The sequence below is a fragment of the Tetrahymena thermophila genome (assembly GCF_000189635.1).
Source record: "Tetrahymena thermophila SB210 genomic scaffold scf_8254777, whole genome shotgun sequence".
NCBI lineage: Eukaryota > Ciliophora > Oligohymenophorea > Hymenostomatida > Tetrahymenidae > Tetrahymena > Tetrahymena thermophila.
The window spans coordinates 232,419-375,677 of NW_002476535.1; the positions used below are offsets into that span (position 1 = coordinate 232,419).

At 22.4% G+C, this 143,259-nt stretch overlaps 40 protein-coding genes across 40 annotated transcripts in view; 16 read left to right on the forward strand and 24 right to left on the reverse strand. All coding sequences in view use genetic code 6, as the record gives it.

The window, feature by feature from the left end:
• Nucleotides 1-623: 623 nt before the first annotated feature.
• Nucleotides 624-10,922, reverse strand: TTHERM_000372549 (transmembrane protein, putative; the record flags this gene model as incomplete). Its single annotated transcript, XM_012795995.1, has 5 exons — nt 624-1,675; nt 1,729-3,162; nt 3,352-7,248; nt 7,412-8,650; nt 8,825-10,922. The coding sequence occupies 5 exons, from the start codon at nt 10,920-10,922 to the stop codon at nt 624-626; spliced, it is 9,720 nt and encodes a 3,239-aa protein (XP_012651449.1).
• An 891-nt stretch (nt 10,923-11,813) lies between these two features.
• On the forward strand, nt 11,814-12,677 carry TTHERM_00372550 (poly(ADP-ribose) polymerase domain protein; the record flags this gene model as incomplete). Its single annotated transcript, XM_001009583.2, has 1 exon — nt 11,814-12,677. One exon carries the CDS (start codon nt 11,814-11,816, stop codon nt 12,675-12,677), a length of 864 nt encoding a protein of 287 aa, XP_001009583.2.
• A 759-nt stretch (nt 12,678-13,436) lies between these two features.
• Nucleotides 13,437-14,998, forward strand: TTHERM_00372540 (transmembrane protein, putative). The gene is made up of 2 exons (XM_001009582.2): nt 13,437-14,010; nt 14,096-14,998. Exons 1-2 carry the CDS (start codon nt 13,466-13,468, stop codon nt 14,811-14,813), a joined length of 1,263 nt encoding a protein of 420 aa, XP_001009582.2. The 5' UTR covers nt 13,437-13,465; the 3' UTR covers nt 14,814-14,998.
• A 709-nt stretch (nt 14,999-15,707) lies between these two features.
• On the reverse strand, nt 15,708-18,117 carry TTHERM_000372528 (ATPase, putative; the record flags this gene model as incomplete). The annotated part of the gene is made up of 3 exons (XM_012795996.1): nt 17,864-18,117; nt 17,391-17,765; nt 15,708-17,310 (listed from the first exon to the last, which is right to left on the reverse strand). Exons 1-3 carry the CDS (start codon nt 17,980-17,982, stop codon nt 15,708-15,710), a joined length of 2,097 nt encoding a protein of 698 aa, XP_012651450.1. The 5' UTR covers nt 17,983-18,117.
• A 484-nt stretch (nt 18,118-18,601) lies between these two features.
• TTHERM_000372529 (nucleoside diphosphate kinase) lies at nt 18,602-20,253 on the reverse strand (the record flags this gene model as incomplete). The annotated part of the gene is made up of 8 exons (XM_012795997.1): nt 18,602-18,634; nt 18,699-18,929; nt 18,980-19,209; nt 19,265-19,349; nt 19,406-19,548; nt 19,617-19,741; nt 19,792-19,955; nt 20,146-20,253. The coding sequence occupies 8 exons, from the start codon at nt 20,251-20,253 to the stop codon at nt 18,602-18,604; spliced, it is 1,119 nt and encodes a 372-aa protein (XP_012651451.1).
• Nucleotides 20,254-20,862: 609 nt separating this feature from the next.
• On the reverse strand, nt 20,863-24,814 carry TTHERM_00372530 (V-ATPase A subunit 9-2 isotype of the V0 sector; the record flags this gene model as incomplete). The annotated part of the gene is made up of 11 exons (XM_001009581.3): nt 20,863-20,965; nt 21,079-21,203; nt 21,303-21,644; nt 21,715-21,854; nt 21,910-22,302; nt 22,494-22,827; nt 23,023-23,202; nt 23,277-23,468; nt 23,582-23,758; nt 23,901-24,216; nt 24,342-24,814. 11 exons carry the CDS (start codon nt 24,812-24,814, stop codon nt 20,863-20,865), a joined length of 2,775 nt encoding a protein of 924 aa, XP_001009581.2.
• A 1,457-nt stretch (nt 24,815-26,271) lies between these two features.
• Nucleotides 26,272-28,506, reverse strand: TTHERM_00372520 (hypothetical protein; the record flags this gene model as incomplete). Its single annotated transcript, XM_001009580.1, has 1 exon — nt 26,272-28,506. The coding sequence occupies one exon, from the start codon at nt 28,504-28,506 to the stop codon at nt 26,272-26,274; it is 2,235 nt and encodes a 744-aa protein (XP_001009580.1).
• An 826-nt stretch (nt 28,507-29,332) lies between these two features.
• On the forward strand, nt 29,333-31,416 carry TTHERM_00372510 (hypothetical protein; the record flags this gene model as incomplete). The annotated part of the gene is made up of 4 exons (XM_001009579.2): nt 29,333-29,515; nt 29,585-29,665; nt 29,721-30,206; nt 30,379-31,416. The coding sequence occupies 4 exons, from the start codon at nt 29,333-29,335 to the stop codon at nt 31,414-31,416; spliced, it is 1,788 nt and encodes a 595-aa protein (XP_001009579.2).
• A 458-nt stretch (nt 31,417-31,874) lies between these two features.
• Nucleotides 31,875-35,724, forward strand: TTHERM_00372500 (Pre-mRNA-splicing factor ATP-dependent RNA helicase; the record flags this gene model as incomplete). Its single annotated transcript, XM_001009578.2, has 5 exons — nt 31,875-33,566; nt 33,852-34,341; nt 34,405-34,688; nt 34,749-35,078; nt 35,140-35,724. The coding sequence occupies 5 exons, from the start codon at nt 31,875-31,877 to the stop codon at nt 35,722-35,724; spliced, it is 3,381 nt and encodes a 1,126-aa protein (XP_001009578.2).
• A 1,104-nt stretch (nt 35,725-36,828) lies between these two features.
• TTHERM_00372490 (hypothetical protein) lies at nt 36,829-38,055 on the forward strand (the record flags this gene model as incomplete). Its single annotated transcript, XM_001009577.3, has 3 exons — nt 36,829-37,539; nt 37,610-37,829; nt 37,901-38,055. Exons 1-3 carry the CDS (start codon nt 36,970-36,972, stop codon nt 38,053-38,055), a joined length of 945 nt encoding a protein of 314 aa, XP_001009577.2. The 5' UTR covers nt 36,829-36,969.
• Nucleotides 38,056-39,109: 1,054 nt separating this feature from the next.
• Nucleotides 39,110-40,323, reverse strand: TTHERM_00372480 (actin; the record flags this gene model as incomplete). Its single annotated transcript, XM_001009576.3, has 2 exons — nt 39,110-39,789; nt 39,882-40,323. The coding sequence occupies 2 exons, from the start codon at nt 40,321-40,323 to the stop codon at nt 39,110-39,112; spliced, it is 1,122 nt and encodes a 373-aa protein (XP_001009576.2).
• Nucleotides 40,324-42,641: 2,318 nt separating this feature from the next.
• Nucleotides 42,642-44,759, reverse strand: TTHERM_00372470 (hypothetical protein; the record flags this gene model as incomplete). Its single annotated transcript, XM_001009575.3, has 2 exons — nt 42,642-44,071; nt 44,138-44,759. 2 exons carry the CDS (start codon nt 44,757-44,759, stop codon nt 42,642-42,644), a joined length of 2,052 nt encoding a protein of 683 aa, XP_001009575.1.
• A 1,167-nt stretch (nt 44,760-45,926) lies between these two features.
• TTHERM_00372460 (phospholipid-translocating P-type ATPase, flippase family protein) lies at nt 45,927-50,122 on the reverse strand (the record flags this gene model as incomplete). Its single annotated transcript, XM_001009574.3, has 6 exons — nt 45,927-46,620; nt 46,735-46,861; nt 46,925-47,300; nt 47,362-47,455; nt 47,553-49,012; nt 49,640-50,122. 6 exons carry the CDS (start codon nt 50,120-50,122, stop codon nt 45,927-45,929), a joined length of 3,234 nt encoding a protein of 1,077 aa, XP_001009574.1.
• A 2,753-nt stretch (nt 50,123-52,875) lies between these two features.
• On the forward strand, nt 52,876-53,478 carry TTHERM_000372449 (hypothetical protein; the record flags this gene model as incomplete). Its single annotated transcript, XM_012795998.1, has 1 exon — nt 52,876-53,478. One exon carries the CDS (start codon nt 52,876-52,878, stop codon nt 53,476-53,478), a length of 603 nt encoding a protein of 200 aa, XP_012651452.1.
• Nucleotides 53,479-54,652: 1,174 nt separating this feature from the next.
• On the reverse strand, nt 54,653-57,603 carry TTHERM_00372450 (cyclic nucleotide-binding domain protein; the record flags this gene model as incomplete). Its single annotated transcript, XM_001009573.2, has 9 exons — nt 54,653-54,680; nt 54,932-55,006; nt 55,098-55,419; nt 55,581-55,728; nt 55,914-55,926; nt 55,980-56,124; nt 56,269-56,304; nt 56,393-56,561; nt 56,665-57,603. The coding sequence occupies 9 exons, from the start codon at nt 57,601-57,603 to the stop codon at nt 54,653-54,655; spliced, it is 1,875 nt and encodes a 624-aa protein (XP_001009573.2).
• An 830-nt stretch (nt 57,604-58,433) lies between these two features.
• On the forward strand, nt 58,434-58,862 carry TTHERM_00372440 (scavenger mRNA decapping enzyme carboxy-term-binding protein; the record flags this gene model as incomplete). Its single annotated transcript, XM_001009572.1, has 1 exon — nt 58,434-58,862. One exon carries the CDS (start codon nt 58,434-58,436, stop codon nt 58,860-58,862), a length of 429 nt encoding a protein of 142 aa, XP_001009572.1.
• Nucleotides 58,863-59,274: 412 nt separating this feature from the next.
• TTHERM_00372430 (hypothetical protein) lies at nt 59,275-60,710 on the reverse strand (the record flags this gene model as incomplete). The annotated part of the gene is made up of 3 exons (XM_001009571.3): nt 60,540-60,710; nt 59,882-60,305; nt 59,275-59,591 (listed from the first exon to the last, which is right to left on the reverse strand). The coding sequence occupies exons 1-3, from the start codon at nt 60,579-60,581 to the stop codon at nt 59,275-59,277; spliced, it is 783 nt and encodes a 260-aa protein (XP_001009571.1). The 5' UTR covers nt 60,582-60,710.
• Nucleotides 60,711-61,738: 1,028 nt separating this feature from the next.
• TTHERM_00372420 (hypothetical protein) lies at nt 61,739-62,973 on the reverse strand (the record flags this gene model as incomplete). The annotated part of the gene is made up of 2 exons (XM_001009570.3): nt 61,739-62,025; nt 62,262-62,973. 2 exons carry the CDS (start codon nt 62,971-62,973, stop codon nt 61,739-61,741), a joined length of 999 nt encoding a protein of 332 aa, XP_001009570.3.
• An 814-nt stretch (nt 62,974-63,787) lies between these two features.
• TTHERM_00372410 (zinc-binding dehydrogenase family oxidoreductase) lies at nt 63,788-64,783 on the reverse strand (the record flags this gene model as incomplete). Its single annotated transcript, XM_001009569.1, has 1 exon — nt 63,788-64,783. One exon carries the CDS (start codon nt 64,781-64,783, stop codon nt 63,788-63,790), a length of 996 nt encoding a protein of 331 aa, XP_001009569.1.
• Nucleotides 64,784-65,309: 526 nt separating this feature from the next.
• TTHERM_000372349 (hypothetical protein) lies at nt 65,310-65,620 on the reverse strand (the record flags this gene model as incomplete). Its single annotated transcript, XM_012795999.1, has 2 exons — nt 65,310-65,499; nt 65,583-65,620. The coding sequence occupies 2 exons, from the start codon at nt 65,618-65,620 to the stop codon at nt 65,310-65,312; spliced, it is 228 nt and encodes a 75-aa protein (XP_012651453.1).
• Nucleotides 65,621-68,202: 2,582 nt separating this feature from the next.
• Nucleotides 68,203-72,657, reverse strand: TTHERM_00372350 (hypothetical protein; the record flags this gene model as incomplete). Its single annotated transcript, XM_001009566.2, has 8 exons — nt 68,203-69,321; nt 69,530-69,898; nt 69,960-70,316; nt 70,366-70,724; nt 70,791-70,947; nt 71,012-71,844; nt 71,930-72,068; nt 72,133-72,657. 8 exons carry the CDS (start codon nt 72,655-72,657, stop codon nt 68,203-68,205), a joined length of 3,858 nt encoding a protein of 1,285 aa, XP_001009566.2.
• A 917-nt stretch (nt 72,658-73,574) lies between these two features.
• On the reverse strand, nt 73,575-75,513 carry TTHERM_00372340 (hypothetical protein; the record flags this gene model as incomplete). The annotated part of the gene is made up of 6 exons (XM_001009565.2): nt 73,575-73,715; nt 73,774-73,917; nt 73,973-74,141; nt 74,195-74,359; nt 74,637-75,099; nt 75,150-75,513. 6 exons carry the CDS (start codon nt 75,511-75,513, stop codon nt 73,575-73,577), a joined length of 1,446 nt encoding a protein of 481 aa, XP_001009565.2.
• Nucleotides 75,514-76,532: 1,019 nt separating this feature from the next.
• TTHERM_00372330 (kelch motif protein) lies at nt 76,533-79,902 on the forward strand (the record flags this gene model as incomplete). The annotated part of the gene is made up of 2 exons (XM_001009564.3): nt 76,533-77,096; nt 77,797-79,902. The coding sequence occupies 2 exons, from the start codon at nt 76,533-76,535 to the stop codon at nt 79,900-79,902; spliced, it is 2,670 nt and encodes an 889-aa protein (XP_001009564.3).
• A 3,238-nt stretch (nt 79,903-83,140) lies between these two features.
• Nucleotides 83,141-83,656, reverse strand: TTHERM_00372320 (hypothetical protein; the record flags this gene model as incomplete). The annotated part of the gene is made up of 1 exon (XM_001009563.3): nt 83,141-83,656. The coding sequence occupies one exon, from the start codon at nt 83,654-83,656 to the stop codon at nt 83,141-83,143; it is 516 nt and encodes a 171-aa protein (XP_001009563.1).
• A 3,594-nt stretch (nt 83,657-87,250) lies between these two features.
• On the forward strand, nt 87,251-89,307 carry TTHERM_00371310 (Serine/Threonine kinase domain protein; the record flags this gene model as incomplete). The annotated part of the gene is made up of 2 exons (XM_001009561.2): nt 87,251-87,827; nt 87,950-89,307. The coding sequence occupies 2 exons, from the start codon at nt 87,251-87,253 to the stop codon at nt 89,305-89,307; spliced, it is 1,935 nt and encodes a 644-aa protein (XP_001009561.2).
• Nucleotides 89,308-91,763: 2,456 nt separating this feature from the next.
• On the reverse strand, nt 91,764-92,189 carry TTHERM_00371300 (hypothetical protein; the record flags this gene model as incomplete). The annotated part of the gene is made up of 1 exon (XM_001009560.1): nt 91,764-92,189. One exon carries the CDS (start codon nt 92,187-92,189, stop codon nt 91,764-91,766), a length of 426 nt encoding a protein of 141 aa, XP_001009560.1.
• Nucleotides 92,190-94,949: 2,760 nt separating this feature from the next.
• On the reverse strand, nt 94,950-97,234 carry TTHERM_00371290 (DEAD/DEAH-box helicase; the record flags this gene model as incomplete). Its single annotated transcript, XM_001009559.2, has 2 exons — nt 94,950-95,649; nt 95,916-97,234. 2 exons carry the CDS (start codon nt 97,232-97,234, stop codon nt 94,950-94,952), a joined length of 2,019 nt encoding a protein of 672 aa, XP_001009559.2.
• A 1,535-nt stretch (nt 97,235-98,769) lies between these two features.
• TTHERM_00371280 (phage head-tail family protein, putative) lies at nt 98,770-103,064 on the forward strand (the record flags this gene model as incomplete). The annotated part of the gene is made up of 11 exons (XM_001009558.2): nt 98,770-98,916; nt 98,974-99,273; nt 99,590-100,163; nt 100,283-100,667; nt 100,726-100,877; nt 100,954-101,116; nt 101,196-101,343; nt 101,415-101,702; nt 101,759-101,851; nt 101,976-102,738; nt 102,877-103,064. The coding sequence occupies 11 exons, from the start codon at nt 98,770-98,772 to the stop codon at nt 103,062-103,064; spliced, it is 3,201 nt and encodes a 1,066-aa protein (XP_001009558.2).
• Nucleotides 103,065-103,475: 411 nt separating this feature from the next.
• TTHERM_00371270 (kinase domain protein, putative) lies at nt 103,476-108,394 on the forward strand (the record flags this gene model as incomplete). The annotated part of the gene is made up of 11 exons (XM_001009557.2): nt 103,476-103,649; nt 103,746-104,039; nt 104,238-104,907; nt 105,192-105,570; nt 105,718-105,869; nt 105,944-106,118; nt 106,185-106,332; nt 106,408-106,698; nt 106,860-106,952; nt 107,017-107,264; nt 107,326-108,394. The coding sequence occupies 11 exons, from the start codon at nt 103,476-103,478 to the stop codon at nt 108,392-108,394; spliced, it is 3,693 nt and encodes a 1,230-aa protein (XP_001009557.2).
• A 307-nt stretch (nt 108,395-108,701) lies between these two features.
• Nucleotides 108,702-109,733, reverse strand: TTHERM_00371260 (hypothetical protein; the record flags this gene model as incomplete). Its single annotated transcript, XM_001009556.3, has 1 exon — nt 108,702-109,733. One exon carries the CDS (start codon nt 109,731-109,733, stop codon nt 108,702-108,704), a length of 1,032 nt encoding a protein of 343 aa, XP_001009556.1.
• A 735-nt stretch (nt 109,734-110,468) lies between these two features.
• On the forward strand, nt 110,469-111,320 carry TTHERM_00371250 (transmembrane protein, putative; the record flags this gene model as incomplete). Its single annotated transcript, XM_001009555.2, has 3 exons — nt 110,469-110,644; nt 110,906-111,154; nt 111,242-111,320. The coding sequence occupies 3 exons, from the start codon at nt 110,469-110,471 to the stop codon at nt 111,318-111,320; spliced, it is 504 nt and encodes a 167-aa protein (XP_001009555.2).
• An 816-nt stretch (nt 111,321-112,136) lies between these two features.
• Nucleotides 112,137-115,420, reverse strand: TTHERM_00371240 (bowman-birk serine protease inhibitor family protein, putative; the record flags this gene model as incomplete). The annotated part of the gene is made up of 2 exons (XM_001009554.2): nt 112,137-112,180; nt 112,276-115,420. 2 exons carry the CDS (start codon nt 115,418-115,420, stop codon nt 112,137-112,139), a joined length of 3,189 nt encoding a protein of 1,062 aa, XP_001009554.2.
• Nucleotides 115,421-119,061: 3,641 nt separating this feature from the next.
• On the forward strand, nt 119,062-125,295 carry TTHERM_00371220 (hypothetical protein; the record flags this gene model as incomplete). Its single annotated transcript, XM_001009552.3, has 10 exons — nt 119,062-121,050; nt 121,147-121,299; nt 121,366-121,754; nt 121,807-123,543; nt 123,597-123,911; nt 123,993-124,375; nt 124,442-124,659; nt 124,712-124,801; nt 124,866-125,090; nt 125,149-125,295. 10 exons carry the CDS (start codon nt 119,062-119,064, stop codon nt 125,293-125,295), a joined length of 5,646 nt encoding a protein of 1,881 aa, XP_001009552.2.
• Nucleotides 125,296-125,988: 693 nt separating this feature from the next.
• TTHERM_00371210 (amine-terminal glutamine amidohydrolase) lies at nt 125,989-126,681 on the reverse strand (the record flags this gene model as incomplete). Its single annotated transcript, XM_001009551.2, has 1 exon — nt 125,989-126,681. One exon carries the CDS (start codon nt 126,679-126,681, stop codon nt 125,989-125,991), a length of 693 nt encoding a protein of 230 aa, XP_001009551.2.
• Nucleotides 126,682-128,075: 1,394 nt separating this feature from the next.
• TTHERM_00371200 (acyl-CoA thioester hydrolase) lies at nt 128,076-129,803 on the forward strand (the record flags this gene model as incomplete). Its single annotated transcript, XM_001009550.3, has 5 exons — nt 128,076-128,503; nt 128,727-129,021; nt 129,074-129,388; nt 129,449-129,565; nt 129,624-129,803. The coding sequence occupies 5 exons, from the start codon at nt 128,076-128,078 to the stop codon at nt 129,801-129,803; spliced, it is 1,335 nt and encodes a 444-aa protein (XP_001009550.1).
• A 909-nt stretch (nt 129,804-130,712) lies between these two features.
• TTHERM_00371190 (MFS transporter) lies at nt 130,713-132,818 on the reverse strand (the record flags this gene model as incomplete). Its single annotated transcript, XM_001009549.1, has 1 exon — nt 130,713-132,818. One exon carries the CDS (start codon nt 132,816-132,818, stop codon nt 130,713-130,715), a length of 2,106 nt encoding a protein of 701 aa, XP_001009549.1.
• A 2,745-nt stretch (nt 132,819-135,563) lies between these two features.
• On the forward strand, nt 135,564-135,974 carry TTHERM_000371169 (transmembrane protein, putative; the record flags this gene model as incomplete). Its single annotated transcript, XM_012796000.1, has 1 exon — nt 135,564-135,974. One exon carries the CDS (start codon nt 135,564-135,566, stop codon nt 135,972-135,974), a length of 411 nt encoding a protein of 136 aa, XP_012651454.1.
• Nucleotides 135,975-137,981: 2,007 nt separating this feature from the next.
• On the reverse strand, nt 137,982-138,566 carry TTHERM_00371170 (transmembrane protein, putative; the record flags this gene model as incomplete). The annotated part of the gene is made up of 1 exon (XM_001009547.2): nt 137,982-138,566. The coding sequence occupies one exon, from the start codon at nt 138,564-138,566 to the stop codon at nt 137,982-137,984; it is 585 nt and encodes a 194-aa protein (XP_001009547.2).
• Nucleotides 138,567-140,724: 2,158 nt separating this feature from the next.
• Nucleotides 140,725-141,068, forward strand: TTHERM_000371138 (transmembrane protein, putative; the record flags this gene model as incomplete). The annotated part of the gene is made up of 2 exons (XM_012796001.1): nt 140,725-140,958; nt 141,018-141,068. 2 exons carry the CDS (start codon nt 140,725-140,727, stop codon nt 141,066-141,068), a joined length of 285 nt encoding a protein of 94 aa, XP_012651455.1.
• A 1,965-nt stretch (nt 141,069-143,033) lies between these two features.
• Nucleotides 143,034-143,259, reverse strand: part of TTHERM_000371139 (transmembrane protein, putative) — a gene marked incomplete at both ends in the record, with an annotated part of 585 nt that continues 359 nt past the window's right edge. The window contains one exon of the mRNA XM_012796002.1: nt 143,034-143,259. This exon is cut by the window's right edge and continues 359 nt beyond it. Coding sequence (XP_012651456.1) covers nt 143,034-143,259 — 226 coding nt within the window.

A 143,259-nucleotide genomic window follows, 5' to 3' on the forward strand; every position in this document is an offset into this window, starting at 1 on the left:
AAAAAAATATGAAATTTAAAAAAACTCCTTAATTGTTATTAACAAAATTATATCTAAATTAACCAAATAAAATTATTTTTTTTAATTATCAATAATTAGTTTACAAAAATATTATTTATTTATTTATTCTATACCAAAAAGATACCATATTCAATACATTATTTACTTTTTAAATATTTCATTTTTAATAAATTTAATCAAAAAAATATTCAGATTAATAATAATAAAAGTTCTGCAGAATTTTTTTAATTTTGATCACAAAAAATTGCAGTTAATGCAGATAATTGCAGTCAATAATAGTTAATTAAAGAAGTGATTGATGATGATGCTCAAAATAAAAATATATTAATATTCAATTTTAAAATGATTTAGAAGAAATTAAAGAGGATAAATAAAATTAATATCTTGTTTAATATTATTATGTAATTGGGTCTGGGGTAAATAAAATTTAGTCATAGTAATAGAAGAAAAACGATTTAAAATAGACTTATAAAACTAATATAATCTTCATAAAAAAAAATGATTTTATAAAATCTTCATCCTTATATTTAAATCATCCCAATACAAAAATAATTATATTAAATATAATACTGTTTTAAAAACCATTTAAAATTTTAATTATTTCATAAAATATGAATTTTTTATTTAAATATTATCTTTACCCATTTGGTAACATCTATACATGTATTGATTAAAAATAGTTAATATGGATACAAATTTTACTGTATTTATTAATCAATTATTATTTATTTTATCAAAATTTGTGTAATTTTTTTGTTTTTATTTAAAAAGCATTAATGTTTTATAAGAAGGATTAAGAAGAGAAGGATTTTATTAATATGAATAAATACTATTAAATTTTTGTATAAATTTATTTAAACTTAAATAATTTAGATTTTTTTAATAAATTATTAATGAATAAATAAATAATTAATAAGCATATAATTAAATAAATAAAATTTGAAAGTGATATTTAAAATAACATAAAACTTAAAATTATATTATACATTTTTATTTATTTACTACTTTATTTCATTCTTTTTTTTCCTCTTTATTTTTATGTTTAAATAAGGTTTAAAATTTTTTTAAATGGTCTACTTCGAATACTTCTTAGTATTCTGCTTCTTCATTAAATTCTCCTTCCTATATATTCTAAGATTCTTATGATTCATTTACTGATTTATAAACCTAGTTTAAAGTTATATTTTCATTTTATTTTACACCTAACTTCGTTTTTTCTAAATTATTATTCTCAAAATAGCCATCTTCATTCTATTTTAAACAATATGATACAATATTTTATAATAATTTAATAAATAATTTATAGTTACATCCTATCTTAGATGATTGATGGTTTTTTTTCTTTCTACTTTATCTTACCCAGAAAAAGGATCTTTGCTATCAAAAATAATTTAATCATTTAAAGTTCCAATAGTGTAGTCAATTTAAAATTTTTAAGTTTATGTGTCTATTCCCGTTTTATAGAATGAAGCAGCAGGACTATTGTACTCAGTTTAATACGCACTTTTAAAAGTTGTGCTATTCTTAGATCTAACTTTTTTTAAATATTCTTCCTATTCTTAGTTTTATTTAATTTATGAATCTTCATTTTATGAAAACTTTGATAAAGCTATTTATCTAGCTTAAGGAGGTTATTGTTTTGAAATATTTCTCGCTATATTAAATAATAAATTAATAAAATATAATAAATAGAAAATAAAAAAATACATTAGTTTGAGTTATTTAGCTTGTTAGATTCTTAATTTTCTATTTTCTAGTTTAGCTATAAGGCATTTTATTTTCTTAAATTCAAAAGATTTTTAAAAACTTTACGCCATCTTAATAATGTTATCAAACTTGAATTTTAGTTATTAACTACTCTTCCAAATATTTTTTTTAGAAATATGTTATTTATACATTTTTTGATAAGTTTAATCGATCTACTTTTTGAATTCTGTAATTTAATTTTGAAAATAACTACCAGTATGAATATAATAAATCCATAATGAGCAGTTCCTAAACAAACCTAAAATAAATCGCTAGGGTATTATTTGTTAAGCTGAGAAAATAATACATTAAATATTAAAATAAAGCAAGAGAGTATTTCTAATTATAGCAAATGCTTATTATCAAAAGGTTCCATTCTCTAAGCAAAAAAAATATAAATGAAAATAATTATAACACAAAGCAAATACATCAAAACTTACAGATTTTCAAATAGCGTTACTGTTATTACTATTACTATTCTATAATAAATTCTTATAAATTCCCAATAACAGTACTACTTTTTGTATTCAATATAAAAATATCCATATTTATATTTTGTTGTACAAAAGTGCATTTATTTTTTTTTTAAATTATATTTAAGCAAAATAACTAAAATTATCAAAGGAGAGAGTATCCAGAGAAGTAGCATAGGAAGTATAAATGAAAACTTAAATTATGAATAGGTACTATCATTGCATAAAAGAGTAAGTTTGATACTATTGTATTTCAAATCACCTATTTAGCGACAAGACAGAGCTAGTGTGTAGAAACTGATGCTATCAGGTTAGAAAAACAAAAATAAAAAGTTTACCATTAAATACTTATGATATCTTCCCACATTTAGTAGTTTTAATTTTTAGAAAATGAAAAGTAATACAAATAAAATGAAACAGAAAAAGAAAGGAATTACTGCTTAAACTACTACACGAATTTTTTCCTCACCATATTTATCTATTAAACTTTGGTCATAGATGCAAGTACTGCTTACAATAATTTTACTGACAGGCTATCCTGCTATAGATGGAATAATTGCTACTATCTAAGGTAAAAAGCTAATTTAAAACTTAAATAAACAAGCAGAGAGCTGTAGGTAATTAACAAGCGCTTTTATATAGAATGTTGATTCATCTTTTATTGAACTCTTTGACATTGGGAGAATGCACATTAACCTTAAATAGCAGCATGTTGAATTGTAAATATAGCTATTCATGAATAATATTATACTTAAAAATAAATAAAATGATAAAATAGCAAAAGTTAATCCAATAAATAGAGCTTGGTAAGATGTAGAACTGCACTTGTTGCATTAAAATTCAGCAAATGAGTTTGTATACCTCTCTCCACCCCAAATATATCCACCAATATCACAAGTTTCGCATAATGGTCCAATATAACCTTTTATTAAGTTTAAATTAAAAAAAATTAATAAAAATAATTTTAAATTCAAACAGATAAATTATCATTAAATTTTTTAATTCGTCGAGCTTTTTTAATTTTTTTTTTAATAGAAAATATCTAGCATTACTTAGATAATCTAAAAAAATTTTTTAGATTTCAATATATTTATTATTTAAAAAGAAATACCTTTAATACATCCATTTTTGCTTTCTATATCTGTTTCATCACATATATTTGGATTATTTGTATTACATTCAATAATATTATCACTACTATTATTGATTCTCCAATAACCTGCCTCAAGTATAATCTAATCTTTTGAGCAAATTTTAGCAGATAAAGGACATTTTTTACATTCAAGATCTGCAATATTGTCAATTTAATTAGGATTTATTAGTGAATATGTTCCTTCTTAACACTCTTAACAAGTGGTTATTATATTAGAAGATTTTACTAAAATTTCTCCTTTAATGCATTAACGAAAAGATAAATTTAGTGGGATAATCATCGAAGCAAATTAATTAGATATTGTTAGTTTAACTACCAGTGAATTTGTTGTTTGTTTAGGAATATATGATATCTATACTGTAGAAAAAGAAAAACTATTAGTATCTTGATTAAATTATTTAGATGTTACTAAAGCTTCACCTTTTATATCAGCAGATGGATTTAATGATGATGAAATTGAATTTTACTCTTAATTTATAAGCTTAACAGAGCTTATTGTTGTAATTTCTAAAAAATATTATGATAATTCGTTTTAAATTGGCTATGGATATTTATTATTCATATATAATTCTGTTTATAAACTAAATTCTTTCTTTTCATCATCTAATAATTTTATATTAATTGGAACTAAACCTCCACTTTAAAGGTTTGTTATATTAACTACATTTGCATTTGTAAATGTTTAAATTGGCTACCTATCTAAAAATATGTACTCGTTTTATCTTTGAATATAAATTTCAATAAAAGAGGGATACCTTCCTATATTATTTCCATATATTTAGGCCTGATTGAGAGAAAAAATGCAATTAAATATTTCAGATTATAACAACTACTCTTTTGTTTTTAGTTATGATGATACTATTCTAATAGCACCTCCAATTAAAGCCTTATTACTTATAAAATAAGATTAATCAACTTTTATTTGATTGGAATTGCTTATAATTATAGCTCCACCACTTGAAAGGGCTTCATTTGAAGTGAAGTTAGAATTTATAATTATTATATTTTGTTATATAGATTCAAAGCTAATAGATCCTCCTAGAACTCCTATGTTTTAATCAAAAACACTATCTTATATTTACACAGAGTTTGATGTATAAAAATAGAAATTGCCTTGGTTTTGAGATAATTTTAATTTTTCAATAAAATTAATTGAGCTCTGAATTTAAAAAATATATAATTATGAAAAACTATTAAAATATCTAGGGAAATTATTTTAGATCAAAGTTATATTTTTCATAATCAACACATCTGTGCTTAATGTGAGAATTCCCTAATCTTATTAATATTATCTATCAGTTAATATTTAAAATAAATCTGTGTTATTTTATGATAAATAGTCATAAATCTATAAATTATTAATTCCAATAAAAGTGAAAATGTAGTTATTTTATTGTTATGTTGAAGCAGTTGAGATGCTATTTTGGTTATTTTAATTGTATCTAAATTAAGATAAACAACCTGTTAATGTAATTTAACTAAAAGTAATATTCTTAATTTGCTAAAATATGAAAAGACCACCTAGTATTGTACTATTTACAATATTAATATTCTAAATAAAAACTTAATTACTATTTTATATACTTAGTATGAACTGTTATGGATCAAATAAATTTACATTAACTAAATTTAATTAGTTAATATAAATATATTAACATTATGTAATATTTAAAAAGTAATATGATGTATTTTAGTTTTATTTATTAACTTCTAATTATTAAGTTGTAAAATTTACATTTGATATAGTCAAATTTTAGATAAGTATCGCACTGTTGTTTTCAAAAATTAGAGAAGTTTCACTTGGAATATTTTGATTTTAAATTTTTATATCTTAGAATGTAACATTTTGAGACAATTTATGAAACATTATTTTAGCATTTTCTTAGTTAAACTAAAATTTGAAATTATCCATATTGACATTAAAAGGCAGTAATTAAAAAGTTCCTGAATCTATATTGAGAATATTATTATTGATATCGATTGGTCGTATAATTATTACTGCAGAAGAACTTTGCAAAAATTGCATTGATCTTAGCTAGCTACCAACCAAAATAGAGAGTACAAAACTAATATTTGTTACACTTGTACTAATAATATAATCAAATTAATTAAAAACAGAACTGCTATCTGTAAATTGGAGAGAAGATAAGCACTTTTTATTTTAGCTTTGTAAATTTGCAACATTTTATGAAACAAATATACCTAAGCTAATTTTTTTTTCAAATATACTAGTTTAAGATATGCCTATTAAGTGAATAGCATTCTAATTTTCTATTATTTAAGTTAATATAATTCTGGAATCTGTTAACTATACTTAATCAACTGAACTCAAAACCATTTAAGTTGTATCTATAAAAACACATTCAATTCTTGTTGTAAACACTATAATGACTTTGTTTGTGTCGATTAATTAAATATCTGAAATTCTATCTTTCCTGTTATATCTCCTTAATCTATTTATGTAATTCAAATTATTATCGAATACATTTATTTATGCTGCACTTGCTAATATTATGAAGTTTTAGTTTTGAATAATTTGTTTATATTCATTGTCTGGGAAACTAATGTATTTAACAAAGGATTGATCTATCAAACTATATATACCTAATGATTTTTCATGTTCTAAATTTATAAAATATCTATTTGACTAAAAATCCATAAATAAGAAAGAAACTTAAGTATGCTTGTTTCCTCCGTCTTAAGTTTGAGTTTACTTATTTTGCTAAATATTTTAATTCTTATTTAATTATAGAGTTGAGCAATTAATTTCGAAAATATTTCCAGAGCTCGTAATTATTGCTATATTAAGTTAATCAGTAGTTGAAATAACAATAGAAATAACAGGATTAGATTCAAAACTTATAGTATTCATATTTTTGTTATTGATATCATATTAAATAATATTTCCTAGTTAGGTACCTACAAACAAATACCACATTTATGAATTTGGATTATTAATCTATAACGTACATATAACTAGATCTGAAACATCTAATTTTAGGTAAGCAAGTTGCTGATTATTTAGCCAATCAAAATCTATAATTTAGTTAGACCAAGTATTAAATACTACTCTTCCTTAAGAATTTAATAGGAGTTTTTTATACTTATAGCTTGTAATATTTAAGAAAGCGTTAGTAGATTAAAAGTTATTTGTATTTTTAAACACTAAAATATAATCTAAAAAGCATATAAGAGTCAGCTGATCACTTCCAGTAGAATATGTAAATAGATCAATGACTTCGTTTGCATATCTAGTTTAAAATATTACTTAATAATCATAATATAAAAATAAATTATTCCAATAATCAACTAAATAGATAGTATTCAAAGTTTAACCATTTATATTTTGCTATAAGATAAATTATAATTTTTATTAGCTTTTTATTATTCTTTATATGGGTCTTGTCATTATGTTATAGTTAATCTTGAAAAGCGAATCACTTCCATAAATATAAACTGAATTTTAGTCAAAATCTAGTAAATAACCCTGTGGTTATGAAACTAACCCATTTTGTATTTAAGGAATCACTATTTAATTGTCAGTAGTTTTTGATGTACTAAAAATAACATTCTAGAAATTACCATAATTATCTAAATAATTTAACATAACGCTATCATTATCAAAAGATACTTAAACTGTTCTACCTATTCCATTCTCTTTATAAGTATTGCTAATAAATCCTGCAGATTATTAGTTATTCAAATTATAAAAAAGAATCTACCCAAATAATATTTGATTTGTAAAAAATGCTATTTAGTTCATACTTTCAATATAGTAAACACTTATTATAAAGCCTCCTGCTGGCTAGATAGATCCTTAAGGTTCAAAATTTCCTCTAGAAAATATATAACCATCTATTAAATTTAATAAAAAAATTATAAAAAAAAAAATTCATCGTTTTTTTTAATGAACAAATAAATAATTATTGCTTTGTTCATTTTTTCATAAAATATTGAATTAAATCTTAATAAATTTATAAACATGATTATAAATTTAAATTAAAAAGTAAATGATTACTTGATGTAGTAAATACTACAATGCTACTTGTAGTTTACTTAAGATATATTATATTAGCTGTAACTGTGCTTATTGTCTAAATAAAAACACCCTAAACACTGTATAAATCTATCAGTTATTTATACACAATAATCTGTTAAAAGCTGACATCAACTATAAACTAAAATCCTGCCTAAGCTGGTTATACTATAACTACAGACATAACAGAAAAATTAGGCTATCTAACGAATATGTGTAGCTATATTTGATTCATAGAGCAATAAGCTGCTGTACTTGTAAATATACATTGATTATACTACTAATTAGCATTTAAAGTAGTTAATTTTAATATTTAACCCATATTCGTATCAGTTAAAACTATATCACTTCCATATATGTAAATTTATTGTTTATCTTCATCAATATAAGCACCATTTACTAATTTTAATTAAATAAGTGAGCTAAGTGACAATTCTGATGAGTAGAGCTAATTATTATTAAAATTTTTTAAAATTATTTCAGTCTAAGTGTAAGATATAAGTATTTTTAGATTATTAGAAACAATTAGATTTTAAATTGCAGGTTATTAAAGTGGACTTTTTAATGTTTTAAAAGAAAGAATTTCTAAAAGTTTTTCAGTGTGAATGCTGAAACATTTTATCTGATAGCTAGTTACTATAAAATACATTCCAATCGTAAAGCTAATTTACATGGATTAGATATTATCGCTTGCAGAAGATGGAGTGTATATTGATTAAGGAGTGATATTATTATCAAAAACTATTAGTCTTACTTACCCAGTTTAAGATCCTGCAATTATTAAATTTTTTTATGTATTTCCATAGGAGCAAACTAGATTTTATCCAGGAGAGTAATTAAAGTTATCAAAATTTACTATATTTGTTTAAGGATACCAATAAACTCTTAGGGTATAAGAAGTATAGCCAATAGGATTTGTCAAAACATAAGAGTATTAGATAGATCCATCTTATCTAATATTTTTATAAATCAAAGGCATTTCTTAAATCAATAAATTAGAACCTAAATATACAAACTATTATGCAATATAATCAAAAACGACTGTACCATATGCGTAAACACTTTATGGATTGTATACTTTAATTAACAATAAAAAATAGTTATCAATTATATGTGCCTTTAAAATTAATCCATAATTATATGTTTAATTTGCTTTTATTTATAATTATATATCAAGCACAATTACATTTTTGTTAGAGTCGTTCAGGATAATTAAGTCACCTATAATTTTTAATTAATAAAATTTTATCAAATAAATAAAAAATAATTAATATTATTTTTTAGATTTATTTTACTTGAATTTTAACTTTTATTTTTAATCATAAAGTCTTTTAAAATTTTTTTATATATTTTAATAATTGATAATACTTATTAATATATTATAAAAATATTTACCTATGCTACCATTCTATTGTGGTAAATAAAATATAGTTACTATTTTATAAGCTGAAATAAAAGGGGTTATGAATTAATTTTAACCAAAGCTAACAGATGTCCCATCCACAAAGCTAAATGGTAAAATAGTATTTGTACTGTCAACAATTATTAATTAATACTTTGAAGTAAGGAAAAACTAATAGAATTAAGCTGATAATGATGTAGTAATCTAAGCTTAATAGTATATTTACTCTTTTTGCTTAAATATTTATATCATGGTTCCAGTAAGAATAAAAAAATATGCATCCCCTACTTATAATTTAGTATATTTCGATGATTAAATAGGATAAACAAAAGAATCAATATAATTATATATATTTATTATCTAAAATAAGGTTTAAAATTATATTATTAGTGTGCTTGATTAAAATATTTGAACATCTATACATTGCTATCCTTGCTATTATAGTAAATATAAAAAAACTGGCTATGCTAAATCTACAGCTTACCAAACAAAAACTCTTCCATCACTACCACAGCTAACAATTAACTAATTTGAGATTGAATATGTCACAGCATTTACAGCATTTTAATTATAAAATAATTTATCTTAAAAATCTTATGCAAGTCCTAATGTTGATCCATCAGATACTTTAATTATTTAGGCATTTTAGTAAACTAAAAATATTAATTAAAGTTATAAAGTATTTCCATTTGAATCTAAAAAATGATTAGAGAGAAGAAGGTTTGATGGATTTTATATGAGTGATTAAATTGAATCTTTACGTTAAATAATAGAATTTAAATTATTTTAATTTTAATTCTGAGTTATTTAAACTGTAAAATTCTCTATTTAACCAATATTTGTTAATAAAAAAGTATGTAATATTGCTTGATTTTAAGTTTATTAAGTTATTAAAGTTTAAAAATCAATTATTTAATTATTTGATTAAATACTAAAAATGAGCTATTACTATATTAAATCAAACACTTATACGGTAGAGCCACTGATAGCTGCAAAAATCAAGTAATATGTATTATTGTTTATTTACAATTCTGAATATTTGATCTAACTTGCTAATTAATTAAAAATTATTTGCTTACATGACATTCCATCACTGCTTATCTAATATACTCCAGATGTGTTTTAAAATTAAATGATGATTGATTGATCTGTTGGATTCATATACGCAAATTATACTATACCACTTGCGGTTGAGCAAATAGAAGTAGGGGTAATTTAAATTACTTATAGTTCACTATTTTATTAAATTACTTGAAAAGCCTTAATCTACCAGTTTGATGTTTATTATATTATAAGTTGCTAAAACAAATAAACAGATGAGCCGTCTCTAACAGATATCTAATATAAAGCTTAAGGCAAATAACTTAATTGATTTGTGTTAAATTGAGTGAAAAATATGATTTTGTTTGCATCGTCTATTGATGTGATTAGCAATATATTTTTGTTATTTGCTACTTCCATGACTTAGCTGATTACTTTTAAAGTTCCTTAGCTTATTTCAAGTACTTTATTTAAAATGTTTTCCATAGGATTCCATAAAAAAACAGAATTTTTCTAATCACCAAACAAAAAAATGTTTTGCTTATATTAATAAACAGAAAAAATGCTACTATCAAAAGTGTATGACCTCATAAATGAGCCATTTTCTTAATTTATTGCATTGATGAATTGATCATATACCAAGAATATTTAATCTGTCATGTTGGAAAAAAAGATAGATTTAATACTTCTACCTTTATTTACTTATGATGGCTATACATACTAAGTTGAGCATTAAATAGCTTATTAGCATATGTTTTGAGAAAGATTTGGTTAATTTGATTCATTACACAATGGAACACAGCTAGATAAGTTAGAATTACTTGCATTAATTTCTAAGTAAGTTAAATTATGGCAATTCTAATATACACATATATTATTTTTTTTATCTAATAAATAATCTTTTTCACATTATAGACAAGAACTATAGCCTGTTTGTGAATTTACACTACAGCTTTAACATCCTATATTGCAAGCTTTAATCAAGAAAATAAACTGAAAAATTGCAATAACTTTATAAATTTTGGTATTTCTTAAACTGTTACTTTTCATTTTTGTGAATTGAAGATTAAAATTCTTATTGATACTTTTTTAATCAAAAATATTATTCCTAAGTAATTTAAATGATATATAATTATGCTTTTTAAATGAAAAAAAATATAAATACAAACACAACTTCCTAAAATTTTTGTTAGAGTACTATAAAAATGCTATTTAATGTTGAAAAAATAATGCCTGAAATATTTTTAATAGTTAAAAGAAATATTTTATTAAAATGAAAATATATCTACTTATATCTTGAAAACATATTTTTTCTAAAACTATTTTAAAAAATCAAAAAAAAAGAATTGAAGTTGATTTAAAATAAGTTATTTTATCAAAACAAAAATTTATTTCAATATATTTTAAAGATAAGATTGATTAATAGTTTTCTTTTTATTTATCCAAAACCAATCAAACTTTATTTTAGTAAAAATATAATAATAAGATTTCTAATTTTTTTACTTTTAGTTAGAGGATTATTAAATTTTTGAATTGTGTAATATTTAAATTTTGAGGCAGAAAATTTTTATGAGAAATTATAAAATATTAAAGGTCTTCAAAAAAGTTGAGTTATTTTTATTAAATTGAATATTAACTATAAACTGAAAAAATAGAATAATAACACATTTTAATTTTAGTAATACCTTTTTAAATTAATATTATTTTAATTATAATTGTTGATTTGTTAAAAGTACTATTTTAAAAAACAAATATTTAATTTTTTTTCTGAAAATACATTATTTTTTGATTTTTATAGTTTAATTATCTTTATATAATAAGCAAAATTTCAAATATCAATTTTTTTTAGGTTATTTATTTTAAATAATTAGAGAAATCAGCTCTATTCTTTATGATTCTATTAAACTTGTTAAGTAATTTAAAAATTGATTAAACTAGATAATGAATGAATACAAGATAGTTTTTATAGTTTTATTTCTTTATGGCTGCTATAATTTGAATTACTTCTATAATTAAAACATTTTGAATAAATTAAATGTTTCTTTCTATTTAGTAGTAATTTGCTTTGCTATTTATGGCTTCTTTTATATAGGTAGCGATAGCAATATATAATCAACTAGAAGTCAAAAATAATCAAACAATATTTAAAATAATTAGAAAAATAAAATAAATAACCTTTAAAATGAGGTAAAAATTATTAAAATATCTCAAGATAAGTATGAAACAATACTTAAAAAATTATAATTTGATGACCAAGTTCTTTAAAATAGCAAATTCTCCCTGGAAAGTATTTACAAAGTAAAAAATAAAGCAATTAAGAAGAGATTTCTAGAGTACTAAAAAAATAAGACAGAAAAAGTTAAACTTTTTGGATAATGCGGTCCTGCTTATACAAATTTTGGATATCATGGAACTAAAAAAACATGTGTTGGATTTGAAAAAATTTGCACTATAAAGGATGATTGTCCTTTCTGCAGTATTCTAACGTTTGGGTTTAGAAACGCATTTTCAGGCAAAAGCATGAGTCTTATATTAAGATATGGAAAAGGTACATACTTTAGTCCAAAATTATAAAAAGCTCTCAATTATTGCCAGTCAGATTAAAAAATAATATTAGCATGTAAAATAGTAATGGGTCGTGTTTTTAAGCCATCTTGCATCGATGATTATTTTATGTAATTTGATGGAAGTAAGTATGATTGTATTGATGCAGATCCTCAATATACTATTGATATTAGAGATCCAGAAATATGCATTAAAAATGAGAAAGCTTGTTTACCAAAATATATCTTAGTTTTTAAATGATTTTTTGTTAGAACAATAAATTGATAATAAATGAAAATTTAAAAAATACTCTTAGTATTTAATACATTTAGTAATTCTTTTATTTGATTCTTTATTTATTGTAGAATTTTATATTTAACATGTGATTTATTAATCATGTAATTAATATAAAGATGAAATTATATTTGATGTTTTTGTATGTGTACGTATGAGATACATAAATTTATTTATTACCCAAAAAATTTTTGGCTTCTCTTACTAGCAATAATTTACAAAATTATTTAATTATCTTTTGTGAACAAAATAACTCAAAAAAGTGTAAAAGATATTTATGATCAATCAGCTAACTTTTGAATGGATTATTTTAAAAGATTAAAAATATTTTTCATTATGTATTTGAATTTACCCGAAAATTTTTGCTTTCTTAAATGCTATTTTAGAATAGTAAATTTACTTTAAAATATTAAAAATAATTGGAGTATTTTTTAATTATTTTAGTAAAGCTGGTTGAAAGTTTTATTTATTTATTTGTTTTTATCCAATTATCTACATTCTTTTTAAAAAAAGCCTTGAACAAAATAGTTAGAAGAGCTTATTGGTAAAATAAATAATTCTAGAATTTCAATACCAATCAAATAAAATCAGATATTTGATATTTATTCAATTCAAATGTTTTAGTATTTAATTTAGAATAAATTGAAATGTGTAAATACATATTTAATTATTACAAGCCAATATTAATTAATAAATTTATAATTTTTTTTTAACTTAAATTAAAAAGATATACAAATTAAAAAAAAGAAAATTAGATGACTAATATGAGCAACTAAGCTTGTTTGGATAAATAAAATATTATACTTACTCATCATATTGATAGTATTAGAGTATAAAACAGATAAAAATAAAATTTTTATACACTCTCGCTCATTCCTTCTACTACATAAATTAATGTCTTAAGGAATATGTAAGAATAAAATATGGTCTCAGAAAATATTTTGAGAGATTAATACTATTGTAAACAAAAGATAATTAATAATTTTATGCTGTGCTTTAAATATAGTTTGATTTCTATGGCTGCTATAGATTAGTAAATGCAATTAATTTCTATAAAATTGCTTAAATTAAATGCGCTAGTTTTTTTACTCTATATAATTCCTTTTCATTTAAGTATAATTTTTTTAACTTTTTTTTAGTTTATTTTCATGCTGGCTAGTAAATTTGTTATTTAGCATCGTAATTAAAATTAAAGATTGTATCACAAAGTTAAAATGAGAGCTATTTTTATTATTTGGATTATAATCTGCTTGTTATAAATAGGCTTGGTCTGCAGATGCATCTATAAAAATTTAATAATGTAAGCTTATTTCAAGTATTTTTTAGATTATTTTAAGTTAATTTTTAAATTGTAAAGTTAATTAATTTTTTATCAATAAATTTAGACAAGACTATGATAGACTATATCGCCTAATATGTTTGAGTCCTATCTGCATTATTAATCTATTGTATTAAATTTACTGGATTAATTATTATGAAAGGTATCTTAAAGACATAACTTAGCTTACTTAAAGCGAGATTTAAAATCTTCATTAAAAAAAATTGTTAATAGACTTTTATTTACTCTAAAAGCATTTTTAATCATATTTGAATTATTCACAAAGATACTACCTTCTAAAAAAAAATCCACAATGCTTTATATCTGAAGAAATGATAAAATATGTTATTGCAAATCCAAAAGAATGCCAAGTATTTCTTGTTTAAAATAACTAGGTAGTTCGTGATCCATCTTAAGATATTGAAAATCAGATATATAAAAAGTAAATTATGGAAGAGTAAAATATAGATAATATAATTATGAATGCTGTTTTATTTTAAATCAAAGATAAATTATCATCTAGCTAAAATCTAAATTAATAAGAAATTGATATAATTATTCAAACGTAAAGACAGAAAAAACTTTTAGAGAATCCTCAAATATTACCTACATTGTTTTCTCAAAGAGGTTCTATGAACTCTAATTTGCTTTAAACTCCTGTAACTTATAGCCCAGCTTTCTTTAATAAATCTAATTAAGTTTAGTTAGATAATCAATCGCTTAACTTAAATTAACCCACTGAAATGCAATTTCCCTCCAATATTCAAATTAACCAAAAATCTTGAAAATTCATTCCTCTTAAATCAGATTTCTGATCTTTTTACTTCCTCTCTTCCCATTTTTAAAAACAAATTTTAATAAAAAACTCTATTTAATCAAAATTTTACTAAATCAACATGTAAAATTATATAAAAAACTCTATTCTAACAATTTTTGTAAAATAAATAAGCAATCTTAAAAAAAACTTTTCAAAATTTTTCTTTCATTTCTTTAATTATTTATAATTATTTTTTAAGAAATAATTTATTGGTCAAAAGATAAAATTAAATAAAATGAAATTGAGTTATCTTTATATTTTTTATAAAATAAAATTAAATTATAATTATTTTAACTTTATTAAATTAAAACTTTTGGAACCTATTTAAAATATATTCTAATTAATTAGCACTATAAAATTGATATTACTTTACATGAAGATATTCTAATTATATATTTTTTATTTTATGCTAATATTACTTAAAGCACTTTTAAAAGCGATAAATAGAAAAAATAGAATTACTCAACATTATAAAAACTAAACAAACAAATTTATATATGTATTAATTTATTTTAAATATTAATAATTTAATTAAAATTTTATCAAAAAAAAAATAACAAAAATTTTAATTTAATTTTGAAAAATGATTTTTATTTAAATTTACTGAAAAAGTTATTATTTTAAAAATAACTATTTTCTTATTTACATAAATTCTGAATAAAAATGGTACTTTTTATTTATAAATGAGAAAACAATAATATATTAATTAAAATAAATTATTTAAAAATAAACAATTGTCTATTAAAATTAAAACTATAAAAATTAAAATTTAATAATTAATGATACATTTACACTATAATTAATAAATGCTATAAAATTTATTTCTGTTTAGATAAATTAAAAAGCTTCTATAATAAAAAACTCATTATGTTTCTTATCTTACAAAATCTTCATCATCATTTTACTGATACTTTGAAAGAAATGGGTTTTTATTTAATATTCTGTTTTCTTTGATAAATGATTGACTATCTTTTTATGAAAAAATGTTATTTTTTTCGTATTAGATCGAAGATAAAGCTGATTATGTTTAAGGAATTTATTAAGAAAATTTTTAGAATTGATGAATTTAAGAGATTTATTGTCTTGAGAACTAATCTTAAAGAGAAGAGTCTTATTTTGAAAATACTTCTTATTATGAAACATTTTATTATTATTACTACCTAGCATATTACTCTCTTAGCCCTGAAGCTTATTAAGATATTAAATTTTTAGAATTTTTAGATTCTGATGTAGGGGCTGATTAATTGGCATATTCTTATTATGAAATATTGCTTTTTTGAAGGTTGGCTTTTTAGTTGCTATACTCATAATAATTTTATTAGCGAGGAAGATCAATATTATTAGTTTTCATTTAGTTGCTTTTTTTATTTTAAATCCAATTTTTTATAGCACTACCTTAATTGCTTCCATTTCCTTCTTCTTTAGCACTAATATAGCTCATCTTATAATTGTTGACTTAATCCATTATCTAGTTATCAGATTAATTAAGTTAATTTCCAAAATTCACAGTTCTTTTAGCAAAAGCAAATTCTATTCTGTCAGCTTACTTACTAATATTTAAATAGAATTACTTTAGCTCTTTTGAAACTGCTTATAAATCTTCAGGAGATCCAATACCTAAGAAACTTGTTGAGATTTCTTTAACAGTGATGAGGTGATTTTTAAAGTGGAACTAAAACTATTCAGAGTTTTTTGCTCTTTCACTATTTAAAAATGACTCATAAATAGTAATCAACTGTTATAAATATAAGTCTTTTTCAATTTTTTCTCTGTTATCCAAATTCACTGTATTCTTGAGTATATTTAAAACACCTTCTTCTAAAATCTAAAATAACTTATATGCAAATACACCATCTCTTTCATCTGAATATAAAAAATCGGAGTATTAAGTTTCCATAGATCTATTCAAATATTTTAATAATCTATTGTGGAAAACACAATACTATGTTACTTCTGAGAAATCAATGCCGAATTCTCCGTCGCTGTATTTTTCGATTATCTATCCAATAACTAATGGTAATCCAATTTATTGAAGATCTTCCATTAATTTAAGATTCTTAGACATTAAAGTATCCAATATAAAAGTAACTCTTTCTATGTCGCTAGTTTCTCTTAGTTAAAATATATAGCTATGTTTAAAAGTTGGTTAGTTATAGTTTACAACTTCAAATTTTTTAAGCTATTAAATGATGGTGTTTTATTATTGGGGTCCAGCATTATTTTAATTATCTGATAACTGGTTCTTTACTCTTAAAATTTTACATAAGATACTTTAACAACATTATCTAATATCCTAGTACTCCTTTAATAAGAGCTCAGAGTCAAAATTTTATTTTATAACCCCTTCATCACTGTCAATACTTTCTAAAAGATCGATTTCTTTCTAACTTACTTATTAAAGCAAGCAAGGAGCACATAGATCACTCTCAAGAAGCTCTAAACAAGCTTTTAAACCTTTTAAGTTTCTAAATAAATATTGATTATATTATTTTTTAAATAACTTAACATTTTTTTTAAAATTTGTTTATATAAATAATTAAGTTACTGTAGAGTGATTGAATTTTCAAGGACAGAAAAAATATCTTATATTTCATCTTTCTTCAGCTTTTCTTATAGTGAAAGCTTATTTAGCAAGCCATTAATTTATCTTCTAAGAAGCTCTTGATTCAGAGAAACTTCGTCTATATTAATGTATTAATCTAAATTTTCTTAGAACAGTTCTATTCTAGAGGGGAAGTTTTCTTTAAATATACAGCAGCATTCCCAAACTAACTCGCAAAATCTTTTTAAATAAATATCATCACTCTAGTTTTCAATGCTAATTCTGAAATAAGTAGTTCTAAAATAGGTACTGTTTTGAGGGAAATTTATTTCGCTTAAACTATCTATCGGTTTAAAGCTAACAAACTTATCATCGATTCTATTTAATAAATAATCACAATTCAAAATTTAATCATAAATTAAAATAATTATGCTTTTCAACTCATATTTATATGTAAATTATCAATTATTAATTACTAAAGATCAATTTCAGCGTTGTGAGTTTTCAAGAAGAGAGATAATTCTTTTATGGTCTGATCATACCTTTGTTTATTTAAAAGCTCTTCTAAAACTATTATACCTACGTATATAGACATTTGCAGGCTATATGATTGTTAATTTCTGTTTGATTTGAAATTGAAATATAAAGCTTTTTTATATATTAGTTATGTTTTGATGATCTCTAAATTACTGAAACAAAATAATTTAAATTTATCAAATCTTATAATTTTTTAAATAAAAAATCTTGAAAATAAAATCATACAAAAAAGCAAGGTGTCTGTTATCTAAAAAGATACTTATTTAACTATTTCTTTTTGAATATAATAAATAAAAAATAATTTGATTAATACAAAAATGACAAGCTTAAAATTTAAATTACCCAAAAAAAGCTGTGTTATAAAAATAAGAAATAAAAAATAATTATTTTTATACATCATTCAAATAAAAAAAAATCAATTTAAAAAAAGCATATTGCCATTTAAGAAACAATAAACAAATAAATAAAATTTTCTTAATTTTTTAAAATAGAAATTATTAAGGAAAATTAAAAAAAGTATTAGAGGAAGATTTAATTAGATGAAAATAGTTATTATATTAAAGGCAAATTAAAGTGAAATATTTATTCATATTTTAGTATACAATAATTATAATATACAAGATATTTGAATAAATATGTTTTTTATAGTATTATATTTAATAAAAATTGAATTAAACTCAGTTCTGTAAGGCATTGAAGAAATATTCTACCTATTTAGTAAATATCAAATATAAATTAAAAATTTATTTTTAGATCTAATATTAATTTGCTTACTTCTAATACACCATCATCTTCTAAATCAGTGCAGTGGATTCCATTTTTAACTCTATCAATACCAAATCTTGCTCTAATAGTGTTTGGTCTAATTACCTTTGCAATTTCTGGATCGTGAGGACCTGCAATATCTCTAAAAGATTTAACTGCATTTTCTTATCTTACTTCTAAAGCATAGCACATACCAGAAGTTAAATGTTCAGCAATAGCATTGAATTCAGGTAAAACACCCTTTTATTAAAAAAAGTTTTAAGAAATTAAAAAAAAAAATAATTGGTTACTTTGTAAACTTCATAAAATTCTTCAGCAGTAGGACGATCAAGGAAGAATGTTTAAAGTGCAGAAATTTCAAATCCTTCAGAGAGTATCATATCAATAACTTCACCAACTTAATTTTATTTTACTATATGAGGCTTGATAACACAGCAAGTACATTAATTGAAGAAGGCTTAAGTTTTTAGTTTAGAAGTTTTAGCAAAGAAGAAATTGAGTTCTCTGAAAGCACTTCCAGCTTTTTTAATATCATAATAAATTTTATTTACATTTTAAATATTTTATATTTTTACGAGAGTCTGATCCATGGCAAGCATTTCTGGTACCATCAGTACCAAAGAGACCTCTAATGCTATTTGGGGCTTATTCTCTTGCAACCTAATTTGAGAAAGTAAATTAAAATGATTTATTATTATATAATTAATAGATATTACTAATGTATTTGTTGGGCCAAGTAATTCTCTCCATCTCTTAATGGCATTATCACCAACTAATTCCATACCAACAATTAAATCGCTACTCATGAAGTTTACTAATCCATCATAAAAAGGCTTTCCTTTATGCTCGCCATAGAATTCTATGAATAATTTAAATTAAATATTTAATTTCTATTTTGATTTTAGACTATAATGAAAAATTATTCACCTCTTGCATCTTCTTAAGACATTTTTGTCATCTTTAAGTTTGATATTTATAAGCCAGATCTTTCAATTATTGAAATAATTTTTCCAATGTGAATGTAAGCATCAGGTTTAATCATTGCAAAAGTCCTAGAATTATAATTAACTTTAAAAAAATTAACTCCTAAATGTTATTTTACTTTTCTTTGATGTTTTGAAATTTAGATCTTGTAAAGACATCTGCAAAATCAACGATCTTGAGCTATCTGGAATAAACGTTTAAAATAGATCCAATATATAAATCAGAATCTTTAATAGCATATTCGCATCTCTTCAAAAATACTTTTTTATTCTTCAAGTCATACTAATTAAAAAAAAATGAAATTTAACAAGATATTTAAAAAATATTAAAACTTAAGAAAAGCAAGGCATAATTTTTCATTAAAATACTCTCTTTTTTTCTATAAAATTTCTAAATATGGTTTTTAAAATTATGCATCTAGGAATGATTATGTAGCTTGCCATAGTAAATTGTAAATTTAAATATTTCAAACCATCTCAATTGTTTTATCTTGAGTGAAGTATGTCAAGTAATAGGTTCTTATAAGTGATGCAGCGGTATCAAACCACTCAACGATAAAGATATATCTGATATCAGCCATCTATTATATTTTAATATTTATTAATTAGTATCTAAATGTTTTCTTTTTCTTTGTAACTAATTAGATTAATCAAATTTTCTATTCAATTTTAATTGCTTTTTATTACTAATTAATTGATTATTTATTTCAGATATACCAAAAATTTTAATCATTATTTTTGAGAAGTTACGGTTTTCAAAAAATCAAATTCACAATCTACATAACCAAAGCACATTCATTTATGAATAAATATTCAACAGAAAATAAATTAATAACTAAAAATCAAATTTACATCAAAATTTAAATATTTTTTATTTTTTATTTCATTTTATTTTATATCTTTTTATTTTAAAATAGAATTTTTAAAAATCTAAACATTTATTATTGTTTTTTATTTAAAAATAAGAAAGCAAATTAGTTTAAATACATAAATTTTATATTACATAAAAAGGATTTAATATGTTTATATTCACTATTTAAAATTGATATATTGTTTTTTTCTTTATGTTGAAAAATATTAGTATTAAAAATACAAATAAAATATTAATATAAATGAAAATATAATTTGTTATTTCATTAATTTATTCAAAAATATTCATTTAATTTTAATTATTTTGCATTATTGAAATATCAAGCATCTTTACTTTATGATAGTTCTATAAAATGCTTTTCGATCGAATAGGGAACGAAAGCATAACCATCAGCTTTATAAAATTTACTTTAGAATTCAACCCTATTAGATATATTTTTAAAAAACATTAAATAATCCATATATATTCACTATATTAAGCTAAGAAAATCATTAATATTTTTAATTAATAAATATTTAAAAGTTAAAAACTTTACCAGTGAAGTCTTAAAGCATGCAAGAAACACTCCATGACATCCATGCACATAAGTACACCGAATGTAACTAGAGCAAAAACATAATAACCTATAATCAATGCTATAATTTATACTCCTCCATCCATCTATTAAATAAAATATGTTGAACTTATTTATGTTAGAAGAAACGATATATATTTGTTGTAATTAATTATTATATAAATAGAATAATTTTTAATTATTACTTCAATAAAAGGTTGAAGAGCTTTTTGGAAGAAAACCCTTGAAAGTTAACCATGAGCAAGAGATAGAGCCCACAGTCTTAAATATGAAGCTGTATTTGAGATTGAACCAAGAACAAATTCAATAGTTTCAATAACTTAGTGAACAAATAAATCAGCAAATCCTTCATGTTCACCTACTTCAATATGGTGGTCATCACTAATTTACTCGTTATTTACATTATGATGAATTTCAATATTCTTTTGATATTATTCTAGATCCTTTTAGAGATCATCAAGAGGAATTTCTTGTAAATTGTTATGACCTTGTTGGCTATCATGTCTAGGAGATATTTCACTCTTATGCTTTTTTGGATTAGAAAGATTTACCTATAAATTTTATTTGAATAAAATAAATTTTATAATATTTATTTACTTCTTCTCTTATCAAATATTTTTTGTCTTAGTTGTGATCGTCCAAGTCTCCATTTAAGGCTTGATGTTTTTTCTTATTTATATAATTCTATATAAAAGGTTTAGGAAGCAGCATTATTGGAACGCAAACTATAGCAATCACTACAAATTTTAAATTAAAAGTTCAAATATGCTAATAATTTTAATTTTATTTTACATAAAAAGATTATTCCAATGCTTTTTTATATGCCAGCGTCACTAGGTCCAAATAGTGCAGCACCAGCAGGATCTGCTCCTTTTAATGGAATATTAATCATAAGTGTAATAATAGAAGGAGGAGGATTTGCTTCTAATATATGTTATGTCCAATTCTATACCCACTTTATTATGATAAGGAAATCCATATAACCAAATGTTAGGAGAAGGAACAATAATTAAGGTAGAAACTCAAAATAAAAGTCAGCTTTAGATTTGAAAAAAATAGCATTGAAAGCTTTCATACAAATACCTAAGCTCATATGAATAATAGCAATAATAACAGCAAATTTCATTTTAAAAGAATTCTAAAATGTTAAATTATTAGATGTCAACATCCAAATGGGATCAAAACCTATAATAAAAATATTATTTAAATTATAAGTTTTATAATACTATTAGAAAAATGGCTTATATATTCATTAATTTAAAAGCTAAATTGTCAAAATAAAAAAGAAATATTAATTAAATTGCTAAAAAAAATTTGCTACTTTCTTTTATTATTTAAAAATAAAATTAAAAATATTTGAAAGAATTAAAATTTACCAAAATCATAGACACAGTCAGGTATCTTAGTTATAGTTTAAGTACCATTTATTTCTTCTAGATTATAGCAACTTCCAAATATGTTAAATACTATTGAAAAGAATTCATTGTAAATTAAACCACAAAAAGTTGCAAAGAAACCCATCATTATTATTATATATCTAGCAGGTAACATTAATTTAAACGTACTACTTGGATCGTTTTCTATTTTTTCCTTCCATAAACATAAGTAACATCCTATTACGAAGAGTAAAAAACCATGACCAATATCTCCGAACATGACTCCAAACAAGAAAGGAAATGTAACTATTGTAAAGAGTCCAGGATTTACTTCCTAATTAAATATTTAATTTAGTTAGCTTGTTAATCAATTAAATTTATTTTCAAACAAAAAAATCAAAGCAATTTGTAAAATAATCATTTTACAAGCAAATTAAATTTGGTTGAAATATAACTTTTATTAAAATTCATAGAATATTAATTTATTTATCTTTGCTTATTATCAGAAAATATCAAATAGTTTTTTTACTTTATATCTTGGAACACCATATGTATTGACAATAACCTAAAACACTCTAGTGAAATCATTTAATTTAAAATAGGTTGGAGGGACACCCGCTGCAGGGATAACTTCCTGTAATTATCCATTTGGTAAATGAGGATACCTTAATCTGATATTCTATAATGCTTTAAGTATAGATTCTTCTTCCTAAATTAATTAAGATTTTAGTATTGAAAATTAACTTTATGAAATAGACAAATAGAAGAATCTATTTTAATTACATCTTTGGGTAGCCAGCAATTTCCATGGTAGTGAGTTGATTAAGCTTTTAAGTAGTTTAGGTTCGTGTAAAGGAGTTTTTCTTTTTCAATATAATAAATTAGCTCTTCAATGTAGGAGCATTTGCAATCGTTTCTATTTTATGAGAATGTTTCTAAGAAGTCATTTATTTCTCTTTATGTCAACTTTAAAAGCTATATTCAAAAATAAATAAGATATAATAATCTAAAAATTACAACAACTCATTTTTTCATCTGATATAAAGAATTAAATTAAAAATGTTCAATAATATCAAAGTAATAATTACGTGACGAGAATCTCTTATTTAATTATCTAAGTCTTGTAACCTCTTCTCATATTTATCAGGGGTTTCTGGAAATTGATATTTGTTAACGCCAAAAGAGTCACATATTCTTTAAATTTTTTAATTAATAAATCCAGCTTGTTGTCCCGGAATCAACATCAAAAATACTGATCTTCCAACCTATATTAAAATTAAATAAATAATAGAGATAACTTGATTAAATACTAATATCTTGCTTTTTAAATATATTTTTTGTTGGAAAATTAAATCAAAGATTTTATTTTCTCATCTTTCTATATTAATTGTTTTAAATATTGTTTACTTTTTAAGGCATCACATTGGCTGAAACTTCGTTTTATTGTTTTTGTTCTAAATTTTGCATTATTACCCAGCTATTACCCTTTGTAATTCTGAAAATTGTTTTCTAAAACTTAGCTGCATCACTATCTGATACAGTTCCAACAACATAGTTAAGCTTTAAATTGGATTCTATATTTATACCATGATGTTTTTATAAGGGAATGTTCATATCTCTCATAGCTAAACTCAATTAACTTTAATTTATATCAATTTGTTGTAATCCACTCACAGATTCTTATACACTCTAAATGCTGGCTTCTTCATCAATTTCTTATTAGCTATATTATAAAGTTAAAATTGTGTTAGAGCTCTACCATAAACAAAAATCTTTTCATTTTTTGTTAAGTATTTTAAAAAAAACATATTTCAAAATAAAAAATCAATTTTTTCCAAAAAATCTTACTTCTTAAAAAAAGAAGGACCTAGAATAGTCTTTGCTTTTATAAGAACATCTTTATACTCAACGAGATGATCTTATTTGTCTTACAAATTTGTGTAGTTATTTATTTACTCTTCTAACTAAGTTGCTTTTTAATAAACAGAGTCTTCTATCTCTTCGAAATAAGTTTATCCAGCTTTTTCCCTTTCTTGCAATATTTTGTTAAAATATCCTTGCAAGTCTTTGAAATTATCTGGCTTGTTAATTTCTTTATCGAAATTTTGCATTTGCTTTTTTATCAGGTTTAGCTTGAATAAAACTTCATCACATCTCTTAATGTAGTTTGTGAATGCCTTATTGACGTTTGGCAGATCAGGATTTTAATCTATAAAATGTAAAAGGGATAGTCCTCCTAACTCATTCATTACTTCCCAGCTTGATTCTCTTGGAAGAATCAAGTGGTAATATCCCATATTCTCACTTCTAAAAATATTCATTTTAGTTAATTCAAATTCTACTAAAAAATAATTCTTATTTAAATTAATTATTTATTATAGATTGATATGTACTTGTTCTTCTCTGTATGATATATATCAATACAAGCAATTTTTTATTTTAATTCTATAGTGAGCCTATACACTTAATTTTTGGTTTATTAGATCAAAAATGAAATTAAAATAGTATGCATATTTGATATAGATATATTGTTAGATATTTATTGAAGTACATACACTGATTACAATTTAAATTTCAATTTTTTTTCTTTTTTATTTTCAAAGGTAAAAAAGGATATTTATTATATTTTACAATATCTACTTAATTTACTACATCTAAATGAGTACTAAAAAGACTATCATACTACCAAATACATAATAAATACTCATTTTCATTTTTAAGCTCATGAACATTTTCATATTAATAGTTTACCCTAGTAAGTTAAGCATTATTCTTACATTACACCAACTAATATTTCTAAAATTTGATAATTAATTATTGTATGATTTAATAATGAAAATTATTAATGAAGAGAGATAAAATAATTGGCAAATATTTATTTGGATTACTAAAAAATATCAAAACGATTGATTGGAATGCATTCATGAAACTCGAAAAAAACTTATTATTATTCAGTCAATCTATTATCTAAATTACAATCTAATTTTTGTTGTTATATCAAAATTGAAAAGACTAGATTATAATTCTAAAAATAGTTTGTTTACAAAATTAAAATTACATTATTTAGTTGAAAACATAGTAAGGATGATATAAATTGATAGATTTAAATTTTTAGTAATTTTTCTAAAAAAAATAAGTGGATTAAAAATTGCTTATATTTATTACATTGTGATGTAATATAAAAATATTACGAAGTTGGGAGTTAATAGTTCTAACTTTAAATTGTAAATTTGCAAATAATTTAATTTGTAATCATCAAGCAAAATTAATCAATACTTGCATATCTCAATATTTTAGAGATTTGATTTATTTTATAAAAATATGAAAGCAACTTTGAAATTTAAAAATCATTTTTTATACTTGCTTTTTTATCAACAATTTTTCTAATAAAACTTTCTGTGCTCTCAATATGATATTTATAGCTAGTTTATGTATGCAAATATTTTTATATATTTTAAAATCTCTAAAAATTAAACATTTTAAAAATTAACTGATTCACTTATAAAAATAATATCTAAGTTTATATTTAAGATTTATTATCAAAATAAGTAATAATATTAAAAATAGTTTATAATGGTTTATATATAAATTATAGGCAAATTATTGGTAATTTGTTAATATATAAATCTCTAATAAGATTTAATTTTAATAAAATTTCTTTAAATTATTGATAAGTCCTCTTTCTTCTCTTAGCCAAATATTATTATTTATTCGTTGTAATTATATACTCAATTTTTCACCTCAATTTTTGAAGAATTACTCAATAATCTAATACCATTCATTATTATTCAAAGTATTACAATAAATATTCATCAACCTAATAACAATCAGTTACATGAATTTAATATTCTTTAACACTTGTTCCTATCCTTATCACAAAACTGATTTAATCGCTGCTAAAATTATTTAATTTAATTTAGTAGATAAAATTATATGAAGGAAAATCAGTTAAATAAATAATTTTTTTTGTAAAGCATGCTCTTATTTCAATTTAGTCTCTATATTAAATGAAATCAGCTAAATATTACTTATTTCCTCTTATTTATTCAACATAGTCTTTATTTAAGCTAGTTATGAAAAAACAATCATACGCATTCAGTTTTTGTTAGAGCTTTGTCATTTCTTCAAAACCAAATTAAAAGTACTTAGTTCCTATTGCCTCACTAAATTTAACTTAGATAATATAATTTGTTCTAGTATTTAATATATTTGAGAAAACACATGAATCTGACTACTTTTAAATACATATTGAGTTTTAACCATACATATTTTACCTTTATATTACTATGCCTTATTTCTCTAAGCCATAAGATTTACTTTCGAATTCCAATTTCACTTTATTTTTGTAAACTGGAACTTGCATTTCAAAAAATGAATCAAAGATAGGTATATTTTTTATTATTTCATAAGTGTAATCTTTATGTCCATTGTAATTCTTATAGCAATTTAAAAAGCTAAGAAAATGGTTTGTTAATGCCGAAATTTATATATTATTTTTTTTATTTTCTTATATTTTTCTAGTTAGAGTATTGATCATATTAATTTATTTTTCAGACAAATTATAAGAATTAATGCTCAAAGGAAAATCATACATAGTTTAGTCTTTATAAAATAGTGTAATATATATTTAAGGCATATTTTATAAGAATTCCTTTAGTTTAGACAATAAAGGTTCTTATACTAAACCTTGATTTGGATTTTCAAAATTTTTTTCAAGTCTCTATTTGCGCTATTATAAATCGAGCTTTTCATTATGATTCAGTTTAGGATTTAATTTGATTAATAGCTCACTAACTTCTTTAAAAACTGGTTCTTACAATTCAAGTACTTTTTCATGTAGGTCTCTTGCTTCTTAAGTTTCATATTATCTTGGTATCTTTAATACACTTAAATATTCTGCTAAATGATTAAATTCCTGTATTAAATATACTTTATACTTTTCTCTACAATAATTAAAAGGATTACTAATTAAATTAATAATACTCTCTAAATTATCTCTATCTTAAATATAGGATGAGCTTTTATCTAAGTTATTGCTAGTATTTTATTTTAAGAACATTTATGTCATGTGTTCAAACATCTTAAAAGCACCTGTCTTTAATTTATCTAAATCATTTTAATATAAATTTTATTTCCATTCTTCATTTATCTCTAAATCATTAAAGTAGTCTGAGAGAAATTCTATTTTTTACCTTATTTAAACTAAAAAGTTATCTGGACAATTATTAAACCTATTATTTATTAACTTTAAAATTATTTAAGAGTTGCTATTTTTGGATGTATCGAATTAAAAATTGGCTGTTGATTATTTATTTTCAAAGCAATCTATTTTCTCTATGTATTTAAGAATTAATTCTTCCATTTTTTTTGGTTACTCTAAATTTAATTAACTTTATTCTTTATTTGATTATTTAATTATTTCTTAAATTTTTTACTGCTAAGTTTTTTTAATTTTTTGCAAATACTCAAATGTCTACTTTAGACTTTAAGTTTTTTCTTCATAAGATTGTTCTATTTACTTTGCAATATCCTTTAAATTTTACTAACCAGAATAAATACAATATTCCTCTTATATTCTTTATTCATAATTAAAGAGACTATTTAATTTAGCTAACATATTCTTTTTAGTTTTTATAATTGTCTCTTCTACCCTTTTTGCCATTTAATTAAAGAAGTCCTCTATCTATTTAGCTCGCTAACATGATTATGAGCTTGATTAAATCATTTTTTCAACTTCTTATTTGAATGACTAATCTTCTTATGAATCTGTGAATGGCCAATTTTAAAATATACTTGTTTCATTGCTTTCTAATATATCTTGAATGCATATTAATCTATTCTGCTAAATATCTTTATTTATAACACAATTACAACAACATAAATATTTTTTCTTTTAAGAGTCATTGTAAATGTATTCTATTTTTCTATTTGGATGCTGTGGGCAAGATTTGTAAGGATTCTAGTGTAATATCTTTTCAGATTCACTTAAATCAGGGGAAGAAATTTTATCCATTAACTATTTTTTTCTGCTTTTTAATTTTAAATATTTAGAAATAACTTTAATTAATGCAAATCAATAACAAAAGTATTAATTTTTTTTTCTAATCCTTATCAATTTAGTAAATTATGTATATTTTGTTTTATTTCCCTAAAAAACTAATTGATTATAAAAATTCAATTGTAAATGCTTTTAAAACAAACTTAGTTTATTAGCATTTAATTCTTTTCCAATTAATTAACCTCAACCAATAATAATCTTATTAATTCTCCTATTAAATAAATTAAAATTTTTTATAATGTATCTCCTTAAATTCCACTTTTTAAAATGGAATTAGAGAAGGTTAAAATATATTCTTTGAGAATTATTTTTGTTAATTTTTTTTATAAATTTTAATAAATTAAAATTGATTTATAATACAATAATTGAAATATTTTGCTTAATAATTATAAATATTATGCAATACAAATATTTATAATCAAAATATTTTAAGAAAACTTTAAAACATAAAAAAATTCTAAAATGTAAAATTAAGAAATATTATAAAAATTTTTGATAAAAATAAGTTTATTTGATTTCTAATTAATTAAAAGGAAATAATATTATTAAAGAAATCAATTTTTCTGTTGGATATTTACACATGTAATTTATTATATGATTTATTTGTGTATTCTTTGAGTTCATATAAAAGAAAATTAATTAGAAAATTAAGCAATTAATTTTCATAGAGATTATTAAGTATTAAATTAAATTTATTAATTCATAAAACTATAGATTTTTTATAAAGTTCATCCATTTTTACAAAAGCAAATAAGTTTATAAAGAGTGCAACTGAAATTTAATGAGTTTCAAGATAATATAACCTAAATCGCCTTTCAAGTAAAGGTCTGTATCACCTAATTAGAAGAAAAACTAATAAAAAATAGCTAATTTTGAAAACTCATTTTATGGTGAGACAAGTGATTATCAAAATTTTAAAATGAGTAGAATCTTAGATAATTAAACTCATTTAATTTAACCTGAAGTAAAATAATTATACTTGCTATATTTTTAAGAAGCTTAATCGATATTAATTTTTATATTTGTTAAACAGCCATTAAGCAATATAAAGGAAATAGCTAGGGATATATTAGATCTGGCGCAAAATCACTAGGATGATTCTTATGAAAAAAATGTAATTATAAACAAGAAAAAATAATAAAATAAAAATGCATTTTAATTAAATAAAGTTAAAATCATCTAAATAGATTGATCCTCTTGATACAGTTAACAGGCTGCTGAATGCTGAATATAAAAAGAAGGAAAAAATACTAAATAAATAGATAAACGTTTATATGGATGAATTAGCAGAGATGTAAAGTGGCGTAAAGATAAATCCTAAATCAGAACATATCCTAAGAAACAAGAATTACTAACCTATTCACTTAAGGACTGAAGAGGTGATTTAATAAAAATAGGAAAAATTATATAAATTATATTAGCAATATTAAGAAGAAAAAGAGTTGAAAGATCCTTAACCCTCTTTCACTCCAAATCTTGAAAAACATAATCAAATACATAAGAGAACCTTTTAAGAATTTATATCAGACATGGACAACTGGATTGAAAAGAAGAATAAAAATAAACAAGTTAACACATATCAAGTTATATCTTAGTAGATGGAAAAAACCACTTTTAAGCCTAAAATAAATAAAAAATCTTTATAAATTTTGAAAGTAAATTGATTTTTAACGACTATTTTTTTATTAAATATTAAAAACGAAGCGATTATATTTAACTTGTTTTCTGATGAATATAATTTCTTTGCTTTAACTTAAGAAGAAAGATATTTTTAGTATAAAGTTATTATTTTATTTAATTAAATTATATTTGAATTATATATTCTAGGAAAAGAATAAAAACTAAGAAAATTTAGACCTAGCAGCAAGAATGGAGATTAAAAGCAAAGAGTATGAGCAAAACAAGAAATAATTAGAAATGCAAATTAAATAAAAATACTCTTACACTCCTTAAATTAATTAAAAATCCAAAAGAATGGCAAGTCGTTCTTAAAATAAAAGAAATTTTAAAGATGGAACTGCTGCATCAAACTCAAAATCTCCTCCTAAATCGAAAAATTTTGTTATAGAAATGCCACATAATAAAAATTTAGATACTTCACCAAGAACTTTAGTAAAATCTCATAGTTCAATTTCTATAAGACAAAATCAAAGTTCAATAAGACCTTCTTTAAAAAATGATATCTAAAACAGTAACAATAAGCTGTAGCAATAAGAAAATATTAGTTTTCAAAGATAGTCTTCGTTCGATTAGCTAAAACCAAATCAAAGTTATTCTAATGATTTCAGGGTAGATGAAATTGCCAATAATCGAGAAGAAATATTGAAAAAACTCAGTGATTATGATAAATTTAAATAATATGCAGATAATAAGCTTGTTTAGAGTTAATCAGCAAGAAATGAAGAAAATGTTAGATAGCAATAGTAAATCAGAGAAAGAATTTAATAATAAAACAACAATTTCAACAAAGTATAATTTTTGGAAACTGTTTAGCAATATAATGTTTCTAAAGACTCAGATTTGAGTTCAAATCATATGAATTAATAGAGGTCAGTTTCACCTTTCTAAAATAATAGTGCATTGCATAGCAATCAGTCTTCTTATTTTCATACAAGAAAGAAATCTCATAGTAGATCAATATCACCTAATCAAAATCACTAACAATAAGTTAGTAAATACAGCTAAAAAATGACATTATCTCCAAGTAAAAATTCCTAAACTCGATCTTTATAGCTATAAGACAGCTAAAGACAATCAAACAATTATGCATTATCATCAAAGGACAGTGTCAATTAAGTTTTATATCACCCAAATTTGGATTTTATTATTGGAATACTCTCTAAAAAAGAAAAGATAAATAAATGAATACTATCTATAACAATTAAATAAAATATTTCTAATTAAACTATAATTAAGCTTATCTAAAGATCATTAATTCATCCATTATTTTATCACAGTTCAATATTTTCACAAGTTCATATTGTATACTAGATAAAATTTCTAAAATTTATAAATAAAAAGTATAAAAAATAGAATTATTTTTTTTATTAATTAATTATTAAATTAAATTGATTTTCAATAAAAAAATAAAATTCACACAAATAAAAAAAAATAATTATTTTAAAATTAATTAAATTTAGATTTAACTTTATCATTTTTATTATAGAACATTTAATAGAATTATAATATTAATTAATCAATGTCTAGAAATTAATTATTTATCAAAAATTAAAATCTGCAAATTTAATTTATTAGATAAATTATATTAAGTTTATCTTTCAAACTAAAGTAAATAAGTATTCAAATAGATAAATATATTATAAATGTCTTCAAAAGACAAAAAAACAGATAAAAGAAGAAGTCGTTCTCGAAGTTACGAAAAAGACAACAGTCGTAAATCAGATTATTCCAATAGATCAAGTAAAAATAGTGGATCTTCTAGTTATAGGGGTAGTAGATATGATGATGAACAAAGCGATTATAAAGATAAGTAAAGTCAATCTTCATTAAAAGATTACTCTAGGCCATCAAAGTATAGCTAATCTGAAAAAAGAAGAGAAAGGTCAAGTCGTTCACGTTCACGCTCAAACGAAAGAAATGATAAAGGAAGTAGGACATCAAAATATAATAATAGCTATGAAAAAGGATCTTCATCATCATATACATAATCAACATAGCAATCAACTAACAAAAGAGATACTGGAACAAAAGAAAATCCAGCATATAAACTCTCAAGCGGACCTGTAATGTTTGTTGGTTCAAAAGGAGCAACATTAGTCAAAAAAACTCCTTTACCTCCTTCAAGAAATGCAGAAGGTAATGGAGGAGACCAATTCAAGGCTCCTGCTCCAAGAGGGTAAGGAGGTTAAACAAATTAGTATTAAGGGTATTAAACTAGTAAAAGACAAAATCGAAATGAAAATGAATGGGATGATTATGAAGGTAAAGCAGAATAATACTGGTATGATTAGGATGAAAATGGTAATTACTTTGATGAAGCTGAAGAGGCTATTTTTGTAGGAGATGAGTAAGCATTTAGAGCCAAAGAAGAATAATTAGAAATGATGAAATAAAAAAAATAAAATGCAAAACAAAATGAAAAAAATATGGAAAATGATAAGTGGGATTTCAACAGAATGGTTGCCTCTGGTATATTTAAAATGAAAGAAGTTAGCTTTGATTTTAATGAAGAAGATGACAATAGAGTTAGTGTCTTGGTGCACGATATTAAACCTATATTTTTAGATGGTAAAAATATATACACAAAACAAATTGAATGCGTATCAGTAGTTAAGGATGAAAATTCATAAATGGCAATTATTTCTAAAAAGGGTTCAAATGTGCTCCGTTTCTAAAGAGAAAAAGCAGATAAAACAAAAATGCGTTAACGTTTTTGGGAGTTAGCAGGTTCTCGTATGGGTTCAATATTAGGAGTAAAAAAAATAGAAGAAAACAAAGATTCTGCAGATTTTACAGAAGAAGGTGATTTAGATTATAAAAAATCATCTTAATATGCTTCTGCTTTGATAAAAAAATAGGAATCTGTCAGTGAATTTACACGTACAAAAACTATAAAATAACAGAGAGAGTATCTTCCTATATATTCTGTAAGAGAAGAGTTGTTAAAAGCAGTAGGTGAGAGTAAGGTTTTAATTATATCTGGTGAGACTGGTTCTGGTAAAACTACTTAATTAACTTAGTATTTATATGAGAGTGATTATGCATCACATGGAAATGGAATGATTGGATGTACTCAACCTCGTAGAGTTGCAGCAGTTAGTGTTGCAAAAAGAGTAGCTGAAGAAATAGGATGTGAATTAGGATAAGAAGTAGGTTATTCTATCCGTTTTGAGGATTGCACTACTAAAAATACAAGAATAAAATATATGACTGATGGTGTTCTATTAAGAGAAAGTTTAAATGATCCAGATCTTGAATAATATTCTTGCATTATTATGGATGAAGCTCATGAAAGATCTTTAAATACAGATGTTCTTTTTGGTATTCTAAAAAAGGTAATTTTTGAGAATTAAATTTTTAAAAAGCTTAAATTTATTTAGAAGGTTAAAAACATTTAAAAGTAAAGTTTACCTTGTGAATTCTTAAGCTAGCCAACTAACTTATTAATCTTTATATAATTTTCTAATACAATCAAATTATATAACTTTAGAGCTTTAGAGTAGTTTTTGAAATTTAATAGAAATCACTTTCAAAAAATATTTACAAAAATTTTTAATTAAATGAATAATTTTAATGTTTTAGATTTAAAAGAATACTAAGTAAAATTTTATCTTTTATAGGTAGCTTAAAGAAGAAGAGATATAAAAATCATTATCACCAGTGCTACTATGAACTCTAGAAAATTTAGTGATTTCTTTGATGGAGCATCTATTTTTGAGATTCCAGGTAGAACATTTCCTGTAGGTATTAGGTTCGATAAGGCAGCAGCTGAAGACTATGTTGATGCAGCTGTTAAAAAAGCCCTATAAGTTCATATTTAAGAGCCACCAGGAGATATTTTAATTTTTATGACAGGACAAGAAGATATTGAAGTAACTTGTTTACTTTTGGCTGAAAAAATAGCAAGCTAAGAAACAATTCCCCCAATTACAATACTACCTATTTATTCCTAATTGAGATCAGATGATCAAGCTAAAATCTTTGAATCATCGAAATAAAGAAAATGTATAGTAGCTACTAATATAGCAGAAACATCCCTTACACTTGATGGTGTTAGATACGTTATTGATACAGGGTATTGTAAAATTAAAGTTTACAATCCAAAAATAGGTATTTTTTTAAAATACAATTTATTTCTTTAAATAATTTAATTTATTCAAAATATTTTTTAAGGTATGGATGCACTGTAAATAACTCCTATTTCATAAGCAAATGCTAATTAACGTTCTGGAAGAGCAGGAAGAACTGGTCCTGGTATTTGTTATAGGCTCTATAGTGATACGAATTTCCGTTCTGATATGCTTGAAAATAACATCCCAGAAATACAGAGAACCAATTTGGCTAATGTTGTTTTACTTTTAAAATCTTTAAATATCGACGATCTGTTGTAATTTGACTTCATGGATCCTCCTCCATAAGAGACAATCCTTAATTCTATGTATCAGTTGTGGTTGCTTGTAATTTATTTTCTTTTTAAAGAATTTTAATTTAAATATACACATTTATAAAATTAACAGGGATGCTTGGATGAAGCTGGATCTATCACTGATTTAGGAAGGAAAATGGCTTAATTCCCTCTAGATCCTCCTTTAACTAAAATGCTTATAACAGCAGATGAACTTGGCTGTACAGAAGAAATTTTAACAATAGTCAGTATGCTAAGTGTTCCTTCTGTTTTTTACAGACCAAAAGGAAGGGAAGAAGAAAGTGATGCTGTTAGAGAGAAACTTTTAATTTCTGAGAGTGACCATTTAACACTATTAAATGTATATGAATAATGGAAAAAAAATGACTATTCAGGTTAATGGTGTAGTGATCACTTTATTTAGGTTAAAACGTTAAGAAAGGTATAAATAAATTATTTTAAAGTTATTTAAATTTAATTTAATTCATATATAAAACATTTAGGTAAGAGAAGTTAGATCATAGCTTAAAGATATAGCCAAATAACAAAATTTAAAGTTGACCAGCTGTAATTATGATTATGATCTTGTTAGAAAAGCAATCTGCTCTGCATATTTCACTCATGCTGCAAAGATTAAATCAATTGGAGAATATACTAATTTACGTACCGCTATGCCTTGCAGAGTGCATCCTTCAAGTGCACTTTTTACTCTCGGACATGCACCTGATTATGTAGTTTATCATGAATTAATTATGACAACAAAAGAATATATGAGTTGTGTTACTTCAGTAGATCCTAAATGGTTAGAAGAAATGGGTCCTATGTTCTTTAGTGTAAAAGAATATTATGGACATAGAAGAGATAGATCATAAATTCAAGCTGAAGCTACAAATAGAATAGAACTTAGTAATCGTATAGCTCTTGAGAAATAAACAGAAATGAGAATAAAAAAGTAATAAGAAATGGAATTAGAAAAATAACAGAGGGATTAATTAGTAGAAAGCAGCAATAAAAAAGCTCCTAAACTGGCTACAGGTAGAAGGATAGCAAATACATCATTACTAAATAGAAATATTGATGAAGATTGAATATTTTTAAAAGTTAAGATAACTTAAAATGATTATTTAAAATTGTATTAATCATTAATAATAAACAAAGCAAAATGTTATATATTAAACTGTAAAAATTAATCAATTAATTATTTTTATTTATTTATTTATGTTTCAAAATTTATTTTATTATTTTTCTCTTATCCTCTAAAGTTATTCTTAAAACATTTTTTTAAATTTTACTTTCAGTATTTTTTTCTCTTTTAATAAAAAACTAAAATTATACTTTTATTAAAAATAATATCGCTAGTTATATTTATAAATTAATTTTTTTCATCAAAGAAATAATTAACACAACTAAAAATCTGAGTTCTCCTTAAAAGATGTAAAACTTCTTTAATGTATAAATGCAAAATGCATACAATCAAAAAACTAATTATAATTAAAAAATTCTAAATCAATGTAACGAAATTCATAAAAAAAATATGAAATATCTTTTCTTTAATGATAATCAAAAAAATATATTTTGAAGATAAAGGTAAATCAAAAAATAGTAAAATATTTAAATTTACTAAATTAAACAGAGAGATATGAATTTAAATATGAAATAAGTAGTAAAAATTACTTTATAGATGAATGATAAATATATTATTTATTTTGAAATATTTTATTAGCTTAATTATATTGAATTTTACTTCTGAAATAATTTTGATATTTTAAAGATAAGTCAATTTTAAGTATTGACTAAAATTTTTAAAGAATAAAAAAAATATACTCTTGCATTTAAACATAATTTCTTAGGAAAATAAAAAAAAATAAGTTAGTTATTTTGTTTACTTTTTTATATAATTTTAAAATAGATTTAAGAATTTCAAAGATAAATTATATTTAACTTTTAATTTTATAAAAGATAATTAAATTCAAAAAAATAAATAACATTTTATAAAAGATAAAGACTAATTTTTAACATATTTAAGTTAACGATTCTATCTTTAGCCCATTTTAATAAAATTTGGCTGACTGAATGTTTATGAGTTCCACAAAAATTAACAAATTAAAAATTGATTTATTTATAAAAGTAAAGTATTTAAGATACTCAGATGATAATCAAAATTAAAATCAGGTATTTATATTTTTTGATCAAACAAATTTAATAATTTCTTTTACTTAAAACTTGCGCAAAAATTATAAATCAATATAATATTTGATTATTTTTAATATAAAAAATACTTAAAGCTAACATTTTATTTAAGGGATACTACAACTTAAATCATATTATCTTTCATGCCTTTTTAAATTGATCCATCATCATAATATTTAGATAGGTAACTTTTCATGAGTATCCTATAATATGAAGAGCTGTTGCTTGATGGCTAATTTAATAGAGAAATAGTAGAAAATCTGATTTCTTTATATGCTTAGTGCGTAGAGTTTTATGATTCTATAAAAGACCCTATAAAATTTTATTTCCTTGAAAAAATGCAAATTATTTTATGTCATGAATAAACTCTTAAAGAGATTGTAACTCCAAAAAATAAGGAAAAAAGTATAGATAAATACTAAAAGTAGAAAATTTAAAAAGAAAAAAATGTGATAATTGATGATGATTTTAAAAATGAAGTTTTACATCTCTAACGTTAAGAGAATAATCAAGATTTAATATAAAATTTTAATGAAATAATATAATCGTAGCAAAATTAAGATAGTTTTGATGAAAAGGAAGATGAAGACTCTAACTATTAAGATTTAGATAACTTTTCTGATTAATAATTTTCTTAATCACACATTAGCAATCACAAAGAAACAAAGCTTAGTCTGTAGTAAATGAAATTAAAATATAAGTAAAATTGCAGAGTAAGAAATAAACTAATTTTTTAATTTGTAATGTATACATAAAAATTTGAATCCTATTTTTATAATAAAGTCCTAAATCAAATATAGTATTTCAAAAAAAAGACTTGAAAGATCAAAAAGAGTTGGTATGTATTTATAAATTCATTAGGAGTCTAATATAAATTAAGCTGAAACAATGGGATCTCTCTTTTAAAGTTTTGTAGATAACAACGAAAAGCAAGCAAATTAAGTTAAGCTCAACTTAAATTAATAATAATAAGAAGTTGAGAGAAGATTACAAAGGAGAAAAAGTATTTTTTTATTTATTTATTTCCTAGTTTATAAAATATAATTTAATTACTCATTTTTAATTATAATTAAGCACTAAAAGAAGGAGGTTAAAATAATGTCTCTTTGGCTTTAAAATAAACAAATTAAGTCAATGAGAAAAGCTAAAGATTAAATAAAGAAATTAAAGTAAGTTATGATGATCAAGATTTAGAAAATTTAGATCCTGACGAGCAAAGCATAAATTGATAGTTCTTATTTTCCTTATTATAACAAATTTTGTAAAAAAGTGATAGCTCTTAATTAAAATTTTTGATTACCTAATTTATTCATAACAAATCTTTTCCCTATTTATTATCTATATATCTGTTTTTATATTTTTGAAATGAATTGCTTATTAAACTGTTTTATAATATGCACAATACTTAGATAATTTAACTGATAAGTCCACAATATACATACCAATTTACCAGATAATTATAAAACACAATACCTATTTATTTTTCATATTTTTTTGTCAAGGCATACAAATTCATAAACACAAGAATATTAAATACAAATTATGTTTAAAAATTTACAATATTTGAAATTTTTATCAATTAGTTTAAAAATTTAAAGAAATTAATTAAAAATAAGAAAACATTCAAAACTATGAAAAATATTTTTTTTTTCATATTTTATTTTGTAATTTTTTTTACTGTAATATCACTTATTCAATAAATGTAGATACAAAAATTGATTATTAGGTAGTTTTCATGCATTTTATTTTAAATATCTAATTCAATTTATCTAGTTGTAATATTATAAAAAGCAAATGATTTTATTTTTTATTTTTAATTTCTTTAAATTCACAAAATATAGTTAATATTGTCAAATTATAAAAAAAGAAACAATTATAAATTAAACACTTTTTACAATGAATGATGAATAGGCACAAAACCTTCTTTTTTTAATGATAGTATTTTATAAATTTCAGTCTATGTATTTATTTATTCATTAATTTTTATCTTTAATTACCGTAATCCCCTGTTAAGAATTTTGTACAAGTTACGAGGCAAGGATCAAATTTTATTTATTATACCTCATAAATTTATGTGGTTTTTTTTTATTTTAGATGTTTCAGCAAAAATTAATAAAATATAATTTATAATTTCTAAATATAATATTATTTATTTATTATTAAATATTAAAATTTTATAAAAATAACTCTAAATTTTTACAAAAATAAAGTTACAAATTAATTTATTACAATTAAATTTAATATTTTATTATGTTTATATATATTTATTATTATCTTATTTAATCAAAAACATTTTCTGTGAACAATTGTTGGACCTACTTCATCATATTCAGCCCTAGTAACCCAAGAAGATTAGAAAGATGAAAGGGATGATAAGATTGATCCACCAATAAAAACTGAGTATTTTCTTTCTGGTGGAGCTACTACTCTAACTTTAATACCAGGTGGAGCAAGAGCACTAATATCCTTGGATATTCTTTCTGCTATACCATCAAACATAGTTGTACCTCCAGATAAAACAATATTTTCATAAAGATCTCTTCTAACATCGATATCACAGCTCATAATGGAGTCAAATGCTAGTTCACTTATTCCTTTATATTCTTTACCAATAAAGTGAGGTTTGAAAAGTAACTCAGGGACTCTAAATCTTTAATCCTAAACTGTGACCATATTTCCATCAGGTAATTCATATTATTTATGTTTAGAAGAATTATTTTAGTAAGCCTTTAATTCTGCTTCATAATCGAGTGCTACATAACAACATTTTTCTTTAATGTCTCTTATTATTTCCCTCTCAGCTGAAGAATAAAAATTCAAACCAACTTCATACATCAGTTTCATTAAGTATTCAGTAAGATCTCTACCAGCTAACTCATTTTTTTTTATAGCATGAGGTAATGCAAATCCTTCAAATATAGGAACTGTATGGGTAACACCGTCACCAGAATCTACAACAATACCTAAAAAATATTTTAAAATTTTTAAATAAATTTATATTTTTAAATTAATAATTATTTATAATTTGTTAAACTTTTATATGTAAAAAAATTACCTGTAACTCTACCAGCAGAATACAAAGATAAGACAGCTTAAATTTATACATAAAATGAAGGGACATTGAATGTTTCAAACATAGTCCTTGCCATTTTTTCTCTGTTTTACTTAGGATTCATGGGAGCTTCAGTCAACATGCATGGATGTTCGGATGGATCAATTCTTAGTTCATTATAGAAACAATGTTGCCATATTTATTCCATATCATCGTAGTTAGTAACTACACCATGCTCAATAGGATATTATAAATTCAATACACCTTTTTTAGCTAAAGCTTCATCTCCAATGTAGATTTCCTTTTATTCAAAAGTTGTATTTAAATATTTTGGTCTACCAACTATTGAAGGAAAATCAGTTCTAGGAGCATCATCGCCAGCTATACCAGCTTTGCATCTTCCAGATCCATTATCAATAACTACAGCAGGAGAAGTTTCAGACATTTAAAATATCTAATTATTTAGTTTTATTTTTTATTTTATTTTTATTTATTTATTTTGATTTAAAATTATTATGAAAAATGAAATTTATTTTTAAAGAAACTTTTGGACTAAGAAAAAAAACAAAAAATTGATGTAGAAACATTTTTAATTAAAGGATTTTTTAGATTTAATATTTTTTAAGGTTATTTACCTTAAAATTTCTCTTAAAATTTATTATAAGGGCAAAACAATCAAAAAAATGAATGGCAGCTTTGAAAGAAAACAATAGAACTAGAATGATAAAAAAGTAAAATAATTTTGCGAATTGCTAAATCATTTATATGTTAATGAATTTAAATCATAAAAAATAATTTTACTCACAAATATTGTAAGTAATATTTTTAATCTATCAATTCTTCATTAAGAATAAATTATTGTGTTTTTATTTTATTTATTCTAACAAACTAAATTCATAAATAAATATTTTACAAAAATAATACATTTTCGCAGTTAATATAATAAAATATGCAAGCTATAAAAAATATATATTATATTTAAATTTTACATTTTTACTTCTACAAATTCCTTTTTAAATTTAATTTTAAGTAATTATCTTTTTTCTATATAGGATTTGATCAGAAAAAACCTTCACATAATATCTAATTTACCTTTAACTTAAAATATTAAAATTTTTAAGGTAACTTACCTGATTATATAGTTTAAGAAAAGAGTGTAGTCACTTTTTCCTTTAAAATTTTTGCTATTATTAATTTAAGACACCATTTTAACAAAGAGGCTTAAAAACATCATGAAAGACTAAGTAAATTTTGATTTATTATTTATATTAATAAAATCAGTTAAAAATATGAAGAAATTATATAAATAACAATGAAAATAATTTTAAATTTTCAAATCACTAAAAGAAAATACATCATCAATAAAATGAATATTTACATATAAATATTTAAACTAATATTAATAAAATAGATGAAATTTGTAGAAAAGCTCTAATTTTAAAAGCTTTAACAAATCTATTCTCAAATAGAAACAATAGACAAGAAATAATTTAAATTATATTAACTTACAAAAATAAATATGGAGATTTGTATTAGTTTAAATATATACTATAATTTTATCAATTTTCATGTATAAAAATTAACAAAAATAAAAATTTTTAAATTTATTTTTAACTATTTCATTTAAGAGTTGAGATTATGTATGTATGAAAGATAAATAATTAACTTAAAAAGTATTTTAGATATCTCAATAATAAAATAAATATATGTTTTGAAGGAAATAATAATGTAAATTATTGTTATTTTTATTCTATTCTAAATAATTTAAATTGATAATAAAACTATCCTTTAAAAAATTTAAAATAATTATTTCTTAGTCGTAAGAGAGTTAAAAAAGTAATACTGAAAAAAAAATGTGATAATGCCTTATAAGTACTAATGCGAATGAGAGTGCTGGGATTGGGTTTACCTCTGTAAACTCTTTTTTTTTTCCAATCATTTTTGAATTAAAAATTTTTTTACATACATTTTTCAATAATCAACAATATTATGTTCTTACAATTATTATTAATTAAATAAAAATATTGTGTGAGCGTTGTATTTTCTATGTTAAGTACATACATACATGCACTTTACTAAAAATTGAATGCTTACTAGAAATAAAATATTTACTAATTTTAGATTTGAAACCACATTTTTTAAAGAATATTTTTTCAAACTAAATTGTAAATTTTTAATTAACAAATCATTTTAATATTTAATATAGGTGTTTAAATAATTTTTAATAGTTATTTTTTTCCATATCCATTAAAAATAAAAGTAAAAATTACTAATACTAATCTAATCAAGATTTAAAATATACCAATAAATTATATGTAAGTAAAATTTTTAAAATATCAAAAATAGCAATAAAAAAAACAAAAAATTAATAAATTTAATTTTGAAAAATTTCATAAATTATAAAAAATACTTAAAATAGCGATAAAATGATACCAAGTTCTATCATTTTATATAATAGGTATATGCATTATTTAAACAGTTAAGTTTTTAAATATTTGTTTTAGAATTTTATGATATTATTTCAATAATTAAAAAAATTAATTTTACTACAAATAATAGTTTAAAGGAGTTTTGGTATTTTATTTTTACTAAGTTGTTTACAATATAATATAATTCAGAGATGCTAATACACAAATATACTCATAAAAATGTATACAATTTAATAATATTAAGAAGAAGACTAGTAGGAAAAAGAGTTTTTATTATAATCTATTTAATTTTATTTTTAACTAAAAATTATGATTTCTAAAGGAAATTTGCTATTCATTAAATTAGCTTTTTCTTTATAGAATTAAAAGAATTTTGTAAAAAGGACTTGAATTTTGATTGCATTTTCTATTTTTTATTTGGAGTTTAAGATGTTGCATTAATCAAATCAATTACTTAATCAGGGGTATAATCTTATCTCCAATTAGCTGAAGAACCTCTTCCTTCATCATATCTTTTACCAGTATTCTTAAATACTTCCCTTAGCTGGAGGCTTTCAACAGCGAATAGACCAAATAGCTTAGCTGGATCATCTCCCCTTGCCTTTTATTCTCTCACTTTTTCAGTTACTTAATTTAAGTCTTAAGCCCATGCTGGAACTTCTTTGTTATTGCAGTACAAAATTTTTCTTTACTTGACAGTTTTTAATTTTTATGGACTTTGTAGTAGTTATTTATTTTGATAAATGTAAGGATTCATACTATTGCTGTCATTATTACTCATAGATATAAACATATTTTAGTTCATCGATTATTAAGATTCTTGTTGCTATCCTCCTTTTGATTAATAGTTATGAAAATTTATTCCTTGGAATGAGTCTTAAGAAAATGTTGGAATATTTTTGAAATTTTATTAAGAACTATTTGAAGTTTCATCATAGAATAATGGTTGATTATATCCAAATCCAAAAGTGTTTTGAGTGAAATAATCTGAGTTTATTGGATTAAAGGTTTTGCTATTCTCATTCGATCCTGAAAGTTAAGAAGAATTAGTTTCAAAGATATTTTGGTTCTTATTGTTGAACTTATTTGAAGGAATGTTAAATATAGTATTGTTATTGTAATTTTCATTGTTTAAAAACAATTTATCATTAAAATGCTCTTCTTTATTCACCCAGTTGAAAATTGGTGAGCCTAAATTAGAGCTTTCATTTGAAGAATAATCAGTCATTTCATAATCATTTTCTTATTCATCTTCATCTAATAAGATATTATTATTTCCATGAATATAGAACCCCTCAGGTAATTGTTGTGGTTGCATACTATTAGCTTGAATATATTCATCATTTTCATTAAAATTTAATTATATTTGTCCATCACTATAACTTATTGATGAACCAGGAAGAAGCATTGACTCTTGGTTATATTAATCATGGTTTGAATCTTTAGCTCTCTCGGGTTACTATTGACAGAATTAAGTATTGTTTCCTGTGTTTGAGCAAAAATCTTCTATATTTATTTGTTCAATCTTCTGAGAAATTTCAAAATTTTCATTCTTAATTTCCTCTTTTGGTTTCACTTTAATTTCTGAAAATTATTCTATTAAAGATTTTCTACACTAATTTCCATTAACACCTTTTTTAGCCACTTCTAGAGTGTTACTTTTTTTATTACTGTTTTCGTTAATCATTTATTTTCCTGTTTTTTATTCTTTTAAACTCTTTAAGCTTAAGCGAGATTAAGTCATTTCACATTAATTAGGTTCTGCTTATTAATTAATTAATTAAAAACATGTTAAAAGGTATGAAAAATAAAATAATTTATTTTAATTACGATGAGAGCCATTCTTTTTTTTAGAAGAGGAAGTTGATGATTCAATTATATTTACACCATTTATTTTAACAACCAATTCTTTGCTTTAGTTTAAAGTATTATTTTGCTATTAATTAGATAATTAATTTTTATTAGACTATCTCTACTTTTTTTATGAAGTTTGTAAGATAGTTTTATTACCTTCTTCCATAAAATCTAAATCTAACTAAAGAAGGTCTTTTGATAGATCATTCATGAATTTGTCATCAAATATTTTCTTTTAAGATTTTAAATTTTAAGAGCTAGAAGGCATTTTCATCTTTTTTAATTAATTAGATTCTTCCTTATCAATTTTTTGCTGATCTAATTCTTTTAATGTAGGATTATCAATTCTTTTTCTTGGTTTTTTAAGCTTGCTTAGCTTTGCAATTTATTCAATGTGCTATTCAGCCAAATCTAATTTCTTTAGTAAAAAATTGTCATAGAAATCTATTATTTTTTAACTCGAATTATCTAGCTTGCTAGTAAATTGAAACAGTAGTTAACCAAAATCTTATTAATGACTATAATTATTTCCATATTAACAACTGTTGCTATTGTTTAAAACTTTGTTATTGCTTATATAAGAGGCACACTGTAACATTGATTTAGATATAAATAAAATAATTTGCTATTAAGTTTCAATAAAATGCAAATATGTATTTATAATTAATTATAAGATATATTTTGTTTTTATTTGTTAGTTAATTAATTAATTGATTTGGTGTGCTTACAAAATATTTAGGTAAATTTAAGTTTTTAATTACCGCTGATATTTTCAGTTTTTAATTAATTATAATTGATAATGCAAATTTTATTTTGAATTTAAAATTAAGAAATTTATAAACATCTACCTACCTACATACCTAAATCTCACTTTAATTAATTGACTATTTTAATCACCCTATATATATTTATAATTGGGTTTTTATTTTTGGCACAATTTTGTGTCTTTAGATTATTTTTAAAATTGAATTTGATAAAAATCAAACAATAAAAACAACTTCATTCAAATATTAACAGATTCTATTTGTTATTATTTTGTAAGAAAAAATAGATAAAACTTTTGAATTAATTTCAAGATTTTAGAATTATTTGTCTTTCTCAAATTAAATTTTTTTAAACAAGTAACGAGTATTTCTTTTATTTAAAAACAAGAAAATTTAAATAAAAGAGCGGGTATTTTTTAAAAATAAATCAACCTATGTGAAAGAAAGAAAGAAACATGAAATTTATTGTGGATGGAATATAATACGATATGTTTTTATGTACACACATTAAGCAAATATTTAAATTAAATTAAATCTAATGAATTGGAGACACCTTTTTAAAGCATTTATCTTAATTTCTAACCTTATCTTAGGATAAGAAATATCAAATAAAAGCCTTTAAAAAATTTAAATAGAATCTTTATCAAGAAAAGCCAAGTTTCTAATCTTTCTAATTTAATTTAACTAATTAATTGATTTAAGTGAGCTTAGTATCTGCTAGGTTGGTTAAAAGTGAAAATTTGAGGAAAGAGTTAAAGTCTTAAAATGTTCATTTCATCAAGTATCCTTTTAAATCAATCAATCAGTCATTTTAATTAAAAATTGTAGTTTGAAGTTTATTAAATTAAAAATATAAGTAAAATTGATAGATTTTATTATTTAGATATATTCATAAATTTTGCCTCCAAAATTATAGTTGTTGTACTATTTTTTATAATGTTATAATGAAGCAAATAGAAAAAATAAATATTTTTAAGTAAGTGAAGCAGTTCCACTTTAGATCAAGACTAATCCTTAGCAGGACCAAAGTCTTCTAAGGGTCTCATTTCATCGTTAACATTTTCACCAAAGATTTTTTCTTCAGCTTCTTATTTTCTTACAAGCTTCATGATAGTCTAATAGTCATCAGGTTAAACCATACTATAGTATTTCTTTACAGCCCAGAATGGTAGCCAGCAAATAGCAGATATGATTACAATATTTATAGCAAAATCAATATTGATAGCCTTCATATCTAAGTATTCATTTATGAAATAAACTGATAAAACGTAAAAGGCAATTGTTCCAATAGTGAAAAGAACTGTCATCCAAGTGATTCTATTAAGCTCAGAATGGACATTTAGAATTTCACATAATACCAATGTAGAGAATGTAATTGTAACAATATGGAAATAACTATTATCAAAAAGTGTGAAGGCAAGAGCCATGATGATCATTCCTTAATAGATACTCTTAAAGACCCACATCAAGAAAGTTTTAAGATTTAAATCTCTACCACTTTGCAATGTTTTGTACAGCTCAGGATACTCCAAAGCAGCCTTAGGATTAACATCTTGATCCAAAAGAAGGCAAAATACAGGAAGTAAAGTATAAACAGTAGTATAACCAAGCATCAAGAAACCATTGTACAAAGGAATAGGGACAAAGTAAAAGATACAGTTAAATATTGTCTACATGATTGAAATAATAGTACCTCTATTTTTTTAAAAATTAATTAGTTTATATAAAATAATTTTATCAGTTGAATTAGAAAGTTGAAATGATATTGTAAATGAGTTTGGTTTCTGTAAGAATATTTTGCTAATTTACCTGTGAATAACGAATTGACTCATAACTGCAGTTCTCTTGTAATTAAGTCTACCATGGAACAAAAGTAATTTGGCAAGATATTTAAATTTCAAAATTGAGTAATCTGAAGCAAGAGCAGCTTATTTTCCTGTAAAACAATTAAAGAAAAAACATTAAAAATTTTACAAATTTAATATTTTAAAAAGTTTACCTTCTTTGCCTACAATACCAATACCAACGTGAGCGCTTTAAATCATACCAACATCGTTGCCACCATCACCTATAGCTAATGTAATTTTGTTTGTGTGATTCTTAATACCATCGGTAACTACTGCTTTTTAAGTGGGAGAGCATCTACAACAAACAACACTTGGAGCACTAGTAGCTACCTCGAAGAATAATTTTTCTCTATGAGTGAGGGCAGTTTATAAAGAGACACCATCGATAACAAGGACAGCATTCTTTTTTCCGTATTCATTAAGCTTTTGAGTTAAAATCATTTCATCTTCAACATCTCTTATGATAAAAATATCTTCAGTGATACTCTTTAATCCAGTAGATATAGCAATACAAGTAGCAGTTTCAACCTTTAAAATTATTATTTGATTTATTAATTTCTTTATTTTACTAATATTTTATAATTATTACCTTATCACCTGTAAGCATCCATACATTGATACCACCTCTTCTTAAACTTGAAATTGTTGTAGCTACATCTTCTTATAACTTATCTTCAACACCACTATTTATTTATTAATGAATATTTAATAATTGAATATTTTTTTTAAAAAAAGATGATGTTTTGTTTGAAATATTTTATAATGATTAAAACACTTTACGTGATACCCAAGAATTCCATATTTAATTCAAGTTAATCAACAACTTCACGAATTTTTTCTTCTCTGTTACCGAAATTATCGTTACTTTGTGCTTCTTAGTACTTTCTACTCCATTCTTAATACTCTTCTTCAGTTAAATACTTTTGAGTGATGACTAAAGTACGAAGACCTTCTCTAGCAAGATTTTCACACTCATCTAATAAGAAACCTCTTTAAACTTCAGGTACTCTACTTTTCATTATAGAATCAGCACCCTTCAAGTAAAAAATGACCCTATTAGTTGATTAATGTCTGAGAATAATACCCATACGCTTTGACTCACTTGTGAAAGGGAAATTTGCCAAAACTAAAAAAGTTTCCTCATCTCCCTTTGCATTTTTGATTACAATTTTTGACTAGTCACGTTTAACCAATTCCATTTTAAGATCTTCAGCTATTTTTACCAAAGCAACCTCATCTGGAGATGAAGCTTGATAAACTTTCTATCCTTAATCAATAACTGGAGTAACATTATGGCAAACGGCTAAAGCTGTTATGATATCTCTAACAACTAATTCACGATCACGACGATACATACGACGACGATTACCAGATTGTTAATCTGCTTTAACTTTTTCTGCAACGTCAGAACAAGGACCATTTACTACATAGCATTACTTCTTAACTATATTAGATAATTTCTTAAGATTTTTATCAGTAAATAAGGTACTTTCTAAGCAGAGTTTACGGAAAATCATATCATTTTAAGTTAAAGTGCCAGTTTTATCAGATAAAATATACTAAACTCTTCCCAATTCTTCAGGAATTTAAGAATTACGAGTGATAGTACCTGGGATTTAAGGATCGTTGTTGATCTTATAAGAAAAAATAATTTTAGCAGCATCCAAATTAACACGTAAGGAAATAGGAATAATACTAGAAAGTAATAGAACGAAACGGAAATATTGAATGAACCAATTAGGACCAAATCCTTTAGCAAGAATGATCATAAAGGCAAGCAAACACATTAATCCGAAACAAGTTTTAGTCAAGCCATTAAGTTCATAGTCAACCAAACCAAATTTATATCTAGATTCTCTGGTATTCATGACAGAACGAGTATCTTTACCTGTATAAACAACCAAACCAACAACTTCACCAGCAGCAACATAAGTATTAGCCCAGAGTGTGTTTTCAAGAGAGAGAGGTTCACGGTACTCATCTTTATTTTCAGAGTCAGTATCAGTGGATTTGAATAAACCAAAGAACTTGTAAATATCTATTCTGGGAATATCTGCACGAACGCAACCATTTAACTTTTATAAATCATAGTTTTTACGTTTCTATGTATATTTAATTGATTTTCTTAATTTCCAATCAGTTTCACCATCTAATTAATCTGTTCTGATGAAAACTGTACCATCTTCTTCAGAAGTACAAATTAAAACCAAATCTGCAGGTACTCTTTAGTTGGCTCTAACCTATTAATTATTAAAAAATAAATTTAATTTATTTGTTTAAAGTTTAAAATTCAATTTAATATTTAAAAATTAAAGTTTGTTTTGTGTTTTTGGAAGTGTCGTCTAATCATTAAATCTTAATTGTAAAATTTGCTCTTTAAAATAATCTTTAATTTGAAGATAGACAGATTTTAAGATTGATAGATATTCAAAAAAATGCTTATGGTTACTAATTAATTGTGGGAGTATAGACTTTAATTTTAAAATCATTAGAACAACTGGTATTTAAATAATAAACTAGATTTATTAATGAATTAATAAATAAATAATTTAATCAAGATTTTATATCTTTTTATTTACCAGTTTACTTATGTTTATTTTCAATTTTATTATTTTGATAATAGACATCAAACTAAATTAGTTTAAGTAATATAAAAAAATTCTATTTGCAGTTTAAAATTTATAAAAATAAGATTATATCAAAAATATTTTCAAAATGAAATCTTCAAAAGGTTTATTGACTTATAAGCTTGCATTTATGGATATTAGCAATGCAAAATTATATAAAACCTATTAAAACGCTTTGTTTGTATATCCTTTTTAAAAATAAAAATTCAAATAAATCAAATCAAAACAAACTATGGATACCTCAACTAAATCTCCAGGCTTGAGCTCACTTGCATTGATTTCATAAGAGCTTCCATCCCTTCTTACATTATACTTTTAAGTATTTTATTCGGTATCTCTTATGTATCTCTTATAGTCATCGTAAGCTTCGTTGCACATAGTAAATGTGAGTACCATAACTAATGGTGCAACATAGGAAAAGAGAAAACCGACTTTAAACTGAGGAATGAATTGAGAAAGTGCAATCAGTAAAAAGAATAAATTGAAGAAGTACTTGAACTAGTTATACAAAACTTTGGGAATAAAGTTTTGTACTGTATACTTTTAATTGTTAATGACATTTGGTGAATATGTTTCAGGAGATATTCTGCCATCCATGTAAATAAGAAGGTGCTCTTCAGCCGGGTTAGGAACAGTCTGGGCTGGAGCCGCAGGTTATTTTTTAATTAATGGCTCATCTAGATCAGAATTCTCTGAATCTTTCCTATTTTATAATTGGTTCATCGAAGTAAGGATTGAATCTACTTTTTTTCAGAGCTTTAATATTTATGCCTATACTTAATTATATTTTGGTTATGTCTTGCTTTTTTGTATTATTTTCAGAAAAAAATCTTTGTTTATTTGTTTTGTTGTCTGGCTTACGTTAAAAAAACTAGTATCAGCAAAATCTATTTTTTTTTAATTTTTTTTCTTTTTATATGTTTGACTCTTCTTGTTTTTGAAATTTATATTTTATATTAAAATTTCTCCCTCTTATCTAACAAGTTAAATACAAAAAAAAAATCAAGAGCAAAAGCAAAAAAACATAATATATCAATTATCTATTGTATTTGATAAATATTAAAAATCAAATCAGGTAAGCTTAATATTTAACAGAGTAAAAATACCTATGGAAAAAAAATGTTTAAAAGATTGAAATAATTAAAATATATCTATACTGAAGCACTAAATAATAAAATATTTGTTTTATTAGGTTATTTCAGTTCCCTCTAAATCAGACTTTTATTAATATAAAATATACCAAAGACCTTGATTTATTTTGATAAAAATGAAGTATCTCTTTTTATCTATCTGCAATTTTTCCATTTATTTTATATTTTTTGAAGCTAATAATTAAGAAAGATAAAGAAAAGCAAAGAATAAATTATTAGTAAATAATTATAAAAATCAAAGGAATAAATTAAAAAAAATTCAAAATGAGTTTTTCAAAAAAATAATATTGGTTAATTGTAGTGTATAAAAAACCCCGTTCCACATATCTTTCCTTCTTTTTTATTTATTTATTATTTTTTTGATTTAATTTTTGAGTTCTAAAATCTTTGAAAAAATGTACCATTCATAATAAATTGATTATATGTTAGAATAGAAAAATAAATAATGTAGGAATTCGTGTAAGTTGATAGGATTATTACGGATGTACCATTTTTTTAAAAATCTAATTAAATAATTACTAATTATTTTATCTATTTCTATTTTATCTCTCTAACTACTTATTATTACTTATCTATTTCAACTAATTTCTACTAATACAAATCGATTTCAAAGCATAAGATTTAAGCATTTATTAAGATCACTGGAAAAGCAAACATTAATTAGTTGCTTTCAAAAATCTACCACTCAAATATTGAATAAATTTCTAACGATAAAACAATGCATTTTAAGTTTTATGTTTTCGTGCTTTTATTTTGCTAGCTAGCTCGTTAAATGTAAAATATCCTTATTATAATGAAAAGACGAGACCTATTTAATTAAATAAAAATTTAATTGTAAGGTGAATATTTATATTTTTGGAAGAACTCATATTAATTTTGATTTATTAAGTTATTTCAAGATAACTTGAATTTGTTTCATAATACAAATTATATTTGATTCATTAATTTTTATTCCTCTAACAAAGAAATAGACAAATTTATTTAATTTTATTTTAGATAGAATTTATCAAAATTATTTTTTGCCCAAGCTATAAATTATTAATTTTGATAAAAAGAAAGATTCAATAAATTGATTTTTTTTTTTTAAATATATTTTAGATAAGCTAAAAGATGTTTTGATTATATGAAGTAAATAGTTATTTGAAAACACCATACTTAAATTTTTTTCATAATGACATACATTTTTTTGTGTTTTTAAGAAAACAAATAAATTAAATCAAATATTTTATTGATATAAATTTATAAAAATTTCAAAAAAATAAACAATAGTAAGTAATTTATAATCTAAATTTAAAAGCTCAAAAAATCGATATTTTTATTATTAATATTTACTAAGAAATGAATTTAAAATTTATTTAAAATGTAGATTATAAGCTGAATATTTATTCCTTATTTTTAAAATTAAAATATTAGAATAGCCTCAAATATAATTAGAATATTATGTACTATTTTTCATTTATTAAAAAATTTATATTTCAGAAAAATATTTGTTAATAATCTACCTAAATTTATTTGAATAAATATTATGAATATATAATTTACTTTATCTGTTTTACTTCATTATTAATAATTTAGGTAAGATGTATATGTTTTTGAATTTTTGTGAAATTTCTTTTATCATAAAAAATAAAAAAAACCTCTAAAATAATTAATTAATGTTTATGATAAAAATGATTACTATTGATAAATAAAAATTAAATTTTTGCAGTTTCTTAAATAAAAAATAGTATTTATTTGAGGAATCTTTAATTTTTGAACACAAATTTAAGTTAATTTTTTTACTCTGATTTAAAACTTAAATAAATGAAAATTTTTTGAATTATTTTTAAATACATTTTGCAACAAATTGAGTATATCCAAACTTAGGTTTATTTTTGTAATATAATTATTACAAATTAATTTAGTCAGGAATTCAGATTTAATTTTTGGATAATATTAATATGAATATTGTTAAATTTTGGTTTTTGTTCTATAGGTTTTTTACGAAAAGGAATTAACTTTGATAACATTGCTTTTTCCAAAGCTTTCTACTTTTATGGGTCATCTTCATATAATAAACTTGTAAATAATTTTTAATTTTAAGTATATTCTTGCTAGCCTTCTTTCATAAATTAACCTAATATTGCATTTTTTATTTAACTTTAAGTTTATAATTCTTATTTTAGCTATTTTTATGTTTTAAACATGCTATCTTGAATTAGGTTAACACTTTTGTTTTCTATATCAAGTTTAGGATAGAATGTAGTGCTAAGTGTTTCAGACTATTTTAAGAGCATACTATTTTGTGTAAAACTTTCTTTTCTTATTGTTTTTGTGAAATTTATAATGTTTTTATTCGAAATTTAATTTTATGAAGATAGTTTTGATGAATTATTAGTTAAAAAAAGTTTTTATGATTTAATATTTGAAAAACTATTGCTGTAACTCTCTGTGAATAAAATAGAACCTAATTTTTATTAATAAATACCATTCTTAGAAATAGACTAAGTTGAACTTTTTCTATCTTAAATATTTTACTATAGTTCGTTTGTTTACCTTTATGTATTTTGTTAATTATTTACTAAATCTGCTAAACAATTAATATTAGTACTTTAGCTTTTCCTACTGACTTTTCTTAGATTTATATTATAATAATAGGACGATTATAAATTTTATTCTTTATTGCTAGGATTACTAAGTTATTCTCTTAATTCATTTTAGTTTTAAGAGCATTCTGTAAAGTTTTTTGAGTAATTTTCTTAAGGGTTAAGTACATAGTCTTAAAAACTAACTAAACTTGTATTTTTACTATTGAATACTGGCTCTCTATAATAAGTTTAGCTTTTATTAGATGCAGGAGAGGTATTAAAATTATTGCTTGATCTTCTGCTACAATCTTAAAAAAATTTACTTGCCTAAGGAGAATTCTAAGACAAGTTTTTTTAGTGATTATAATTCTAAGAATTATTAATCTTAGGTGAGCTATTTTTCAAGCTCGCACTTCTTTTTATTTCATCATATAAAATACAATATTCTGACCTTTCATGCTAAATTTTGTTTTAAATATTGTTTAAATTTTTTATCTTTTAATCAATTAATTTATTAGAATATTTTGAATTATCCAAACTCCTATAACAAGGATTTACCCAATCAATACCCGGAGTAAAAAAAGCTTTTCTTATAGCATCATCAATATTTTTTTATCCAACATAACTTTTTTTAATTTCTATCATTTCCTTTTGTATTTAATTTATCTTATTATTGGATACATTAAGATTTTCATTTGATTTTATACTTTATTTTTTATTTTTATTTTAAAATATATTTGAATTAGTTGAGTATTAGCTTACATTCTGTAAAATGTTTTATGATTCTTTAGGACTTTTATCTAATATTACTTATTGTTCAGATTTTTTATTTCCTAAATTTAATTGCTCTTAAATTTACTACTTTCTTTATTATTTTTCATATTTTATCTAATTTTTCCTCAATATTTTTTCAGTTCTTTTATTTTAAAATTATTGAATTATTTAAAGCTAAAGATTTCTCTTTTCCTAACTCTCTTTTATTAATTAATTTATTCCATCAAATCTTCTTAAAAGCTAAAAAAATATCTAATTTTTAATTTTAAAATAAAATATTAATAAAATTATCAAAACGGCAACACAATTTCAGTCAGTGTTATCACATTAAATTAATTAATATAAAAAATTCATAAATTTTTTCAAATTAAATATACTGTAAACGCTCATTAATTAAGGCACTACCTAAGTATCTTTTTTACAAAAAAATTAAGAAAAAAATGCCTTAATTAAAGTATGCCTTAATTAATGAGCATTTACAGTATAAAATGTATCAAAAAATATTTAAAAAAAGTGTTTATTTTTTTATTTTATAAAAAAGACTATTAAAATAATATAGATATACCTCTTTCTTGACTGAGTATACAGTGCAATCTATTGAAGTACACATTGCCTGCTAAAACCTTTCTGTTTTATTTTAATCAAGAAGCTCTAGCTCACCAAAAAACGAGAGATTACTTTAGCTATAAACAACTAATCTCTTTTACTTATTTTACTGCAAGTAAGTTTTTATAAAAAATCTGTCTATAATATTTTAATTATCAGTTTGCTACTAATTATCTTAAATATCTTACGAATTTTATAAGTAATATTTTGATTAATTAACATAAACTTTTTCAGATATTTCAATGTTTCCTTCTTTAATAAAATAAAAATTATTAATATGATCTTTTTCTTTATAAATAATTTAGTTTCTTGTAAAGTATTCAATTTTAGTTTCATGAAGCAACACCATTAATTTTGATTCAGGAATGCTTTTCATAAACTCAAACTACTTAAAAAATTATATTCTTTCATTGATAATTATATTATTATAGTACCCCATAATTTTATCAAATCCATCTTTTTTAAGAGTCATAACATGAGAGTCTTCTTTGCAAACCATTGTTCCAGTTCTTTTATTTAATTATTTTAATTTAAATGAGTCTTTTTACACTTACTTATTTTTATTGCTAAATTATAAAAAATATTTTTTGTATTATTTACCTTCTTGATTTTGTTAAAAGGGCAATCTCACCAAAAGCTTCTCCTGGGCCAAATATTCTAATTTACTTCATCAGAGGAAATTATTTATTTACATAATAGTTAAAATCTGATTCTTAAACTTTTAAAAATCTAGCTAACTCAAAAAATGAAACTTTATCATCACCGATTTTTGATTTTCTTTATTAATTACTGCTACTATTAGAGTTAGTAAATAATTAACTAAATTCCTCATGGCTATCTTCTGTAGATTATGGAAACAAAATCTTTCTAGAAGAACCTATTTTAGCAGTGTCTTAATCTGAATATTTGGATTATTGATGTGCTATTAAATTAAATAAATGCAAAATTATTTATTGTTGGTTTTTGTTTTGCTTAATAATCTTGGCTCAATAGTAAAGCAAAATGAATAAAATTAAATAATAAATATAATTTATTTACAATTTAAAAATAAATTTAATAAAAAATCATTATAAATATATTTACATATTTCTTGATTAAATTCTTTATCCGTTTAATTATTATTCCCTTAAGCTAAAATTGAAGATTAAGAAAGATTAAAAACTAATGGTAAGCTACTCTCTCTTGCTTAAACAATATGATCTCTAACTTATATTTTTTTTTCCAGCTCCTTCTTTTGTGTTTCGAAAAAGAAAATAATTTAAATTATTTTTTGTTTTTTTTGTAAATATTTAATTAAATTAAATATTTTAATTTTATTATTATGTTAAAATAAGGATAATTTTATCAATTTTTTAAATTTATTTTTTTAGAAATAAGTTTACTTTTTATTTAGAATCTTGAATTACATTCATTTACTTTTTATTTTAACCTAAATAACTACAATAAAAATTGCTTAATTGGAAAAATTTTAATGTAATTTACAAGTTTTTTGAGGCAAATACTCTTTTAAAAAACTTAGTGTTTTTCAGTAATCTTTTTAACTTCTTATTATTTCGTCTAATTTCTGCTTCTTTTTCAAGCAATTCAGCATCTTCATTTGATTTTGGTAATAATAAAACTACTGAACCTTATAAAAAATTAAAATAAAAAATAAAATAAATTAGTATACAAAAAGCTTGAAAAAATACAAAATTTTAAGAAGAATCTAAAAATATGTTAATCATAACTAAAAAAAAGTAAAAGAGATTTAATATAATTTAAATAAAATTACCTCTTAGCACAATGTAATAAGTGTCACCATCATCACCTATATATTAAGAAACAAATTGTATCTAAATTAACTATTGAGATGGATAGATTATAGAAAATTTAATTTAATTTGTATTTATTTTTACCAATATGGAAAATAACTTCATTTCTTTTATAGAATTTATAATTTAGTGATTCAAAGAGCTTTTCATTAGTTTATGAATTTTTAAAAACAGCATCTTTGTGCTTCTAGAATAAATTTAAATTTTATAGAGATTTCTTAAGAAATAATTTTTCATTTCTGCTTTTCTTCGTCTTTTTTAGAATATTGATAATCATCTTTTTAATTAAAAAATTTGGAGTTAATATTTGTTTGTTTATTTTTTAATTTTTGATTAGTAATAATATATATATATACCCATCCATCTTCATAGTTAGATATATCAACATTTTCTTTAGCTAAAAATTCTTCATAATGATTTCTTAAATTTTATCTTCCTACAACCAGTCTATCTAAAGAAATATTTCTAGATCTTGTCATCGGTGTAAGATCATCATTACTATCATTATCATTTTAATTACTTTCAGTTTTCTTTTCATTTATTTAAACAGTATCTTATCTTTACAGCTTAGTAAAATTTTTTGACATAAACCTCTCGAATTTATCTTCTACTTGCTTATTTATTCCTAATTTACTTATCAAATCTTTTCTCCAAGAGTTCCTTCTCTTTGTATCTATAAATCTACCAACTACATTAGCAAATCTTTTCATTTAGCTTGGTTTCTATTAAATTTAAGGAATTTATTACTATTATTAAGTATTATTTTCATTATCACTATCGCTGTTTATGCTTAAATCTAATTCATTTTCTTAACTGAAATTACTGCTACATCTGCTGTTAGGTGTAGGTGAAGCATCCCCATTTTAATTAAAAATACTTTTTTGTACTTTTGTGGTCATTAATTGTGAAGGTCTAATAATTTTTTACATATTTATAGAATTTCTTCTCTAACTTAACTATTCCTGCTTTAATCTAAACTACTCCTCTTATTCCTAGCGCTTCTAAATATTTTCTTGGAGTTTTTCTATCTAGTCTCTCTAATGGTGATCCAAAAATATAACAGAAAAAGCTTTCTGTATAAATAAAATGGTTATTTGCTCAATTTGTTAATTCAGTAGTGTTAAATTTATTTTCTGCTTCATATTTTTAGAATCTAAAATTCCTTTTCTCTTTTTATGTGGTGAGATTGGAGCAACTAATTAAAAATTTTTATAGGTTTCTTTGATAATGTCAAGTGTAGAGTTGAGTCCATCATTATTGCCCAACTTCATTTTTTCAATCAACTTTTTATCCATTTCTAATAATCTCTTATTATTTCTTCTATATTTGGTTTTAATTGAAAATAGTTAGTTCTACTTTTAATAGAGAAATTGAATTTTTTTTATGCTCTCTAAATTAATCAATAGCTTTTATAGTTCAATTTCTCATCAAAATATAAACAATAAATAAATAAGCAATTAAGCAATAATCTGAAATTATATACATTTTATATTTCTCAAATATAATATTTATGCACTCAACACTTTCCATCATAAAAATTAATAAAAAAAAGTAAATCATTAAATAAACTAACTTCTTTAGTAATTTGCTAAGGTAAATAGGAAGGCAAATAAATGAATAATTTCTACTAAATTTTATAATAAGTTTAATAAATAAATTTTCATCCAATTATTTTTCGTATGTTTATTATTTAATGAGTATTTTAATTGTTTTCTATGAAATTTAGATTACAATATTTTGATTTTTATACGAATTATATTTTATTTAAGTACCTCTTAATTTTAAATATATTCTAAATTCTCATATTTTAACTCAATTTTATTATTTCTAGGAAAAAATGACATCATCTAAAAAACTAAAAAATGCAATCTTCATATGTAATTTCGTTAATTTTAGAAAAGGAGATATTACAATATTTGAGCTATCGATCAAATTAATTTAGATTAGAATTAAATATATAAAAAGGCACAAAAATATGTAAAATGATTTTAAATTCACTAATAAATTTATTTACTTAAATATTTTAGAACCAACCAATATTATTCTGTATAGATTTTTTATTTATTTATTAGGATTAAACTTATTTAATTAAATATATTTTGATTTGGATTTCAAACCTTGAAATATGGGAAATAAGTCAGCAAAGGAGTGCATATTCTGTTAGATTAGAGATTCAAAAGGTAATTAAGCTCCATTTTATGAGGATGATGAAATATTTGCATTCGAAGATATTAATATTGCATCGTCTAAAAGACATATTTTAATATGCCCTAAAAGACATATTAAAAATGTTAATGAACTAAATTATTTAGATATTGAGTTGGTAAAAAGATTAGAATAAGTAGGAATTTAAACTCTTTAGGAATCTCATCCTAATTAGCAATATAGGTTTGGCTATCATTCACCTCCTTTAAATAGTATTGATCATCTTCATCTGCATGGATTTGTTTTACCAATTTCTAATTGCTTTAACAATAAAATCATTTATGGTTATTTCTTAACTTCAAACCAATAAATTATAAAAAAATTAGAAAAATAACAACCAATGCTATGAAAAATAAAATATTGGCCTATTTATATTTTGCATAAAATTAATGTTGATTTATAAAAATTTTAGTATTCCTAATGCATCAAGTTTGAATTAGGTTAAATGCAGGTTAGGAAATGACTTTACGCTAAAAATATATTTATTTATTAATTCTTTACATTTTTAACAAAAAGAATAAATCAAATAAAATATAATTCTAATATTCTTTTTTGATTTCAATTTTTGAAGAATAGCAAATGTTAGTGTTTGTATATATGAGTAAATTTCAGAAATAATTTTAAAAAAGAAATATTTATTGAGTTTACTATTAATTAATTAATATTGGTTTTAATTTTATTTTTATTTTATTTCTCTAATTTATTTTTATTTCACATATGAATAATAAATATAAATATATACTTTCTAAACAATAACTTATTCAATTATTCTACCACACAGGAGCTTAGATAGGAGGTGAGTATCTAGATCCCTTAACAATTAGTTGATTAAGACGTTCATTTTCTGTTTATAACATTTTAATACGATGTTCCAAAGACATGATAATAGTTTATGTCTTTTCAGCCTTTTTAGCTCTTTCTTTCCAGAATTTTATATCAGCTAACTTCTATTGCTTTAAGGCAGTAAGAGCATCAAACTCCTCCAAACCACTACGGATAACATTACTTATTCTTTCTTGATCTCTTTTAACTTCATTCTTCTCATACTACAACTCTTCAATTCTTTTGTAAGGAGTTTCTTTTATGAATTAATAATGTTATGTTTAAATTTAAATCTTAAATATTTTTAAATAAATTTATTCAAATGTCAGTGTAAAGCACTGAGCATATAAATTTGTAAGTATTTCATTAAAATCATTTCATTTAATAAATTTAAAATTAATTTTATATTCTTCAAGCAAAAAATATTTTATAATTTTTATTTCAATTCAAATCTTGATAAAAATCTTATAGTTTTATTAACTCTTTTATTTTTTTGCTTCCTATAAAATATTTCTATTTAAATAAATTTTAAAAAGATTAATTTACCTAAATGAGCTTGAAGAATATTGCAACGCTCTTACCAGTGTTGTATTTCTTATTCCTTATATTAGAGAGCTGAAACATAACGCTAATATTGTCTGGTTAAAAGATCGCATCTTTCTTCAAGACGAGCAATTCTTTAAGCTTAAATACGAATCATTTCAGTAGAGTCATCTACACGGATGGTGACTGATTCTTTTTTATGAGTAGAAGTAGCAGGAATCAAGTAAGGAGTAGAAGAATGAGAGGGTATCTACACACTTCCGCTTCTCAATTAAGCTTCAATATTCTATTGCTAGGCACTAACTTATGAAGGTTGGAAGTATTCAAGTTAACCTCCATTTGGTGGTTAAGAAGTATAAAGGAAACTAGGAGGTAATTCAATTTATTATCCAGGATATGGAGAACTAACGAACTGAGGATTGTTTGTCTGTTTGATAAAATAATTGTAAATAATTAATAAAAAGGTTATGAGAACTCATTTCAATTGCTTATTTCAATAATTGCTCAAGGGAAGAAATATTTGAATTTGATTTTACTAGCTGCAAAATAATTAATTGCTAATTGCATAAAATAATTTTTCAACTTAAGAAAGAACTTAAATTGCTTTATCTTGAACAAATTATTTCTTTAGAATTATAGTAAATGATATTCATTTATTTACATAAACGACTTAAGGTACAGCCTAAGGGACTTATTGATGCATTTATCTGTGTTTGATTTATCTATGTTGTTTTTTTTCTTTCTTATAAAGATTATTATATGAATTATATTTGCTTTTTTACTAAATTTTAAATATTTTGTAACAATAAATAATATTTGTATTGAATTCAATAATCTAATCACTCCTAATAGCACTAATAAATAAATAAACTAATTAATTAATTAAATAAAGACAGGCATATCCTCTTCTTTGAAATTTGATTAACTTATTAATTCATTCATTCATTCATAAGATGTTTTGTTTGGATATTAAAAGCATATAAATCTATGAATCAATATAGATAACTAACAAACAAACAATCTAATAAATAAACTACAAGCAAATCTTCAATAAAATATTCCTTTTTAAATATATTTTTATTATCTAAAAATTATCCTATTTGAATAATTAAATAAGAGATAGATAGTTTCATCAATTTAAAAATAAAAAATCAGTATGTTCAAAATCCATAAAAACTTTAACTTAATAACAAGCAAAATAAAACATATTTCTAATAATCATGCATTTAAGGCTGTTGTCAATGTTTCCGCATACAAATAATTCTTTTTTTTTTGAGAATTATATTATCTTTTTACGTCTTTTTATTAGAAAATTAAAGAAATTCAAAAAAAATCTGAAATAAATTATAAAAATTAATAACGATTAAAATTTTCTAAAAACAAGATATTGATTAAAATCATCACTGAACACTTTTTTTATTAAATAAATCATAAAAAAGGAATAAATTGATTGTTTTTGAAAAAATATACAACAACCACAACAAAATAAATTAAAATTATTCAATAATAATTTATTTAATTTTAATATTCAAGATTTGCAGCAAAAAATAAATTGAAGTTTCATCTAATTAAGCTCAAAAAAAAGAAATAAACTTGAATATGAAAGTAAATATCAAATCACAAATAAAGATTTTTAAGTTATATGAATCATTGACAATTTTAAATTGTAAAAATATATAATGAAATTCATATTATAGATACAAATATAAAAGATGAATGAATAAAAGACAAAAACTTAAAAGGAACCTTTGAATTATTTGATTATTTCATAAAACTATTTATTTTTTTTCAAAACAATTCTAAAGTTAATGCATGTGTGAGTGTGTGTGTGTATTTATTTTTCTGTTATAGATTTAGTTATCACTAAGTTCTCTGTTAATGACCAATCACAATTAATTACTTATTGAGTTGGTTGTTTTAATCACTGAGTTCCTCTTATTTTTTTTATAATCTCTTAACTTCTAACGATGACTCCTCATTAGGGACACATTATGATTTCCAATAAGCAATTTCTGTATTTAAATCCTCAATTTCACGTAGTTTAAGAGTGAGCTCTTTCTCAACATTTGTTTTGTCTTCCATAGAATCAATTATATACTATTTATTTTCCAGTTTTGCAAAGCTACTTAATGTTTATAAAGCTTATTCTATTTTATTTATTTATTAAATAAGTTAAATTGAAATCATTTTATTTAGAATGAAGGGTTATATTATTTTGAATGAAAAGAAAAGGTTATTATTACCTAAATATCCATTTTTTTATTTATTAAATAAGAAAATAAAATTTTAAACAGTATTTTTTATTTGTATTTTTGAAAGATTTGAAAATAAGATCAATCAATATTAACTACAAATAAAAAAACAAATAAAAATGCTTATTTACTTCTATTGAACTCTAACTGTTCGTATTGCTTTGTCCAGAAATCGATATTATCATCTTTTTCAGTGAGTAAATCAGCTTACCTTTCAACTTCCTTCTCCAAAATCTCAATTCTATCTAACAAGTTACTTATTCTTGATGCTTATACACGGATAACATCTAACCCTTCAGTGTCTTAATATTAATCAAGTACAGAAAATGGTCTTCTTTAGATATGTTCAGGGATATGAGTTGGGTAATTTTATGAAACTTTAGAATAATCAGCAGGATTTTGGTGTTATTAATATCCTCCATTTCTATTATAAATAGTATTGGCTAAATTATCTGGGTGATAAGCTGGAATTCCTCTGTGTTAAATCAATCTCTACTGTAATTATTATTGACCTTCTAAAACGTTTCCTTATACACCATAGCTGGGACTTGCAACTGTGGACTGTTTATTACCTAAACTCAAGAAGCTTTCTGCTTAATTCTGCTAAGGAATAATATGCTACTAAATAGGAGAGCCTGGACGTAATGTATTCTGAAGAGTATTTTGCTAAACTAAAACATGCTAAATTGGAATTTAAACAGTTTGAGCTGCTACTGGAATTTATTATGCAAATTATTATCCTACATATGGACTCTAAACAAAAGTAGGTTAAATAATTTAATTTTATTCCCCACCAACTATTAATTGAGGTGTGGAAGCTGTAACATAAGGAACGTTGTTCATTTTTTGATCAGCAATGTTGAATTTATAACTTTTAATTTGCTTAAGCTATTTTATTTTGTTTGATTTAATATAATAATAAAAACAATTAATAAATGATTATTTTGCCAATATTCACTTTTTCTAGGCTTAATTATTTAATATTATTTTTTGTTTTCAATTCATATGCAAGTTAAATAAAGAGTTTTTAATCTCTCTCTTCTTTGTTTATTTGCTAACCTGTTTGAATGACTGCTTGTCTGTTTCTTTTCCTTTTGTTTCATTTCAAATTGATATTTAAAACTACTAAATCTTTTTAAATATTTATATGTCATTAATCTGAATTATCATAATTGTTGTTCCAATTAATTTGTTTTTAATGGATTACTACCATGAAGTTAACTATCCAGCAAATAATTACAAAAATAACTTCAAAAGTTTTTATCATATGAAAAGATATAATAAATATAATATTTATTGAGACTTAAAAATCGAATTATAATTCATTTTTGCTAAATTTTTATATATAAGATAGATAATAAGCAATAGAGATGAAATAAAATTTTTTATTTAATTTGCAGTAATAAGTAGATAGATTTATTAAAACATAAGAAAATACATATTTTAAATCAAATTAATAAATAAATAATAGACATTAATTTAATTGAATAGAAGAAATTTAAAAACAGATAGATATTACCGAATAAATTTAAAGTTGAAATATAATTTTGTTGTCATATTAATTATTTAACGAATAATAAGAAAACAAAATATAATTCTAAATTAAGAAATATTCATTCATACTCTATAGAATAAAATATAAACTATTTTAAATTTGTCAATGAATCATTTTAAAGATAATTTTCTAGCCTCCTTGTACCTTTCTAAAAAGACTGATGGCCTCTTTGTGTTAGTTTAGTCCGTAACTAGTATGAATCTATGTCTTGAAAAGAGTATTCATCTTTTATTAAACAAGCTCTTTTGATTTTTTTCTATCTTACTCAGGAATAGATTGTATCCATCCATAAAATGTGAATCCTTCAAGTCTTTTATTTGCCCAACGAACTTAAACACCATTAATTCCTTCAATATCTTTTTAGCTAAGACTTCCATAAACAATCAGGATACTATTTTAAGGTAAATTATTGAAGATTTAACCAGTTAAAGAACCTCCTACAGGGTCAAATGCAACTGTAGCTGAGAGTTTTTCAGCAAGTTCTTTGAATTATTTCTAAAAAGATTAAGGATCTTGGTCGGTGCTGATGACATTTTCATTTTAATACTCTTTTATGATAGATTGAATTCTATTTTCGTCTCCCCTAATCACATTTAAGCAATTTAATCCAGAATCTTTTGCCAAATAATTTATCATTTTTCCTAATGCACTCTGAGCAGCTAAATTTACAACAGCTTTTGCATTGTATTTTTAAGCTTGATAGATTAATCCAACAGCGGTTAAAGGATTTACAAAACCACATGAAGCAGAATCTAAATCTACATCATCATTCAAAAAGATAGAATTTTCTTCTGTTGCTAATATATATTCTTTCCATGTTCCAGTTTAAACAGAAACAGCTACCTTCTTACCTATTAAATCCTTGTTATGAGATTCAACAATAATACCTGATGCCTCAGATCCAGGAGTAAAAGGACATTTCAGAGTGAATATAGTTCCTAATAGCTTGTTTTAATCTAAAGGATTTAAAGGAGCTGCATGAACTTTAACTATGAAATTTTTTTCATCCAACCCTTTACGAAGCTCTTCCAAAGAAAACTCTTCAACAAATATTGCTTCGTCGTTTTTAAATTCTTTAACAACAACTGCTTTATACATTTTAAAATTTGTTTTTTTTATTTTATGACTTTGAGTTTATATCTGATTATTTATTTTTTTTGAAATAAAAACGGATCATATAGATTTTGTTTAATAAAATAAGAACATTTCCAGAAAAATTTTGCAAAAAAATGTTCTAGATATATTGTTGTTTACTTAAAATTAAACAAAATTTATTATCCAAAATTGAGGATCAAAATTTTTTGTTTAGAAACAAAATTAAGTAATTTAAAAGAAAATATTAGAAAATGTTCTAAAATTCCTTATTAATTTTCTAATAATATTATGAATAAAAATATTTTTTCATTTATCTTAATATATTATTTAGAGAAGATTATTTCAAATAATCTAAATAAATATAGTTTTGTAATATTTTAATTTCTTATTTATAAAAACTCATTGTATATTTTTTAGTTCAGATTGACACAAAAATCTTTATTTTATTACACTTATTTTACCAATACAAGATTAATTCACTGTTTTAAAAATAAATCTACTATAATATTATTATTATAATTATTATATTTCATTTAAAATATAAAGATTTCATATATCTTGTAAATGATAATTAACATTATGCCTGTTGTTATTATATATTCTGGATCTGCTTGTACTTCCATTAATTATATTTTTAGTGTTATTATAGTAGTATGAAGAAATTGAGATATTATATCTTGGACTCTTTTTTTTATATGCCTCTATGATGTATTCCTATTCTTTTTGCATATTTTATAATTAAATCATTTATTCATAAAATTAATAAATTTGAGAAAAAAAAATGCTTTATTGAAATACTTACTTTGAGAAAGAAAGATTGTTTTTAGCTCTTAAATACATTTAATTTTTATTTATCAAGTATTATTGCATATTAAAGGATACAAGAAATAACTTTATATGAAATATTATTTTTTATTTATTTTGAATTATTTTAAAACACTAATTAATTTCATCAAAAATTAATTGTGTTTAGAACCTGATTAGTTTTTTCATTCTTGTTAATACTTTTCTTTTTATAAAAAAATAAACTAAGTTATGTAAAAAAGTAAAAAAATAATAATAAAAAGACAGGTCGTACTGGGATTCGAACCCAGGTCAGAGGATTCAAAGTCCTCGGTGCTAACCGCTACACCATACAACCGTCATGAAATTAGACTCTTTATTTTTGTTTATTTTGTAAATATTTAATTTTTTTACTTACAAATTTAATAATGATTTAGAAAAAAGGTCGTACTGGGATTCGAACCCAGGTCAGAGGATTCAAAGTCCTCGGTGCTAACCGCTACACCATACAACCGTTATGAAATAATGCTTAATAACTAGAAATTTTTTATTGATTTTAAATACAATCCAACTTAACTTAAAAAATAAAAATAAATTAAAATTTATTTTTTATTTAATTGTTTATAATTTAATTAATATTTCTAAAATTAAAGTTTTAGCAATTTTAAAATTTTTTTTGTTAATAAAATAATAAAAAGGTCGTACTGGGATTCGAACCCAGGTCAGAGGATTCAAAGTCCTCGGTGCTAACCGCTACACCATACAACCGTTGTGATATTATTTAAAAAAACTTTTTAAGATACTGTTAATTTTTATGATTTGTAAAATTAAAATTAATTCTAAAAAAGCTACTTCTTTTACGATATATTTTTTAATTGTTAGTTATTTATAAATAATAAAAATAAAATAATTTAAAAAATAGTATTTTTAAACTATTATTTTAAAATAACTTCAGATATATGCATCAAAACAATTTATTAAAAATTAAAAAAAAAACAAAGTAAATTATTAATCTGATCTACCTAAAAAATATAATTATTAATTAATTTTTTTTCTTTTTTTAAATAATTATAAAAGTAAGTTTTACCACAACCAAAAGTAAAACGAAAGTTCCTAAATTGCACCATTTTATCTTCACGATTTACTAATTTTAACTAAGATTTAGTTTTTAAAAAACCATAGCTTTGATATATTACCAGTATAGAAAAAGTTTTTCCAATACCTTAGTAAAATTAGTAAATTATGGAAATCTAAATTTAAATAGGATACGCTTTAGGATATGGGTATTATTTCTTTACAGAATGAAATATCCATATCAAAAAAGCAATGCCTTGGCTTGTTCAAATATTTAAAATAAATAGCAATTTAGGAGCAGCCTATCAAGTATTAACGCAAAACAAGTTTTTAATAAGTACTCCAATAAATAGGCTGTAGGAGGTTTAAAATATCAAAAATACTTTGATCTTTCTCCTTTAATGATAAATTTATTACCAGGAATTTATCAACAGCTTATTTTCGATCGCCTTAATATTTTTCATACAAAAATAAGTTAATACTTGAAGAAGGCAAATATAAGGTAGGGAAAGTGTCTTATTTCCATAGGTACAATTAACTCAGAAGATGAAGAAAAGTGCTGCTCTTTATCCTTGAAGCCTATCTAATCAAATCAGTTTGTTGTCATTGCTAATTTGCTATAGGAGAATAGTTGTGAGAATTTTGTGAGTGAGTGTGAGTGTGGAATGTGCGAGTGGATTAATGTTGAGAATTCTAAAAGATCTTAGTCTAAGTCTGACAACAAACAGAGGAGAAAAGAAAAGCAGATAGTTTAAGAGCAGCACTTATATTTTTTAATTAGAAAAGAAAAACGATGAGAGGAATCGCAAAAAAGAAAGAAAAGAAAAAAGAGAGGAATCGCAAAAGATTTAAATTTAAGAAAAAGAAATTAAAAAAAGAAAAAGAAAAAGTTAATAAAAGAAAAATTTAAATAAATGAAATAAAAAAAAAGAAACAAAGAAATAAAAATTAATTAATTAAACTAAAAAGATAAAAAAATATAAAATAAATCAAATAAAAATAAATTAAGACAAAATAATCCTTTATAGAATAGACAGACTTCAGACTTCAGCTGATTTTAATTTTTTTTAATTGATTTTTTTTATGTTGCTTGAATATTTGAATGTTATCAAATATTTAAATTTTTGATTTTTATATATATCCTAAAATTTTTTTTAACTATTAGTCAAAGATATTTTAGATTATAAATATTTAGTTTATTTGAGATAGTAGTATCTATTCTCCCTCCCATATTTATTTAAATTAACTGTTGTTTCTTATCATAATTTTATTTTATCAAACTCAATTTTAATACATTAGAATTATAAAATATTTTGATAATTAAACTTATTTTAAAAATAGATTACTATATATCTTTTACATATTATTCCACTATTTACAATTAATATAAAAATAATACATTTTAGGAAAACAATTCACATCAATTAATTAAGATTATTACTTTCTATTAAAGCTTTTAATTGTAATTTTTATAATTTAAGTAGAAAATTTATTTTAAATAGAAATATTCTATTTACATTGAAATTATTAAAAGAGGATATTTATTTTAACCATATATTATTTTTTCAATTTATATTTTTTTTATTATTAATTAAATCGTCAATATGTATCGGTTTAAATATTGGATTATTTGTTTAGTTGCTCATATTTGGATTTGTATAAAAAGTATTGTTGGGATATTTCTCTATTGTAGGTAATTTAGTATAAGAAGATTCTCTTGTATTTTAAGTTTTCATTTTTATGATATCATTGAAATTATTAGTCTGCTATATTGCATTTTAAATTTATTTTACAGAAGAATCTGCATTTTGATAATTTCCGCTAGATGAAGAAGGCCTTCTTGATCTTTACCTAACTATAGAACTTTATTTTTTCGAGGAAGACATTGATATTGGATTTTGTAAATTCTACTCACTAATTTAATTGGTTTTTCTAGGAGGTGAAAGGTTTTTAGTAGATAAAGGATCGTTTAAATTATCTAAAAATTTCTCAACATTTTAAATTAAGTGATCTTAGTTAACATACACGCCAGTTGTATTTGAGTTATTGTTCTAGCTTGCTTAGTTTTAAATAGATGCTGAATTGTAATTTTTTGAGGTATTTAAATTGGAGGTTCTATTTAATTTTTCTTATTGTTGCTATTATTCAACTAAATCTCCAATCAAATATGCTGTAGTATCTATTCCATTCATAGACTTATTTCTTTTCTTCTAATATATTTAATTATTATTCATTTAAGATTATCTTGTAGTAATATTTTATTTAACAGGAGAGCTTATTTCGACTTCAGGGAGAGTTCCATTAATAATTCCTTATTCAATTTCAGGTGGAAGCCTTTTATTTGGACCAAATATTTCATAAATATTTTTATAATTCTCTAATTCTAATTGTAGATATTTGACAATTTCGTTAGCATGCAAAATTTTAATATCAGTTTCAGCTAATTTCTTCTTTGTTAATTCTAATTCCTTCAAAAGTAGCTTAATTTACTTAATATCGTCTGGTCTGGAGGGCCTTTCAGCAAACAAACGTTCTAGATCCCTTAATTCAATGTTTAACTCTTCAACTCTATTTTTATGAGCATGTATTAAATTTTCATATTCTTTTTTCATCTTTTCAATAAATTTTAAGTGATTTTCTAGTTCTTTATTCAATTCATCTTCCATTTTTTATTATAATTATTTCTAAGTTGTTTAAAATAAATTATAAAAATATTAAATTATAGTTTTAAAAATCAAAAATAAACTATAAAAGTTCAATTTTTAGGAAATATAATTATTTGCACCAAAAACTTTAACCTAAATTTGAATTTAAACAATAAGAATATTAATAATTATGGTTTTATTCATTGAAAATTTGAATGTTAACAATATATATATAATTTTTTCTTACCTCTCTAACAATGTATTCCTATTTTAGCTTTTCAAAATCACTTTCATGGTCTTTTTTGTATTTGGTAAATTCTATTTTTAATAATCTGAGCTCTTCTTCTAATTTATTTATTTTTTATTATAAATCATGGATCGTTTTTTCATTTTATTCTTTTAATTGCTTTAAATCTTTGATCTCATTTTCATACTTTTCTTTTGACTTTTAGAACTCTTCTTTCAGTTAATCATAATTTCGCCTTTCTTTATCTAAATTAGTTCTAAGTTCTTTTAATTTGTTTTCATATTCGAAAGTTATTTAATTAATTTTGCTTTCATAATCTCTGTTAATCTTCCTTATTTTTTCTTCATACTAATCTTTGACTTTATCCATCTATGAGTTTCCAAGAAAAAAAAAATATATTTATAATATTTAATATTTAAAGTAAATTTACTTCTCTCTAGTAATGAGATTCGAGAGTTTAAACAGCTTCTTTGGTTTAACCTTCTAAAGATGCTTTCAATCTCTTTATTTATTCTTCATAATAATTTTTCTAATCTTAAAGTTCTTTCTTTCTCCTTTCCTCTAATTCCTTTCTTATATTTTTGAGCTCTTATTCAAGTTAATTTATCCTTTTTAATCTTTCACTCTCTAAATCACTAAGCTGATTAGTTAATTAGTTTTTCATTTCTATAAATTATAATTCTAATTTTCTATATTTTTCATCTTTTAATCTTTCTAATTCATCAAGTTCTACATTTTTTTTAAATTCTAACTCTTTCAACTGCCTTTACCTAAGTTCTTCTAATTCCTAAGCAATCACAAATCCTTAAAATTTAATCATATAAAAAATAAATTACTTCTAATTATCTCCTTAGTTTAGAGTCATTTTACTGCTATGAAAACTACATTTCAGCTTCGAGGCTATTAATCCTTTTTTTAAGAGAATTTTCCATATCTTTAAACTTCATTTCCCATTCAGTATTTATACTCTTAAGTTTTAATTTTAATTTCTAGTTTTCATCTTCTAGTTCTGCTATTTTTTTGTTCAGTTACCTGATTATTTCTAATTTTTCTTATTCCATTTGATTGTAGTTACCTTCAAGTTACTCCTTAAGCTTTCTTATTTCTAACTCGTATTTATCTTTCATTTCATCAAATTATTTTCTGGAATTTTTTGAATGAATATCTACCTCATCTGTAAACTTTTACCTCCACTCTAATTTATAATGAAATATAAATACATAAGAAAAGCAATTTTAAATTATTTATTATTTTTAATTACCATTGTCTCTTCTTTTTATTTCATTCTCTAGCTATGTGATTTATCTTTTGAGATCATCTATTTCAACTGTTGCCTTTTCTCTATAATCCCTAAACTCTTCCTCTAAAAACTTGTAATTTCTTCTTAATCTTTCTAACTCTTCGTTTATTTATTATTTCTAAAGGAGAAAAAATAAATTTGTTGAAATTAACCTTAAGTAAAAAAAGTTATTCATATATTACTTCTCTTAAAAGCTCTTCGTTTCTTTTTTTGGTCAAATGAATATCACTTCTTAGTGCTGAATTTTCATTTTTTTATTTGTCTAAGTCTGCATTTGTTGTTGCAAGTTTATGAATCAGTTGTTGAATTTCTTAAGTTGAATTACCTTATAGCTAAGATATTTCAGATTACAAACTTTATATTAATATATTTTTTTGTTCTAATTCACTTAAGAGAGAATTCACGTGACTTGTATTATTTTAAGTAAGTTTATTGATTTAGTTTTCATAATTAGCTTTTTATTTGCTAAGCTATTCTTCATATTTTTGAATGAGTTCTTTTTTTTCTTTTTCAAAATTTTCTAAGTTTTAAGTGATCATCTAATTAAGCTCTTTAATTTTTTTAGTACTTTCATCATCTAGCTGCTTAACTTCGCTTCTTAAATTTTCTATTGTGATTTTTAACTAATGTATTTCTGTGTCCTTTTCTTTCCTTATTCTCTCTTTGTCTCTTCTTTCTTAAACTAATTCCCTTTCTAAATTTTCAATTTGTATTCTTAAGTCTGCTACTTTACTTTCTAAACCACTGATAAGGTTTGAATAGCTTACTTTTAACATTTCATTATCCTTTTAATTTTTTCTTTCTTGTTCCTTATAATCTCCTTAAAGCTTTTCATGATCATACTTTAGTTACTAATTATCTCTGCTAAGCTATTCAACTTCTCTAATATAAAAATTAATATCATCTTTAATTACTTTATAAATTGCCTCTAAATCCCCTATTTTTTTAATCATATCTCTACTTTGACCCTTTTCATCTTCGCTTCTGACCAATAAAGCAAAGTCCATTGTTTTAACTTTTAATTTATTTTAAAAATAAATATTAAAAATAACTAAATCTAAAAAATATCTAATTTTGTTGAAAATCTATATCATTATTACCTTTAATAATTTCATTAAGCTATATCATTTAATCTTTAAGCTACTGATTCTCTTTAAATAGAGGATTTGCCTATGATTCAAAAAACTTAGCATTATTTTCTAAAATCTAAAGTTTCTTTTTGAGCACAAAATCATCTCTCTTTTCAATTATCAAAAATAAAAGTAATTAATTTCTTATTTATAGGAGTAAGTTAACGAATTACCTAAGATTCAGATGAACTACCACCAGAACCATCATAACGAAAATATTCTTGCCTGTTAGGTGATTTCTCAGGTGATTGCTTCAAAGGAGATGTTGTCTTTTTTTATGAATTAAGGGCTTCAATTGAATTTTATGGAGAATATTTTTTATCATCATAATTATTTTCGTCTGAATACTCTTCTCTTTTTTATTAATTTTAAAGTTCTATCTTCATTTAATCTACTCTAGCTTAAACATTTTAACCTATTCTTTCTCCTTATCTATTTTAATAATTCAATGAGAGCCCAGGAGATATTGCTTCACTTTTATTACCTTCAGAAAGCTTATTATTTTAAATATTTATCAAAGCATCAGAAGTAATCTACTATTTAGAGTTATCAGTAACTTTTGGTAAATTGCTTAAAATAATTTTTTCATTTTATTATAGCTTCTTTTGCCTTTCAGGTTAAGTGTTATTAATCTATTAAACTAGATCCTTTTTATCTTTAGAATCAGGGTTATTTTTACTATAAAATGACCTGTTCATATTAGATAAACTTATTGATAAACAAATCTAAAATGAAAATATAGAGCTTTATTTTGCAGATGAGTTAGCTTACTTTACTAAAATAAATCTTCAAGCCGTAGAATTGCTATAATTAAATTGCAAATATAACACAATATCTAATTTTGCCAGCAATTTATAAATCAATTAATTAGAAAAATTTAATTAATATAATAATAATATTACTAATAATTTGTATGGTGAAATTAAAAATCATATTTAGAAAAATACTTATTATGGCCAATAACTTGAGCTTTAATTCATCAAAACAAACCATAAAAAGATTACTTAAAATGTATTCTTAATTTATTGTTTGCATTAAATTTTAATTTTATAATTTTTTAGTTATCAATAAAAATAATGAATGAAAATTAAATAAAATTTAGATTTTATTTATATATATATCTATCTTTCACAAATTAGTTAAATACAAATAAGCAATTTTTTAACAAATCAATAAGTAAAATAATATCCACAACATTTTCTAAATTAATTTTATAATTTTAAATCAAAAATTAAAATTTTTGTTTTTCTTTTTAAATTTTGTGATTAAATAGTAAAATGGAATGAATATCTACCTACATATAAATTGAATTCAAGAATTAGCATTTGCTTAGATTATTTAAAAAAAACAATTTTGTTAAAGACATGAAAAAATATTTTATTAATATTAATTTTTTACTAAACACATAAATTCCTCACTTAGAAAATATGTATGTATGAATAGCACTTAACTAAAAAAATTAATTTTATTTTTTTATATTAAATTTTATTTGAATAAATAAAAAATATCTTTTAAATTTTTCTTCTTCAATTTTATATTCTAATATATTTTAAAATTTCGTAAACAGTATGAATGCTTAAATAAACATGTTTAATTAATTTAACCATATTAATCATCAATATTAAGACTGTTGTTCATATTCTTTTTGCAATTATTATTACTATTGTTCAAATAATAATTGTTATTATTAAACTAATTTTTCTTCATATTAAATTTCATCTAAGCTAACACCATAGTCTTCAGGATTTGCTTCTTACTGTTATTTTTTACAAACAAACAAATAAATAAATGTTATATATTTTTTTATAATTTACTTTAGACTATATTTTTTAATATTCTTCGTTTTCTTCATGGTTTGGATCAAAGTTTTCTAATAATTTTTTCTTAAAAGTACCATTTTACCATTTTATGAATTACCATGGTACGCTATTGTTTACTTTTAGTGCAAAGATTCCCATCTAATATTTTTAGTCAAATTTGTTTGAAATTTCAACTAATATTTTTATAAATTACTTTAAAGTTATGAGATACCATACTTGAGCTTGAAAATAAAGTGTAAACCTTATCAGACATATAATTTTAATAATCCTTAAATTTATCTTAAGGTTTTTTATTTTTTTATATTATGTCTGTTAGTATTTCTGCCATTTTTGTGCCACATTCTAAACTAGTGTTCAAAGCTCTGATATTTATAATAAAATTTTTATTGAATTAATTAATTCAAATTTATTTTACTTAAAATATGGTACACCATAAGCTGCATCTCCAACGAGGCCAATAGGGAAAGACTGTTATAAATCTATAAAATCACAAGCACAATAAACTGATATAGGCACATAAACTAATCTTTCTGAGTCAGGTATAATATGCTATCCTAATAACTCTTATTTAGCATTCATCCTATTAAAAATAAAATTAAAAATCTAACATCAATTACTATTTTTATTATTGCAATTTAAATTATTTTAATTAAAGCTTTGTTTTATATTACTTAAGTTTTATTTAATAAGTCGAAAAAGTATTCAAATTAAATATTCTTAAATTTATTTGTACTTTTTTAATACTTTTTTTGATATTCTTTTTATATTTTCATTTTAATAATTAAAAGCTCATATAAACAAACTCTAATTTAGTAGTATTTAAATAATAACTTAATTCTTTTGAATTTTTAGCATACCAAACATTAACGCTTTCTTTTACTTTTCCTTCAAGTTGATTGAATTTTCCAGGATTTTATGGTGTGAATTTCTTTACTGTTTAGGCTGTTTCGTTATCTACTATAAATATGCAAGTTGCTTCTGTTTTATCTGATTCTTAGGTATATTTACCTACTATTTCTGTTGCTGGATATTTTAGTAGCTTAAGAGTTTTATATTATTATATTTTAGATAAAGCTTTTCCTTTTCCTTAAATTGAGTATTTCAACATAAGTTAGTGAAGAAAGACTTCTTCCTCAATCATATTAAACTCCTCATCAATTTTTGCTTTCTTCTTTAACAAATTGAAAGCCCATATCCTGTTTATAATATTCAAAGGATACATGATTGGAAGCCAAATCTTAGAGAATGCACTTAATTTATCTCCATTTTTGTACTTTTTCATAATTTAACTTCTTACTGTACTCCTTCTACCATCACATCCTATTTATTTTAATGATTTGTGATATTTAGTTATGTTTCTATAAGCTTACCAAGCAAAGCAATAATTTAATTTTCAGGAACATGTTTGTAAACATCTTACAGGCATTTAACACCTTCTCCCTTGATAATTTTTACATTCAGACTCTATGCAAAATTTTATAGCTCAGTTTCTAATAGTTTAGTTGGAGTTTTTCCATCTATTTTTTTTTTCAAATTCTCAAAAGCTTAATTATTAATACGAGGAGTTTTCATATATTTTATTTTAAGCTTAAGGATATGCTCTCTTACATAATCTGTCCTCTTTTCTAGCACAAGAACATTTAATTTAGGGTTACTTAGCATTAATTAGCAGGATGTCCATAAACCAACAGGTCCTGCTCCAACAATTACAACTGTATCTTTTTTATTATCCATGATATTTTTGTATTAAATTATTTCTACTTAATTTCCTGTAAAAAAACAAATAAGTAATTTGGATTTTGATTTCTTTATAATTATTAATTTTATTAACCAGAAATATCTTATTATATTAATAAAATAAATATTCTCAATTCTATTATTTTTATAGCTGCTTATAAATTTAATAGTAAATTTTCTATTGATATTCTTAGGTAAGATTAGCTACTAAAGTATAAACTCAATCTAAATCTATACTTGTCTGACTCTAATATTTAAAAATAATTTTTTATCTAAATTAATTATTCTTATTTAAATGGGCATTAACTTACTATTTTAAAAAAATCTAAACACACTAATGAAGATTTTATAGGTAGGCAATAGTATAAGTCAATAAATAATACATTAATAATTTATAAAGTAGAGAGAAATAATTTTATATTATTAATTTTAGTATTTATTCTCATAGATTTATTTATTATGTGTTATGGTAGTTTAAATTGAATACAAATTAACTAATTAATAATGTTAAAAACATAAGAGAAATAAACTTTTTTAATTAAAATAGTATTTGTTTTTAAAATTTTATTAAGATATTTTAATATCTGCGTATATGTATTTTATTTATTTCTGATGGTTGATATAGATTCGAAATTGATTTGTGAAATATTTAAACGATTATTAATAAACAATAATATTTTAAAAATAATTAGTATAATATTTTATTAATTATCAGTGTTAAATTATTTATTACTTAATAATGATCAATAAATTTTTATGTTTAAATCTTTAAAAAACTAAAAGAATTTACTTTACTGAACTAAATCAAAATCAATCAGTGTTTGTCTTTAATATATTAATTATTAATAATAAATATTAATAAATTGTAAAAAATACTGATTTAGCTAGATAAATACTGACGAGATCAATTAATTTTTCAGTTAATAGGAACATATTAAAAATATTTTTGCATTACTTAGCTCTATTTAGAATAAAAAGTCCATTTGAAATAAAAAGATTGAAGAATACACTAATCGATGTTTTAACCAAGCGACAAATTCTATACAAATATCCAGTTAAATAGTGTTATATATGAAGCTTAGGGTGTAGTAGTTCATGAAGTTTTAGACATAGAAAAGAGAAAAAAATTTGTTTTAATTGAAAGAAGTACAAGTGATGAAAACGAGTATGCAGATTTACAAAAGGATATATGCGCTTTTGATAAGTCAGAATCACCATATATCATAAAAATTCACAAATACACTTATGATTTGGTGATACCAGAATCAAAAGTTAGCCAAAATAATGGAATCAGTGTAGGAGGAAAGTAGAATATATTTTAAAAAAGTGGAAATTCAGTAATGGGAAATTCAAACTTGGGATTGGAAATTCATTCTAAAAAAATATATAAATTATCCTTTCTAACAGATTACTTTACAACAAATCTGAAGCTATGGATAGAGAAAAAAAGAGAAGAAATTGATAAACATAACAGCTAATTTAAAATAAATTCTTTGTATTCTAAAGGGAATATCAGAAAAGGGCTTCCTTAATATGAATTTTGTTCTCTTTTTCACTAAATGGTTGAAGGAATTAATCATGTAATTTTTTTAAATCTTCTAACCAAAAATTGAATTAAAAGGTATTTGATAAATGAATTAGTTAGAATTTTAAATTCCATCATATTTTTTTTAAGGTAGAAATAAAAAATATTCCTTGTAAATGAATTCAGCAAAAGAATAGAAATAAAGACAATACCTCATTTTGAGAGTCATTCATTTTCAGTTATTTTAAATTTCACAAATTTTAAAAAATTAGATAAATTAATTAATTTACTTTTTATTTCTCATAAGCACAGACTATTTATTTAAAAAAATCTACTTTAGCAAATTAGTAATACATTAAGTTAATTTACTCAAAATTAATATTTATTCTATCAAAAATTTGAAAAATATTTAAAGATGCATCATCTTATTTATTTTAAATGTTTTTCTTCCTTCTCTTAAAAAATAAATCTAAATTATTTCAAAAATGAATAAAAGGTGGCTATCTAAAAATTTATAGTATTTTAATTTGATGAAATTTCTTAAAAAATATTCAATTTAGTTTCATTTTTCAAATTTACATTGTATTACTATTCTTTCTTTTATAATTTTTTTTATATTAAATAATGAATTATATATAGCACAAAATAATTAATTTGTTTTGTTTGAACTAATGAATAAATTCCTTTTAATTTGATTTTTGATTGCAATCCAATCAATGTTTAAGTTTTAATGTATCTTGGTTTTTATTTGATAGGTATATTAAAGAGAAATAAAGAGAAGCATGTCTTCAACCTTGAAAGAATATGTCTGCAAAGTTGACATAATGCCTGAAAATTTCGTGGTTAACGAAAGCGTAGATTTAGAAAACAAAATAAAGTTTATCCCTATGCATTTCTTGTCAGTTTACAATAAAAATTATAAAAAGAGATATGCTTCTCTACTAGACCATCAAAAGAACTATATCATAAAGAGAAGATAAACTTTAGAATTGCAAAATGGATATATCTAAGGCTTTACTTCACCAAAGAACTCAACAAAAAGTACTTAGAATTCAGCAATTTCCTCTAAATCAAAGACATTTTCTCATATTTTAGAATCTGATTTTGCTTCATCCACAAAATCAAGTTCTCAAATTCCATCTTTGACTAATGTTATTCAATAAGCTTAAGCTGAAGATACAGAAACTAAATACATGAGAATGCTTTTTGATTTAGGTTTGAGATTGGGTTCACTATATATAGGAGCAGATAATTTTACAGAGCCTAACTAGCCTTTGTCGCCTTTTTCAAGATAAGTACTAGTAGATATTTGCAAATAATATAAAAATGTATCTAAGATACTCGTTTAAATGATTGACCCATCATTAATAAACTCTAGTTACACTCCTTCTTCAAGCTATCACAGGCCTAGCATGTAGAAAATATGTAAAGATTTGAAGAAAATCAATGACCAAGAGTTTCAGTATGATGAAAACAATTTTAGTGGCCATAAAATAAGTGATGATTTAATGAATGAAGATGAAACTTCTGACGATGACTCAAAAAATTTATCTCCTTCTAAGAGCAATTTTAGAAGCTTATTACAAATAACTAAATAAAATAGTATTAACACGAATTCTGTAGGCTCTTTAAGTACTATTCCACTTTCAAATGAGCTTATAGAACAAAACAATAATAAATTTATCAAGTAGAGGTCATTAAATAGTTAGAGTTTAATAAAACATAGAAGTAGTATTAAAAGAAGATCTACTAAATTATAAGAAAAGTACTTATCTGATTTACAATTATCCCCAAATAGGCAAACAAGCTGTTAGATAGAAATTTATGATATAGAATATGCATATGAAAAGAAGCCAAAAAAGTACAAAGGCCTAGCATTTGTAACTCCTTATACTAATATACTTAACATCATACATGTAAATGAAAAAAAGAATGCCTACATTGAGAAAGTAGAAATGATTTTACCTGAGAAAGTTGTAATACCCCATGAGCATAGTATTATAGTAGCTCCAGGAGTAGGTGAGTTTAAAATCTTCATATTAGGAGGAGAGGATTGTATCTAAATGTTGCAATACGATAGCAATAAAGATGGAAAGCTTGTAAAGAAATCTAATATGATTGCCAGTATAGAAAGAAGACAATTTGGAATTTGTACCATTGAAAGAGATTCTTAGATATTAGTTGTTTCAGGTATCAGAGATGAGCAATTAACAAATTAATGTGAAATATATGATTTGAATTCCAATTGTTGGACTAAAATAAGTAATGTGAATGTACCAGTCATTGGATCATCTCTATGTCTTTTTAATAAGAGCTCGGTATATAAATTCGGTGGAGTGGATTCCAATGGAAAAATAACAAAAATAATTGAAAAGTATGATATTTATTAAGACATTTGGAAATGCATTCAATACGACATTGATCCTCATGTGACCTAAAATATAAACTTTGCAAAAAACATGCTTTCATATCAAATAAATCATAATTAAATAATAATATTTGGTGGTGAGCTAAATACCCATAACAGCAATTATGCTCAGGATGGATCTAAAGTATACTAGCATATTAGGCACCCCTTTTATTCATTAATGCCTTCTAATTCTCCTCCTCCTCCTTAACTAAATAAAAAAATATTCTTCTGTCATATAGACAAATTAGGTCATCACGAGCTATTTGGAATTGATCAGTATGGTTCAATCCCAGATAATGCAGGTTACATTTTGCCAGGGTAGGTTTGCTTGTCAGAGAGCGACGTAATTTTCTTTTAAAAGCAGTTGTATAGATAAGACACTGGTAGGTTAATGGGTTTCTCTGTAGAAAAATAAGTAAAAGATATAAGAGGAAGTGACATTCGTTTCTGAATATTAAAAGATTAACATATTAACAAACAAACAAAAATAAGTTACACTAACAAAGATACATTTGAATACAATAATCATGATATATTATAAAAAATACAAAAGAAAAGAATAATAAATTGATTGAATAAATTAGTATTTAATATATATGTAAATTCATTATATTTTTCTAACTAACTAAATATAATTATTAATTCCATTAAATGCTTGCAAATATAGAAGAAATTTATTCACTAAAGACTGGATCTATATATATTCACTCAAGGCTGGGTCTATTATAAAATATATATCACTAATTTTTCACATAGATAATTTAATGATATTTTTTTTCTAATTTAAATGTAAGTATTATTTTTGATAGATTTTCTATTTTTATGTGAAAGAATAATAATAATAAGAAGAATTATGCCAGAACAAGATTCATTGTAATATTTTTATTTTATTATCTGTAATCCAATACCTATATGATAAACTTTGATAAATAGAAAACCTTAACAAATTCTTATAAAAAATACAGAATTTCCCTTAAGAATTGAAAATAAAGTAACTTAAAATATATATTTAACTTATTATTATAAAATAAATAAATCTAAGTAATCAGTAATTAGCTTTTTCTTTTATAAAGTAGGCGTGAATATTTCAAAAAAAAAAAAAATTTGAGAATTCATGGATAGAAATTAACTTTTAAAGCCTAATTATAACAAAATAATTAGAATTAAGTAATATTAAATAGAAACTAATATTTTACTTTTTGTTAATAAAAGAGGATGTAAATTTTATGATATTCTTCTTTATTTATCTGAAATTAAATTATGCCCACAAATTACAATTTATTATTTAGGTATAACGAAATTTCTGTTAACTTAAAAGGAATTATAATCAATAATTACAAAATATTTTTACTATTCAGCTCCGTTTTTATTAAAAAATAAGAAAAATTATTTCTATTATTAAATTTAGATAACGAAAAAAGTTTGAAGTTATAATTTAAGTAAATGATTTATAATTAAATTCAAAAAGCTAAGATAATTAAATGTCTTTAAATTATGAATTTCTGGTGATTTTTCCTGTATTATTCATAAATGTAATAATTACATTATTCTCATCAAAATCACACATTTTTCTTTCTCATTTCTTTCTTTGTTTTTTTGTTAGTTTTCATGGTTTTAAATTAAGAATCAGTTTTTATAAGCAAATTTTAAAATTCACTCAAATTTATTTTTTAATTTACACTTGAAAATAATATTTATTTTTTCTATCTTTATTTTGCTTTATTTCATTGTATTTTTGTGTTTACTTTTTGTATTTTATAAAAATGCTTTCATTTTTTCAATTGTTTTTGAATCTAAAAAAATTTAGCATAACTATCTAAAACTAAAAATTTGTTAAAAAATGGTTAGAATATTTTATAATAAAATTTGAACTTTTTTTGAAGCACAGAGTATTTGTATTGATTAACATTTAGAGAGTAAATAAATACATGAATTAAATTTGAATTTTTAATTATCAAATATTTTGAGTAGCAAAAGACTAGGTAAGAAGTAGAAAAAAAAATAATTATTTCTATTTTATTGCAAAAAGCTTGAATTTTGGCAAATTCTGCTTAGAACTAACTAATTTTAAAATAAGCTTTTATGTTAATAAAATAATGAAAAAAAAATACATATGCCTATGACTTATGATATACAACAATTGCTTATTGATTATGGTTAATTAGCAATCAAAATTTAAAAATAAATAAAATTTTTTTCTAACTTTAATTTGAGTTTTCGTGTAAGAGTGCTTATTTTTAGTAAACGATTGAATTTGAGTGGTAGAGTATCTATAATATTAACATATAGAAGAATTTATTGGATTAGTGAGAAGAAAAATTTAGAAATATCTTTTTTTTACTTCTATTTTTCTATTATTATATTACTTTGCCTTGTAGAAATGTGCTTAAGGCAATTAGTGTTTTAACTATCTAGTACAAAAATTAAATTTATTAATGATAAATTAGTAGACTATTTTTAAAAAAATAAAAAATGTAAATAAAAAATGTGTGTGGTGTTTTTGAAAAATGTTATTAATCAAATTAATAAATAATTAAGCTAGTAAAATAAAGAAAGACATACAATATTTAAGAAAATAAATTTGTTTGATATATAAAGGGGATTTTTTATTATAAAAAGGATGAGAACGCTGGTAATTAATTTGTTAGATAATTATCTAAATATAGTTTATTTTGTCTAAGTCATGATTTTTTTTTATTAAATACTATACTACTTACAATTTGTTTTTATGATGAACTGGTGTAATTTAGTTGTTAAATTAGGCTTTATCTATTTTCTGATTTTTGTTTAATTTCTATAGACTTTATGCTATCTATTTTAGCATATTCATAAATTTATTTTTTTAAGGGAGTCGATTGTATCTATAATTATTTAACTGATTCATTAAGTAATTAATTAGGGTAAAAGAAAATAAAAGAAACAGCATTGAAGGAATCAGAATCTTATATTAATATATCAAAAATATTTAATTATTGATTTATTCATTAATGCGTCACTTTTTTATTTTATTTCAATACAATCTAAATTTTGTGAGCGAAATTTTTTTCAAACAAATAATATTCAATTATATTCATTTATTTTAAATTTCCCTCTTTTTGTTCACTCAGTCCGTCAAATTAGCCAATATCATCAATTACTATTCTATTTCAGACATCAAAGTTTGAATTGTAAATCTCAATAGCATATTTATATTGTTTTCCAATCTGTATAATGAGCTTTAAATCTACATTAAAGACGATTGCCCGACTTTTAACTGAGAAAAAAACTCAATATGTTTCGCAGAATTATTTTTTTTCTTTTTTGAATTCAAATTATTTTATTATAATCTCTTTATGGAAAAATTTCCTTGAGATAGAGTTAGGTGAGAATATTCGCAATTCTAGGGTTATTATTAAATCACTAAAGTATTTAGAGTGAGTGAAGGAAATAAATAGTATATGATTAGTAAGAATATTAATAATTAATGGTAGTAATATAGTGTTTAAGAAAGTTAGAAAGTAATTGTTATTTATTTATTTTTTATTTATTATATTCGTTAAATTTTAAAACTAATAATTAGTTAGTTGTTATAGGTTTTTAATTAGTAACTAAACATTATATTTAAGTAAGGAAGATCAAAAAGGCTATTTTTGTAAGCCTCTCTTTCAAAAAGGAAACTAAAAAGCAATATTTTTAATTCAATTTCTACTTCAGAACTTTTATGATTAAGCTCCTGTGCGAACTACCCTGTAATCTACTTTCTTGTGTCTCATGATCTCAGCAGCTGTGCTCTTTCTTCTGTAATATAGAGAGCTCTTTTCTATACCTTTCAGTTTAGGAGCAGGGAACATATTAAGACGATGTTCTTAAGGAATGTTTTAGTTTTCAACAAAGCTCTTTCTGGCCAAAACATACTCTAGTGTGACAGGATATTTTGGAGCAGCTTTAAAAGATACATGAGATTTACAGCATTCTTCCTACTTGCTATTTTCTCCCATTCCAGTTTACTTGCTTGAATTGGAAGACCCCACCTAGTAGCAGATTTTTTCAATCTTTTTCTCATCAGATATGTTGCTCAAAGATCGGATGATTTGTGGGTCAGCATCTGTAGCGCAATCTTTAGTATTTTTTTGATTTTTAACAATGACAATGTTTTTATTAGAGCATTGTAGTGATTCTTGTTAGTATTTGTTACTTCTATGTTTTTTGAGTTAAACACAGCCCATTTTAATAAGCAATTGATTTTCCTTTATTATTGATTGTAGATATTTTTTTTTTGTTATTTTGTTAGTTATTTAATTAATATCTTTGAAATTAGTTTGCTTTTTATTAATTATAGTAGTAGGCCTTTGCTATTTTTATCAATTTGATGATGGAGATAAAGTTTAATGTAATTAAGAGTTAAGAGTATTTTTTAATTAATTTATGATGTGATGAAATAGAAACCAAATAGAGGTTTATTTTTTTAGTTTTTATTAACTTTCTTTTTGATTTCTAATTATTATAATCTGGAAACTGCTTGCTCTCACAATTTTTATTTATTTGTTTCTTTGTTTGATAGCTTGTATGTATGTATTCATACCAATTTAAATAAACAATATTTTTACAAACAAAACCAAAGTAAAAACATAACAATTGCAAATTCAAATTCATATTGTTTTTATATTTTAAATATTGCATCGATTTCTTTTTTTTTACCAGAAATCTGTCATAAAAAATGAAAACTGGCTGCTGTTTTATTTTATAAATATAATTCATTGTGTAAACATGTTCTCAATTATTTAATAATAAGAACTGGTTGAGATTATTTTAAATTTATGATGACTTACATATAAAAGAAAAATTTAATTTTAAATGAGTTTTTGAAATATGCATTTATTTCGAGTTAATTCTTTTGTAATTAACACTTTTTCTTCACTTTTTTTGCAACATAAATTCACTATTTTTATCTGCTTCCCAGCAAGTTTTTTATTTATTTATTTTTATTTTAATGAAAGTTATCCTGAATTAAAGTTGAGGTGGGTATGAGGTGAGAAAAATAAAATTGGAACAACAGTTGCTCGTTAAAAAGAAATACTGAGTCGTATGAGATAACATCCATAAATTAAAATTCTAAAATGCTGTATCAATCAAAAGAAAATTAATCTTCATTTTTAAACACACATTTAATTTTTTCATTGATACCTTATTATAACCTTCCTATACTGGAGATTGATTCTATTTATATAAAAAATTTTTTAAAATTCCCTTCAAAATACTCAAATAAAATAGTATTACTATCAAATTATATTAAATCTGAATTGCTATTCATATTCTATTTGCAAAACTTTTCTGTTTTATTTATATCTTTGTTCATTTTTACAAGCTACCCATAGATAGATTGCTTTCTATTTTTTTAAATTGATGATAAATTCTAGATTATTATTACTTGTTATAATACTTTATCAGGTAATAGCAAGTAATTTATTTGTGATGCACTACTTATTCTCACTTTCAATAAAGAAATTACATGTTTTATTCTTTTTTAATAAAGCGTTTTATACATACAAAGGAGGAATCCTTATTTAGGAAATGATATTTTAATATTTATTGCTCATCTCCAAATATTGATATTACCTCAATTAATATACATTAAAGTAGAGACTCTCAAATCTATAATTTTATTAGTCATGTGAGAGTTTTAAATTTTGAATGCTCGAAGTTAATCACCAAACAAAACCAATATACAACTTTTCTATTTTATATTTTGCAAAAAAAGTGCATTCATGCATTTATTTTAAAATTACGGTAAAAATCAACCTAAAAACTCAACATTATAATGTCTATAATTTGTGAAGCTTAATTTAATGATTCGCCAAATTATTACCAATTTAAATAAAATTTCATCCATTCAAATTCGAAAAAAAATTAAAAAATTATTTCGAGAAATTTATTTTTAATATTTATCAATTTAAATTGGATATAATTAAATATTTAAATATGTATAATTGAGCCAAAATTTAAAAAAGATACTTATAAATATTAACTCATAAAATTGTGAAAGAAAATAGTTTATTTTGTTTTTAATTTCAAAAGATAAAAATTGCTTTAATTAAAAATAATTTGTTAGATTAAGAGTAAGTTATAAATTTTATTCGATAATAAGCATTATCCATTTTTATTTCTTGCTATTTTATAAAAACAGAGCTAAAATCTATGATGTATTTTGTTTTAAAATATTCAATTTTTTCAAAATTATTTGGTATTATTAGTTATATCACTTCAAATTGAAAGTAAAAATAAGACTAAACAAAATAAAAAAAGTAGCTAATCATTTCAATAATAATAAATTATTTTAAACCAAATAAAATTGATTGAAATATAAAAAAAACATAATCAAACTTTATTTTTCTATTAATTTACTCCGTCAAAAATGTTACTATTTTATATTTTTTGCCTGAATCAAGGCTTTTTTAGTTTTCATAACCTTAATTTTTAAAAAAATTGAAGCAATCCTATTTAAAGTATTATTTTGTGGTTTTTTAACGAATTATAGAGAACTAAAGCAATACAAAATTCAAAAAATAAAACTTTTTAGATCATAAATTACCTTCATACACTTTAAACTCATAAAACAAAATTATTTTTTTACTTTTAATTGATAAATAGTAACAATAGAGCATTTATAATTATAAAAGCTCTTCAATACCTAAAAACCATTCAATATTTTAATAAAAAAGTTATTTTATTATTTTTTAAACTAATAAATTGTTAATTATTATAAATGAACAATTTATTTTAAAACTTTTTCAAATTAAAATATTTAATTTTTTGATATTTAATTGCTAAAATTTTTCAATTTTAAATATTTATTCTCTCTTATGATAAATTATTTGTTTTTATTTCATAAATTTAAATTCATTTGTTAAGAATTAATTTAAAAACAATATTTTTTTTAATTAATAAAGTAATTATTGTATTTTATTTTCACTCCTAATAGAAGAAATTTTATGACTTAGGTTATTGTTCTCAAACTATCTATTTACACCAAATTAATTTTTTTTTTTGGTTTAAACTAACTGAAAAAGACTGATGAAAATAATAAATTTATCATCATTTTATGAATAAATATATTTAAAATAATGTAATAAAAAATAACGAAAATAGCAGGGAAAGCATAACATATATTTTTATTAATTGTCTTTATAAAACAAAAACGAATATCTATAAAATTAAAATTTTTTCTCAAAACCTTTATAAAATCAATATATGAATTATATATTTTTTATTTGATTTTTTAATATTATAAATAATTTTTAAATAATCAAGTAAAATTATTAATTTAAATATAAAAATATTTACTTATTTGATAGAATGCTTCTGTTTTGTAAAGTAGTTTTATTAAAATGAATTTTTTGTCTTTGATAAATTATATTTTAAAATTAAAAATAAATTTCTTTATATAAAATTTATGAAAATATTTTAATTTGACTGCTTTTGTATTAATAATAAAATTAATAATTTTTAAAAATATCTTGAAAGTAAATCATTTTTCTTTTTTTCGTTTTGCATTTTTTAGTAAAATTAAAATTAATATTTTTTCATTCATTATATAACTCATTCTTAAAATGAATTTAAGTGTTTTTAAAATATTATTAGTTTGATGAATATAGAAAATTAATTGTTTATTATATTAGTTAGTAGTAAACTTTATATCTATTTTATTACCTTAATTTATTTACTTATTTTATTTGATTTTACTTCAAAAGATTTAGATAATTATTTATTATTAATAAAAATCAATTCATCTTGTTTTCTACTGAACAAAAAAAATAAAAAAAATGGATTAGGAAGGAGAATAGCAAATTAGTTAATAGGATCTTGAAAAATTATTGAATAATAAAGAAGTTGTTAATGGGTATACTTTGTTATAAAATTTAAGTTCAGGCCCTATGGGGAAGGTATATAAGTGCCAAAAAAATGGAAAATAATATGTAATTAAAATAATAAATTTCGAAAACAGTAAAAGTGCAAAAAGATAGATAGAAGCTCTAAAAAAACTGTAAAATACAAATTTTATTGTGAAAATAGTTGATTCTTTTCAAAATGATAATCATTTCTGTTTTGTGACTGAATTCTATGAAGGCCAAAGTCTATTTTCTTTTATAAGATCGTAGCCAGATAAAAAAATCTAACATTAGCAAGCTTTAGTCATTTTTAGATATATTTTAAGTGGGTTGATTGAACTTCATGAATTAAATATTTTGCATAGAAACATAAAGGTTGAAAATATAATCTTAACTAATGATTAATCTGTTAAGATTTGTGGATTTGGAATATGTAGAGAGTTAGATACAGATAACATGACTTGGAGTCTGTGTGGAACACCTAGTTATTTAGCTCCAGAAATTCTATTAGGTATTAATTAGCATTAAATTACTTTTATTTTTAAAGATGGTTTTAAAATATTTACTATTGAAACCCTTATTTGATCTATCTATTAAGCTCATTTGTAATATCTTGTAATTATTTAAATATAGGTCAACCGTACAATTATAAGTCTGATATTTGGTCATTGGGAGTTCTTTTGTTTGCTATGGTGACTGGTTAGCTTCCATTTGGCTCTAATAGTAGTAAAAAAGCAGTGTATTAGAAAGTTAAATAAGCTATTTTACCAGTATTTAGTTTCAACAACATTAAAAAAAACTTAAAATACCCAGAAAAGCTGAACTTTGGGGAGCAAAATAAAGATTGGGAGAACCTGTTCCGTTTGTTTTTTGAAGAAAGACCTTCTAAAAGAATAACTTATGAACAGTTAGTTCAAAATAATTTAATAAGTCCAATGTTAACAGCAGAATTGCCTAACATTTTTAATAGAAAATTCGATTAATTAGAAGAAATGCTCTCTAGTGTGTAGCATAGTTACCAGTCTTAATCAGAATTTGAGTAAGATTAGGATGCTTCTGTTTATTCTGAAAACTAATAGATAGATTAATGTGATATGCAGGCAATGCTGTAGAGTAAAATGCTAGCTAGCAAAATAGTTTTTGAAAATCTAAATTAAAATTTCAATGAGCATGTTAAAGTCTTTAACTTTGAGATTTACAGATACCAAACTCTAGTTGACTCTTACTACTATTTTAAATAGGTCAAATTCTAAAATGCTCTTACTGCTAATTAGATTCTCCTCTTCTCTTACTTTTTAATAAAGTAAATTTTATATTTCTCGTTATGGCTAGAATATATTCTTACTAAGAAGATTAATGCTTTTAAGCTTTCTAATTTCGAGGCATTCACTCAGACAAAAACATCTGCAGAAATGTTAAGTTAAATTTCTTCTGATTGCAGGAAATTCGAAGAAGAATTTGAGTCTTCTTATAACAAAGTTAAAGAAGTAAATGCTGACAGCAAATTACCTGAAGAAGTCGCATCAGCAATATTAGATTATAATTTTATAGATTTTAATAACACAGAGTATTCAAAAATACCAGATTTTTATAAATTGCCATACAGAGCAGTTTTAATGGATTGCTTTTAAAAATTATATATTAAAGCAAATCGATTTTTATCCTTTTAGGAAAAAATAGATGATAAATTAATTGAGTTAAAAAATGATAGAGATAAGAAAAGAGAATTCTCTATTTAACAAGGTTAACAGCTATTAAGATTTTCGCTTAGAATTTTAGTTTGTGCTCTAATAACTAGAGTATTTAAAGATCAGAAATGCATATTGAGTGAAATAAGATGTGTTAAGAACAACACATTTGACTTTGGCTTGTTTTTAAATTCTTTGACTATAGCTACATAAAGACAAACAAATTAATCCATTAATGATTTATTTAAAGCTTATTTCCCTTAATTCAACCTTTCAGAAATTCAAAAATAAAAGTTTATTTGATTTTTGATATTAATAATTAATAATAAATTATATTTAAATATTTTTTATTTATTCTATTTGTAAAATTGTAACTTTATACCCTACATTTTATAACATCAATAAAATGTAATTTATCAATAAGAAATGGTAACTTTGTGAATAAAAGTAGTTTTTCCCTTAAAAGTTCAGTGATAATTTAAAACTCATTTATTAAGCAGACTTGTAAATTTAATTAGCACTTTAATGATTTAAAATGTTTTTAAATTGATTAAATTTTGATAAAAATCAAAATAATCAGTTTTAAATTTTTAAAATTTCCTATGATTTATTTAATAAATTTTATGCTGATTTTAAAAATTCTCATTTTTTTTAGATTTTTCAGTGAACTTTTAGCAATAAAATATTATGTGTATTCTCATTAATATAGCCCACTTTCAAAAATAGTTTTTGTTATTAAATTGACCATAAAAAATTGACCAATTCCTTATTTTTATTTAGAGAATAATGGCATTAATATTTAGAATATATGGTATTTGATTTAATTAATAATGAGAAATTAAAAGATGCTTGAATATTAGGAAATTAAAATTTAAAATATGATATGATAATCACTTGAATATATTAATTTATGAAAAAGTACAAAAAAATTAGCTTTTATTTATTAGAAAATTCAATATCTTCAAGTTTAAACAAGCTAATTACTTATTTTAAAAAATTAGTCCATTAGGTAGAGTCATTTAATATTGTGGTCAGAATTATACTTTTTTAAGAAATTCAGTAATATAACTCGAAAAATACAAATTAGAAATAGCATATTTCTTACTGTAATTTATAAAAGTAAAAATAAACACAATAATTAAATTACACTGGCGTCGCTGTTCTATGACATATTTTTCAAAAAAATTTATTTATTTATCAAAATACAAAAGTTTGTAATGATTAACTAAAAATTTTAATATGGCTGAAACTAATTAATAATTAAATGTAAATAATATTTCAAATAAATAATTTTAAAAATAACATCTTGTATTTTTTATTTTAACATGAATTTACTTATAAAAGGGAGATAAAACCCAATAATAGATATTTTAGTTAAGGTTATTAGAGATAAGATATTTTTTGATTTAAGAAATTTTAATAATTTATAATTATAATTTGTAAAAATTCTTAAAAATTGATTGTAGTATTATCTTGTAAAATTATATTAGAAATTAGAAAATAAAATTACGATAACAAAAATTAAGGCTAATATTTTGTAATCAAGTATGAATGCGAGCAAATTATTTTATTACTAAAAAGTGAGCAAAATATTTAATTATAAAAATGAAATTCGTTAAGTATAAAATGGTGATAAATTTAGCTAAATGATTGGGTAATCAGTGAATTTATTTGAGAAAAGGTATTTTTTTAGACAGTTACTCAAACTAGAACTCAAATATACTTTGCTTGAGATATTAATAATAATCTTAATAAGAATATAAGAATAAAAGAATTTAGTTTACACTTTTTGTAAAATTTATTCTAAAAACAAAAAATATAGTATGAGGTTAATTGAAAAACAATCAAATAATAATGATAATAAAATAATTAAATAAAAACTATAAAGTTATTTATATAGTATCTCAAAACATCAGATCCACTTAATCTATGCGTAAATATAAAACATTAACAATTTTTTTCAATTTTTTCATTATAAATAGACGAGATTTTGATAAGTAGATTAATTATCTTAAATTTTTGACTACTTCAATGTAACTAAAACAAAACAAAAAAAAATGATGCAGAAAACTTAACTTCCATTCAAAATATAAAATTGATAGGTATTTATCAATAAATTAATATCTGAGTAAATAATCTAATTGAGAAATGCACATTTATTTCAAATACCACAAAATATCTCATGTATAAAAAGGTGGAATGCAATTTTTTGATTTTATACAAATAATTAATTTTGTATAAAAAAATACTACTAAAGAAAGAAAGAAATATATACATATATATATACATACATATATTTTGTTAATTTTAGATTAATAATTTAAGAATGGATAGATTAATGAAGGAGTTTTTGTGTGATTAAGAATGATAAGATTAGAAATTTTTTCAAGTTTTTACTTTTTTTTATTAAAAAACTTGTAAGAGTGCATTTAGCGTGGCTTTTATCAACAATTTATTTATTTATGATTATTTTATTTATAGAAAATAATCTTGTGTATTTTAGCTTAAAAAGTGCTCATTTACAATAATTAAGGAGGCGTAAATAATTTACTTAGTGTTTATTTAGAATTTTGAAATTATAAAAATAAGATTTTTCTATATATGTGAAAATTTTGTTAACTATTTTCAAAGGAGTAAGAATTGTTTCAAATTCTATTTATTGTAAACACTCTTTAAAGTAGCATCGTAAATGTTTGAGCTAAGGCTAATCAATATGAGTGAATTTGGATAATCATAGATAGATATATTTATAACTAAATTCAATCAAAGTTGCTTTTGATAGAAGGCTTAGGTAATGATGGAGATAATAAATTAGATGTTGGGATTTCATTAATACTATATTTACTTCTTCTAGCATGCAATGTACTATTTTATATGTGCTAAAGCTAGAATTCTTAGTGTTTAACATGGCTGTGAGCATTATACATAGGATCAGCAGTAGCGATAGAATTTTTTTTTTCAATATTGTCAAGAATGATAGAAGAGCAGTGTTGTTTCTATATAAAATTTAATTCTTATTCATTGAATTATAGTTAAACTGGGCTCTATTTTTTTTGGTATATATCTCTAACATTTATTTTATATATTTTTCCTTTATAGTTAATAATTTATTCTCCTTCTTTCAGATCTGGAATATCCTTTCCATTTTTACGCAATTTTTTTGGTGGAGAAGTGCAGTTTCCCATTAATATTTATTATAGAAAATCAATTATATAGTTTTTTATTATAAATCAAATAAATTTTTATGTGATTTCAGATTATCTTTTGGAGATTCTTTTTTTTTAATTTTTGTTTTGATAAATTATTTATTTTGCTGAATCTAGATATTAATTTAAATATGCGCTTATTTATTCACCACTTTTTAATAGCTATTTTTCAAATAAAGGCTTTCGTTAATATAAAACCCACCTCTTATTAAATTAATTAATTAAATACGTAAAAGCTCAAATTTTTACTTTATAATATTTCTTTAATCTACAATCTTTTTTCTCTTTTCACCACAAAATTCAAAAAAACTTTAGTCTATTTCACCATAAATCATAATATATTTATTTTTATATGATTATCTTAGTATTTAAAAAATTGTATGCTTATTATTTTAATTTATTTGCTATCGTATAATTCAAAAATTTAAAAAAATCTGTAATCCCTATCATAAATTGATAAATATAAAAGAGTTTATTAGTATAATTAAAATAAAATCTAGAAATTTTTTAGAATCGAAGTTTAATTTATTGAAGATTCTAAATATAAATTATTGATATGTTCTTAATTAGTTATTTTAAGAAATTAGTTTGATTCTCATTCTATTTATTCGTTTTAATCACTATTTAATTTACTTTTGAGATAGTAAGAAAATAGCCTTTATTCAAAAACATAATTTTTTGCTTTATAAAATCCCATCTAGTCTATAAATTGCTCTAAATTAATTTGTTAACAAAGCTTAATTTATTATAGAGAGAGATAGTAAATGCTTAATAAAAAGTGATTTATCCACCAGTAAAATAGCAGATTTTTAAAAAAGATCAGCCATTTTTATAAAAGAAACTCATTTTTTGTGAAATAAATTAAAACAAATATACTCTTACTTCATTTATTTACAAAATTTGTTCGTAACTGTTATAAAATTAATTATGGGTTTTAATATTTTTTCAATTAAAAACTTTAAAAGAATGTAAATAGATTTCATTTTATAAAAAAATTGTTAATGATTAAAATTTCACCAGATTTAAATCTAATTAATTAACATTGCAAAACAAAAAAACGAAAGAAAGATTTCCCCTTCTTAATTCAATTTTTAATATGATGATCAATCAACTAATTAATGACTTCCTAAAATTTTATTTCCTTTAAAATCTAGACTTAGTCCATTCTAATTTATTAAAAAATAATAAATTTCATAGTTTTTTTTTTTAAAATAGAAAAATTTGATATTATAAAAAGTTACTATGTTGTTCTCAAATTAAGAAAATTCAAGGGTATAAATATTAAAGAAATCAAAATTATTAATTTAGTAAGTCTTTTTGCACATTTCTTAGATACCTTACACTGGTTTACTTCAAATTATGATAAAAATAAATAGTTGAAGAAGTTTTATTTCATAATATTTGTAATCTTACAGCCCATTAATTAAAAAATACTTACTTATCAAAACCAAATGATCTTTTTTATTTTGTTCCATCATGAATAAATTTTCTTTTATTTGAAAGATAAAAAAAACCTGAATTTTACTAAATAAAAATAAATTCTTATGTTACTTTTCACAAAAAGAAAGATTAAAAAACGCTTTATAAATGAAAGAAAATATAGTTTATTATATATTAATTAAGATAATTGACAAAGTAAAATAATTTTTATTTATTTTATTTTTAAACATAAATTTTATTTTTTCAATAAAAAATTCTATCAAACAAATAATTGTTTTATATCATAATTATAATTTTGTAACTAAGCATCAAATTTATAAATAATATGTTAACAAGTTAGACTGAATTTTCGAATCCTGAATTATAATATCTCGTCTTAACTAATTTAACATTATACTTAAATAAGAACTATAAATAATTATTCAACCAGCCATATATTAAAAACAAACATCTGATAATAAAAAACATCCAACAGATTTTACTTTTTATTGTAATGTATATTTAAGTAAAAATTAATACAGTATCTTCTTAAACAAAAAATTTTTGTTTAGGATCAAAACTAAAAAAAGTATTTTTAAATGATTGGAAATTTAGGGATATATTTTATAATACATTTACAGTTTCCTTAAAATAAGTTAAGTAAAAATATCAGAGAGAAAAAACTAAAAGGGTACTTTTTGAAGTATTATAAAATTTTAATTTACAACTAGTAATAATTTACTATTGTTATATAAATTATGTATAGATGGATCGATAAACGAATGGTACTAAAAAAATAAACGCTTATTAAATTTCATCTTAATTAATTATTTAGTTAAATATTCTTACAACATGTATTATTTATTTAAAGTCATCAAAAATATAGCCATTTTAATTAAAATAAGGCTATCAATTGTCAAACCTATAATTAAATTTGTTTTTACAATAAAACAAAATTAAAATTACATATTTCTATAAATGAATGTTTGTTTTTCTTACAATCGAATGACTGCTATTCAATTGTATAATCTAATTTTAGCTATTAAAAAAATTTTTATTTTTTTTGGAACGATTTTTATAGTTTGTGACAAAAAATTCAATAATTTTTTTTATATCTTCCTTAATTAATTAATTATTAAATAGCTAGAAAAATAAAATTCCTGATAAATTTTTGTTAAGATTATCCTAAAATTATACAAAATAATTTATATAACTTGTAAAAAGTATGTCATTTAATAAATAGATAATTTATTTTTAATAATATTTTAATATTTTTTACCTTCCTACTGTCATCTACAGGAAGTATTTATTAGCTATTTGTCAATCAGCTTTAATTTATTTAACTTTTTTTACATTAAAGTACTTTGTTATTTCAAATTTTTTATTTAAATAATGTTCTGACTCTAAAAGAAATTCGTAGCAAACCTAGCATGAAAGGAATCCCCATTCACTTTTATCTTAGCAAATATGATTTTTTTTATTAGAAATTATATTTTATTTTTCACCTTTAATATCTGCTGCTTATTTTTCAAGACTTGATTCATCTTAATTTTCATATGAATAATCATCATCTTCTTCTTCTTCAATATCATTATCTATATCATCTTCATCTGAAAACATGGATCCTGAGAGTTCAGTTTATCCATTTAGCAAAATGGGTGAGCATTCTTCTTCCTCAAAATATTTAAAAGTAGATTCATCGTAAAACTTTTCATTGACATCTACTTCTTTCATTAGTATTCCTTGAGTAAATTCATGGTGATAGTTTTAAGGATTATTCTTTAGATTTTTCTTTTAGTTGGATGATAGACTTTTTTCTTGTTTCTCCAATGACTAATTCTCCGATTATTTTAGATTGTTACCTTAGTTAAGATCAGCTAGCTTCTATTCCAGTCTTAAATTTATATCAGAGAAATTTTAAGGCAGGTCTTATAATCTGCAAAAATGTATTATATTTTACTGAATAAAATTTTCTTCATTTTATTGAACCAAAATTATACTTATCCCAAATCTTCCATACCTATTTTATACATGATAATTTTTAAAAAAAGTATTTTTCATATCATTTTATGCTTTTTTCAACAATAAATTCATTTTTATTTAATCCAAAAATATAAAATTTTCTTTATGTGCATTTAAAAATTAAAAAATCAGGCCTCTAATTATCTTTCTAATAAAAAAATATTGAAAATGTGGCTGTTTCTAAAATGCTATAAAAAATATTATTTTTTATTATTCATTGTTCTTCTTGACCAGTTTTTTTGAAATAAGAATATAATTTTTTACCTTCCAGTTCTCCCTATCCTATGATAGTATGTTTCAACAGAAGAGGGTATGTCATAATTTATAACTAAATCAATAGTAGTGATGTCAATACCTCTTGAAAGTAAGTCAGTAGAAATTATAATTTAAGTTTTATTTCTACGAATTTAGTTCATAACTTTGATTCTATCTGCCTAAGTTTAATCTCCATGAATAAAGATAACAGAATAATTTTAAGCTTTAAGTTCACTAAAAATATTTTCTCCTTTGATTTTATCATTGTAAAATATTATTGCTTGATTAAACTTAATCTACTTTAAAACACTTGTGAGAATATTTATTTTTTGTTTTGTTACTGAAACATTTCCTTCCTATTTTACATCAACTCTATATTAAATGATATTTTCTAGATTCAAATCTCTATTATCATTCTGTTAATTTTCAGTGCTCTGTGAATCACTTTAATTTTATAATTAAATTGCGTCTACAAATACACTTGTTTCCATCAATTTCTCAATTTTTTATTTGAGATCATCAGGGTAAGTTGCCGAATAAGCTAAGTATTAAACAGGTAACTTTAAGTTTTTTTTCCTCCTTTGAAGAACTTCAAAAGCAGTTTCTTTTTCATCTTAAATTAGAGTTTATTCTTATTATGACTTTAATTCTTCTATATTACTGTTGATATCTAATTAACTACTAATAGATATATTATTTAGAGTCTACTTATTTAAAGCATCAAATATATAAGTTATGTGTTTGTAAAAGTCTTTTTATCCCATTAGTTTATCTGCCTCATCTAGCACAAGGGTGTTTATTGAAGAAAGTACCAATGAATTTTCTTTTATTAGAGCTACAATTCTTCCTATTGTTCCAATTATTATTTTTACATGCTGTATTTTGAGATTTCTCCTATCATCTTGCAGTGGTAGTCCTCCAATAAAGATTCCGCAATTAACATAAGGTAATAAATTAGGATTTATAGTATTTAGAGCCTTTAATAGTTGCTGAATAAATTCGAATACCTGAATTGCTAACTCTCTTGTAGGTAATATAATTAAGACTAATGGATTTGAATCTTAAAATATTGTTTGCCTCCTATTTATCAATTTTTCGAGTATAATACTGCTAAAAGCTAAAGTTTTTCCTGTTCCTGCTTTAGCCTATGCAATAATGTTCTTTTCTGTCAAACCTTCAGGTATTGAAAGTATTTAAATTGGAGTTGGCTCGGTAAAGTGTAGCTTCTCTAATGCACGTAAATAGTCTCCTGAAGATAATTTAAGTTAGTGAAAAGATTTTATTTATTTATGAGAGATTTCTGTGTTGAAGTTGTCTTGTTAATTCATTATACTTATTTGCAAATCTACTAATAGAAAAATAGAAAGACTATAATATAAAGATAAATATTTACTTTTATCTTATTTATCAATAGAATTTTTGATGCAAATCTATTGATTAAAGTTAAAGAGATTCTTTTTTGATATATGATTGGATGATCTTTGAATAACTATAAACTGATATATGTTTGAAATAATATAATTTATTTTATTTCAATAAAAAAGTTTAACTGGTAAAAATAATTTTAAAGAGAAACTAATCTTGTAATTTAGAATCTTTTAAAAAGTAGTTTTTTTACTTATTAAAGTCAATATTGAAATTTTTTTAATAGCTAAACAGTTTTTAAAGTTTTAAATCATACAAATTATTTTAATATTAATTTAGCAGAACAAATTTTTGTTATTAATAATTAAATAAAAATGGTTTTAAAAAAATAAAATACAATATCACCTTTATTCAATAAATTTAAATCACTATTAAAATCCTAATATTAACATAAATATTTAAATAATATTAAGAGTTAATAAATGAATATTCAGAAATTAAATTTAAAAAAATAAAATTAATTTGATGTTTTTTAACATTAAAGGCTATTAAAATTTTAATTGTAATTAATTCAAAAATTAATTTCCTTAAAATCTACTATTTTTGTATCAAATTGTATAATAATTTCTTATAAGTTTATTTGATTTATTTTATTTTATTAAATAAAAAGTACTATCTATGAAAAAAAATTTGCTTTTGTTATTTGTAATTATTTAATGAAAATTTAAATTAAATTTTGTCACTTATAATATTTATAATTTTAAAATACTAAAGAACAAAAACAATGATATATTTATAAGATATTGAATAAAAAATGATAAGGTATAATCAGAATTTTAGAATTAATGTTATTATTTATTTGTAAAGTATTAAGCTAATATGAATTTGGAAAATTTACTCACAAAAAACTTTATTCTGTTTAAAAATAAGTTTTAAAATAAGCAAAAATGTTGCAATATAGGTAAACCATACAATAAAAAATGAAAATAAGAGATGAAAATATTTTTAAAACTGTCAAAATGTTATTTTAAATTTTTTAAATATTTAATTTAAGTTTTTTACTTTAACCTTAATCATAAAATAAATGACTTACATTTTCCTGTTTATCCATAAAATTAATGGTTCAGTATTTTAATGTAATATTGATAAATTTAAAATTGCAAATAATGAAGATATTCAGCCGTTTTTTTACTCATAAGTTTAATTTAATTTTTAGGATAAAATGCATGCATCTACAAATTATATGTTAAAAATATTAATAAAAATCATTAAATATTTAATGATTCATGATATTATTACATAACGTATGCTTTAATTTACACATTTTTGAGTAAATAATGAGTTCATTTTGGAAATTAATAAATAATAGATTAAGCCTAATACTTATTAGTAGTTTAAATGAATTTATTTTTGGCTGTATTTAATATTTAAATCATTAAATGATTTGGATTAAATCTTATATAAATAATAAAAAGGACAAATTGTTATATTAAAGAAGATGTAGTAGTTGGAATTAAAAAGAAAATTATCTAAATAAGTAATAGACAATTTAAAATAAAAGAATTAGCTTTTTAGACAAGTAGTAGTAGAAGGCTATGACCCTCTTCTTATACCTGGCGATATTAGCAAGGCAGAAATGCATAGAGTAATTTTGTATTTATATATTACAAAATGAGTCTTAAAACTTAATATTTACTTAAAGGGAGCATCTAAAATAGGTAGAGAAGCTTAAGTTAACGAAATTGGAATAGTAGAAAATTTATAGATATGCTAATGCTGTGGTTAGTTTGTTTAAAAAGAGCATTTGAGTATTAAGCATGATATATTATAGCTATCTTTTTTAGGATCTGGTTATCCTATGTACTTTGAATTTCTAAAGTTTTGTATTATTTTATAAACTATTCTATTCTTTTTAAATGGGTTGTATGGATTACTTACTAATGGAGCTTTTGGTACAGCATGTTTATCTTAAGAAGAAATAAATAATCTCTCTCATGATATTGTAATTTACTTTAAAATAATTATATTTATCAATTTTTTTTTTTGTTAAGTTGCAAACAAATAAATAAATACAATCAAACCCTTCAAAGTTATTTAAAAACTTAGAATTATAGTTAACTTCTATAAACTTTCGAAACTATTTATATTCAATTACTCAAATAAAATCAGGCTGGTATCCTTCTTATTTTATTAGAAAATAAACCAGTAGCAATCATAAAAAAATGAATATGAAATGAAAGAAATCAAAAAATTATTTTAAAACAGATTTTATTATTAATATTTAAGAACAAATTTTCACAAGCCTTTTTTATAAACAGTAAAACGATTAATGTTACTGGAATTGGATTACCGTTGTCAGCTTAGGAAATAAGTCAGAGTAGAAAGTTCTACTTTAAATATAATCTTATTTAAATTTGATAAGTATCTTTATTATCATTTTGCTATTTTAGAAATTTAGACTTAAGTAGCGCAATATTGATATTGATTGCGATGAAAATGATGTTTAAGCTAATGACTACACTATATTGTGCTCAAACATTCCAAAAAAAATAGAATATAATGGAGACCCTGAAAAATTTGATTATCCAGAAATTTTGAAGGAATATTTCTAAACTCATCTATTACCTGGTAAAGAAATTGAGATATTTTAAGTAGGACTTTGCTTTGATTGTGATGAAATCATCTCATATAAGTTAAAGCTTGATAGTTTAAATATAGAGAAATAAATACTTATCTTGTAAGGAAAGGATGTCTCTGATTTGAATAATAAAATTCTTGATTTATAATAAAAGAAAAAAGCTATGGAATCTATGTATTGTGAGAGATTATCTCAAGAATTTATTGAAAAAAATTTTACTGGCTATGCTTATATAATTTTTCAAAGAGAATAAGGTATATTGTAGTCTTATTTAATAATTTAAATTTATTTTATAAAATTAAAAATTAATTAATTTATTATTGAATTATAAGAAACCTTGTTAAATTAAATTTTCTATTTAATATATAATTAGACAAAGAAGAGGTTATTCAGCATTACCATTAAAACTCTTATATAGATTAAATCATACTGTAGTAAAAAAACAATACTTTTAAGTATTATGGATAAGAAATAAGCATTTAGTAGGCTCCAGATCCAAATAATATTCACTGGAAAAGTTTAAAATATTCTAGAGTTTAAAAGTTAACCCGAAGAGTTTTATCTTTCGTATTAACAGCAATATTGTTAGGTACATCTCTTTCAATAATTATGGGATTAAACTTTGCATAGAATCATGTTGATGATGATAACAAACATTAAGAATACTCAGTAGGAGTTTCTTTGATTTCAATAGCTATATCAATTTGTATTTCAATATTGAACCCAATATTAAGGAAAATAATAGTCTATTTGGCAAAGTAACAATTTTTTTTAATGCAAATCTTAATTAAGTTTATTTATTAATTTTTATAAAAGAAATTAAGGACTTTCAACAAGAACCTAAGTATTTATATCTATTGCTATCAGGACAGCATTAGCTTAATTTTTAATGTCAAGTATTCTATTAATATTAACACAGGTATTAATAGTTAAAAGTGGGAATATTTATGGAAAGATATTTAGTAGAGGTAAATATTCAATATTAAATTAAGAAAACATGAGTAAATACAATCAAAAACAAATAATGTTTGATTAATTAATTAGGTGGTCTCGCTTTAAACATAAATACAGTATTTTTGACATAAATGGTGATTTCGAATGGTATGAAGTTAATTCATATAGACTATTTAAAAAATTATCTAGCAATTAAGTTAATTAAAAAGTATTCTCATAAACTAAATCTTATTTCTTAGTAGTAATTGAATAGGTATTTATTTATTTTATATATATTTTTTTAATTTTTATGATATTTTTATTGATTAAATAGTTATTTATTAATTTAAAAGCCTTTTTGAATATCCAGAATTTGAAATAGAGATAGAATATGCAAGAAACTTAGAAACAGTTTATTCTGTTTTATTTTATGCGCCTGTTTTTCCTTTGGTTTTAATTTGGGGGATCATGACAATTTTTTTAAGATATTGGATTGATAAAGTAAGAAAATTCATTTTAATAAATATACAAAAAAATTTGTTTTTATCTATTTAATTGTAAAATTAAAATAGTATAATTTGATGCATAAATCCACTGTCAAGTTTTATCCAAGTTTATAATTGTGTTTATAAATTACTGAGTCTTTAGAGTATTGCTTACCTTTATATAGTTTGTCTAATATGATGGCCTTTATTTATATAAGTGGTGGCTCTGTTGACTAAATATCAGTTTTTGGTTTTATCATAGGTTTGGTGCATGCATTTCTACCTATGCAAACTTTAAATGAAAGACTATTCAAAACAAGAGAAAGAGTTCCTAACGAATGCACTTATGAAGAAGTTCGTGACTATTTTAATATTGTAAAGATTTTTACCTAAAAATAAATGTTAATAAGACTTTATCATTATTAATAAAGGATTATGACAGAGAAAACCCAGTAAAAAAAGATATATCTATTGAATATCATATATTTCGAGTAAAATCGTAGGTTTCAAATCTTTAGAATACTGTAATTCATTAACTGTTTATTTATTTATTGATTTAATTTTTACTTAAATTTAAGCTTTGATTTTATTTTTGAAAGCAATTAAATTAATTTTTTAATTATAAATTTTTATTAAAATGAATAATAGAAAAAAGATTTTTTCAAAAACACTTACTAAACTACCAAATTTGATAAAAAATCAGACGATTCTCCTAGAACTCCTGCTTTAAATTAAGAAAATCAAGATAGCGAAAGCTTAATGTTTAAAAAGAAACTTTAAGAAAAAAACAAAATTATAATTCCTGGTATAAGAGATTACATAAAAGCAACTTCTCGTGAAAATAGTTTTGCAGCAATGAAAAAAAACTAATAAATTATTTTAGATTTGAAATAAAGTGGAGAACTTTAAAATAGTTGTAAGATAAATTTAGATGATTAATCTAGTAAAAAAAGCCCAGTTCATAAATAAAATTTAACAAATTAAGAAACTGATAATCTTTAAAGTAGTCCTTTAAAGATTAAGCAAGATGCTTAAACAGATTTAATAATGAATAGCTAGCCTCTGAGTGTTTAAAATAATAACTAAATTTAAATAAATTTAGAAATTAATTGTGCATAAGAAGTTGATACTATAAAAAATGATAAAGAGCTCTATAATACATATGAAAATTCTACAAGCACAGCTACATAATTATATAAGTAAAACCACAATTCTACAAATTGTAAAAAGGTGAAAAATCATATGAATTTTTAAAAAAGTAAAAAATAATATAAATATATGAATCAAGTAACTTTAGGATAGTTAAATAATGATGATTTTGGATTTAGCTCTCCTTCATAAGATTAGTCACCTCCTTAAATTTATAATTAGTCCGAAACTGACTATCTCAACGTTATTGAATTAAATAAAGGTTAATTAATTAATAAAATTAATATTTAATTAAATTTTTTAATTTTTGTTTCTTTGTACTTTTTAAATCTCCTCCTTATTATATTTTCTATCCAGTTAAAAAGATTAAAAATTTTTTTTTTCGTTTTTATTCAAATAGATGATACTCCTTTAAATAGAAATGGTGAAGAGAGCTAAGCAAAATTGAATAAAAATGGATCTGAATTTTCTAAAGAATAAAAAGATGAATTATTTACAGAAAAGTTAATTTAAAATTCAATTAATGGAGTTATAAATTTAAATGAAGATGAAGAAATAAGTACAAACGGTGTTAATAGCATAAAATGAGCTAAATGAAATAAAAAGCTTTGATCGATTTTAGAAATTGCTATTTATTATTAAACAAAATAAGAGTTTAGTTATTTATGGAAAAGAAAATAATAAAATTGAATTTATATGTTTTATTTGATTTTCTTTACTGTTCTAATTTATTTATTTATTTATTTATTTTTTTGCCTTTTCATTAAATAATTAAGAATATGGCAATTATTTATTTATTTATGTTTATGGTTTAAATAGAGCTTTATTAAAGAAAAAAAAACAAACAAACAAACAAACTACTTCTACCTTTTGAAAATGTTATTGGTTGAATTGTGATTAAAAAGTTACTTAAATTTATTTAATTTTTTTAATTCAATTATTATCATCAAACAAAAATTTTAATTCTACTTAAGAAATATCACTAAAAAGATTAGGTAAATGAGAGAGGATACTAAATACAGTTAGGAAGAAAAAAAAGATCAAGAGAGTTGTGCAACTAAAAATGATTAGCCTGAAATAATTAAGACTTATACATCGGTTGAATAAGTCATTTTAAGCAAAATTCGAGCTTAAGTGAAGGAATAGAAGGCTACACCTGGCACAAAAAATAAAGTAAATCTGTAATTAGCTCTACTGCACCAAGTAAATTATTTTGATTAACCTTCACATTTACTATTTTTTTGTTTATCAAAATAAATTATAACTTAGTAAGCTACAGGTGTTGGGAAAGACAAGTTGCCTGAAGAATTAGCACCTGGTGAATAGATTACTTTTTGCGGATGCTGCGCAAGATAAATTTAAAAAACTAATCTTCCTTTAAATGTAGATACTATAGAATTAGCTTTTCTAGGATCAGCTTATGTAGCATACTTAGAATACATAAAATTTGCAGCTAGACTTATTTTGACTTTCTTTTTGACTTCAGGCTTCTTTAATTTACTAACAAATTCAGCATTCGGAGTTGATTGCCAAAGCCCTGCTTAGCTAAGTAAATCTAATTAGGTAAAAAATTAAAATTTTTAAAAAATTATACAATCTACTTTTTTATAAAATATTAAAAGCAAATTATTTTTTATTATAAAAAAATGTAAATTATTTTTAAAAATAAAATAATAATTTGTGGATTATAAAAAATGAAAAAAAATCATAAAAAAGCATTAAAATGGTTAATTAACCTAAATTTTTTCTTTTATTTATTAGTAAAATATGGAGTGTGTAAAAAATTGGGTTACAGAATTCAGCCTTGGAAATAAAAGATCAGAAAAAGCATTGATGACTTCCTAGTCTTTCTTTAATCTGTTTAGTATTATAATATGCATCATTCAATTTCAAAAGTTTAGATATTAAATCCGATTAACTGAAGAGGAATGCGATGAAAGGGAAATAAACGCTGCAGACTATTCCATTTTAGTCTCTGACATTCCTGATGAATTTACATATGAAGGAGATATAGAAAACTTAAATTATGAATAGCTATTAAAAGAGTATTTTAGTAAAAATTTAGCTGTATAATAGAAATAAAATAAAAAGGCTAATCAAAGAGACAATAATTCAAATAAGGATTCGAACTCGAATAACTCAAATATAGCAGATGTTTTAAAGGAATAGCCAAAAGAAACAGAGATAGTATCTGTAGGACTATGTTTTGATTTGAAGAAATTTAAAGAAATAGAAAACAATTTAAATTAATTAAACCAAAAATTATCTAGATGTAAAGATGAAAAGTAGAAAGCTAAACTACATCATATCATAGCAGAAGTAGCAAAATAAAGAGATAATTTTTCAAAGGACTATACAACTGTAGGAGAAAACAGATACAAAATAAACAATTTTACTGGCTATGCTTATGTAATATTGCAATATGAAGATGGTACTTATTTTATTTATTTCAGCTATCTATTACTTATTTCTAAAATATTTACATCAAAATAAAAATTTTTCCATAAAAAACTATAATAATCAGCTTTAAAGTGCAAAATCTTTAATAATAATAATAATTTCTGATTCTCACTTAATTAATTTTCATAAAAATATTTGACAATAAGATACAAACAAAACCCGAGCTTTTTCAATATTGAATTTTTAAACAATTTAATTTTCTCAAAATTTTGTTTTGTGACTCCTAACTTATTTATAAAAACTATTTTATAAAAGATTAAGAAAGAATAACTGAATTCTACGAGGATGTGGAGTATTTTGCTTCTCTAATAACTGGAAAAAAATCATAAAAATTATAGTTTTAAGATAAATTTCTTACGATTGAACCTGCTCCAGATCCAAATAATATTTTCTGGTTAAATTTAAGACACACACAAGGAGAACTATTAGTTAGAAGAAGTGCTCTCTTTTTTATAACACTTTTGCTTCTTGGGGGTTGTTTAGGCCTTCTTTTCTCATTTTAATTGATCCAAATGAAAGTAGGTGCTGAAGCAAATAAAGATAGTGTAATAGTAACTATATTATCTTTTTCAATCTCTGTATCTATCATCATATTGAACTTAAGTGTATAAATTGGAATTCAGTTTATTGCAGAGTAAAATAATATTATTTAAATCTTTTTAATTATTTTTTTTTTAAACTCTAAAATTTATTATAATATATTAAGAATAAATTTTCATATCAAAAAATTAATTAAAAATATTAAATAAATAAATAATCAAAATTATTTTCTAAATAACAGGAAAGAGGCAAGACCTACCAAAATAGGATATTATGATTCAATAGTAATAAAGCAGGCGTTTGGCCACTTTTTAAATACTAGTGTGCTCCTATTTATCATTTAGGTGTTTATTTATTAAGATGGTGATGGCTATGGAAAATTGTTTAAAGCAGGTAGAAATTTGAATTAATTTTTAATAAATTTAACTTATTTTTTTTCAATAATATTTTTTTAATAATTAATCAAGGAGGATTAGCATATAATATGAATAGCATTTTCATGACTAATATGATTGTTTAAAACTTAGTATAAGGAATCAACATACCATTTTATGTTTCTAAAAGTATTAGAAAAGGTTTTATGAAAGTCGGAAATACCGAACATTTATAAAAGTTAGTAGGTAATCAGGAATAACTTAACTAGTAATATTTTATTTATTTTAGATAAGAAATTTTTTTTAAATTCTTATTTTTAATTAATAAATTTAGGTATTTTGAAAATCCAATATTCAATTTATATAATAACTATTCAATAGTTATATCTTCAGTTTTTTCTTCTTTATTCTATGCTCCAGTGATACCATTCGCTTTGGTTTGGACTTTCTTTTAGCTAGTTTTGAAATATTGGGTTGATAAAGTAATTGTTAATTCTTTTATAATTAACATTTTTAAAATAGCTTCATTAATCTTAATTTATTTACATTAAAAATAGCATTGTATAATAAAATAATCTACTTTAAATGTTGGTCCCAACATTAATTTATGTAAAGAGATGATTGAAAATTTAGAATATGCATTACCCTTGTATTGCCTATCAAATTTAATTTTCTTTGTTTACATTTCCAAGTCTAACGAATATGATTCACTATCGATATTTGGTATTTTTATTGGAGTAATCCATGCAATACTACCAATGGAATTACTTAATGAGAGAATTTATCCAATTGAATCCTCTTGTAGTAATACTAAAAGTTATGAAGAAATGCGTTTAACATTTATCACAGTAAAATTATTTATTAACTTTTTTATTTTAAAATTTCAATAGAGAGCAAAAAAAATATTTTGTTAAGCAGATTAATTTTTTAATTACAAACGTTTTTTAACTTATTAAATTATTCATTACATTTTTTTTCATTTTACAATAAAACAATATTTAAACTAAAGGATTATGACAGAGAGAATCCAATTAAAAAATTAGCTGCAATTAAGAAACACTACAAAGATTTAAAGCAAAAAGCAAAAAGAGAAAAAAAACTAGTAAATTCATACATTTTATAGTTTTTTAATTATTTACTAATCAATAATGATAAATTAACAAAAGGATGTTAATTGTTCTGAATTTCAAGATTCGATTGATTTCTCTCAAACTTCTTCATCTCCAATTATTAAAAATATATAAGCTCTTAAGAAAGAGCATGTTGCCAGGCCATCTATTTTTGGAGCCAGATATAATCAAGGCGAAATTTAAGTTAGTCAAGCTGAAAAAAATTACTTATAAAATTTAGACTAAGATGAAAATCAAAAAAGTTTATTGGAAGGAAAAGATGAATTTTAATCATAAAATGGCTTGTATTTATTTTTAAATAATTTTAATTTTTCTTGATTTGCTAACTTTTTTTTATATTTTTAGTGGTCAGGATTAGGATCAAATCTAGTGCTAACAAAATTAAAATAATTTGTTTTCTAATTATTGCAAAAATATGAATATAGCTTAAGATGAAGAAAATCCAAATTAGCTGAGGAATGGAGCTACTTTAGAAAATGATACTTAATAAAATTATGAAAAGTAAATAAAAAAACAAACTTCACTCTTGTCAGCTGAGGGACAGTAATAATATTAGTATATCTAAGAGGAATTAAGAAATAAAAATAACAGTGGCTCATCATCCAGATAACTAAGCCGATAAAGTACCACTCAAGTTGTGAATGAATAGAAAAAATTAAAATAGGATGATTATTTACAAGAATCTTAAAATATAGATCTTTAAAAGATTTAGATCGACTTTGAAAATCTAAACTAGAAACTTAGGTCAAAATAAAACACAGAAAGCACTAACACAGAGCATTTAACAAATGGATATAATGAAATAAACAAACTTGATGAGAATTTTAAATTAGATGAATCTCCTTAAAATTAAAATAATTCGAAATACTTAGAGATGATTTCTTCATCAAAAACAAGTGATTTATTGCAGCATTTTATTTAAAACTCATAAAAAATTAGTTAATTAAATGAAATTTACAACACAAGTGACAATCTAAGCAAAAATTTTGATGAAGTTAAAACTTAGTAGCAAGAATCTGAAATGAAATCAAGTAGTAAAAAAGGACTAAAATCTCGTGAAAAAGCTTTAAGCTAATAAAAGAAAAATAGCAAAATGCAAGACTAATACATTAAAAGAAAAAGGGATGAAGAAAATAAACAATCATTACACTTATCTGAACTTTTCTTTGCAGAGGATATTTAATTTAATAGATCAGTAACACCGTTTTCACCTTCTGATATCAACTTCAATAATTCAAGTAAGTCCTATAAACTAAAATAAGAGTTATTTGCTTCAAATAAGCAGTAATAGCAGATCGAGACATTCAATTTTAATAGTGATACTGAGGTAAATGGAGAATCTATTATCTATAATTAAAGCATCTAGAATATGAACTAGTAGACAGCCCGAAAAAGCTAATATCAACATAGTTGATGTTAACACATATGGATTGATTGATTAATTCATTTTAGAAAGATATATATTTTTTAAGTTTTCTTATAAAATTAAAATAATATTTATCAATACGATTTGATATTAAATTATATATAAATATATTTATTTATTTACTTACTCATTTATTTATTTAATTATATTATTTTTAATGAATCATGTTTGTTTTATTTAAAATGCTCTGTTTGTATTCAACCAAAGACTTAAATATCATTACTATAAATTTTCTATCTATTATTGATTAAAATTTAGTTTTTTTTAAGTTTAATATATTCTATTTTTGTTTAAATCAATTTTCTTCATTGGTTTCCTATATTTTTGGTAGTGCAAGCTATATGTTTTTATTTTCAACAGGTTTTTCTAAACGAGCTATTATATCATCTCCATCTATTGATTAACTATTACCATCATAATAATATGGGTTATCTGGAATACCTTGCTTTGCTTTTTTAAGCTATTAATTTTTTTCTCTTGTACGAACACGCTTTTCCATCCTATTTAAAACTACTTATTCAAGCACACATTTGTTTCTTCTTAAATTATTTTCATCAAACCCATACTTTTCTTTAAAATGCTATTTATCTTCAATTAATTAATCCGCAAAATCTAGTGTACTTTAAGCAAACGGAGCATTTTTTTCATATTAAGGCACAACTGCAACGTCTGATCCAGTAAATTTCTTATTATCTTAAATGAAATTGCAAATTATATTAGAAAGCTTTTCTATATTCTTATTTGTTTTCACTATATGGAATTTTGTTTTATGACGACGAGTTTTCTTTTTAGGAGGTTGCTTAGAAATCTAATTGATTTCAGAAATATATTATTTAGTATGTAAATCGCTGTGCAAATCTTGCATAAATAGCTTTCTTCTTGCTATATCTTAAGCATAGTTATCTCTTTCTAAATTTATGAATGGAGTAGTTGGAGGAATATTTGTTTTTTTATTCTCTTGAGCCTAAGGAAGTTATGTTTAAGATTGAGTTTATGGTCCATTAGTAATCAGACCATGATTAACTCTAGATAATACTTTTTAAGATCCAACTTTACGTATTTCTGAGACAGTCCTTTAGGACTATTATTAAGAAGGATGAAATGCAGTCCCTGATGCAGATCGAATCATTCCATTAGTTTAATTTACTTACTATTAAGTTGTTTAATTTTAATTGTTTGTAATAGGATTTTATTAAAAATATCCATTTTATTAATTGATTTAAGGAAGATAATAGGAGCCAGTAGGTTAGCAATTAGGTAAAGAAAAAATAATTTCTGCCTTTTTAGCTACCAAAGGAATTGTTTTTTTTGAATCTTATTTTTTCATTCACTAATTTAAAATAGCTTTTTGCTGTTTTTATTTTTAGATTTTAAAACGCTGTTATTATAGTTAAGATTAAGTAAATAATAATAATATCTCAAATGTGTTTTTTAGGTGTAGTTATATTTTAATAATATCAAACAAAAATTATATTATCACAAAGCAAAGCAAAACTAAGCAAACAAACAAAAACATAATTACATCTTTTTTATTTATATTTTAAATAATTAATAGAATTTTTTTGTTTAATTTTAAAAGTAAAAAAATAAAATTATCTTGTAAAGCATGGATAAAATGGTTTTTTTTATATAGATATTATTATTAATAAACAAGTTTTAAAATTAAATGCACATACTAATATTAAATAATTTTATCTTGACTTTTTATTATTTTAAATAATATAAAACCTAGTTGCATTTTTTGATAGATTATGATTAATAATGATCTCTTGCTTACAATCAATCAATCATTAATTTAGTATTTCATTTTAATTTAAATCTTTATTATTTAAAAATGATTTTTTATTTTATTTCAATAGTGACTGATTTATTTTTTGTAATGTGTGTTTTATAAATATTCTGAATTAAAAGGAAAATTTCCAGTAATATTTAAAGCGTGAATAAGATGTTAACAATGACTAATAGAATTAAAATTATTTTTCCAACTAAAATGTAATCCTCAAGTCCCTATTTATCTATTTAAGCATTATATTAAATTTTTTTTAATTATAATATAATCAATATGTGGAGATACCAAACAGAGCTAAAGATCATATCGCCTAAGAATTTAATGTATCTACTCATAATATTAGTATATGGTTTTTAAAAAAAAATTGATATAGATGAAAGAAACATCAACGTTCCATTTAATGCACAGACTAAAATAGGATAATTATATAAAAATAAAATTATAGCCAAGTAAAAATATTTCTTTATCATTTGAATTATGAAATAGCTTCTTTATAGCAATGAATTCTTATTTTGGATTCTTTCAAAAAATAATTTAGAGTATTCGCTACTTTTTTTAGAATTATTAATGACATTTTTAAGATTAAAGTGAAATAATTTTAACTAAAAAATAATTTAAAAAATTGCAATATAGAATACAATTCTATAAAAATAATTGTTTTACTCAATTTAAAAGAATTAAATAAATACTGAAATCATTATTATTAAAAGGTTTACTTCATTATCACAATTAATCCTCTAAATTAAGAATATCTTTATTTTAGTCATTTAGCTTTACTTTTTTTAATCTCTTGAAAATAATAACCATACTTATGCTATCCCTAAAAGTATTAAAAAAGCTGATTATTTTAAAATTACAATTGGGATATTCACAATCAAGCTTAGCACAAACCCAAATTTGTAGAAGTTTCCATAGCTAGGTTACTGTGAATCTTATACATCAAGCAAATTATTAAAAAAGTAAAATTGTTATTTATAAATTGTTGACTGGTAGTCTGGTACAAAAGGAAATATAAACATTCCTATAATCTAATAAAATTTATATAGATCTGGTGGAACAACTGTATTAAGTAATAAAAAACCAGCTATTGGCTGCAACGTGTTAAGCAGATAGAACACAATCTGAATCTGATTAATAAATTGGAATAAACTACTATTATCATCTTTAAAGCTATTTATCTAGTTATTTAAATAGTCAATTGACTAATTTTCTAAATTTTTTGATTACAATATTAAAGGGCCAATCTAAAATCCTAACATTTAATTAATGTAGGAATATTTCAAAATACTTTTTTGATCACTGCTTAAAAAGTATTAATTATCCTTAATGTAAATATATGCCTATTAGGCATAAAAATCTTTATTTACATTTAAACTTACTTTCAATATATTTTTGCTTATTTTTGGAGAAGAAAGACTATAATATTATTTATCTATATTTGGAATATATAGCTGAAGTATATTGTTTAGAGGAGATGTAGAAAAATCAATATCTTTCATGTCTTTTGTAAAAATAATCTAGATAATATATGTATTTTAAATTAATTAAACTTTTATAGATAAATCTAGCCCATCTAAACATTAAATTTTGTTATCTTTTGATAGAAAAGACTGCAAATTAGAAGGACACTAACAATATTAACCATTCTATTTTAGTCCACTTATACATTGTAAACATTCTTTTTATGTGCATTACATACAAAATTGTTAGCAATTTTTACAACTTTAAGTTAAGGAATTGTAATAGGTATTTAAAGGACAGTGTTAGCAACTTCCATCTGGACCTTCAACATATCCTTAAATACACTAGCATTGTGGCGGATTTATTCTATTAGCTTAGCATTACTAGCAATTACTTGGGTCTATAGTGCATGTCAGGTATTATTTTTCGCAGGTTAATAAAACGCATTAAGATTTAACCTCTTTATATGTTGTATTACACTCACATGAAGGCAGTACCCTACTTGGTGATGAGCATGTTAAACACTAAAATTAAGAATTTATACAAGATTTGCATTTATCAGAGCATTTTTTACATTAAAAATTTGAGTCTAAGTATTATCCTTCATGTAGACAATTACATGAAGGCGGGCCTTGATCTGGAAAATAACAGTCAGTGCAGTTATTCATATCATCTATACATTCTTTGCATATAGCACTACACTTTTAACATTTTTTAAGAGATTGATTTAAAAAATAGCTTGAAAGACACTTCAAACAGTTTTTAGTTGGATCAGCATTCTAATCTTTACATATTTTGCAAATAAATATGCCGTTTACATATTCTCCTACTGCACAAAGAATATTATCTTAAGAAGAAACTATAACTTAATCACATGTTTGATTCTTTAAATTAATTACAAAAATTTAATTAGTGTTTACTGATAGTTATAAACACTACTTCTGTGTAATAATAGCATTCTTATAGTAGAGGTATCCATTTTTAAGTCTTATACATTTCATATTTTAAACATTAATGTAAATGTAACAAGGATTTAATTGAGTGTAGTCATAATAAATAAATCCATAGGCATCATAAATACTAAAGTTATCGATATATAATAAAGTATACTAGCCTGGAATAGATATTTAAATATTTTAAAGTCCTTCAGTTTAAAGTAATCCTTAAAAAAAGAGTGATTCTTTAACTTGATTACAAACAATATCTACCTAAAAGTACTCTAAAAATTTAATATCTTGCATAGTTCTGTAATTTTAGGGATGAATCAGTACAAAATTAGACTGATTCAAATATAAAACAGCGTTTTAAGTAGATTTGCAACCCTCTATTAGGCATACAATTATTCTAAATATATTTAAAGCTAAATAAAACTCAAAATAAAAAACTATACTTATATTACTAAAGTAAATCATCTAGTAAAATAAAATCAGTTGTTCTTAAATTTATCCTTGAAATTCTATGTTAAATGATGTTGTTAATATCTAAAAGGTGTTCCCAGCAAGAAAATTTACATTTCCATAAGTAGTTTAGGACAAACCAAATCCTTACACAACATTATAGAATTGTAATGGGCTTACAAAAATTAAATCAGTAGAGGACAATATCCCATCATTATTTTTGATTTCATTTTAAAAATTGGATTAATTTGAATCAAAAGCATATTTAGCAAGTAGCTAAACATCCTTAGCCATAAATCTAAAGAGATAATCTATTCCTTCTGTTGTGGGATAATTAATATTTTTAATAAAAGTAAAAGGAAATTGATACAGTGAAAAGCAATTTAAGGTTGTGTCGAGCTAAACATCACATCTACCTATGCAAATTTATATTTAATTATCATAACTTACTTAGTAATTTCTATATTCTTCATACTCGTTCACCCTGTTTGAATTTACCATAAAGATATGGTTTATATTATCACTCCAATAAGCGAGCCAAACTGTGTCAAAAGGAAAAAATTAGAATTATTTTTGTATTGAGTTATCGAGAGTAAAAAGTATACTGAAAAAAACATCTCCATTTGCTGGATTTGTGTCAGTTTTTAAGAATATATTTAATATATCTTTATTATTTTTGAAAACCCTAGCTATTTAAATCTAATTAAAACCAGAATTATATGCTAAAATACTTATTCCAAAGGAAAAGAAAATAGATTTATCAGAAGGATTCATATTTAATTAAAATTATGTAAATATAAACTTATTTGGATCTGTTTCAACTCCTGATGCTCCGCACCCCTGTCCAATATTTGGTTTAGAAATAGTGTACCTTAGATTATTTGTGCTAGGTATTATTAATAGAGGCTAAATACAATTTTTTCCATCGTCAAAATAGTTGGAATTAATACATTTTCTATTTTAATCTCTATCAGAGCTACAATCAGACAAACTATTACAGTATAAACAATAAGAAGGACACTTTTAACATTGATTTCCATCAAAGTAAAATCCTCTTAAGCATACACAATTGTTAGAGGAGTTAATATCATTTACCATATCCTAAGGACACTAAATTCTTTAAGGGGAATCTTTAACCCCTATAATATCATAATCAGTATAAGGACTTTACTTTTATACACACTTCATTTTGTTTTAAAAATCTAATAGATATCCCTGCTAACAAATAATGCAAATCCCATCAAATGTTTGCAAAAAGCAATCTAAAGTAGAATAAAGAGCAGAGCCCAAAAAGATTCGGATATGACTAAGCTGAAAAGATACATTTAAGGATAAAAATTATAACATAAAATAGCATGGAATGGTAATAGAACTTTGAGTTAAATAAGCTCCACTCCCTTATACTATGAGAGATATTTAAGCTTTCCCGTATTAATTAAAAATAATAACTATTTGATTCCATTATGTAACACTAGAGACTGGCAAAAAATCAGAATCTAACATGAAGCTGTTATCTTTGAAGGAGACATATTTTATTGAACCATAATTATAGATCTATAGCATAGATTAAGGAATGGTCTAAAGACTTGATATCTTTACATAAAAGGAAACAATATATTCGTTTTACCCTTATAAAATTATATTTGCAGTGTAGAAAGATTATCCAGATTACAAAACATTATATTCTTAATTATTATTTATATTAAGAAAGATTTTTTATTGTAATTTGTTATAGTCACCAACCAAAAATTTATCATTCTTTAGAGTGTAATAATAGTCGTAATGTTAAAAGAGAGAAGATTTTGTATGATATATATAATCTTCTATTCTACTTAATGATGAAATATTTAATTAACTATTAATATACAAATAGAGTTTCTTAGTTTAAGAGCAAGATGGATTCAAAGTTAAAATTTTAGGAGGATTTCCTCCGTTAAATGTTAATTCGTTTAGTAAAATAGGAAGTTGTACGTAAGATATACTTTAGTTAAATGAAAACCTACCAGAAGGAGTTGCAACCATTACTGTACAAATAAGATTACTTGTATCAAAATCTAAAACAATATTAATCCAAGTGTTATGACTGACTAAAGGATTATTTTTAAAAGATTTCAATCCTTAAACATTTAAATAGATAATATTTGAATTATCATATGATAATGACACTATTAAATTGCCATTTCGATGCACAGAAAATAAACTATATTCCTAATTATATTATCCTTAAAATAAAAACCATCCAGACACTGTAAATTTTGATAAAGAAGGCATATCTGAGAAAAGCTTAGAAAAGAGAAAAATTTGAGCTTTGTTATCAGGTAAAACATTGCATGGTTAAATCAAGAGTTGATCATATACGACAGCCATAATTACATTCTTATATGGATTTAGTTAGGCATTTATATAAATAAAAACAAATTAAAATATCAAATTTAGTTTAAGATTTCTCATTCTTAATTAAGATTTTTAATTTTAGTATTTCTAATGAATTAATATATTAAATAATTAACTCAATAAAGAATGTATGATTATTTATTTAAATGGCTTCTCACATTAAACAAGATTCGGACTTGATTCGTAAATCATTTGTTAGCTTTTATGATTATTAAGGATAAATATGTTTTCCTAATTTATCCTGTTCTTCTTTCAAATATAAATTTATAATATTTTATGTAGATAATATCATCAAATTAAATGAAAACTTAAAGTTATTAATGAAAAAATGTTTATTAATTTCCTTTTCCAACATAAATTAGAATAGAATTATTTTTTCTTATATATTTATATTTTACTTGAAAAAACATTGACAAAATTCACTTCAAGTATTTTAGGATATAAAAGAATTAATTGAGAAAAAAAAGTAAGTAAGTTTGTAAATTACAATGAGAATTCTGACAATTATTAATATTAATTAAAGTAAGTTTTTGTTATTAAAAATATTAATAATTTAAAGTTTACATTAAAATATGTAATTTAAACTTAGTAATAAAAATAAATAAATAAAATTGTAAAATTTCAAAAATATTTTTAAATCTCCAACAAATAAATGTAAAAATAATATTTATTATTACTTAACAAAAATAACACCAATAAATATTAATTACACTATTACTTCATCATAAATAACCGATTTTGCTACAGCTGTTATTAATAATGTAGGATAAATAAATATTTATGCATCGAATGTTGTTGATTTATAAGACTTATCTAAATATTATTTTGATTTAATTATTTGTAATATAATAATCCTTAGTTTCTTAATATATTAAATAAAAAATATATTATAATTATATTTTTTTTGATTTGACAAGGAATTTTTATAAATTTTATTTATTTTAAAATATAATTTTTCTAAAATATTTTAATTATATAAATATAGCTTTAATTATATTAAAGGATAGAATATATATTTTATTTAAACTTTAACCATAATATAAATAGACTTTTTAGCAAAACTCAATAAAAATCTAATATTAAATTGCCAAATAAAATTACTCTTTTAAATGATTCAAAAATATTTATATCAAATTCATTTTTTTTTGAATTAATAAACATTTTAAAACTAATTTATAATTATAATTTAAAAATTAATATTTTCTTTACATAATGATAAGTTTTCAAGGACAGCTATAAGACTCACTTAAAACTTATAAAATAAAAAAAATGGTTATTTAATTTAATAGTAATATTTTGAATATGAATGTTAAATTAATTCAAAATAAAAATAATTTTTTAATATTTTTAAATTCAAAAAAGTTTTAATTTTAGTTTTTTATTTATTTTGTAATAAAATTTTAAATCATCAAAATTAAGTAAAGTTTAATAAACATCAATGATAGTTAATATATTTTATCATATAAAAGAAAGTTATCAAATTTTCTTAATAATTTCTTAAAGGTAATAATTAATAATCAGGAATAATATTTATTGCGATGAAAGTTATATTAAATAATGACTCAGTTAACTTAAAAGAAAAATAAATTTTCAGAAAATAAATAAGAGTGGAGAAAGAAATTTATTAAAAAAACAAATATATTAAAAGAATTCTTTGAATTAATAAACTATTAAATTATGATGTTATTAATATCTCTAAGTTTTATTTTAGATAAATGCATATTTACAAAAAAGTAGGAATTATAAAGTCTATTTAAACTATAAAAAACATTTATAAACTCTTTAATTTATATTATATCAATATAGCTTTTTTCTTTACTAGTTTAGATTTTATAAAATTCATGTTGCTGTTAATTCACTGAAAAATAATAAAATATTGTAAGAATAAATTCTATGATTTTATTTTAGTTTTTTCTTCTTTAAAATTGGTTAGTTAAATAATCACAGACAGTCTGACTTTTAACTAAAATACTTCAATATATTTACTAAATGTAAAGGGATTTATTGAAGTATTTAATTGTGAAAAAATTTATCTAAATTATTCAAATTTAAATGGTGAACATTTTAAATACAAGGTATTATTTTATCAATATCCATCTTTAAATAACATGTTTCTTCATTAGATTTAATTAGATCATTTTTATCAGGAAAGATATCAATCTTTCTGATAAAAATCAAATCAAGCCACTGATGAACTAAAAATGTATAAATTTATAATTTCAAATTAAAAAATGTTGAAAGGCTGAGGTCAATTCAACTATTTACTTTTAAAGTTTATTCACTTTTTTATTCCGCAAAATTATATTTATATAAATAAATTTAAATATGGAATTTTATTTTTAAATTGCATGAATTTTACACAAAAATCCTTCTTTCGCTTTCTATTTTCTTATTGGTTTTTATTCAATTTAATTTAAAATGTGAGTAATAATTATCTTTTTTCAATAAAAATAAAACAATTAGGGATTAATTTCTTTTTCAATTTAAAAAAAAATCAAATTAGCAAAGCACATCTATATATCTTAATTACCTTTCATATTATAAATTTTTATTAGGAATTTGTATTCAAAAAGGGGTTGTTTATTATTAAAAAAATGAGTCTAATTATTAGAGTATCATGCAAATCAAAATAAACGAATAAACAAATAAATAGTTAGTCTTTGATAGAATAATTAGATGAGCATGTTGAGTGAATGCAAAATTTGTAAATTCTAAAAAAAAGCAAGCAAAAGTAATTCACTTTGAAAAATTGAATGCAAAAGTTGAATAAAAAAATTGTTTATTAATAAATAAATGAATAATTTGATAGATAAAAAAGAAGAAACTATCAAAAAATCAAATAAGAAAAGAAACAATAAATCAATCAATCAATCAATCAAACAAACAAACAAAAAGAAACAAAGAAAACAAAAATAAACAATAGTTTAAAAACAAAGATAAAGAAAGTAAAAAAAAATCACTCAATAAATCACACCGATCTCATCAGAAGTTCACGCAATCAAGGTAAAAATGGGTTGGGAAAAAAGCTGATATGATGGAAAGCATAAAAATGATTGGACCTTAAAAAATTTAATTTGGTCCAGCGATTTCAAAATGGTAGATATAAACAATTATCCATGTCCATTAGATGATTTATTTGATTTATTAATGCTTAATTAAATTAATTACTTCTAATATTCTTTCTTATTTTTGATTTCCTAAAGAACATTAAATTGCATTTATAAAAAAATCTAAGCCAATGAAATTATTAGGCCTATTCCATCCACATTTGACTTTAACCATCTCCGCATGACCTATTTTTTAAATCTGCGCAAATAATCCTACATTTACCCTCTTTTCCCTTATAACATTTTTAAAAGACAATCAAGATATACCCTTCTTTCTATCATTTTATTTAACTCTTTATTTAAATAATGGTTGATTTATATACATTGTTAAGTAGAGAATCTTTTTTTGCATAAAAACAATACAAAACTCTATTTAATTCAAGGCTAAATATTCATTAAACCCTATTAATTCTACTCAAATTTTACCTCCTATGCCACACTTAAAATTCCTACAAGCATTCTTTTACTAAATATAGGTATCTAACAAATACTGCTTATCTATCTTCTATGTAGTAGTTCGTTCATTTCCCCGTTTAGATGATGATACCCATGCCAATACCGTATGGAATCATTCAAACATGTCCAAACGCTTCTGGCTCGCCTTAACCTCAAGTAAGCGCTTCCCAAAGCTCTTCGCCCTAATAAAAATACTATCCTAACCCTTCTATTTAAATTCCCCAAATTCATTCACAAAGTCCCCCTCCTAAATGTTAAAACAAGAAAATCTCCTCTGCAAGCAAAAAGAAGGACTCAAGCATTGAGATTATTGAGTGCCCAACATCACCTTTTTCTGCTTCAGAAGAATAGCAAGCAACAAACAAAATGGCTAAGAATGGAGGTCGATCAAGAACATCTAAAAAAGCAGACAAGAAGCGTAATGAAAAGATAGATAATTCAAACAAATAAACTCCTGACTTTTACTCTTCAACTTCATTAGGAGTAAAGGTAAAGTCGAATCAAGAGTCAGCATTAAAATTATAAGCAGATAAATCTACTTAGAATCAAGCTGCTTCTACTCCTTGCAAAAGAGTGACTCGTAACTCCTCAGCTGCTGCAAGCAGAAGTCCTGATTAAGAAAAAATAAAGAATCAAATGAACTCTGCTTACTAAAGCCATCATCATTCTTCCTCTACTCAAAATGGTCAGCACAAAAAAGAGAGATAACATAACTCACCCATGCAGAATTTCCATGATGATCATCAACATCCATCAGAAGTAATTATTGAATCAGACAATACAAGCAGTATTGAATTCAAAGATTGCATTTTAGTTGATGATTCCGTGTAAGAAATAGATATGAATAGATAAACAAAGCAAAAATAAATTAATTACAAGTATACTTGTGATTAAAATAAGAGGTAGAATGATTAAACAGAAGACATATATCAGCAGCGAAACTAACACAGTGACTAGTGTTAAAACTAACAAATATAAAAAGAAAAGTAGAATTTTAAACCATAAACCTAAATAAACAATTAAATTCCTTAAAATAGCATGGATTGTACAAACACGCAATCAAATAATTTAAATATCAGTTAAGCAACAAATTTTCTTCCTTCAAATTCAACCCAATATTACCCTTGTTTTTTTTATCTTAACAATTATAATAACGGATTTAACTAGAATGCATATCAATAGTAATTCAGTATTTCACAGTCGCCCCTTCTAAATTAATAGTATACTCAACTTTAAGATAAATAAACTCATGAATATTAGAATTTATCTCCTCAAAATAAGTCTTCTTTACAAGATAAGGCACAATAAAGACATTCAAATGCAGATTAAGATTCCTTACCAACAAGAGGCAAAAATCATTCCTATACCAGTCATGCACATTCTCAGAACATTTCTTCAGTCCACAATCACAATAGTTAATAGGAATCTTCCCTTGTAATTATTGATTAGCCAGAATCTGAAACTAAATAGGAATCTGTTAAAAAAGATTCAAAAATCTCATCAGCAAGAAGGACCAGAGGTAATATAAACTCTTAAGTTTAAGAAATTAATTTAGATGATAAATCTAAGAGAACAAGAAAGTACAATACTTTTTACAATAATGGAGATTTCATTTCAGGTGATTATATGTTTATGGGTAAAAAACTCACAAACAAAAGACAAAATCCTGTTTAATATAATCCTATTTTGAAGAAGAAAAACTAAAGATCTCAAGTCGATATTATATCATCCTCTAAATCCCTATAATCTTCAATGCTTGAAATTGTTTAAAATAATGAAAAATTAGCTAATCAAAAAACAAAAAATCTCTTTTTATAAAGCGTTAAACCATCTGAAATTGCAAGAGCATCAGAAAAGGCTTCTAAAAATGTCTTCACTCTACCACTTTCTAAAAGAAAACCATAAAGAAAGACTTCTGACGAAGTTCATTATGGTTCTGCATTTTTCTTTTAAGACTACAAATAAAAATTTATTGAAGAAAAGTTTGATGAAGATACTATTTTTTTAGTTAACAACAATAACCAAAATGTAGAAGTTAAGGTAAATTTTTACTTTTTTATTGATTAAATTTAAAATATTTTTAATAAAAATAAAATATATTTATTCGAAAAATCTTTTTTTAATCATTTAAATCAGGTGTAAAGAACTCCTTTAGATAAAAGTGTTAGCCTTGCTAACAAAAAGACAAACGGGCAAGTTATAGATCCGTTAGCTAAAGTATCTAATAAATTTGACGATTGCAGTAGAAATAAATACTTCTCATAAATTAACTTCATTAAGGATTACAAAGTAAATTTAAATTTTTTATTTTTATTTTTATAAAATTTTTATTTAAAATATTTTTGAATTAAATAGTCTGGTTATGCACCAATTGAAATATAGAACCAGTAAGAAAAAGAATTAAACGAGATGGAAAAGAATGAACAGCAAAATGAAGAAACTCATAAATAACACTTTATAAGAAGAAAGCAAACTAATAACATTAATTTAAAGAGATCTTGTGGTGTTTCCTATGTGAAAATGCCAGAGTCAAAGTAAGAAAATGTGTCTGATATTTATGAAAGATTGCCTTAACTTGTATTTTAATGTTCGAATGGATAGCCAAAACTCATGGAACATGAATATTTCTACGAAAAGTTATATTAAAAGATATTTACTTCTTCAACTTAGTGGCTGCTTTGCACATAATTTGAATCTGAAGATGAGTGCTTAATGAGAGATTATCTACTCTACCCTGAGAAAAGGTTAATAAACACTTTAAATAAAAATAAATTCTTTAACTTATTTTTTAAATAGATGGGAGCTTTGCAAAGGAAAATACTTTGTTGTTAAAACTGTGAGTGATATTTGGCCATTGTTTATTGAAAAATACTTTTTGTGCATTCACTTTTTCTTTGATTCCAAAGAGTTGATTAAATGCCCTTAGTTAAAAGACTTTTCTTTGGAAGAAGTTTAGAATATTATTAAGTATTCCAATATACAACTCGGTTTACTGTTTAAGAAGAGTATAAATGGCAAAAAGGCTTTCAAAAAGAGCTTAGGAGAAGCATTTTTAGGAGAAATAGAAAACCATCCTAGTTCTAGAGAACCTTAGTAAGCTAAGAAGAAAGGAAGAAAATCCAAACCTGTAGAAAATTAAATTGAAGAAAAAAATGAAGATAAAAAAACTCAAATCGTTGCTGCTGGAGAAAACTAGCTAAATATGAATAAAAATTAAATAAATAAATTCTTCAAAGAAGTTAAAAATAAATTAAAATAGGACAAATTCCTTAATGAACTTCCAATTTTCAAGAAAAAAATCGAAGATATTTAAAAATATTTATTACCATATATGAAGAAATTAACTACTTAAGAAACTGTAATGCCTTCTTAAGAAGTTATCAAAAGTATCAGTGAGTTAGAAACTAATGAGGAAAAAGTTGAGGCAATATTAGAAATGATGGAGTTCATATAAGAGTAAATAAACGATGAAGATTACCAAATAGGATTACCTTAAAAGGAAACTAAGTAAAAAACTTCAGCAAAAAAGGAGAGCTTAAAAAAATCTAACACAAACACTCCTTCCTTAAAAGCATAAAACTCTTAAAACGGAAACGAGATTTTTGCATAGCTTCTATTAAATTAAAACATAAATACAAAAAAGGATCAAAACTCTAAGAATAGTAGTGAAGTTTTAATTGAAGTAGTTAATAGTGATTCTCAGATTTTAAACAACGGAAAAGTAAATTTAAAGTAAAATCCAGAGCAAGAAAATAAAGTAGAAAAAATTTAGTTAGAAGAAGAAGGTGAAAAATGTTCAAATGATGTAGATTAAAGCAAATGTGAGTAAAAAACTGAGGATAACGACATTAAAGAGGAAAAGGAAGAGTTTAATGAAATAGAAGTGAAAGAAGAAAAAATTGAAATTGAAGAAAGTGATTTAAAAGTAAACAACAATGAAACTTTGGGCAGCATAAATACAGATAATTAAGGTTAAGGATAAAATGAAATTTAAATTGAGGAAGAAGTAGCTAATCATGAAAAAATTGAAATAGAAAAAAATATGGACTCAGAGCTCTCTAGCTAATTAGGATCACCTAAAATATAAAATGCTTTAAAAGAAATCGAAAACTTACAGTAAATTTACTAGGAAACTAATTAAAATGCTCAAAACTTTGATAAATTAGACAAATTAAATTAAGAAAGCCAAAAGATATCCTGCAACAGTCCTATTCGTGATTCAACTTCTCAGTCTCTATCAAATAAACTCTTAAATTCACCTAGTTAAACAATTTCAACAATTTCGAAGGATTTAACAATTTCAGACAAGCCATAAAATCTTACTGAATATTCTGCAATTGTGACTGAAGAGAATACTATTCCTATTCACACTTAGTCTAATAATGCAAATGCAAGTGAAACAACAAAGGAAGATTAAAAACTAACAAATGGCCAAACTTTAGAAATGAAAAAAGAATCTCTTATATGCTAAGAAATCCTTAACTATATAGACAAGGATATCTCAAGTAAAAATATCAACACATTATCAGCCAAGTAAATTTTTTCATTTATTATTAATTTTGCTATAATTTTTTATTCTAAACTAGACTTGAACTATATGTTGAAGAAAAAGGATGGAAGGGATCAAGTCAACTTGTAAAAAGTCTTCTAAGCACATTCATTTTATATGCGAAGGATTAATTTGAAAAACTTGCTCTAGAAATGATGAATACCAGATTCGGAATAGTTAGAGATGAAGATGAATAAAAACTCAACGAGACTCTATCAAGGATACGCTTTATCAACAAGAATAGCACAAAAAGAAGATAAACTTATGAAAACTATTAATATTCTACTCGTGCCAAATGGGATTTCCATGAAAACTAGCTTTAGTCACAAAATATTGAAAATAATCTTTTCTCGTAAATATAAATTAATTAATTAATTTTGTTTTAGTTTTTAAAAGTAACTAAAATTAAAAATAATTTTAATATTCAAAACAGCAAAAAGGAAATTAAAATTAATGAAGATAAATTGTTGGCAGATACAGAGCCAGTTACAATAGCTAAACTTATTGATAAGGAAGAGGGTTACTCAGTACTTAAAAGAGGTGACCTATCTATGCCACTTTACTATATATCTACCAGAGACTCCTTTGCATTTGATTTACTTGAAAAAATAACTACTTGTCAATTAAATGGTAAAGTATTCAATAAAATTGAATATTTCTTTGATCCTAACAATTATCCTACAAACTTTAAATCCTTCATCGATTCCTTCCCTGACTATCGTGTAGGAGCCACTTTATATACAGGTTTCTTCACTCATTAAGAATTAATGAGCATTGAAAACTCTTGTTATGAAACAGAAATAAAGAGCTTCTAAAGTAAAATGATTTATTTTTAAATATGAAATATTTTTGATTAAATTATTTTATTTATTTGAAAAATAGGACATTATTTCCCTATGACTGCATAGATGACTTGTACAGCTCAAAAAATAAGAAGAACAAAATTCTTCTTCGGTTCCAGATATATTTGGACAAGATAGTAATTAGCAGAGCCTCACTCATTTGTTGGAGCTGGTGTGCGCTAAGATGTATCATAACCACCTTCATGGATGAGAAGAAAAGTTGTAGGACCTTTAGAATAAGCAGGAATTTTACCTCCAGTAAATATATTTATTTTAAATATTCATAAAAATCAAAAAAAATTACATATAGGGTTTTATAAATTCTCTTGCTCTAAACGTGTATCATGACGGAAAAGAAGGTTTAGCATAGCACTTTGATGATGCTACTAGATTTAGATAAGTAAATTTCACCAAAAATTTTTATTTTTTTGTATTAATATTTTTAAATTTTAATATAAACTAAGCCTATTTTTACTTTTAAACTCTTCTCTGATGCTCGTTTATCTTTTGGTAGTCAGCTTTATGGCTTTTGCAACTCAGCATTTGTAATTCCCATGCCTAGAGGTTCTGTATTAAAATTAGAAGAAAATTCATATGCTGCAAACGGTATTAAGCATTGTGTAAGACCCTGTGACATGGCAGGAAAGAATGCAACTATAATTATGCGTTAAATGCATCATAAAGTTGTGGTAAGATATTATTTTATGATAAGTATAAAAATATAAAAAATTAAATTGTAAATAAAAGAACGAAGCAATTATTTATGATGAAAATGTAGACCTCCCTACATGGATCTCAACTTTGAGTTCAAGAGAAGATGCTGTGCCTTATGGAGATTAAAAAGAAATAGAGGCTGAATACTTAATGAGAAACAGTGGATAAAATTGCTCTTGAAAAAAATTTTTTAATTTTCTTTATATTGACTGATTTATAAATATAAGGTCAATTGCTGGATATCTTTTATTATTTATATAAAAATATATTAAAATATAAATAAACTGATACAGTATGTCAATTAATTTTATCAATTTCATCCTATCTTTATATAACAATAAGTTTCAAATTATATTAATTGTTTTCAATTTAAGTTTATTAAATACTTCCTTTATGCTAAAAATGTATCATTTATTATCAAATTTCTTAAATGATTTTTTTATTTACAAACCAATCAAAAATAAATACACTACACAAACATTCATTTTTAGTTTGACTGATATAAATTAACTCTTAAAGAATTTTAATTTTTCGAACATTTAATTTATTATATTTTTGATGAAATATATTTATATTTGGTTTGGTATAGGTAGAGGTATTTGAATATGTAAAAAAAGTTGTATATTTTTTATTAATTTTCTATATTGCATGCTGATTTAAAAATAAAGTGTTTTCTTGTTCAAAAACACTCAAATCTTGTCTATTCATTTTCCATTTATATTAAGCATTTTGTAATAATTATCAACATTCTATAAATATGAGCATTTTTATATATTATCAAGAGAAAGCACATTAAATATGTAAAAATAAATAAACAATAAAGGCTTTAAGGAAAATAAAGCTTTTTTTGGTATTTTTATAACATAAAAAAATTCAATTATTTACAATTTTTTAGCTTGTATTTATTTAATAGTTTTTTATAAATTAGTTAAATTCAATTTCATTCATAAAATTATTTCCATAGCTGAGATTTTATTGTGAAATCTCTAAGTAAAATGGAAATAGATTATTTGTTTCATTACTTTTGTTTACTATGCAATCATACTTTGGTGGCTAAGATTAATACATTTTAACACCTTTAACTACTTTAGTAACCATATGACTTCTATCACTAGCAAATTTTTCTATTAATGTTGCAGATTCTACAACTCTATACATAGTTTGAAGAGCAGAAGTAGGGTATTTCTTCAAAAGAGATTTAATAAAATACTCTTCAAATTTACAACCCCAACTAAGCTTTGAATCAAAGTCATAAACGTATGATTTATTAGCTTTTAGATCCTTATGGACTAGAATAACATGATAATCCCACATAACCAAATAATCATTTTTAGAATCACCTGTTAGCTATTATTTGATATAAGTTTATCTGAATTAATTTGTTATGAATACAGCAAATACAGCATGATCATTTTTATTTAGTTCCCCTGCTTTTACTCTTTCTTCGAATTTTTCACACAATTTATAAACATTTTCCTCACAATAGCATCTGGTATAAATTTCCTCTTATTTTTAAAAAATAGGAATCTATTAATCTGAATTCTATTATTATTAAACTGTATCCATCTCTTATTTTTATCACTAATCTATATATTTTGAATGAATATTAATTATGTATTTTTTTTTCTTTTTAAGTTTAGTTGATCTAAATTAAATTTTTTTTTCAATTTTATATCTATCTGAATGCTTTTTATTTATTTAAATTTAATGTTTTTTAAAATATTTTAGCTCAAATAAAATATAATTTAATCTATTCTTTATCAAAAAAGTACTACATAAATTTATTTATTTAAATATATTCTAAACTAATTTATTGAATTAAAACTTATGGATATATATAATATATTAGTTTTCTAACACAGATTACTTATTTAAATATTAATATTATTTTATTTATTTATGTAGTTTTCAGCCTTGTTCATTTAAATATAAATGTTTAATTAAAATCAAATTATATTATAGAAATTTAAATTAAATGATAGATATTTTTCATAATTTATTATTTAATTTACTTTAAGTATTTATTTAATAAAAAAATTTAATTTGGGTTATTTTAAATTTAAATTTTTTTGTACATTTAATTTTTTAATTAAAATTTATTTCATTTTTTTATATTTATTTTAATTTATTTTACTTATAAATTAATTAATACTGAAATTTAGTTTATGGAGATGTTGATGAATGTTTAAGAATTAATTTGAATATATGATTTGACATATTACTTACTTTCTGTCAATATTGATTTTTTGATATTATTGGCACAGTTAATTTTATGTCTATATTAGATATTATGAATTAGGATTAAGAATTAATTGAATGATTTCAAAATTATTTGACGGTTCAATACTATAATCGGTTTATTAAGTGCAATTTAATTTTGTATTTGATTTAAAAATGAAAATATATTTAATTGATTATAAAAATAATAGAAATATAGATTATATCAAATTGAGTCATAAAGTAATTACTAGGTCATTTTATTCAGCGATATTAAACATATTAAATGAATGAAAGTAAAAGTGAAGTTTTTCGATCAACTTGACGAATTAATGAAATTTCACAATATTTACTTATAAATTTTCATAATATTTTATGATGCCATTTACAAATTACTTATAGTTTAATGTGTAGATGAGTCCTAAAAATAAATATTAGGTTTAGCTCGAAATGATTTATTGCGTCATATTAGTAATTCTACTATTTAAAGTACAAAAAATTTTTTAGTTGATAAATGTGTTAAGATTTCGCTATTAAAAATGAAAATTTCTTTTTTTCTATGATTCATTTAATAATTAGGCTTTTAACAATCTAAAAATTAGTGGATATACTTTCTAGGAATAGTTTCATCAAATCTACATTTAAATATCTAAATAAAAGTAAGCAAAACATCATTTTTGATAATAATTTACTTTCTAAAAATTAAATAAGAGCTCACATTTTAGTAGAAATAACAACAAAAAATGGAAAGAATTTAAGAGATAAGCAGATAAATCATTTAAAATAAACTCAATGAAGATGACCATATAAATGACAACTCTAAGCTCTTGTTGTACTTCAAGAAGCAAATGAGCTTGATCAAGCATACTAAATCGATGATGATAGTTAACTTAGAAAACACTGAAAGGTTCGTAGAAACTGAACAAATCAGATTAAGCGATTATGCAGCTTAAACACTCAATACATCTGAAATATATTTGTATAAGTAAAGTTTGCTTGAGCAAAAGAAAGATAATGCTAGATCACCAAAATAAGGTTGGTTTTATTTGAAAATGCCTTTCTCCACCGATGAGTCACTTCAGTTCAGATTTTCCAATATTGATGGCACAACGATGAGAACTGGAAAGATTCTTGAGCTTATGGATTATTGTGCAGGAATTGTGTCATTTAGGTAATTGAAATAATATTTCAAATACAGCTTATTAACTCCATTAAATAAATTATTAATGATAGAATATTTTAAAATCAAAAGATCAATTGATTAAAAAATTAATGAATTATTAAATGAGATATCATATCTCAAATTAGCATTAATTCTGATGCAATATTTACAATTATTATAAAAATAAATCTTTCTTAGAAGGATTTCTTATTATTTATTAATTATCAAAAAGACATACATATAGTCCTGAAACAGGCCTTACTCCTACTAATATAGTCACAGGCTGCTTAGATAACGTCAGATTTTTTTAAAATAATATTCCAATAAATGAAGATTTGTACGCTCAAGGTTATCCCACTTGGGTTGGAAGCACTTCACTAGAAGTGAGAGTTGATTTATTTGGTAAGAAATAAAATCCAAAAAATTAAAAAGACCAATGGGATCTTTATGTATCTGCCTTCTTTTTAATGGTAGCGAAAGGGAAAGTTAGCCAATCAAACTATCAACTGCCATAGTTAGATTTCGATGTAAATACTTATTAAATCTATGAACTTGAATTTAATTTTCTTTTTAATGTAGAAAGATGAAGATTTCGAAAAGTTTTAACTTAGATGGGAAATGGGTAAAGCTCATCAAGCAGAAAGACTTAAGTAAAAAAACAATAATTTAATAAAAAATCCTCCTACAGCTGAAGAGTCTCTTTTATTACATAAAATTTGGCAATTGACCAAGTAGTCTCCAAAAAGTTTTACAAGAATAAAACATACTTAAACCTCTAAATAAATTGTCATGCATCATTAAGATAAAAATATTTACATGAAAGTATTTGGTGGGGTTGTCTTGAGAGAAGCATATGATTCAGCATTCTCTGCCATATACTTATTTTCTGGAGAAGTAAATTGAATTAAAAATTACAAACATTTTAAAAAATATATTATGATTTATTAAATCAAGGAACCTGAACTTTTCCATATAGATGACGTTTCGTTTTTAACCGGAGTTGATATTGGTAGCTTAGTAAACTACCATGCATATATCACTTACACTGAAAAGCACCTAGCACATGTTAAAGTAAAATTAAATTATATTTTTATATAATTTTTAAAATTATTTAAATGACTATTCAAAGGTTGTAATAACTAAAATCGAACCATGCGACGAATAGAATAAAATATACAAAACATCTGAAGTGCATATCACGATGTTTTCTAAAAAAGAGTTAAAATAAGTTTATCCAAAATCATATGAAGAATAAATAGATTATCTGGAAGGTAAAAGAAGAATAACTCATATTTCAAACACAATTTGATACGAAATTTAAACTTCACATAGCAAATAAATATTTTAAAATAATCCTATTTTCCAAAACTAATAAATAAGCATCTAATAATAAGTAAATAGAAATTATATAAAAAATACATATATTATTAATATTAAACTCTCTTTCAATTAATAATAATAAAGTAACTAGATAAATGCATATATTTTTATATATCTATATATTTGTAATAAAAACTATACAAATTTTACTCCAAACAGAATCAATTTAGCTTAGTCAAATTAATTCATTTATATTTTTAATTATTGTAAATATTCAAAAATCCATCAATAATAGAATCTTCATATTTTAAAACTTCAGCAATTTAAAGTTAAATTTTTGTAATTTTCTCAAAATTTCTTTTTTCGAAAGTAGGAAAAAAGGTTTTGTATGTGAAAAAAATAAAAATAAAAAAATTTAATAATATTTTTATAATATGATAAATTAAATTTTTATTTTTGTATGAATTTAAATTAACTTTAAATTCAAAGATCCATAGACGCCAAAATTTACTTTGATTCAGTTCTCCAATCAAAAAAATCCCAGGAGAAACAAGACAAAAGAGACTCAAAACTATGATAAAATCTTAAAACTATAAGCATTTATATAAAAAGAAAAGAAAGAATGTAAAACAATTTGTGTTGCATATTTGTGAAATAAAAGAATAAATAAAATTAACTTTAAATTCAACTAAATTTAAAATAAATATAATATACTTTTCTAATCTCAACACTAATTAATATATTTGATTATATTTTGTATTGAAAAATATTTTTTTTTTTAATTAAATCAATACACTTATGTATTAAATACCTAAATTAAACGGATTTCATTAGGAATTTTAATGTTAAAATATAATTTTGCGATTATTAGTAGTTGAAATTTGCATTTAGTTAAATTTCATAACCTAGATTTATTTAATTATTTAGACTTGATTGGATTACTTTATAAAATAATATCTTGTTGTTAAAATTTAATGGATAGATTTTTTTAATTTAACCTTCTCTTTGATCTTAATGGAGAAAAAAGATTACCCTAGTCGTATTTTATAGTAGGTGAGAATGTTTCATCTAAAATAAGCTATTATGAAATTTATTAGTTAGTTTAAGAAATATTTTCAAACCTCAGTGTAGTACTTTTATCTGCTACACAATCTAAATTGAATTATATTTACTCTAAAGATTTTCTTGAGCTTTATAAATCATTTAAGATGTATAAATTACTATTCGTATTATAATAATTATCATCAAAGTTAAGCTTTTTATTAATGTTGCTTTATTCATTTGTTTATTATTAAATTTTATTGTCATTATTATTATTTATAATATATTTTATGTTTCCTTAAATTAAGCTGAATTTTTTTCTCTTTATTCTACTTGAATTCCTAATAAACAAAGTTGGTGATAAGCTTTCTTCAGCGTCTAATTCAGGATAAATATGTTTGTTAGATTCAGCTTATTAATCCTTAGCTCCTTCAATAATAATATTTTCATCATCTTATCTTTCTTGATATCTGCTAAGCTAATTTTAGCTTAAAGCATTTATAATCGATCTATCTGAAACTGAGGGTTCCAAAGCTTAATCATTTTATAATATTTAGATAGATTTTTAAGATGTTTGTTAAAATTTATTTGAAGAAATATTAATTGAATGCTATTATTCTTCTTTATTATTTACACATTTATGAATTTATAATAATTTATTGCTTTTTTAATATTTTTACTTGACAAAATTAGTTAATTAAGGGATTTCACTTTGTTTTATATGTTAAATATATTTATTATCTCTATTTTCTACTTATTAAATACAGCTAAATGTTGGGATTCCTTATTCTTATTTGGTTTATAATTAATTATTTTTTTATGGAAAAATCGTTGATAAAAGTGGTAATTTAAAGAAAATTAAATATAAGACTGTGTAACTTAAATTAATTAGACCGATTATAGAGCTAGCTCTAGGAAAGTCAAGATAGTTTGTCATCACACCTCCTATCAAAGGTCCACTTAACCAACCAAAATCTTGATACATGTTATATAATATGGATATAATATATAGTTATTGTTCTTAACTGTAGTCTAATAGTTCTCTGCTTATTACGAAGCTTAGAACTTTGTTTTATGAGACAAGTATATTTCCTATAGAAAAGCCTATAACAATAGAGCACATAATCGAAATGGCTATATGAGGATTTATACCTAATATTTTGTCTGGTCCATACATAACAAATGAAGAACCTTTTAGAATCAAACAAATAATTGATGTAATTCTACTATGATTTACATTTTTAGTTAAATATTATGAAATTATTGAGGTAGCTATTATAAATGAAAGAGCATTAGATAAAAAAAAATAGCCAGATTGAATTTCATTCATTCCAAATTGATCTTCAAGAAATAAGCTTAGCGATGGGTCAATAAAACTTTAGGAAAATAGTGGAAGAAAAATTACTATTCCAGTTAAAAATATTTTTATATTAAAGTTAATTTTTATCATATTTATGTCTTTTGAATTTATTTATTTAGCTTTAAATTCATTTTAGTGAATAATATTTTTAATTGAAGATTAGTCATGTTGAAAATCTTTAGAAGACTAATCATCGTTGATGCATAATTTATTTTTTTCATTTGATAATTTAACTGAATTGTTATTTGAGCTAACATTATTTGCAGTAAATTCTAAATTATTTTTCTAAGATACCAGCTCTGGTAAAGTAGTTGCAGATTAGATTGCTGCTTTCAGTTTTTAATCTAAAGATTTTGAGAAATAAACAAATGAAAATAGCAAAATCAATTCAATGCAGCAAATAGGCACGAAAACAGCAAATGAGCCACCTTACTTAAATAAAATTCCACCTATAATTGGCCCTATCATATTTCCTGTTTCAAGAAAAGCTTCCATTTTTCCGAGTATATTAACCATTAAAAAATGTTTTTTAATATTTTTCTTTTATTCTTCATGTTACATATTCTTTTCTTGTAAGTAAGTAACAGCAGGAACATTGAACATGCACTCACCCTAAATATTAAAATAAATTAATAAATATCAGAATTTTTATCATTTATTTGAATATAAAATAGATTAAATGAATAATATCAATTGAAAAACAAAAGGATTCTACAGTTTTAAAATAAAATTTTAATTCGTTTCTCAAGAAAGTAAAATAGGATTTAAATATTTTTTTAGACGCTAGATATTTATTAATATATTTTGTAAAAAGAAATTTAAATTAGTAAGATTAAAGGAAGTGATTGATTGAAGGAATTATTTTTTTTTTGATAATCGATAAACAACCTGGACAAAAAAATTTTTGGTTATTAATTTTAAAAAGGCACTTCTTTTCCAGAAAAATATATTTTATAAAATGAACTATTTACTTTTTATATGAAAAATATAGAAATATAAAATAATTTATGAAACTTGCAAACTTTGATTTTATATAAATTAGGCACGAAATTTCAAAGCGAGAATCTAAAAGTTTAAAAAATGAAGTAAGATAGATCAAAATTTTTAGAATAGGGAGATGATATTAATTGTAAGATTGAAAAAGATTTATTTTGACCCATAAAAAGATACGAATACAGAAACAAAATTAATAAATCTTAAGTAATTATAAGTTAGACTCTTAATTTGGAATTGCTCCCAGAATTAATGATTAAGAGAGAGGTTAAAAACTAAAATTAATAATTATGAATAAGAAATATTAATGGCCCAAAATTAAGATTTTTACAACGCATGCTTAATTAAATCTATAAATCCAATATATTATCTTACATTAAATTGGGGAAGTTAACTAAATTTTATCAAAAGTATCAATAAAAGTGCCAAAGGGGGACTTAAAAATTATTTATTATAAGTAAATTATTTACCATTCCTAATAGAAATCTTGAAGTAATAGATAAAAAGAAGAGCATGTTTTTATCCTCTATATTCTCAAAAAATGAAAACATAAACAGACTGCCAGAGCTAATTAAAATTCCAATAATTATACTAGATCTCCTTCTTTTGTATATTATATTTTTAAGGGCATTTTAAAATATAATTTTTCCTAATGGCTGGCAAGCAAATATTATTCCAATAAACATTCTATTAATTCCTAAATTGCTAGCTTTAATAGGAAAGAATGAGTTTATAGAGCTTCTTGACAAAGAATTAACCATCCCACCTAACAGAATAACTAGTGTTAATCCTAATTCAATTTTATTCATTTATATTACAATTTAAAGGCATAACTATTGTTTTTTGTAATAGCAAATATTTTTTTACTTGAAAGTTTATTTTTAATCTTTTGATTTTAATTCAAATTAAATTATTAATATTTATCAGATTTTAGTAATAATGAATTTCCTACTTGATTATTTATCACTGGCCTCTCTCTTAATTATATTTAAGATCCTAAATTATTATAATTTTTTGTTTTTTCATCTTCAAAATAAGTTTATTTTTCTTATTTACAGTGTAATTTAAAATATATATTTTTTTTTATTGATACTTTTGAAAATGTAATAAAAATCATTAATTTTAAAATATTTTTATACAAATCAATAAATTAAAAATACCCTTTTAGCTTTACATGATAATTGTGAATTAATTATTTATCTGATTTGTATAAATTAAATATCTTTCAAAAATTTAGGGATTTAGGATAACTACTTTTTTGAAAACCATTGGTTTATTTTAATTATCTTTTTATAAGATATAATTTTGTAATAAATTTAAATTAATAAAATAAATATTATTACTTTTATAATAATATTAGATTTAATAAAAAATTTTTTATTTGTGAAAAATAAAAATTGGGGGAATGCTACATACACACATACATGATTTGGTAATAATTTTCTTAGCAAAAAAAAAAACAGTGCTAGTCTAAAAATTGATTTTTTTCAAATAAGGTCCCTCATAACAATAATAGGAAATCTTTTTATCTCTTATTGTTTTCTATTCACAATAATATGTCAAAACAAAATATTTTTTAAAATAAACTAAAATAATAGAATAGAAATTATTGAATGTGAAATACAACTAATAAACTCGAAAATATTTTTTATTAGTTGAATTTATTTTTAAAAAGCTTTAAATTCTAATAAATCATTAGATAAATAAAATTTATTCAAAACAGCATAAAAATTGATAGAGTCACAACTTATTAAAAAAAAGTCAGTATAAGAGAATATAATAGATCTCAAAGCTTCTGAGTGCATTAATTAATAGTACCTATTTTATACTTAATTGAAATTAAATAAATAAAAAGTATATTTGATATATTCAATTGCAAAACAACTAAAATAAAGATTCAAAAATGGATTAATTTAGATAAAAAAAGAAAAATGATAGGTCATTATTACTTTGGATTTCCTTATTTTACGATTACATAAATATATAAAGTATTATAGTTACAATACTACTTTATACAGAAAGGAAGGAATAAGCTTATTTCATAACATTTTTCTCAATATTTATAATTGATAAGCTTGTAACTCTGATGTGTATTATTCGAAGTAAAAAAAAACTTATTTTATGGATATGCGATATTTTTTAACAAACTTCCTTTTACTTATCTATGGTTGATGAATTCTATGATGATTTGAAAAATTCTTTGCATCTGAAAATACCATCAAGGTTAGGTCCTTAGCTATTTTTAGAGTTTATTTTTTTCTTTTGCTTAGGTGTGTTAGATAATGATGAAGGACTAAGTGATGTTTAAATATAAGCTGTAATTAATTTTCTTTTGTTTTTGACACTGTTTTTCTCATGTAGCTCTATATTTTCATTTATTAAGAGCTCATTTAGATATTCTATAGGAAAAATAAAAAAATATTTATTTAAGTATTTTTATTTTACTGTTACTTTTTACATAACATTATGTACTTTAACTTTTTATTAAGATTGCTTTGGAATTAACTTGGGATATTACTAATTCTTGATTGCTTTTTTGCATATAGTGTTATACTTAATAAATAAGTATCCAAAATATGTTTGGAAACAGTTTTTTATTTTTATTCTTACAACTCAGTTTTTGAACATTTATAGCATTCAAAAGTAGATAACCTAATATGGTAAAAAATCTTAAGTTTAAAATTTTTAAAACATTTTTGGTTATTTTAGCTAGATTTTTAGAATTTTACTCATAATAAGCTTTAATCGAGACTATGTTTTTGGTGAGCAGATGCTAAATGGAAATAAACTTAAAACAATCTTCACTTTTACAACATTCATACTTAGTTTAATTTATTTTATATTTGAATTCTAATCAGTTTATCATAGTCTTTTTAGATTTAGAAAGTTTAAAATAAAAAAAGAAGAGCAAATATCAAAATTGAATTTGATACTATCAAGAAAAAGCTATGATACTGTTGCTGTAACATTTTATGAAGAAGATCCTTAAGATTAAGATAGATTGATAAATCCATTAACAACAAATAATGATGCTTTGAAGGAGGAAATACTCAATTTACTTAAGATATAAATAAAATACAAATTATAAAATAAATACTTAGAATTTAAGGATGAAAATTTATACTTTTCTTAATTTTATGAATATGCTATTATTAATTTACCAGAAATATACCTAAAATAAGAATATGATATTTTTTTATAGTTAATGCGTGAGAAAAAACTTGTGAAAATATACTATGAAAGATTATTTAATGGGTTTCTTTTCACTCAAATTTCTGAAAGTATTAAAAGACATTTTTTATAGCTTGAAATAATTCACCCAATAAATTTAAATATGGCAAATATACTTAGTATAACTTGTTTTACAATACATATATAAAATCTCATGATATTTTAGTCAGCTCAAATTCTTTATGATTTATATTAGGACTATTGACTTTAAATGAAAATAGAAGAAAAACTTATGCTTTATTTTAATAAAATCTAATTAAAATTATTTATTATTGCTTTTTATCTATTTAAAAATTTATAATTTTTAAAATGTTTTTACTATTTGTTTTTATAGAAATATTATATTTAATAATTAAATCCATTTTATATGATTATTAACTTTATTTAAAATTTATTTTCAATTATAAATTCCAACTGGTAGAACTACTTACTCTATATTTAAAAAAGGCTCAATATTATTTGCATTTATATAATTTATTTTTATTTATCAATTAAATAATTAAATAATTTTTGAAATGCTAGCTTTTGTATTTTAAATAAATAAATAATTTTTAAAATTTTAGTTATAGTAAAACGATTTTGTAGAAAAAAAATGGAAATAAATTTAATTTTCTTCTTTTTCCTATTTGATAAAAAATTAATTTAAACTAGCTCTTAAGTAAGTGTTTTTATCCTTCTTAATTGCCCAAAAACTAATTAATTAAAAAATAATTGGATGATACAATTTCAGTCAGGCATGCAGCAAGAAAGTTCGACTGTCACTATTCATTCATATATTTTAATCCTGCGCATTAAAATAAAAAGGGAGCTTGGGTTTTTTTTTTGATTGATCAAAAATAAATATTAAAACATTAATTTGAAAGGGAGGTTTCCAGTTTTCAGATTGTTGTAAAAAATTATATTCATTAAATTTCTTGTTTACTAAAATTTTTGAATACTACATCGCAGATGTATAATTTTATCAACGAGGTAAGACGGTATTTAAGAGTTTATCCATTTCTTTAAGTTAGATGCCTAATATTTAGTTTATATTTTTTTTAATGAATCATTTAAGGAATACATATAAAAATACTTAATTGAATATAACAAATTTGAAAAGGATTTAATTAAAAGTAAAATTTAAATATTAAAATAAATTCGAAAATATTTTAAAAAATGCTTTATATATAGATATTTAAAACTAAATACAAAGTTTAAACCTTTGTTTAGTTAAGTTTACTTTTAAAATACTTAAATAAATTTAAATATAATTGTTATTAAAACTATTATAAAAAGCTTTGATTTTATTAAAAAATTTAAGAAAGATTTTCAAAATTTATTTTTTGATCTAATTAATTAGAATATCTATTTAAAGATTTATTGTAAAATAAAAAGAAAGTTGTAGGAGTCGCAAAAATTTTTAAATAATTGCTATAAGAGAAAATAGCAAATAATATTAATGAAAGATATATTTAATCAAAAATAAGCATCTTAAAAAAAAGCTTACTAATTAAATAAAATAATCATTATTTAAGATGATAATTAAAATTAATCAAATTTGCTTCAAAAAAATTAATTAAAAAAAGGTTAATAATTAATTATATAAAAAATATTGGAAATGTACAATGAGAAGCTTTTATTCTGGGTTTCATTTTTTTACTATTTGACAAATATTTATAGCATCATAGTTGCTTTATTGCTTTATATAGAAAGAAATGAACTTGCCTATTTCATATCCTTTTTTTCAATCTTTGTTATTGATAAGCTAGTAACTCTTACTTTTATGTATGGAAGAAGGGATTAAATGATTTTTTGGATATGTGATGTTTTTTAAGTAGGTTTCATTTACATATTTATGGTTAATTCATTCTTTGAATCTGTAAATGGATCTTTGACTCTCAAAATCCCATCAAGACTGGCTCCTTAAGTTCTGTTGGAGTTTATTTTTTTCTTTTGCTTAGGAGTATTAGATAATGATGATGGAATCAGCAATGTTTAAATATTAGCTTTAATCAATTTTCTTTTGTTCTTAACACTTTTTTTCTCATATAACTCGATATTATCAATAGTCAGTCTCTCATAAATTTAACTTAGGCAAGTAGTGCAATTCGTACTTAAGTATTTTTATTTTACAGTTACTTTCTACATAACATTATGTACTTTGACTTTTTATGAAGATTGTTTTGGAATAAACTTGGGATATTATCAATTCTTAATTTCTTTTTTGAGTATACTCCTGTTCATTATATATAAATACCCTAAATTGGCTTGGAAAGATAATAGACAGTTTGTTTAGCTTACTAAATTTATTGTTTTCACACAGTTTTTAAATAAGTATAGTATTTCTAAATAGGTTTTAACATCTAACAAAGTATCTAAAGTTTAAAACTTCTATAATGTTTTAGGTTATTTTAGCTAGATTTTTAGAATTTTGCTAATTATAAGTTTTAATTCTGACTATATTTTTAGCGAGTAACTGCTAAAAACAAATAAGCTTAAAAATGTATTCACTTACACAACTTTCATATTGAGTCTAATTTACTTTACAATGGAACTATAGTGTGTTTATCGTAGTCTATTTAAAACTAGAGTATTTAGTATATATAAAGAAGAGTAAATATAAAAATTGAATTAATAATTATAAAGAAAAAGTTATGGGGTTGTTTTGATAAAATTTTATAAAGAAAAAACTAAAAATTAAGATTCATTGGTAAATCCCTTTTTAAATAAAAGTTATTTATTGAAAAATGAAATATTCAATTTAGTTTAGACACAATTAGAATATAAATATTAAAGCAAATAACTATTATTTAAATAAGAGAATTTATACTTTTTCTAATATTATGAAGATTTAATAGTTAGTTTCGAAACATTATAAGAAGATTTATTTCATTCTATTTTTCTTAAATTGAGAAGATAGAGAAAAATAACATATATTTACTACTAGAGGTTATTTAATGGCTTTGCTTTCACTTTAATTTCTAAATATCTTAGATATTAAATGTAAGATGAAAGATTCTACTAAATTAAGTTTGACATTCAAAATTTACTTAGTATCAGTTGTTTTACAAAATATATTTCAAATCACATGACATTTTAATCTGCTCAAATTCTTTATGATTTATATCAAGACTTTTGATTTTAAATCAAATTAGACTAAAAAAATGATTTTGATATTAATTTAATTTTTATTAATATAATTAAAAATTTTAATTTGGTTTTTTATTTTTTGAAATATACATTTTTGTATTTTATTAATTTATTACTAAAAATTTTTAAATAATTAATTATTAACTTTATTTGAAATTTTCATTTAATTTAAATAATAACTTACCTAGTAGAACTGAATCTAATTATTTTGATGTTCCATGTTTTGAAATTTACATTTGAATGAGTAATTATTTATTATGGTATTTTTCATTCTTTTATTATTTGTATGTAATTATAAGAGTTAAATTCTGAGCTTTTATCAACGCCAAGCATAAGATTTTAATTGCTTATTTAAAAAGTTTTTCTTTATTATTTTTATAAATTTTAGTCAATATTTTCAATTGAGAAAATAGAAATAAAAAAAGACTATAAATGAATTTCTCAACCCTCAGAAAAATTATAGGAAATTTGTGTATCTCTTAAGTTTTGAAATTAAAAAAAAATTAGAATAAATTTCAGTTAAGTATGATCCTATTTGTTATCATATGTAAAAACAAAATATGTTTTAAAATAAACTAAAAAATATAATATACTGTAAATGCTCATTAATTAAGGCATTCCCTAAGTATTTTTTTTACCCAAAAAAAAGTGCCAAAATAAATAGTTTGATATATAAAATTTCTTCAAAAAAGAATAAAAATTGTTGGAGACACAGTTTATTAAATTATAGACAGTAAAAGAAAATAATACATCACAAAATATCTGAGTGCATTAATTAAAAATACTTTTTTAAACTTAATTGAAATTATATAATTAAAAAATATCTTTTATATATTCTGTTGCAAAACAACTAAAATAAAGATTCAAAAAAAGATTTTTTTAGATTCAAAATGTATAAATAATAACTATTATTCTGGATTTCCTTTTTTTACTACTTGACAAATATATATAGCATTGTAGTTACAATACTACTATATATAGAAAGGAATGAATTAGCTTATTTCATCACATTTTTCTCAATATTTATTATTGATAAGCTTGTAACTCTGATGTTTATGATTGGAAGTAGAGATAGGCTTATTTTTTGGGTATGTGATATTTTTTAAGTAGGTTTCATTTACATATTTGTGGTTGATGAATTCTTTGAAAATGTGTAATGTTCTTTGGTCCTGAAAATTCCATCAAGGCTAGCTCCTTAACTATTTTTAGAGTTTATTTTTTTCTTTTGCTTAGGTGTATTAGATAACGATAATGGACTAAGCTGTATTTAAATATTAGCTGTATTCAATTTTCTTTTGTTTTTGACGCTCTTTTTCTCATATAGTTCAATATTTTCAATATTTAACAACTCAGTAACATATACTAGAGAAAGAATACAATATGTATTTAAGTATTTTTATTTTACTGTTACTTTCTACATAACATTAAGCACTTTAACTTTTTATAAAGATTACTTTGGAATTAACTTGGGATATTACTAATTCTTAATTGCTTTTTTGAATATAGTGTTATTCTTAATTAATAAGTATCCAAAATAGGTTTGGAAAGATAAAAGAGAGAGTGATAGGCTTTTTATTTTTACTCTTACAACTCAGTTTTTGAACAAATACAGTATTGAAAAGTAGATAACATAAAATGGTAAAAAATCTTAAGTTTAAAATTTTTAAAACATTTTTGGTTATTTTAGCTAGATTTTTAGAATTATACTCATAATAAGCTTTAATCGAGAATATGTTTTTAGTGAGCAGATGCTAAATGGAAATAAACTTAAAGCATTCTTCACTTATACAACATTCATACTTAGTTTAATTTATTTTATATTTGAATTCTAATCAGTTTATCATAGTCTTTTTAGATTTAGAAAGTTTAAAATAAAAAAAGAAGAGCAAATATCAAAATTGAATTTGATACTATCAAGAAAAAACTATGATGTTGTTATTGTAACATTTTATGAAGAAGATCCTTAAGATTAAGATAGATTGATAAATCCCTTAATAACAAATAGAGATGCTTTGAAGGAGGAAATACTCAATTTACTTAGGATATAAATAAAATATAAATCATAAAATAAATACTTAGAATTTAAGGATGAAATTTTATACTTTTCTTAATTTTATGAATATGCTATTATTAATTTACCAGAAATATACCTAAAAGAAGAATAATATATTTTTTTATAGTTAATGCGTAAGAAAAAACTTGTGAAAATATACTATGAAAGATTATTTAATGGGTTTACTTTCACTCAAACTTCTGAAAGTATTAAATGTCATTTTTTATAGCCTAAAATAATTCGCCCAATAAATTTAGATATATCAAATATACTTAGTATAACTTGTTTTACAAAGAATATTTAAAATCTCATGATATTTTAGTTTGCTCAAATTCTTTACGATTTATATTAGGACTATTGATTTAAAATGAAACAAACTGGAAGAAAAACTTATCTTATTAAATATATAGTTTGTTTTTTTTAACTATATATATAATTAAAAAAATTTATTTAATATTTATTTATTCTCTAAAAAATAAACAAAATTAAATTAAAATTTTTATTAAGAAATCTACACATTTTAATCTAATATATAAATTTAAATTCCTTTTTTAATATTTATTATAAATTTAAAAGGATAAATAAGAATTTATTTTTTTTTAATGAGATCAAAATTACATTTTTTAATAAAACTTTTAAAATAATTTTAAGTATTAAGAAGTGATTTAAAACTAAATCCCAATCCATTTTTATAAATTAATTTCTAATTAATAATGCTTACTAATGCTGATAAAAATCAGGCTTAAAAAACAGAGCTGTAAAAAAAAAAAACATAACAAAGCAATACTAAATAGAATTTATCAAAAATAATTATTAAAAATTTTAATTATTTTGAAATTTATAACAAATTGATTACTAACATTACAGACTGAACTATCAATAGTCTAAAAGCTATAAAGCTTTTTAAATAGTTTTTAATTTAAATTAAATATCCTTATCCTATTAAATAGATTTAGACATTCAAAATAAGCTTAGTATCAATATTTAATTAGATTTTTATTTTTTGATATATATTTGTATTTCATCAATTTATTACTAAAAAATTTTGAAATAATTATTATTTTTATTTGAAATTTTAACTCCATTTAAATTGTAACTTAACTAGTAGAACTGACTCTAATTATATTGATGTTCTACTAAAAGAGTAGGAATTATTTTTTATAAAATACAACTAATTAACCCTAAAATATTTTATATGGTTGAATTTATTTTTAAAATGCTTAAATTCAAATAAATTGTTTGATATATAAAATTTCTTCAAAAAATAATGAAAAATTGTTGGAGACACAGTTTATTAAATTATAGACAGAATATGAGAAAATAGTACATCACAAAGCTCTAAGTGCATTAATTAAAAATACCCTTTTTATACTTAATTGAAATTATATAATAAAAAAATATCTTTGATATATTCAATTACAATACAACTAAAATACAGATTCTAAAACATATTAAAAAAGATTCAAAATGTATAATGAACCGCTATTATTTTGGATTTCCTTTTTTTACTACTTGACAAACATATATAGTATTGTAGTTACAATACTACTATATATAGAAAGGAATGAATTAGCTTATTTCATCACATTTTTCTCAATATTTATAATTGATAAGCTTGTAACTCTGATTTTTATGATT